Source organism: Dryobates pubescens, chromosome 28, assembly GCF_014839835.1.
Source record: "Dryobates pubescens isolate bDryPub1 chromosome 28, bDryPub1.pri, whole genome shotgun sequence".
NCBI classification, from domain to species: domain Eukaryota; kingdom Metazoa; phylum Chordata; class Aves; order Piciformes; family Picidae; genus Dryobates; species Dryobates pubescens.
Window position 1 is genome coordinate 1,795,524 of NC_071639.1, and position 141,141 is coordinate 1,936,664.

General features: G+C 53.6%; 1 protein-coding gene across 1 annotated transcript; it reads right to left on the reverse strand.

Annotated features, from left to right (window-relative positions):
* Nucleotides 1-46,397: 46,397 nt before the first annotated feature.
* Nucleotides 46,398-116,578, reverse strand: TMEM200A (transmembrane protein 200A). Its single transcript, XM_054174130.1, has 2 exons — nt 116,463-116,578; nt 46,398-48,237 (listed from the first exon to the last, which is right to left on the reverse strand). The coding sequence occupies exon 2, from the start codon at nt 48,219-48,221 to the stop codon at nt 46,749-46,751; it is 1,473 nt and encodes a 490-aa protein (XP_054030105.1). The 5' UTR covers nt 48,222-48,237; nt 116,463-116,578; the 3' UTR covers nt 46,398-46,748.
* Between the last annotated feature and the right edge of the window lie 24,563 nt (nt 116,579-141,141).

The following is a 141,141-nucleotide window of genomic DNA, read 5'->3' on the forward strand; positions in this document are numbered from 1 at the left end:
TAGAATAGAATGGAATAGGAATGGAATAGAACAGAATAGAATGGAATGGAGTGGAATGGAGTGGAATGGAATGGAGTGGAATGGAATAGACTAGACTAGACTAGAATAGAATAGAATAGAATAGACCAGGTTGGAAGAGACCTTCAAGTTCATCAACTCCAACCTATCACCCAATACCACCTAAACAACTAACCCATGGCACCAAGCACCCCATCAAGTCTCCTCCTGAACACCTCCAGGGATGGGGACTCCACCACCTCCCTGAGCAGCACATTCCAATGGCTAACAACTCTCTCAGTGAAGAACTTCCTCCTCACCTCCAGCCTAAACCTCCCCTGGCACAGCTTGAGACTGTGTCCTCTTGTTCTGCTGCTGGTTGCTAGAGAGAAGAGACCAACCCCCACCTGGCTACAACCACCTTTCAGGGAGTTGCAGAGAGCAAGAAGGTCTCCCCTGAGCCTCCTCTTCTGCAGGCTAAGCAAGCCCAGCTCCCTCAGCCTCTCCTCACAGGGCTGTGCTCCAGACCCCTCCATAAGGATGCTTAGGGGACTGGAGCATCTCCCTCATGAAGAGAGACTGCCCAGGCTGCCCAAAGGGGATTGTGGAGTCTCCTTCTCTGGAGACTTTCCAACCCCACCTAGATGCATTCCTGTGCAGACTGCCCTGGCTGCTCCTGCTCTGGCAGGGGGGGGTTGGACTGGATGACCTCTGGAGGTCCCTTCCCACCTCTGATGTTCCATGACTCTAACACAACAGGGTTATGTTTCAGGGAGTTCTTGCCTGTGTTATCTGGGAGCAGCAACAAAACCTGAGCTGAAAGCCTTCTGCATCCATCTTTACCTTGAAAACCCAAACCAGAGGCTGCTGGTGATGACAGCCCTTAAAATAGAAACTTGAATCATAGAATTGTTTTGGTTGGAAGAGAATTTTAAGCTCATCCAGTCCACCTCCCTCTGCTCAGTGTCTCCAAATGGTGGAATCACAGAACCATATCATCAGGGAGCAGCTGCGGGCAGGAGGGAGGGAGAGGGGCAGCCAGGAGAGAGGAGTTTTGTGTCCTCTGCCATGGAGAGGCCACACCTTACATCCTGGGTCCAGTTTTGGGTTGCACACCCAGGTATTGAGGGGCTGGAGTGGGTGCAGAGAAGAGCACTGAACCTGGTGATGGGTCTGGAGATCAGATCTGGTGAGGAGCAGCTGAGGGAGCCTGGGAAGAGACCTTCTAGCACTCTATAGCTCTCTAAAAGGTGATGGAAGTGAGGTTGGGGGTTGGCTTCTTCTCCTTGATATCAGATGACAGAGTAAGAGGAAATGGCTTGAAATTGAAGCTGGACATGAGGAACAGTTTCTTTGTTGAAAGAGTGGTCAGGTACTGGAACAGGCTGCCCAGGGCAGTGGTAGAGTCACTGTTCCTGGAGGTGTTCAAGGGACATGGGACATGGGGCCATGGTGGAGCTGAGTTGAAGGTTGCATTCAATGATCTTGGAGATCTCTTCCAACCCAAACAATTCCATGATTCTATGATCATTTCAGCTGGAAAAGATCACTGAATCCAACCAGCAACTCAACCCCACCATGGCCACTAAACCATGGCCCCAGGTGCCACAGCCACAGGTTTCTGGAACACCTCCAGGGATGGGGACTCCACCACCTCCCAGGGCAGCCTGTGCCAATCCCTGAGCACTCATCTCCAACCTATCCTTCCCCTGGCACAATTTCAGGCCATTCCCTCTCCTTCTATCACCTGAGACTAGGGAGCAGAGCCCAACCCCCAGCTGGCTCCAGCCTCCTCTCAGGCAGTTGTATAGAGCAGCATCTGCCATAACAAAGCCCTAGTCCTGCAGGAGAGCCTGCAAGCATTCAAAGGCCATTACCAACACACACAGCTACAGGGCAAGTGCCAGAGTGCAGGAGCTGGCACCTGCAGCTGTGACATCTGTGTGCCTGGAAATGGTGCCCTCAAAAGCCACTTTCCTTTCCCACCTAGCCAGGAGATGATGGAGCAGGTTGGATCCTGACACCCATTTGTGACTAATCCCCACCAAGGTCAATAACAATAATAGTAAATAATCATAATAATCATAGAGTCACAGAATTGCTTAGGTTGGAAGGGACCTCAGAGATCATCTACTCCAACCCCCCTGACATGGCTCTGAGGAGACCTTCCTGTGGCCTTCCAATAGCTGAAGGAGGCTACAGGAGGCTACTGCTGAGGTTGGCAGAGCCCTTGGAGATCACCAAGTCCAAGTCATATATGCTGCTCAGCTAGCTGGGCTGATAACCTTTCATTATCTTAAGAACATTATCTAAAGGCTCTGGAGGTGCTGGAAGGGTCCAGAGAAGGGCCACGAGGATGAGCATGGGGCTGGAGCTGCTCTGCTGTGAGGACAGGCTGAGGGAGTTGGGGTTGTGCAGGCTGGAGAGGAGAAGGCTCTCTGGTGGCCTTCCAGGATCTGCAGGGGGTTCCAAGAAAGCTGGAGAGGGACTTTTGAGGGTGTCAGGGAGGGATAGGACTGGGGGGGATGGAGCAGAACTAGAAATGGGGAGATTGAGATTGGCTGTGAGGAAGAAGTTGTTCCCCAGGAGGGTGGTGAGAGCCTGGCACAGGTTGCCCAGGGAGGTGGTGGCAGCCTCCTGCCTGGAGGTGTTTGCAGCCAGGCTGGAGGTGGCTGTGAGCAACCTGCTGCAGTGTGAGGTGTCCCTGCCCATGGCAGGGGGTTGGCACTGGCTGAGCCTTGAGCTCCCTTCCAACCCTGACAATTCTGTGGTTCTGTGACACCTCTCACCTAGCCCAGGCTGCTCAAGGCCTCATGCAGCCTGGCCTTGAACACCCCTGGAGAGGAGGCAACCCCAACCTCCAGGGGCAATATTAAGAATGACATTATAATATTCATCATTATAGAGTCACAGAATACATAGAATACATAGAATAAACCAGGTTGGAAGAGACCTTCAAGATCATTGCGTCCAACCTATCAACCAATCCAACACCACCCAAACAACTAACCCACGGCACCAAGCACCCCATCAAGTCTCCTCCTGAACACCTCCACCACCTCCCCAGGCAGCCCACCCCAATGGGCAATCACTCTTTCTGTATAGAACTTTCTCCTCACCTCCAGCCTGAACCTCCCCTGGCACAGCTTGAGACTGTGTCCTCTTGTTCTGGTGCTGGCTGCCTGGGAGAAGAGACCAACCTCTGCCTGTCTACAACCCCCCTTCAGGTAGTTGTAGAGAGCAATAAGGTCACCCCTGAGTCTCCTCTTCTCCAGGCTAAGCAACCCCAGCTCCCTCAGCCTCTCCTCACAGGGCTGTGTTCCAAACCCCTCACCAACTTTGTTGCTCTTCTCTGGACTCGTTCCAGCAAGTCAACCTCCTTCCTAAATGCTCTGGGTTGGAAGGCACCTCCAAAGCTCATCCAGCCCAACCCCCTGCAGGCAGCAGGGACATCCTCCACTAGATCAGGTTGCCCAGAGCCCTGTCCAGCCTCACCTTGAATATCCCCAGGGATGATGCCCAACCACCTCCCTGGGCAGCCCATTCCAGAGTTTCCCAACATGCATGTTCCATGATATATTATTACAAGATTATGCTCAATGGTAGCATCTATAATACATAAGAATTAGTCAGAAGAAATCTTGGATTAAGATCTTTCACTTCCAAATGTTATGAAATGGGAGGAACCAGGCAGTCTGTGGTAAATGCAAATGCTGCCTGAGTGTCCTGGAGGTAACTGAATTAGCTTGGCATGATTGTTTTAATAACTGCTGTGGCCTGGAGGAGGCTGCAGGCACCAAAGTCTGCCAGCAGTGTTCTCTGGAACCGGTTAGGTAAGCAAACAGGGGAAGGAAGCTGAACTAGAAACTGCAGAGGAAGGCTCTCTGCATCCCAGGCTCACAGCTCACAGGATGTCAGGGCTTGGAAGGGACCTCTGGAGATCCTCCAGTCCAACCCCTGCCAGAGCAGGAGCAGAGAATCCAGCCCAGGGCACACAGGAACACATCCAGACAGGGCTGGGAAGGCTCCAGAGCAGGAGACTCCACAACCTCTCTGGGCAGCCTGCTCCAGGGCTCTGGGACCCTCACAGGGAAGAAGTTTCTCCTTGTGTTGAGGTGGAGCCTCCTGTGCTGCAGCTTCCATCCATTGCCTCTTGTCCTATCCCAGGGAGCAAGTGAGCAGAGTCTGTCCCCTCCCTCCTGACCCCCAGCCCTCAGCTATTGATAGGCATTGATCAGATCCCTCTCAGTCTCCTCTCTAGATTAAACAGCCCCAGGGCTCCCAGCCTCTCCTCCTATCAATGCCCTTGAGACAGGAGTCCACAGGAGGCCGAATCATACTCTGCTAATTAGTGCTGGGCAAATTAAAGACAAGCACAAGGAAGGAAATGTTCTGTTTGCAGCCAAGCATTGCAGGATTCACTTAGCATGGCAGTGGTGATAAGGCAAACTGGGGACTGAGAAGACAGGAATGAAAGCTGTGACATGCAGCCTAATTAGACAACATGCCTGTGGCACTTTTCAGTGCTTCATCAGCATGGAACCACAGAATGAGTTGGCTTGGAAGGGCCCTTCAAGATCATCCAGCTCCAAGCCCCTGCCATGGGCAGGGACAGCTCCCACCAGCCCAGCTTGCTCAAGGCCTCATCCAGCCTGGTCCTGAACACCTCCAGGGAGGGGACATTCACAACCTCCCAGGGTACAGGCAGCACAGGGGGAACACTGTCACACATCAGCACTGCTGGACTTGTGCTAAGATGTCCACAGAGACATGCTCCAGATATAGTGAATAGAGACTGCATAATTTGAATAGAACAAACCAGGTTGGAAGAGATCATCAAGTCCAACCTATCACCCAGCACCACCTCATCAACTAAGCCATGGCACCAAGCACCCCATCAAGTCTCCTCCTGAACACCTCCAGGGATGGTGACTCCTCCACCTCCCTGGGCAGCACATTCCACTGGGCAATCACTCTCTCTGTGTAGAACTTCTTCCTAACCTCCAGCCTAAACCTCCCCTGGCACAGCTTGAGACTGTGTCCCAGGCACCCAGCACCAGAACAAGAGGACACAGTCTCAAGCTGTGCCAGGGGAGGTTTAGGCTGGAGGTGAGGAGAAAGTTCTTCCCAGCAAGAGGAATTGGCCATTGGGATGCGCTGCCCAGGGAGGTGGTGGAGTCCCCATCCTTGGAGGTGTTTAGGAAGAGCCTGGCTGAGGCCCTTGGTGCCATGGTTTAGTTGATTAGATGCTGCTGGGTGAGAGGTTGGACTTGATGATCTCAAAGGTCTTTTCCTATTCTATTCTATTCTATTCTATTCTATTCTATTCTATTCTATTCTATTCTATTCTATTCTATTCCATTCCATTCCATTCCATTCCATTCCATTCTCTGCTCAGCTCCTGAGAAGCTTCACAGACTTGCATGAAGACAAGCTGTGCTCAGGCAGGTGCCAGTGCTCCAAGCATGGCTTCCCAGGATCACACACCAGCCACTCCAACCACTCTCTAACTCTGCCAAGGCTGGTGCTAAGACCATGATCCTCAGCACCACATCTCTGCCCCTTTTCATCACCCCCAGGGATGAGGGTTTCTGGCAAATGACATTTCCTCCTGTGTTCTGCATACTCCTCTGTACCTGAAGCCTTTTTTGGTGGTTGCCATAGAATCATAGAATGCTAGGGGTTGGAATGGACCTCTGGAGATCATCCAGTCCAACCCTGCCAGAGCAGGGTCACCCAGGGCAGGTCACCCAGGATTGCATCCAGATAGGTTTTGAAGATCTCCAGAGCAGGAGACTCCACAACCTCTCTGGGCAGCCTGCTCCAGGCCTCCAGCAGCCTCATACTAAAGAAGTTTCTCCTCATGTTCAGATGGAATTTCCTGTGGTTGAGTTTACCTCCTGTGCTCCCCATCTTATCACTGAGAAGAGCCTGGCTGCATCCTCCTGGCAGCCACCCTTCAGTTATTTGCATACACTGCTCAGATCCCCTCTCAGCCTTCTCTTCTCCAGGCTAAGCAGCCCTGGCCAAGGGGCAGGGAAGGGCATTTCTGTGCACCTGCAGAGCAAGGGACACAATGGGCTCATCTTCATCTGAATGCTGCAGAGGCACTTGGAGTGGTTCATGGTAGCAATTCCTGTAGCACAGCCTGGGCAGGCAGATCTCAGCCTGGAGATTTTGCCTGTGGCTGTGGGAAGCTGCTGCTGCAGTGCTTCCCCACCCCTGGAGCTGGAGGTAAGCAAAGAGTTTGTTGTTGCTGAAATCCTTCTGCTGCCACTGGCTGCCTTGCAGCCCCAGCAGTCACTGCTGCTTGCTTGGAGCTTTATAGAACTCTTTACAGAAGTAACCAGGTTGGAAAAGACCTCAGAGATCATCAACCTCTCCCCCAGCACCATCTGATCAACTCAACCATGGCACCAAGGGCCTCAGCCAGGCTCTTCTTAAGCACCTCCAGGGATGGGGACTCCACCACCTCCCTGGGCAGCACATTCCAGTGGCCAGTCTCTCTTGCTGGGAAGAACTTTCCCCTGACCTCCAGCCTAAACCTCCCCTGGCACAGCTTGAGACTGTGTCCTCTTGTTCTGCTGCTGGCTGCCTGGGAGAAGAGCCCAACCCCCACCTGGCTCCAACCTCCCTGCAGGGAGTTGCAGAGAGCAAGAAGGTCTCCCCTGAGCCTCCTCTTCTGCAGGCTAAGCAACCCCAGCTCCCTCAGCCTCTCCTCACAGGGCTGTGCTCCAGACCCCTCCCCAGCCTCCTTGCCCTTCTCTGGACACCTTCAAGTCTCTCAATGTCCTTCTTGACCTGAGGAGCCCAGAACTGGACACAGGACTCAAGGTGTGGCCTAAGCAGTGCTGAGCACAGGGCACAAGGACTTCCCTGCTGCTGCTGGCCACACTCTTCCTGATGCAGGCCAGGATGCCCTTGGCCTTCTTGGCCTCCTGGGCACACTGCTGGCTCCTGTTCAGCTGCTGTCAACCACTACCCCAGGTCCCTTTCTGCTCTCCAGCCACTCTGCCCCCAGCCTGTAGCACTGCATCATCCAGCTCCAACCCCCTGCCATGGGCAGGGACAGCTCCCAACAGGCTGCTCAAGGCCTCATCCAGCCTCACAGGGCTGTGCTCAAGGCCTCTCCCCAGCCTCATTGCCCTCCTCTGGACACCTTCAAGTCTCTCAATGTGTCTCTGCTGCTCAAAGAAAACAATTATTAGTGTTTTGACTCATTGCATGCAAAATATGGCCAAGGATGTGCTGAACATTGCTCTGGCCAGGTGTGCCATGGCAGCATTAGCCCAGGCCAGGTTTGCTGCCCAGGCACTGCTGGCAAGAGCAGAATTTGTGGCAACTTTAGCACCATAGAATCCCAGAATGAGCTGGGTTGGAAGGGACCTTGCAGACCATCCACTTCCAACACTGGCAGCCTTTAGACTTCTGCTCAGTCAGAATCACAGAATGGTTGGGGTTGGCAGTGACCAACTGAAAATGACTGAGTCCAACCCCCCCTGGCATGGATGTGGTGCTGAGGGCTGTGGGGTAGTGGCAGTGGCTCACAGCAGGGGAGGGGCTGTGAGCTCTGGGGGAGAGGTTGGGCTTGGGGATCTCAAAGGTCTCTTCCAACCTCATCAGTTCCATGGTTCCATGATTGTAATGTTCATAGGATTGGATCTCAGAACCACAGAGCTGTCAGGGCTGGAAGGGAGCTCAAGGCTCAGCCAGTCCCAACCCCCTGCCATGGGCAGGGACACCTCACACTGCAGCAGGTTGCTCACAGCCACCTCCAGCCTGGCTGCAAACACCTCCAGGCAGGAGGCTGCCACCACCTCCCTGGGCAACCTGTGCCAGGCTCTCACCACCCTCCTGGGGAACAACTTCTTCCTCATCTCTAGTCTCAATCCCTCCTCTCCCAGCTCAAAGCCATTGTTCCTCATCCTGTCACTCCCAGCCCTTGTCCAAAGTCCCTCCCCAGCTCTCCTGGAGCCCCTTCAGCTACTGGAAGGCTGCTCTGAGGTCTCCCTGGAGCCTTCTCTTCTGCAGGCTGAACAGCCCCAGCTCTCCCAGCCTGGATCTAGTGCTTTGAGGCAGTTTCTGTGCCTTAGAAGGACAGAGCAATGTGGCAGAGAAAAACCTGGCAAAGCAGGAGAGCTGCTACTCACTTTTTATCCATGGGGAAACAGAGAGAGTGAGTGACAGCAGGAGTGTCAGAGTGCTGACTGCAGCACAAATGATGTTTCCTTCACAGAACAGCTACATTCCCTGATGGGAGTGCTAAGAAGATCTAAATTTGGGTTCAGGTCTAAAGCTGGGCTCAGATCTAAATTGTTGACAAGACAGTTACAGGAGGATCTAAACTCTTGCCCTTTTTGCATTCCCCTTCAGTCCCAGACTCTTGTGAAATGAACACTTCCTGAGCCTGGGGCTGCCAAACCTTGGGCCAGGCTTCCCTTCACAGAGCTCCACTTCTGCAGTGGAGTGGAGAAATCCTCCCAGCCCCAGCTGATGCACTCTGGTGAGTGTGGGACCTGTCTGAGCAATGGGGGTCTGGGCAGTGGGTGCTCTGGTAAGAACAAAGCCAACAAAATAAGGGGCAGGGGGGGAAGGAAAGAAAAGGGGAGCAAAAGAAAAGGGGAGGGAGAGAAGAGGAAAGGAGAGGTTGTGAGAGGGAAGGGAAGGGAAGGGAAGGGAAGGGAAGGGAAGGGAAGGGAAGGGAAGGGAAGGGAAGGGAAGGGAAGGGAAGGGAAGGGAAGGGAAGGGAAGGGAAGGGAAGGGAAGGGAAGGGAAGGGAAGGGAAGGGAAGGGAAGGGAAGGGAAGGGAAGGGAAGGGAAGGGAAGGGAAGGGAAGGGAAGGGAAGGGAAGGGAAGGGAAGGGAAGGGAAGGGAAGGGAAGGGAAGGGAAGGGAAGGGAAGGGAAGGGAAGGGAAGGGAAGGGAAGGGAAGGGAAGGGAAGGGAAGGGAAGGGGAGAAATAAAAGGAAGAAGTATCTCAATATCACAGAGTCACAGAATGTTAGGAGCTGGAAGGGACCTCCAAAGCTCACCCAGTCCACACCCCCTGCCAGATCAGGATCAGCTAAAACAGATCACACAGGAACACATCCAGGCAGGTCTTGAATGTCTCCAGAGAGGGAGACTCCACAACCCCCCTGGGCAGCCTGCTCCAGGCCTCTGTCACCCTCACAGGGAAAGAATTTCTCCTGTTCCCAAGGCACTTCCTCTGCCTCAGCTTCCACCACTGCCCCTGGTGCTGGCATTGGGCATCCCCCAGCAGAGCCTGGCTCCAGCCTCTGGGCATCACCCTGCACAGCTTTAGCAGCAGCAAGGAGCTCACCCTCAGGCTCCTCCTCTCCAAGCTCCAGAGCCCTCAGCTCCCTCAGGTTCTCCTTGTACAGAAGATGTTCCACTGCCCTAATCATCTTTGTGGCTCTGTGCTGGACTCTCTCCAGCAGTTCAATGAGGTCCTTCCTGACCTGAGGGGCCCAGAACTGGACACTATATTCCAGATGTGGCCTCACCAGGGCAGAGCACAGGGAGGAGAACCTCTCTCTGACCTACTGACCACAGCCCTTCTAATCCACCCCAGGCTGCCCTTGGCCTTCCTGGCCACCAGAGCACACTGCTGGCTCATGGTCATCCTTCCACCCCCCAGGATCCCTCTTTTCCCCTTCACTGCTCTCCAGCAGCTCAGTCCCCAAGCCATCCCACTCTGTGGGGTTGTTCTTTCTCAGGTGCAAGACCTTGCTGGATTTCACTCAATATTCCTGAGCTGTTTCCTGTGTAGCTATTTCTGTTCCACTGTGCCATGCACGACTCTGGGATGAGTCCTGGATGGTTTTACTGTTTGCTTTTAATAGCAAGGAAAAAAACCCACCCCAAACCCTCCAAAATAAACTCAAAGAATATCCTCCTTGGCCCTCCATCAAGGAGTAGGAGGAAGACCTGGGGAAATACAGAATGGTTTTGCACTGCAGAGCTGCTCAGCTACATGGCACTGGGTGATAATTAAATCAGCAGAGGGTGATAGCTCTGGCACACCCCTTGTAATTCAGCCTGGTATTAATCATCTCCAAGGTGATCCCAGTTACTATGGGAACCATGATATTTGTTTGTGTTCTTCAGCTCTGGCTGCTTGCCCAACTTTGGCAGCCCCCCTCCAGTAATCCAGCAGATTAGAAATGCTGAGCCTCCACCAGGCATCCACCATCCCTGCTGGCAGGGTGAAGCTGTCCTCTGCAGCAAGGATTGCTAATTGATGACTGCTGCTCTGGGCTCAGATGGCAAAGGTTGGCTCTGCTGGACCTGGCCTTTGTAACCAGGCTCCTTAACCATTTTGGTTTGGGAACCTCTCTTCTTCTCTTCTCTTCTCTTCTCTTCTCTTCTCTTCTCTTCTCTTCTCTTCTCTTCTCTTCTCTTCTCTTCTCTTCTCTTCTCTTCTCTTCTCTTCTCTTCTCTTCTCTTCTCTTCTCTTCTCTTCTCTTCTCTTCTCTTCTCCTCTCCTCTCCTCTCCTCTCCTCTCCTCTCCTCTCCTCTCCTCTCCTCTCCTCTCCTCTCCTCTCCTCTCCTCTCCTCTCCCCTCCGCTCCCCTCCCCTCCCCTCCCCTCCCCTCCTCCCCTCCGCTCCCCTCCTCCCCTCCCCTCCCCTCCTCTCCGAACCTCCCCTCCCCTCCCTTCCCTCCCCTCCCTTCCCTTCCCTTCCCTTCCCTTCCCTTCCCTTCCCTTCCCTTCCCTTCCCTTCCCTTCCCTTCCCTTCCCTTCCCTTCCCTTCCCTTCCCTTCCCTTCCCTTCCCTTCCCTTCCCTTCCCTTCCCTTCTCTTCCCTTCCCTTCCCTTCCCTTTTCTCCGAACCTCTCCTCTCTGAACCTCTCTCCCCTTTTCTTTCCTTCCCACCCCCTGTCCCCATTGACTCTCTAACCTCTTATAGAATCACAGAATCAATAAGGTTGGAAAAGACCTCAGAGATCATCCAGGCCAACCTCTCACCCAGCACCATCTGATCAACTCAACCATGGCACCAAGGGCCTCAGCCAGGCTCTTCCTAAACACCTCCAGGGATGGGGACTCCACCACCTCCCTGGGCAGCACATCCCAGAGGCCAATCCCTCTTGATGGGAAGAACTTTCTCCTCACCTCCAGCCTAAACCTCCCCTGGCACAGCTTGAGACTGTGTCCTCTTGTTCTGCTGCTGGCTGCCTGGGAGAAGAGACCAACCCCCACCTGGCTACAACCTCCCTGCAGGGAGTTGGAGAGAGCAAGAAGGTCTCCCCTGAGCCTCCTCTTCTGCAGGCTAAGCAACCCCAGCTCCCTCAGCCTCTCCTCACAGGGCTGTGCTCCAGACCCCTCCCCAGCCTCCTTGCCCTTCTCTGGACACCTTCAAGTCTCTCAATGTCCTTCCTGAGCTGAAGAGCCCAGAACTGGACACAGGACTCAAGGTGTGGCCTAAGCAGTGCTGAGCACAGGGCACAAGGACTTCCCTGCTCCTGCTGGCCACACTCTTCCTGATGCAGGCCAGGATGCCCTTGGCCTTCTTGGCCCCCTGGGCACACTGCTGTCTCCTGTTCAGCTGGTGTCAACCAGCACCCCCAGGTCCCTCTGTGCCTGGCTGCTCTCAGCCACTCTGTCCCAGCCTGTAGCTCTGCATCATCCAGTTCCAAGCCCCCTGCCCTGGGCAGGGACACCTCCCACCAGCACATCTTGCTCAGGGCCTCATCCAGCCTGGCCTTGAACACCTCCAGGGAGGGAACATCCACAGCCTCCCTGGGCAGCCTGTGCCAGTGCCTCCCCACCCTCACTGCCAAGAATTTCTTCCTCATCTCCAGTCTCAATCTGCCTTCTCCCAGCTCAAAGCCATTGTCCCTCTTCATTGCTGCTGGCAGGGTGAGTCTGTCCTTTGCAGCAAGAATTGCTGCTGAACAAATCCTGCTCTGTGCTCAGCAGGGAAGGGTTGGCTGTGCTGAACCTGGCCCTTTGTAACCAAGCTCTTCAAACCCTTTGGGATTTTGTCAAGCAAAGGAAACAACTTTCTTCATTAATTTCTCCATTTATCTTTTACTCTCTAACCTCTTCTTCCACCAAGAAGTCTGAACTCCCCACCCAGCCTTCTTTTCTTCCCACTTTGAGTAATATTGATTGGGAAGACCAAACAAACACAAGATGGAACATCCTGACTGGCAGCTTGGCTTACAGAGATTATTCCCTCTTGTTTAATTAATTCCTTTTCTCCAGCTGCTCCAGAGCATTCCTCTGGTTAATGAAAAGTGTCTGAGCCCTTGGAGCAGCTCTACCACCCTTGTCCTCTTACACAGCTAACTGAGCCCTGGCTCTGCCCTCATCACCCATCTGGGGGAAGCATGGGATGGGCTGCACCCCACACGGGTATCCCCCTGCCAGCCTGGGTACCTCAGCAGTGGAAATCCCCAACAGCATTCCAGGTGGTCTTGCTGACTCCAGGGGCATTCATCATGACTTATGCATGGGCCTGAGATCCATTAAATCCCTTCAAGCTTGATCACAGGATCACAGCTCACAGGATGTCAGGGGTTGGAAGGAGCTCCTGGACATCTTCCAGTCCAACCCCCCTGCTAGAGCAGGAGCAGAGAATCAAGCACAGGTCACATAGAAACACATCCAGACAGGGCTGGGAAGGCTCCAGAGCAGGAGACTCCACAACCTCTCTGGGCAGCCTGCTCCAGGGCTCTGGGAGCCTCACAGTGAAGAAGTTCCTCCTCATGCTGAGGTGGAGCCTCCTGTGCTGCAGCTTACATCCATTGCTCCTTGTCCTACCCCAGGGAGCAAGTGAGCAGAGCCTGTCCCTCTCCCCTCCCTCCTGACCCCCAGCACTCAGGTATTGACAAACATTGATTAAATCCCCTCTCAGTCTTCTCCAGACTAAACAGCCCCAGATCCCTCAGCCTCTCCTCCCCAGGCAGTGCTGCAGTCCCTAATCATCCTCATAGCCTCTGCTGGACCCTCTCCAGCAGATCCCTGTCCCTTGACCTGGGGAGCCCAGAGCTGGATGCAATATTCCAGGTGAGGTCTCAGCAGGGCAGAGCAGAGGGGGAGGAGAACCTCCCTGGCTCTGCTGCACACACTCCTCTGAATGCACCCCAGGACCCCCTTGGCCTTCTTGGCCCCCAGGGCACATTGCTGTCCCATGCACAACTTGCTGCCCACCAGTTATGCAGATGATGATGCAGAACAGCCAAAGACTTGAGGTGAATGTCTCAGGAGTGGGAAGGCAAAGGAGAAAGAGAGAAGCAACATCTTGAGATTACCACTGACCCCCAAAAGAAATTCACCCTCCTGGAAAGCATGTTGTGACCCTCAGCTCTGTGCTAAAAATCACAGACACTGCCCTAAAGCCCAGAGGAGTTATTGAGAATGCAACTGGAGGAGGGGAGATGAGAGCAGACCTCTGGCCAGAGAGCATTTGGATTTCCTCTGTGGAGATGCCAAGCTTTGCTTCACTTCTGTTTATTCAAACACAGACTTGTTTCACTTGGAAGAGACCTCTAAGATCACTGAGTCCAACCAGCCACCCAACCCCACCATGGCCACCAAACCATGGCCCCAGTGCCACAGCTACAGGGTTCTTGAACACCTCCAGGCATGGGGACTCCATCACCTCCCTGGGCAGCCTCTGCCAGTCCCTGATCATTCTGACAGCACACAAATTTTTCCTCATCTCCAACCTGACCCTCCCCTGGCACAATTTCAGGCCATTGCCTCTCCTTCTACCTCCTCACACTAGGGCGAAGAGCCCAACCCCTACCTGGCCCCAGCCTCCTCTCAGGGAGCTGCAGAGAGCAGTGAGGTCTCCCTCAGCCTCCTCTTCACACTGAACACCCCCAGCTCCCTCAGCTGCTCCTCCCCAGCTCTGTTCTGCAGACCCTTCCCCAGCTTTGCTGTCCTTCTCTGTAGCTGCTCCAGCCCTTCAATGTCCTTCTCGTAGTGAGGGGCCCAAAACTGAGGACAGAAGGCAAGAGGAGAGGAGAGGAGAGGTTCGGAGAGGAGAGGAGAGGAGAGGTTCGGAGAGGAGAGGAGAGGAGAGGTTCGGAGAGGAGAGGTTCGGAGAGGTTCGGAGAGGAGAGGAGAGGAGAGGAGAGGTTCGGAGAGGAGAGGTTCGGAGAGGAGAGGTTCGGAGAGGTTCGGAGAGGTTCGGAGAGGTTCGGAGAGGAGAGGAGAGGTTCGGAGAGGAGAGGAGAGGAGAGGAGAGGAGAGGAGAGGAGAGGTTCGGAGAGGAGAGGAGAGGAGAGGAGAGGAGAGACCTTCAAGATCATGCAGAAAATCTGATCTCATTTCAGTATAAAGCAACACAAACTCTCCAGGAGTTTGCTGCACTTTCCTGCACTGCTGAGGTGTGGAGGTACCACCTGATGCTCCCCCAGCTCTGTTTTTCTGCACAGCCCTGCAGAGTGGCTGTGAGGAAAAAGTTGTTGCCCATGAGGGTGGTGAGAGCCTGGCACAGGTTGCCCAGGGAGGTGGTGGCAGCCTCCTGCCTGGAGGTGTTTGCAGCCAGGCTGGAGGTGGCTGTGAGCAACCTGCTGCAGTGTGAGGTGTCCCTGCCCATGGCAGGGGGTTGGGACTGGCTGAGCCTTGAGGTCCCTTCCACCCCTGACAGTTCTGTGATTCCATGCTGCACCTCACTTCAGATGCATTAATCAGAGCTTTTGGTGTGCTCACTCTGGAAAGGGAAGGCATCCTCACAGTCACACTTCCCTGGGCTTTGCACTGCCAAGAGCTCAGAGCTGGAGTGCCCACCCCAAAGAAATGCCAAAGGTTTATACCCCAATCTCTCCTCAACATCAACACTGGAGCCCAGCTGCAGCTGCTTTAAATTTAGCTGCAGCAGGTGAGTCAGAGATGTAGGTATGACCAAGGCAGCCTTAATTAAGATCCTTAGTCACACTGAGCATGCCATAAATCACACCTAGAGTTATAAAGAAAAGCAAACTCCTCTTCAAGTTTCTCTAAGCAGGTCCCACACAATACACCTCAGGACTCTGGGCTATTCTCTGCTCAGCTCACCATGTTTTGTGCATGTGCTCAGGAAAACACCCACAGAGATCCAAAACTTGTTGCAGCCACTGCTCTGAGGGCAGCTGCATAGAACTGTCAGGGTTGGAAAGGACCTCAAGGCTCAGCCAGTCCCAGCCCCCTGCCATGGGCAGGGACACCTCACACTGCAGCAGGTTGCTCACAGCCACCTCCAGCCTGGCTGCAAACACCTCCAGGCAGGAGGCTGCCACCACCTCCCTGGGCAGCCTGTGCCAGGCTCTCACCACCCTCCTGGGGAACAACTTCTTCCTCACAGCCAGTCTCAATCTCCCCATTTCTACTTTTGCTCCATCCCCCCCCAGTCCTATCCCTCCCTGACAGCCTCAAAAGTCCCTCCCCAGCTTTCTTGGAGCCCCCTGCAGATCCTGCAAGGCCACAATGAGGTGTCCTGGGAGCCTTCTCCTCTCCAGCCTGCACAACCCCAACTCCCTCAGTCTGTGCTCACAGCAGAGCAGCTCCAGCCCTCTGCTCATCCTCCTGGCCCTGCTCTGGACACCTTCCAGCCCCTCCAGATCCTTCCTGGCACAGAGGCTCCAGCACTGGCCCCAGAGCTGCAGCTGTGGTCTCAGCAGAGTGGAGCAGAGGGGCAGAATCCCCTCCCTGGCCCTGCTGGCCACACTTCTCTTGCTGCAGCCCAGGCCCTGCTTGGCTCTCTGGGCTTGCACTGGCATGCAGAGTGCAGGATTCCTTAGCTGCCCAATTGCTTAGCACACTGCCTAGAGCAAAACAATCACATTCCAAGGGTGCCAAGGACAACAGCCTCACCTTGGCACCCTGGGACTGGAAGATGCTGCAGAAGGCAGCTCCTGGGCACGCTGGCAGCTCTCACTGGGGTAAGATTTTAGCTTATAGATGTGGTTGGGGTTTATTGGTTAAGGGATTGGGAACAAAGAGACAGAAACAGCCACTCTGAGCAAGAATTGCTCTTGGCTCAGGCACTTAGGCTGGGAACAGCTTGGGGGGTCAGGGCTGCTAGGGACTTCTGCTTCTGTTAGTTAGCTACTTCTGGCCAGGGCTTTGGTGCAGGGATGCTGCTAAGGAATTCTCTTAGCTGCTTTGTCTGTTAAGAGCTTCCAGGACTTCTGCTTAAGTGTGACTCTGAGGCTCTGTGGTGCTGGGGATTCTACAGCACAGCACTAAAGGACTTCTGAGATCCTCTGCCCTCTGCATTTCTGGAATCTCTTTGCCATGCAGCAACAGGTCTCCTGCCTTCATTAGCCACCCCATGGCAGCCAAGACTGGGGGAGAAACCCAGCAAAAACTCCTTGGAGAGGATTTCCTTCCTCATCCAAAATGAAAGAGGATGTTCCAAGGTGAGCCTGGAATCAGCTGCTGTTCCTTAGAGGAGCACCAGCTCTGCCTAGTTCAGAGGCATCTGTGGAACAAAGGTGATCCTGCTGTCACAAGTGCTCTGTCCAATTCATGTCCCCAGGGAATCACTCTTGCAAGGCACCCTGTGAGGAGCAGCCTCCTGCTGGGGCTTCTGGCAGCAGCTGCTGTGAAGGGGAGGAGAGCTGAGCTGCTTAATCCTTTCATAATGAATTCAGCACTCCTGAAATGTATCAGGGCTCAGGTCCAGCCAACATGGATGTAGGAAGGGCAGGTCCTGCCTCTCCAACCTGATCTCCTACTATGATCAGGGACTGTCTGGTGGATGTGGGGAGGCCTGTGGATGTGGTGGATGTGGTCTGCCTGGACTGCAGCAAGGCCTTTGACACTGTCCCCCACAGCAAGCTCCTGGCCAAGCTGTCAGCCCCTGGCTTGGGCAGCAGCTCTCTGAGCTGGGTTAGGAACTGGCTGGAGGCTGAGCCCAGAGAGTGGTGGTGAATGGTGCCACAGCCAGCTGGCAGCCAGGCACCAGTGGTGTGCCCCAGGGAGCAGTGCTGGGCCCTGTGCTCTTTAACATCTTCATTGATGATCTGGAGGAGGAGATTGAGTCAGTCATCAGCAAGTTTGCGGATGACACCAAGCTGGGAGCAGACGTTGGTCAGTTAGAGGGCAGGAGAGCTCTGCAGAGGGACCTTGCCAGGATGGACAGATGGGCAGAGGCCAACAGGATGGCATTCAACAAGTCCAAGTGCCAGGGGCTGCACTTTGGCCACAGCAACCCCAGGCAGAGCTACAGGCTGGGACAGAGTGGCTGAGAGCAGCCAGGCAGAGAGGGACCTGGGGGTGCTGGTCGACAGCTGCCTAAACATGAGCCAGCAGTGTGCCCGGGGGCCAAGAAGGCCAAGGGCATCCTGGCCTGCATCAGGAAGAGTGTGGCCAGCAGGAGCAGGGAAGTCCTTGTGCCCTGTGCTCAGCACTGCTTAGGCCACACCTTGAGTCCTGTGTCCAGTTCTGGGCTCCTCAGTTTAGGAAGGAGGTTGACTTGCTGGAAGGTGTCCAGAGAAGGGCAAGGAGGCTGGGGAGGGGTCTGGAGCACAGCCCTGGGAGGAGAGGCTGAGGGAGCTGGGGTTGCTTAGCCTGCAGAAGAGGAGGCTCAGGGGAGACCTCATTGCCCTCTCCAGCTCCCTGAAGGGAGCTTGTAGCCAGGTGGGGGTTGGTCTCTTCCCCCAGGCAGCCAGCAGAAGAACAAGAGGACACAGTCTCAAGCTGTGCCAGGGGAGGTTTAGACTCGAAGTGAGGAGAAAGTTCTTCACTGAGCGAGTTGTTCGTCATTGGAATGTGCTGCCCAGGGAGGTGGTGGAGTCCCCATCCCTGGAGGTGTTCCTGAGGGGATTGGATGTGGCACTTGGAGCCATGGTTTAGTCATGAGGTCTGTGGAGACAGCTTGGACTCTATGATCCTTGGGGTCTCTTCCAACCTTGGTTATACTGTGGGACTGTGATACTGTGATAGATGAAAGGGTCCTCAGAACTGCCTGCTGGCAGCATAGGTATGGCCAAACCTCCCCACAGGCTCTGGCTGCCCTCCTGGCTTCTCTGGGAAAGTCTTTTTGAAGGCAGCAGGGCAGGGCAGCCTCTGCAGCCAGCTGCACTGTCCAGCCCCTGCAGAGGGAGGAGGCTGAACTGCACTGCTGGCCTGCATCCCCACATCCATCTGGGAGAGCTGGGCCAAGGGGAAACTCAGGAGGTTCAACAGGAGTGAGTACAGAGTCCTGCAGCTTGGGAGGAGCAACCTCATGCACCAGCACAGGCCAGTGGCTGACCTGCTGGAAAGCAGCTCCGTGGAGAAGGACCATGGAGTGCTGGGGGACAAGAAATGGGGCAGAAATGTGCCCAAGAAGGACAATGGTCCCCTGGGGTGCAGCAAGAAGACTGCGACCAGTAGGGTCAAGGGAGGTTCTCTTGCCCTCCTATTCTGCTCTGTTGAGGCTGTATCTGGAGTATTGTGTCCAGTTCAAGAGGGACAGGAGAGAGTCCAGAGGAGGCTACAAGGATGCTGAAGGGCCTGGAACATCTGTGTGAGGAGGAGAGGCTGAGAGCCCAGGGGCTGTTGAGCCTGGAGAAGAGAAGACTTCAATACAGCTGCAGATGGCTTCAGTCCTCCTTTGTTACACAGGATGCTGTTTAAGGCTGGGAGAGTAACAAAGCACTGAGAAAAGCTATACAGGGAAGTTGTAGAAGCTCCTTCATGGTAGACTTTCTGTGACAGATGAACAACCAGCCTGTTTCCTGAAGGCTAGAGAGAGTCCAGTGGAGGCTATGAGGATGCTGAAGGGCCTGGAACATCTGTGTGAGGAGGGGAGGCTGAGAGCCCTGGGGGTGTTGAGCCTGGAGAAGAGAAGGCTGAGAGGGATCTGAGCAATGGCTACAAATAGCTGAGGGGTGGGGGGCAGGAAGGGGCCAGGCTCTGGGCAGTGGTGTCCTGGGATAGGACAAGAGGCAATGGACACAAACTGGAACCCAGGAGGTTCCACCTCAACCTGAGGAGAAACTTCTTTGGTGTGAGGCTGCTGGAGCCTGGAGCAGGCTGCCCAGAGAGGTTGTGGAGTCTCCTGCTCTGGAGCCTTTCCAGCCCCACCTGGATGTGTTCTGTGTGCCCTGCCCTGGGTGCCCTGCTCTGGCAGGGGGCTGGGCTGGGTGATCTCTGGAGGTCCCTTCCAACACCTAGCAAGCTGTGATTCAGTGATTCAAAGCTCTCACAAGGAGAGTGCTCACTGTAGCACAGCTGTTGTGGTGCCCAATGCAGTGACACCAGGCGAGGGCTGGTGAGAGGTGTAGCTTTTGCTGGCTAAATGCCTGAATGCTGGGGAGTGACTCTTCACAAATGCCAGCATCTCCATCCAGAAGAACTCTTGTGTGTAAATAACATTAACCAATATTTGCTTTTCATTGCTCTGGTATTTAGAAAGCCTCTCTCACCTAGGCAGCCAGCAAAGGAGAGCTGATGAAATGTGGGGCTGCAGCCTCCCAAGGCAGCTCAGCACTTAACTGCTCCCCTGGCACAGGAATCTGCCAGCTCCCCTGAGCTCTGGGGAAAACACCAGCTTGGGTCAGCATTCAAATGCCTCAGCTGTAGAGTAGAGTAGAGTAGAGTAGAGTGGAATAGAAGAATGGAATAGAATGGAATAGAATAGAATAGAATAGAATAGAATAGAATAGAATAGAATAGAATAGAATAGAATGGAATAGGATGGAATAGGATGGAATAGGATGGAATAGAATAGAATAGAATAGAATAGAATAGAATAGAATAGAATAGAGTAGAGTAGAATAGAATGGAATAGAATGGAATGGAATGGAATAGAATAGAATAGAATAGAATAGAATAGAATAGAATAGAATAGAATAGAATAGAATAGAATTAACCAGGTTGGAAAAGACCTCAGAGATCAAGTCCAACCTCTCACCCAGCACCATCTGATCAACTAAACCATGGCACCAAGGGCCTCATCCAGGCTCTTCCTAAACACCTCCAGGGATGGGGACTCCACCACCTCCCTGGGCAGCACATTCCCGTGGCCAATCTCTCTTGCTGGGAAGAATTTCTTCCTCACCTCCAGCCTAAACCTCCCCTGGCACAGCTTGAGACTGTGTCCTCTTGTTCTGCTGCTGGCTGCCTGGCAGAAGAGCCCAACCCCCACCTGGCTCCAACCTCCCTGCAGGGAGTTGCAGAGAGCAAGAAGGTCTCCCCTGAGCCTCCTCTTCTGTAGGCTAAGCAACCCCAGCTCCCTCAGCCTCTCTTCACAGGGCTGTGCTCCAGACCCCTCCCCAGCCTCCTTGCCCTTCTCTGGACACCTTCAAGTCTCTCAATGTCCTTCTGAAACTGAGGAGCCCAGAACAGGACACAGGACTCAAGGTGTGGCCTAAGCAGTGCTGAGCACAGGGCACAAGGACTTCCCTGCTCCTGCTGGCCACACTCTTCCTGATGCAGGCCAGGATGCCCTTGGCCTTCTTGGCCCCCTGGGCACACTGCTGGCTCCTGTTCAGCTGCTGTCAACCAGCACACCCAGGTCCCTCTCTACCACTCTGCCCCCAGCCTGTAGCACTGCCTGGGGTTGCTGTGGCCAATGTGCAGCACCTGGCACTTGGATGTGTTCAATCTCCTGCCCTTGGCCTCTGCCCATCTGCCCAGCCTGGCAAGGTCCCTCTGCAGAGCTCTCCTACCCTCCAGCAGATCAACTCCTGCCCCCAGCTTGCTGTCAGCTGCACATTTACTGCTGATGGACTCAATGCCTTCCTCCAGATCATCAATGAAGATATTGACCAGGCTGGGGCCCAGCACTGCTCCCTGGGGCACACCACTGGTGCCTGGCTGCCAGCTGGCTGTGGCACCATTCACCACCACTCTCTGGGCTCAGCCTCCAGCCAGTTCCTAACCCAGCTCAGTGTGCTCCCGTCCAAGCCATGGGCTGACAGCTTGGCCAGGAGCTTGCTGTGGGGGATGGTGTCAAAGGGAAGTCATATTTCATGCAATAGTTCATGCACCTCGTTGCAGGAAGCAGATTGTAAAGGTGAAAGCTGACAATTCCAGAAAATGAAGAGGAAAGTTACTTGAACCCTGTCAGGAAGGCTGCAGCTGCTGCACGAGCAGAGGGCTGCTGGTGGAACGTGCTGCCCAGGGCGGCGGTGCAGTCACCATCCCTGGAGCTGTTATGTGGTTATTCTATTTGCTGTATGCTATTTTATACAGTGCCAGGGCCTTAGCAGCAGTGCTGGGATGGTGAGCTCAAGATGAGAGCTTGGACAGGGCAAGAGGAAACATAGAATTGTCAGGGTTGGAAGGGAAAGAAGGGCCACGAGGAGGAGCAGAGGGCTGGAGCTGCTCTGCTGTGAGCACAGCCTGAGGGAGTTGGGGTTGTGCAGGCTGGAGAGGAGAAGGCTCCCAGGGGACCTCATTGTGGCCTTGCAGGATCTGCAGGGGGCTCCACGAAAGCTGGGGAGGGACTTTTGAGGGTGTCAGGGAGGGATAGGACTGGGGGGGGATGGAGCAGAACTAGAAATGGGGAGATTGAGATTGGCTGTGAGGAAGAAGTTGTTCCCCAGGAGGGTGGTGAGAGCCTGGCACAGGCTGCCCAGGGAGGTGGTGGCAGCCTCCTGCCTGGAGGTGTTTGCAGCCAGGCTGGAGGTGGCTGTGAGCAACCTGCTGCAGTGTGAGGTGTCCCTGCCCATGGCAGGGGGTTGGGGCTGGCTGAGCCTTGAGCTCCCTTCCAGCCCTGACAGATCTATGATTCTCTGGAACTGCCATTGTGACCTGATAAAAGCAACCCCAGCAAAGCCATTCCTGTGTTGGGGCAGAACCCGACAGCAGTGCCAGTGCTCATCTGCAGTGCCATCCAAGTCATCCCCACTGTGGGAGTTGTAGGCTGTGCCTTTAAAGTTTTTCACAGATCTTGAGCAGAAAAGTAGCAAAATGTGACCAGATCACTCCTGGGGGTGAAAAGGAAACCAAAGACCATTCCAAACAATCCCATGGGAGAGCTGTCTACCATGAGCTTGGTTGTACCAAAACAATTCCTTCTCTCTCTTTGCTTCTTTGCTCTGGGGAGATCCTAACTTGCCTCTGCTTGGCCTGGGCTGCATTGCTTTGGTATTAACTCCTCTGCTCCTTTCTCCCTTCTTTTGTACAGGGTGGTCAGGGGGAGCCAGGGAAGGAGAAGCTGGTAGCTCCCCCTGGTCTTTGGCCAGGAGGGGTTCTTGTGCTGTTTGTTAACTGTAAACTCCTGTAACCATTGTAGCTCCTGGCTAGTTTGCCCATGTTCCTTGCACTCCAGTGCAGCTTGCAGTTCTCCCTGCAAATACAGCTCCCATTTGCTTCCAGCTGAGCTGCTCTGCCAAAGGTAATGTTGGGGGGTGGGGGGGTGGTAGAAATTTCAACCCACCACACCCCCGATCCCAGCTCTCCTGGCAGAGCTCTGTTCAGGGCCATCAGAACACAGAGAAGTCAGGCTGAATGCTGGGAAGCAGGCAGAGCTGTCAGGCTGATAACAATGCAGTAATCAGCCAGAGAAATTAATAACACTTTTGCTTTTAATTGCCTTTTCCTTTCACTGAAAGGCTGAGGCTCTGCTCTGCATCCAGAGCTTTCCACAAGCAATTAGTGGCTTCAGCCTTCTGTCAGAAGGGAAGGGTTTTTCTCCACAGCCCTCAGACCAAAGCAGGCAGCAGCACATTAGGTCTGGCATTTCTAATTACAGCTCTAATGACATAAAACCTTTTTGCCCAAACCAGCAAGACCCAGTTCCTGCTGCTTAATGAGAGTGCAGCTCCCACCAGCCAGCCAAGGAAAGGCCAATTGCTGCCCACTGCCCACTGCCAGCTCTTAGCCACGTGGAGCTTGAGTGGCAAACCACATCCAGCAGCCCTGGACCCCTTCAGCCTTCTCTGAAGCTCTGCCTCAGCATGGGGCCTTTCATTTTTATCATGTTACCAACAATAAACTGAGGAGCAGCAGGGAACCTCTGCTGCCAGCCACTGAGCTTCAGTGCCCTTGACATTGTCACACACAAGCAGAGAATCATTCAGCTTGGAGAAGGACCTGAGGATTGAGCCCAGTTGTTAGCCCAGCAGTGCCAAGCCCACCACTGAACCATGTCACTGAGACATGACACTGAGAGCTTGTGGAGTCTCCTCTGGAGACTTTCAAGACCCAACTTTCAGCCCCTCCAGATCCTTCCTGGCACAGAGGCTCCAGAGCTGGCCCCAGAGCTGCAGCTGTGGTCTCAGCAGAGTGGAGCAGAGGGGCAGAATCCCCTCCCTGGCCCTGCTGGCCACACTTCTCTTGCTGCAGCCCAGGCTCTGCTTGGCTCTCTGGGCTGCAAGTGCTCCCTGCTGGCTCCTGCTGAGCTTCTCCTCCCCCAGCACCCCCAAGGCCTTTTCTGCAGGGCTGCTCTCCAGCCAGTCCCTGCCCAGCCTATATTGGTGCCTGGGATTGCCCTGCCCCAGCTGCAGGACCTTGCCCTTGGCCTTGTTGACCCTCCTGAGGCTGTCCTGGGCCCAGCTCTGCAGCCTGTGCAGGTCCCTCTGGATGGATCCTTCCCTCTAATGTGTCATGAGCAGGAAATTCTTGCCTGTGAGGGTCCCAGAGCCCTGGAGCAGGCTGCCCAGAGAGGTTGTGGAGTCTCCTTGTCTGGAGCCTTCCCAGCCCTGTCTGGATGTGTTCCTGTGTGCCCTGTGCTGGATTCTCTGCAGGGGGTTGGACTGGATGACCTTTGGAGGTCCCTTCCAAGCCCTGACATCCTCTGAGCTGTGATCTTCAAAACAGGACTAAGTAAAAATAAAAAGGCACCCAGCAGCAGAACAAGAGGACACAGTCTCAAGCTGTGCCAGGGGAGGTTTAGGCTGGAGGTGAGGAAGAAATTCTTCCCAGCAAGAGAGATTGGCCTTTGGGATGTGCTGCCCAGGGAGGTGGTGGAGTCCCCATCCCTGGAGGTGTTTAAGAAGAGCCTGGATGGGGCCCTTGGTGCCATGGTTTAGTTGATTAGTTGGTGCTGGGTGATAGGTTGGACTGGTTGATCTCAAAGGTCTTTTCCAGCCTGGTTAATTCTGTTCTATTCTGTTCTATAGAGGGTAAAGTATGGAGGGGTTCTCTTGGGTTTGTTTTTCCCTCCAGCAAGAAATAGGGCAGGAAATTAATCTCCAACATCAGAAGGTTTGCAATCAAAGCCTGAGAGCTGCCTTGGACAGTCAGCTGCTTCCTGCTGCTTTGCAGGGCTCTTTCCAGAGGCCCTCAACTCCCCACTTCCCTCAAGATGCATCTTCCAGCCCTGTGCTGGGTCACTGGCTCTGGCACAGCCCCTGCAGCTCTGTTCTGGGCCAGGCTGTACCTCTGCTGTGCAGAGCCACTCCCCTGACAGCCTTGCTGCTTGCTCAGCAACCTGCCCAGCTCACTGTCACCACACTCCTACCTGGTTCACCATCTAGGGCAGCAGAGACCTCAGGCACTTCTGCTAGCTCCAGGCTTGAAGTCATCTGCTGCTGCTGCTGCTGATTTTCAGGCTGAGGCTCTGCACTGCTCTGCTGTGCCTGTGCTGGTGCCCCAGGCTCCCTGCCTGGCTGGGGTGGCTGTAGCTCAGCAGCTCAGGTTTAGGTGCAGAACCCAAAGAGCAGAGCTCCAGCCTCTCAAGCTCAGGAACCATCAGACAAGCTAAGGGGTGGCTGATGCCCTCTAGGCCAGACTTTGAGGCAAATCAAACCCCCTGGTGATTGACAAAGATATCCTCACTGGGCACTCCTAAAGGCCACTGCTTGGTGTCCAGAGCAGAGATGCAGTTGCACTGCTGGCTGGCATGGAGTCATAAAGGCCAGAAAAGAACTCTAAGATCATCAAGTGCACCCTTAGACCATCAAGTCCAACCCTAGATCATCAGAGTCCAACCTTAGATCATCAGAGTCCAACCTTAGATCATCAAGTCCAACCCTAGATCATAAGGTGCAAACCTAGGACATCAAGTCCAAGCCTGGATCATCAAGTCCAAGCCTAGGTCATAGGGTGCAAGCCTAGGTCATCAAGTCCAACTCTAGATCAATTCCAAGCCAAGATCATAGGGTGCAACACTAGATCATCAGAGTCCAACCTTAGATCATCAAGTCCAACCCCTAGATCATCAGGTCCAACCCTGGATCATCAAGTCCAAGCCTAGATCATAAGGTGCAAGACTAGGTCATCAAGCCCAGGTCATCAAGCCCAAGCCTAGATCATCAAGTCCACCTCTAGATCATCAAGTCCAAGCCTAGATCATAAGGTGCAAACCTAGATCATCAGAGTCCAATATTAGATCATCAAGTCCAACCCTGGATCATCAAGTCTAAGCCTAGATCATCAAGTCCAACCCTGGATCATCAAGTCCAACCCTAGATCATAGGGTGCAACCCTAGATCATCAGATTCCAACCCTAGATCATAAGGTCCAAGCCTAGATCATCAAGTCCAACCCTGGATCATCAAGTCCAAGCCTAGATCATAAGGTGCAAGCCTAGATCATCAGAATCCAACATTACATCATCAAGTCCAACTCTGGATCATCAAATCCAACCCTAGATCATAAGGTCCAACCCTAGATCATCAAGTCCAACCTTAGATCATCAAGTTTAACCTTAGATCATGAAGTCCAAGCCTGGATCATCGTGTCCAACCTTAGCTCATGAAGGCACTGAGCTCGTGGGACAGCAGGGCCGGGAGGAGGGCTGCCTTGCCTGCCTTCTCCCTCAGCTGCTGTTTTCTCTCTGCAGGGATGCCACCTACCTTTAAGTGACAAAAAAAGAGGCCACTTGCTCTGCTCAGGCCATCTGTTCATTTTCCCATCACTGCTGATCCTTTCTGGCCATTTTCTCTCTCTTCCCCTGGCATTTGCCTGCCACAAGCCTCTTGCTCCTCAGCTGGCAGCCACAGCACTTGGTGGCCAGCTCCACCTCTCACCTGCTGGGGCATTTACAGATAACTGTGCAGTGAACAAAGCAAAGCTATTGGCTGAGGAAGAGGCTGGGAGAGAGCAGAGGGAAAGGGAAAGGGAAAGAAAAGGGGTGGGGGGGAACCTAAATTTGGCTTTAACAGCTTTGTGTGGACCTGAAAATAGAAATTCAGCTCCAGTCTCCTCCCTTTCACTCCAAAGCCATTTGCACAGAAGCTTCTGCTTCTCAGTCACCCCATTGTGAGAGCTCATGGCTTAGTTCTCTTGCTTTCATGCTTGCTGCTGCCTTGTTTGCATGGAAGGAGGGAAGGAGAACAACCACACAGCACGCAGAAGCAGCAAGGATGATTTCACCAGGCAGGAGGCCTTGAGCAACCTGGGCAGGTGGGAGGTGTCCCTGCCCAGGGGCTTGGAGCTGGCTGATCGTTAAGTTCCCTTCCAATGCAAGGGTTCTCTGCAGCTATGAACCAAAGGAAGCAGCCTGGCTCTGGCTCCTGAGCCTGGTGACTCACAGCTCTGCTCACACTCCAAACAACACATGGCCTCTCCTATCCGAACCTCTCCTCTCCTCTCCTCTCCTCTCCTCTCCGAACCGAACCGAACCTCTCCAAACCTCTCCTCTCTGAACCTCTCCGAACCTCTCCTCTCCGAACCTCTCCTCTCCTAACCTCTCTTCTCCTCTCCAAACCTCTCCTCTCTTCTCCTCTCCAAACCTCTCCTCTCTTCTCCTCTCCAAACCTCTCCTCTCTTCTCCTCTCCAAACCTCTCCTCTCCTCTCTGAACCTCTCCTCTCTGAACCTCTCCTCTCCGAACCTCTCCTCTCCGAACCTCTCCTCTCCTCTCTTCTCCAAACCTCTCCTCTCCTCTCCTCTCCTCTCCTCTCCTCTCCTCTCCTCTCCGAACCTCTCCTCTCCGAACCTCTCCTCTCTGAACCTCTCCTCTCTGAACCTCTCCTCTCTGAACCTCTCCTCTCCTCTCTGAACCTCTCCTCTCCTCTCTGAACCTCTCCTCTCCTCTCCTCTCTGAACCTCTCCTCTCTGAACCTCTCCTCTCCGAACCTCTCCTCTCCAAACCTCTCCTCTCCTCTCCTCTGTTAGACTCAATCATTAAGGCTTGGATAAAGAAATCGAGGTCAGGTTGTGGCCCCTGCACTGGCCATGGTGCTGGTGCTGCAGAAGGTTGGATTTGATGATCTTAAAGGTCTTTTCTAGCCTGAGTCTTTGTGCAGGAGAAAGTGAGGTCATTGACCTGGACCTGAGCACAGCTTTCAACACTGCCCCACAGCACATCCTGGGCTCCAGGCTGGTGCAGGAGGGGTTCCATGGAAGGACCATTCAGTGGGTACAGAACTGGCTTGAGGGCTGCACCCAGAGGGTGGCTGACAATGGTCCATGGCCAAGTGCAGGCCAGGGACAAGTGGAGTCCCTCAGGGCTCAGCACTGGGACCAGTCCTGTTGAACATCTGTGTGGGTGCCAGGGACAGTGGCACTGAGGGCAGCCTCAGCAGGGCTGCTGATGGCACCAAGCTGTGTGGTGCTGCTGACAGCTGCAGGGAAGGATCCAGCCAGAGGGACCTGCCCAGGACAACCTCAGGAGGGTCAACAAGGCCAAGGGCAAGGTCCTGCAGCTGGGGCAGGGCAATCCCAGGCACCAATACAGGCTGGGCAGGGACTGGCTGGAGAGCAGCCCTGCAGAAAAGGCCTTGGGGGTGCTGGGGGAGGAGAAGCTCAGCAGGAGCCAGCAGGGAGCACTTGCAGCCCAGAGAGCCAAGCAGAGCCTGGGCTGCAGCAAGAGAAGTGTGGCCAGCAGGGCAGGGAGGGGATTCTGCCCCTCTGCTCCACTCTGCTGAGACCACAGCTGCAGCTCTGGGGCCAGTGCTGGAGCCTCTGTGCCAGGAAGGCTCTGGAGGGGCTGGAAGGTGTCCAGAGCAGGGCCAGGAGGAGGAGCAGAGGGCTGGAGCTGCTCTGCTGTGAGGACAGACTGAGGGAGTTGGGGTTGTGCAGGCTGGAGAGGAGAAGGCTCCCAGGAGACCTCATTGTGGCCTTGCAGGATCTGCAGGGGGCTCCAAGAAAGCTGGGGAGGGACTTCTGAGGGTAACAGGGAGGGATAGGACTGGGGGGGATGGAGCAAAACTAGAACTGGGGAGATTGAGATTGGCTGTGAGGAAGAAGTTGTTCCCCGTGAGGGTGGTGAGAGCCTGGCACAGGCTGCCCAGGGAGGTGGTGGCAGCCTCCTGCCTGGAGGTGTTTGCAGCCAGGCTGGAGGTGGCTGTGAGCAACCTGCTGCGGTGTGAGGTGTCCCTGCCCATGGCAGGGGGTTGGGACTGGCTGAGCCTTGAGGTCCCTTCCTACCCTGACAACACTGTGATTCCATGCTGCACCTCACTTCAGATGCATTAATCAGGGCTTTTGGTGTGCTCACTCTGGAAAGGGAAGGCATCCTCACAGTCAGACTTCCCTGGGCTTTGCACTGCCAACAGCTCAGAGCTGGAGTGCCCACTCCAAAGAAATGCCAAAGGTTTATACCCCAATCTCTCCTCAACATCAACACTGGAGCCCAGCTGCAGGTTGAAGTTTAGCTGCAGCAGGTGAGTCAGCGATGTAGGTATGACCAAGGCAGCCTTAATTAAGATCTATGCTCTGTGGCCACCTTCCCTGTGACTGTTACTGAGTCTTGGGTTGAGTTTTCTGTCAGGAGATCTCTGCAGGTATCTGCAAGGGACCTCACCCCAAAGCAAACACCCCACCCCCCCCCCATTTAAATGAAGCAAACTGAGGGAAAACTGACTGAAGGGACTTTGCTCTATCCAGTCTCAGACATGAGCCATGTCCTGTTGTGTGCACATTGGGTTTCCTTTGGTGCTTCAGCCACATTCCCAGCACCATCAGTGCTTGGGTTTGAGTCTTGGCAGGAAGAGAGTTCTGTGAACCCAACAGATTTCTTCCTCTGCTCATTCCTCCAAGAACAAAAAGGACTTAGAGATGGGATTCCACAAACAGATCATGGAATGATGCAATGGGTTTGGTTGGAAGTGACCTCCAAGAACTTTCTCCTCACCTCCAGTCTAAACTTCCCCTGGCACAGCTTCAGACTGTGTCCTCTTGTTCTGGTGCTGGGTGCCTGGGAGAAGAGCCCAACCCCCACCTGGCTACAGCCTCCCTTCAGGGAGTTGGAGAGAGCAAGAAGGTCTCCCCTGAGCAAGAGATCTCCAATCCAGCTCTCCACCCAGCACCACCATGGCCATGAGACCACATCCCCAGGTGCCACATCCCCATGCAGGGGGCTGTGTTTTGCAGCACACATTCTCTTGGGTGGCACCTTTGAGCCAAGGAAATCTGTAGCCTGAGGCTTGTGACCTCACTGTGGTCAGGAGAAGGCCATGAAGGACAGGAGCAGAGGTGCTGCAAGAGAGGGAGAACTGTGTAGGACAAAAAACATGATCTAGCCATTCTTGCAGTGGGAAAGCTGCAGGAAAGAAACAGCCTGCAAAGGTGGGAAGGAGAATGTCCAGTTCTGGGCCACTCAGCTCAAGAAGGACCTCAGGGAACTGCTTGGGAGAGTCCACCCCAGAGGCACAGAGCTGCTGCAGGCAGTGGAACATCTCCCTGTGAGCACAGCCTGAGGGAGCTGGGGCTTGGAGCAGAGGAGCCTGAGGGCTGCCCTCATGGCTGGGGATAAAGATGTGCAGGGCTGGAGCCAGGCTCTGCTCAGGGATGGCCAAGCACAGCACAAGGGGCACTGGGGGCCAGCAGGAGCAGAGGAGGTGCCAGGGGAACAGGAGGGAAACCTTTGTCTCTGTGAGGCTGCTGAGCCCTGGAGCAGGCTGCCCAGAGAGGTTGTGGAGTCTCCTGCTCTGGAGCCATCCTGGCCTGCATCAGGAAGAGTGTGGCCAGCAGGAGCAGGGAAGTCCTTGTGCCCTGTGCTCAGCACTGCTTAGGCCACACCTGGAGTCCTGTGTCCAGCTCTGGGCTCCTCAGCTCAAGAAGGACATTGAGAGACTTGAAGGTGTCCAGAGAAGGGCAAGGAGGCTGGGGAGGGGTCTGGAGCACAGCCCTGTGAGGAGAGGCTGAGGGAGCTGGGGTTGCTTAGCCTGCAGAAGAGGAGGCTCAGGGGAGACCTTCTTGCTCTCTCCAACTCCCTGCAGGGAGGTTGGAGCCAGGTGGGGGTTGGGCTCTTCTCCCAGGCAGCCAGCAGCAGAACAAGAGGACACAGTCTCAAGCTGTGCCAGGGGAGGTTTAGGCTGGAGGTGAGGAGAAAGTTCTTCATGGAGAGAGTTGTTAGCCATTGGGATGTGCTGCCCAGGGAGGTGGTGGAGTCCCCATCCCTGGAGGTGTTCAAGAGGGGATTGGATGTGGCACTTGGAGCCATGGTTTAGTAGTCAGGAGGTATCACAGTATCTCCATGGTTGGAAGAGACCTCAAAGATCATCAAGTCCAACCTGGCACCACAGACCTCATCACTAAACCATGGCACCAAGTGCCACATCCAATCCCCTCTTGAACACCTCCAGGGACAGGGACACCTCCAACACCTCCAGGTGTTGGGTGGCAGGTTGGACCTGATGATCTTTGGGGTCTTTTCCAACCTTATTGATCCTATGACTCTTTCCAGCCCCACCTGGATGTGCTCCTCTGTGAGCTGCCCTGGGTGCCCCTGCTGTGGCAGGGGGGTTGGACTGGGTGATCCCCAGAGGTCCCTTCCAACCCCTGCCGCTCTGTGGTTCTCTGAATGCCAACAGCCACTGTCACAGGAAACACAGGGTGGTGGCAGAGCTCAGGGAAGAGCAAGACAAACTTCAGTCCCTCCCCATGGGAACCTGAACTCCTGTGGCACTTCAGCCAGCCCCAGCCACATGCATGCTGTGGATGTTCATCTACTCCTCAATATGTTATTTATGCTCCCTGGTGAAAGCAAACGCTGCTTCCCCTGTAGGTAAGGCTGCAGCAGTGATGCTTGGCCTTTGTCAGCAGTACTTGTGTAGGAGCAGAACCAGATGGCTCCTGCATGCTGCAAAAGGCAAGTGCTGCCTTCTGAGCTGTGGGGTGGTGCCCACAGGCTGGAGGAAGGAGAGGATTCTGAAGGGGATGACTGCAAATTCAACAGGATCACAGCTCACAGGGTGTTAGGGTTGGGAGAGACCCAAAGAGATCATCCAGTCCAAGCCCCTGCCAGAGCAGGAGCAGAGAACCCAGCACAGGTCACACAGGAACACATCCAGACAGGGCTGGGAAGGCTCCAGAGAAGGAGACTCCACAACCTCTCTGGGCAGCCTGCTCCAGGGCTCTGGGAGCCTCACAGGGAAGAAGTTCCTCCTCCTGTTGAGGTGGAACCTCCTGTGCTGCAGTTTCCATCCACTGCTGCTTGTCCTGTCCCAGGGAGCAAGTGAGCAGAGCCTGTCCCCTCCCTGCATCCAGACAGGGCTGGAACATCTTCTGTGGTAGGTAAAGGTAGCTAGAGTTTAATGCTGGGGGGGAATTTCAACCACAGAATCACCAAGGTTGGAAGAGACCTCAAAGATCATTGAGTCCAACCTTTTACTGCAGACCTCATGACTGAACCATGGCACCAAGTGCCACATCCAATCCCCTAACAACCCACCACAGCTCCACAGAAGGAGACTCCACAACCTCTCTGAGCAGCCTGCTCCAGGGCTCTGTGGCCCTCACAGTGCAGAAGTTCCTCAGTGATGTTGGGTGTCCTGGTTTGAGCTGGAAGACTGAGAGGGGATCTGATCAATGCCTATCAATAGCTGAGGGCTGGGGGTCAGGAGGGAGGGCACAGGCTCTGCTCACTTGCTCCCTGGGATAGGACAAGGAGCAATGGATGTAAGCTGAGCACAGGAGGCTCCACCTCCACAGGAGGAAGAACTTCTTCCCTGTGAGGGTCCCAGAGCCCTGGGGCAGGCTGCCCAGAGAAGTTGTGGAGTCTCCTGCTCTGGAGCCTTCCCAGCCCTGTCTGGATGTGTTCCTGTGTGCCCTGTGCTGGATTCTCTGCTCCTGCTCTGGCAGGGGTTGGACTGGAAGGTCTCCAGAGGTCCCTTCCAACCCCTAACCTCCTGTGAGCCTAGGATCAAAGAGAGAAAGATTATCTGTCAGCTTGCTGATAGTTCTGTGGTCTGGATCCCAGAAGCTCTGTTGTGAGTTGCCTGTTCTGACACTGCTCAGCTTTTCTCATGTCCTTAGCTAGCAGCCCAGGCACTGCCACATCCATCAATTCCACTTGGCAGGAAAGGTCACTTCCAAAAGGCTGAGTCAGCTGTGGTGTCAGCTCCTGGCTCTGCAGGAGGTGTGAGTGACTACCTGAAAGGAAACTTCTGTCACCTTGACTAAGCTCCCAATGTACCTAAGCTGCCTTCAGAAGAGGAGGCTGAGGGAGACCTCATTGCCCTCTACAGCCAGCTCAAAGGAGGTTGGAGCCAGGTGGAGCTTTGCCTCTTCTCACATGCAACAAGTGCCAGGAGGAGAGAAAACAGCCTCAGGCTGTGCCAGGGGAGGCTCAGGTTGGAGCTCAGGAACAATCTCTCCCCAGCAAGGGCTCTCAGGCCCTGTCCCAGGCTGCCCAGGGAGGTGCTGCAGTCCCCAGCCCTGGAGGGGTTTCAGAGCTGCATGGATGTGGTGCTGAGGGCTGTGGGGTAGTGGCAGTGGCTCACAGCAGGGCTGGGGCTGTGAGCTCTGGGGGAGGGCTTGGACTTGGTGGTCTCAGAGGTCTCTTCCAGCCTTGACAGTTCTATGGTTCTGTGATTGTGATGTTCTTAAGACAATGCAAGGTTATCAGCCCAGCCACTTTAGCACTCCAAGGGCTCTAAGCCTGGCTTAGGCTCTCTCTCATCACACTGTGGTGCTGCTAACTTCACTCAGTAACTCTTTCCCTACTCTTACAAAGGCATTTCAAAAGCAGAACAAGATTTCTGTGTCCTGGAGGTGCTTGGTCTGTCTTGGAGATGCTGTCTGTGTCCTGCAGTTGCTGTCTGTGTCCTGGAGATGTTGTCTGTGTCCTGCAGGTGCTGTCTGTGTCCTGGAGGCTCTGTCTGTGTCCTGGAGATGTTGTCTGTGTCCTGCAGGTGCTGGCTGTGTCCTGGAGGCGCTGGCTGTGTCCTGCAGGTGCTGTGTTCTTCAGGTGCTGTGTCCTGCAGGTGCTGTGTCCTGCAGGTGCTGTGTCCTTCAGGTGCTGTGTCCTGCAGGTGCTGGCTGTGTCCTGGAGGCTCTGTCTGTGTCCTTCAGGTGCTGTGTCCTTGCAGGTGCTGTGTCCTTCAGGTGCTGTGTCCTGTAGGTGCTGGCTGTGTCCTGGAGGCTCTGTCTGTGTCCTTCAGGTGCTGTGTCCTGCAGGTGCTGTGTCCTTCAGGTGCTGTGTCCTGCAGGTGCTGTGTTCTTCAGGTGCTGTGTCCTGCAGGTGCTGTGTCCTTCAGGTGCTGTGTCCTGCAGGTGCTGGCTGTGTCCTGGAGGCTCTGTCTGTGTCCTTCAGGTGCTGTGTCCTGCAGGTGCTGTGTCCTTCAGGTGCTGTGTCCTGCAGGTGCTGGCTGTGTCCTGGAGGCTCTGTCTGTGTCCTTCAGGTGCTGTGTCCTGCAGGTGCTGTGTCCTTCAGGTGCTGTGTCCTGCAGGTGCTGGCTGTGTCCTGGAGGCTCTGTCTGTGTCCTGGAGATGCTGGCTGTGTCCTGGAGGCTCTGTCTATGTCCTGGAGGCTCTGTCTGTGTCCTGCAGATGCTGGCTGTGTCCTGGAGATGCTGGCTGTGTCCTGCAGGTGCTGGCTGTGTCCTGCAGGTGCTGTCTCTTGATTAGAGCAGATGCCTGTGGAGAACAGGCATCTGGGGAACAGATCTGGAGAAGCCTCCACTTCTATGTAGAGTTACTATCTTCCAACCCTTCTGACCAGCCCCAGAATAGCTTCCAGGCAGTTGCATGCAGCAGGGGGTTGGCCAGGACACATTTCTCCAAGAGCTTCTCTTCTCTAAATGGGAAAAGGGAGGCCAATGCTTGTTTCCAGCTTGCCCATGCAGTTCACCCACTGTGTAGAATGAGATGCATCTGATCCTGTGGGCTGGGGACCCTTGTCCCCTCCCCCTGTACTCAGCCTGCTCAGAATTCATTGAGGGTCGTGGGGTTTGACAGGAGGCAAGTGACTCCCAGAGCCATTTCCATTCACTTCCACAGCTCCTGTGAGAGAGCTCAGCACAGAGCAGATGGTTTGAAAAGTTAATCACTTTTGATTGCTGCATGGCATCATTGGCTTCATCTTCTGGCTCTGGAAAAAAAGTGAGAATGAAGCCTGCCCAAACTCAAAGGCAGTGCAAACATGACCAAGTTTGCCCTCCAAGTGTCCTCAGCTCTCAGCTGAGCCCTGACTCTGTGCTGGCAGCCACTGTAGCTCACTCAGAGGCAATGGAGGCAAAGCACTTCCCTCAGCCAGGCCCTGTGCTGCTCAGAGCACGTTCAGGCAACCACTCGTGCAGGTTAGAGCCGAGCTGAGCCTGCTGCATGGCTGGAGATGATCCATCCTCCTTCCCACAGCACCCAGCCTGCATCATCCTGAGCAGCAGCAGAGAATCAATTAACTCCAGCAGATGGAGTGTCCCCTTTAAGGGATGCCAGGAGCCTCCTCCCTCCTCACTGTGCCCAGCTTTCAAATACCACCACTGCTGCTCTCTCCCATGGAAGCTTTCTGCTGAGTCTGGGGTTTGTGAGATTGTTCTCTTGAATGTCTCTATCAGTGCTCTGGACCAGGGCACCCTCAATAAGTCTGCAGGTGACACCAAACTGGGTGGCAATGTTGACCTGCTGGAGGGTAGGAAGGCTCTGCAGCGTGGTCTGGATAGGTTAAACCAATGGACTGAGTTAAGTGGGATGAGGCTCAACAAGGCCAGGTGCTGGGTCCTGCACTGGGGTCACAACAGCCCCAGGAATGCTTCAAGCTTGGAGCAGAGTGGCTGGAAACTGCCCAGCAGAGAAAGCCCTGGGGGGGCTGGTTGGGAACCATCTGAACATGAGCCAGCAGTGCCCAGGTGGGCAAGAAGGGCACCAGCAGCCTGGCCTGGAGCAGCAATGGTGTGGGCAGCAGGAGCAGGGCAGGGATGGTGCCCCTGGGCTGGGCACTGCTGAAGTCACACCTGGAGTGCTGGGTTCAGATCTGGGGCTCTCACTGCAAGGAGGACATTGAGGAGCTGGAGTGCACCAAGAGAAGGGCAACCAAGCTGGGGAAGGGTCTGGAGAACAGGGCTGGGGAGGAGCAGCTGAGGGAGCTGGGGGGGTTTGGTGTGGAGAAGAGGAGGCTGAGGGAGACCTCCTTGCTCTCTGCAGCTCCCTGAGAGGAGGCTGCAGGGAGGTGGGGGTTGGGCTCTGCTCCCCAGTAACAAGTGGCAAGGCAAGAAGGAAGGGTCTCAGGTTTCCCCAGGGAAGGTTTAGGTTGGATATTAACAGAAACTTCTTCCCTGAAAGGGTTCTCAGGCACTGGCCCAGGCTGCCCATGGAAGTGTTTGGATCCCCATGCCTGGAGGTGTTTCAAAGAGGCAGAGCTGTGGTGCTGAGGGCCACAGGACAGCACCAGACTGGGTAAAGTGAGAGAATGGTTGGACTGGATGAGCTGAGAGCTCTCTTCACAGTCAACATAAACCCATCTGCCCCTGTGGCAGTCTGCCTCTTCCCCTGCTCTGACACAGGTCAGCCTGGAAGCAGATCAGCTCCCAGGCCCAGCTGGAAGCCTGAAGCAGATCAGATCTCAGACCCAACTGGAGCCCTGAGGCTGATCAACTCTCAGATCAAACTGGAGCCCTGAAGCAGACCAGCTCCCAGATCAGCTCTGCTCAGCCCCCACCTGCAGCACTGCCTCCAGCTCTGGGGCCCCCAGCACAAGCAGGACCTGGAGCTGCTGGAGAGGCTCCAGAGGAGGCCACAGAGATGATCAGAGAGCTGGAGAATGTCCCCTGTGGGGACAGGCTGGGAGAGCTGGGGCTGTGCAGCCCGGAGGAGAGAAGGCTCCAGGGAGACCTCAGAGCAGCCTTCCAGTGCCTGAAGGGCTCCAGGAGAGCTGGGGAAGGACTCTGGACAAAGGCCAGGATGAGGAACAATGGCTTTGAGCTGGGAGAGGAGAGACTGAGACTGGAGATGAGGAAGGAATTCTTGGCAGTGAGGGTGGTGAGACACTGGCACAGGTTGCCCAGGGAGGCTGTGGCTGCCTCCTGCCTGGAGGTGTCCAAGGCCAGGCTGGATGAGGCCCTGAGCAGGCTGGGCTGGTGGGAGGAGTCCCTGCTCACTTCTATTCTATTCTATTCTATTCTATTCTATTCTATTCTATTCTATTCTATTCTATTCTATTCTATTCTATTCTATTCTATTCTACTTTATTCTATTCTATGGTCCCTCAAGCTGTGCAAGGAGGGTGGGTGGGGAGGAGGCTTGATCTTAGACAGAAATTCTTCCCAGCAAGAGAGATTGGCCACTGGGATGTGCTGCCCAGGGAGGTGGTGGAGTCCCCATCCCTGCAGGTGTTTAAGAGCCTGGGTGAGGCCCTTGGTGCCATGGTTGAGTTGATTAGACATGGTTGGGTGACTGGTTGGACTTGATGATCCTGGAGGTCTTTTCCAACCTGGTTGATTCTGTGATCTAGCTGGAGGAGTCCCTGCTGCCTGCAGGGGGGGGTGCAGAAGATGACCTTTGAGGCTCCCTTCCAACCCAAGGCAATCTGTGCCTCTCTCATTGTCAAGCAGCAGCAAACAGATGTCTGCCTCGGCTGCAGGAAGCCTTTGGAGATCATTCCAGACCCAGGTGGATTAACCACAGCCTCACCAAAGTGAGATACAAAAGGAAACACAGCAGGGACGTGCCTGAGGCTGCAGACAGTGAGCAAAGCATCCAGGCTCACATCCAGCTGCCTGTAAACCAGCTGCAAACTAAGCAAAACCCCAAAGCCACTGAAAAAGGGGCAGGTTTGGCCCAGGCTGAGCCACTCAGCCCAAGGAGGGCATCGAGGGGCTGGAGTGCACCAAGAGAAGGGCAACCAAGCTGGGGAAGGGTCTGGAGAACAGGGCTGGGGAGGAGCAGCTGAGGGAGCTGAGGAGAGACCTCCTTGCTCTCTCCAGCTCCCTGAAAGGAGGCTGCAGGGAGGTGGGGGTTGGGCTCTGCTCCCTAGTAACTGGAGATAGAACAAGAGGGAAGAGCTTCAAGCTGCTCCAGGGGAGGTTTAGGTTGCAGATTAGGCAAAAATCCCTTCACTGAAAGGGTTGAGAGGCCCTGTCCCAGGCTGCCCAGGGAGGTGGTGGAGTCACCAGCCCTGGAGGGGCTTCAAAGCTGTGCAGATGTGGTGCTTGGTGGTGGGCCTGACAGAGGAGGGTTAATGGTTGGGCTGGAGGATCTCAGAGGTCTTTTCACAGCCTATCAGAGGTTGGAAGGGTCCAACCCCCCTGCTGAAGCAGGATCACTTAGGGTAGTCCACACAGGAACACATCCAGGAGGGGTTTGAAAGTCCCCAGAGCAGGAGACTCCACAGCCTCTCTGGGCAGCCTGCTCCAGGGCTCAGCAGCCTCACACCAAAGAGGTTTCTCCTCAGGTTGAGCTGAAACCTTCTCTGTTCCAGCTTGTACCTGGTGTTCCTTGGCTTATTGCTGTGCACCACCCACAAGAGCTTGGCCCCCTTCACTTGACCCCCAGCCCTCAGCTATTGACAGACATCGATCAGATCCTCTCAGCCTTCTCCTCTGCAGACCAAATAGCCCCAGGGCTCTCAGCCTCTCTCCACAGGGGAGATGCTCAAGTCCCCTAAGCATCCTCCTGGCTCTCCCTTGGACTCTCCCCAGCAGGTCTCTGTCTCTCTGGAACTGGGAGCCCAGAACTGTTCACAGGATTGCAGCTGTGGTCTGAGCAGGGCAGAGCAGAGGGGGAGCAGAACCTCCCTACCCTGCTGGCCACACTTTTCCTGCTGCACCCCAGGACCCCATTGGCTCTCTTGGCCCCCAGGGCACATTGCTGCCCCATGCAGAACTTGCTGCCCACCAGCACTCCAAGGTCTTTCTCCATGGAGCTGCTTTCCAGCAGGGCAGCCTCTAACCTGCCCTGGTGCCTGCTGCTGTTCCTGTTTTCCATGCTAAATGACTCTGTGTTTGTGCATAACATGCTCCAGTCACCAAAGGCTGCTGGGGCCAAACAGCCCAGGTGGGAGCTGGTCCACTTGACCCCCTGAGATGCAAGCAGTATGGACTGTGGGTGCCTGACACCAAGCACAGCCCTGCTCTCAGTGCTAAGCCATTTGTGCAGTGGCTCACTGGACAAATCTGAGCCCCTGGAGTGATGAAATCTCTTCCAAAGTACACCCCCCACCCCCCTAGGAATATCAATACCCCCCTGGGGCTAGCAAGATATTTACCACAGATACCAGCTTCTTCCTGGGGCTTTTATTTCAGGGGAGAGCTGCAGTGAAATTAAAGTGCTGAGAGGCATTTGCAGCTGATAAGGGAAATGCATTTATCAGCACCTCATAATTAATGTGCAGGCATTTGCAAAGGCAATATTGTTGGACTGGAGGGCTTGGTGGGACTCAGAAAGGGATCAGATGAGCCTGTGAATGCCATCCTGAATAATGAGGCTGGGGAGAAGAGAAGCTGATAAGGGACAACAATGGCACAGGCTGCCCAGGGAGGTGGTGGAGTCCCCATCCCTGGAGGGGCTCAAGAAACCTGGGGCCATGGCACTGTGGGACATGGTTGGGTGGCCATGGTGGGGCTGGGTTGAGGCTTGGAGCCAAGGATCATAGAGGGCTTTCCCAAACCAGTTCCTTGATGCTGTACCAAGGTTTTTCTGAGGCCTCCCTGGGACTGTACATGACTCTCCCCTAAAGCTTTATCTGCCTGGTGACAGATAAGAGCTCCAGCTCTTTGCTCAGCACAGGAGGCTCTTCCATTTCAATTTCAGCAAGCTAGCATCAAAGTATTGCCAGGATCAGGCCTCCAGCCTCTGTGAGCCTCAGGATTGGAGCTCTGCAGGATCCGTTCAGGTAAGTGATGCTGGTCAGCAGTTCGTGAACACTGTGCTGAGGCACAGAGAATGCCCAGTGCCAGCACCAGGGGCAGTGCTGGAAGCTGAGGCAGAGGAAGTGCCATGCAAACAGGAGGGAAAGCTTTTTCCCTGTGAGGGTGACAGAGCCCTGGAGCAGGCTGCCCAGGGGGGTTGTGGAGTCTCCTCTCTGGAGATATTCAAACCCCACCTGGCTGTGTTCCTGTGTGCCCTGCCCTGGGTGACCCTGCTCTGGCAGGGGTTGCACTGGATGAGCTTTGGAGATCCCTTCCAGCCCCTAAGGTTCTGTGATTCTGTGAACTGCTGGAGTGAGGCCAGAGGAGGCCACAAAGATGCTCCCAGGGCTGGAGAGGAGGCTGAGGGGAGACCTCATTGCTCTCTGCAGCTCCCTGAGAGGAGGCTGCAGGGAGGTGGGGGTTGGGCTCTGCTCCTTAGTCTCAGGTGAATAGAAGGAGTGGAAATGGCCTGGAATTGTGCCAGGGAGGCTTAGGTTGGAGAGGAGGAAAATTTTCTTTGCTGCAAGATTGGCAAGAGGCTGCCCAGGGAGGTGGTGGAGTCCCCAGCCCTGAAGGTGTGCAAGAAACCTGTGGCCATGGCCCTTGGGAACATGGTTTGGTGGCCATGGTGGGGTGGGGTTGGGTTGGATTGGATGATCTCAGAGAGCTTTTCCAACCCAAACAATTCCATGGTTGTATGATTAATCAGAACCAGGCTACTATCTCAAGCCCCACGCTCCACACAGTGTTATGATCCTGTGGGCTGGGGGTCAGGAGGGAGGGGACAGGCTCTGCTCACTTGCTCCCTGGGATAGGGCAAGGAGCAATGGATGTAAGCTTGAGGTGAGGAGGAAGATTCTTCACAGAGAGAGTTGTTAGCCACTGGAATGTGCTGCCCAGGGAGGTGGTGGAGTCCCCATCCTGGAGGTGTTCAAGAGGGGATTGGATGTGGCACTTGGTGCCATGGTTTAGTCAGGAGGTGTTGGGTGACAGCTTGGACTTGATGATCTTTGAGGTCTTTTCCAACCTTATTGATTCTATGACTCTATGACTATGATGAGCTGCAGCACAGGAGGTTCCACCTCAACACAAGGAGGAACAACTTCATGGTGAGGGTCTCAGAGCCCTGGAGCAGGCTGCCCAGAGAGGTTGTGGAGTCTCCTCTGGAGCCTTCCCAGCCCTGTCTGGATGTGTTCCTGTGTGACCTGGGCTGGATTCTCTGCTCCTGCTCTGGCAGGGGGGTTGGACTGGATGATCTTCCAAAGAGTGGTTGTCAATGGGTCCAGGTCCCAGTGGAGGCCAGGGGCAAGCAGAGTCCCTCAGGGATCAGTCCTGGGACCAGGCTTGTTCAACATCTTTGTGGGTGGCACTGAGTGCACCCTCATCAGGGTTGCTGATGACACCAAGCTGTGTGGGGCAGCAGACAGCTGGAGGGAAGGGATCCATCCACAGGGACCTGGACAGGCTGGAGAGCTGGGCACAAGCCAACCTCAGGAGGTGCAACAAGACCAAGGGCAGGGTCCTGCAGCTGGGTGGAGGCAATCCAAATGCAGGCTGGGCAGGCTGGGCAGGGACTGGCTGGAAAGCAGCCCTGAGGAGAGAGCCTTGGGGGTGCTGGGGGAGGAGAAGCTCAGCAGGAGCTCTCAATGTGCACTTGCAGCCCAGAGAGCCAAGCAGAGCCTGGGCTGCAGCAAGAGAAGTGTGGCCAGCAGGGCCAGGGAGGGGATTCTGCCCCTCTGCTCAGCTCTGGGGAGACCCCACCTGGAGTACTGCCTCCAGGTCTGGAGCCCCTATTGCAAGAGGGATCTGGAGGTGCTGGAAGGTGTCCAGAGAAGGGCCACGAGGATGAGCAGAGGGCTGGAGCTGCTCTGCTGTGAGCACAGACTGAGGGAGTTGGGGCTGTGCAGGCTGGAGAGGAGAAGGCTCCCAGGAGACCTCATTGTGGCCTTCCAGTATCTGAAGGGGGCTCCAAGAAGGCTGGGGAGGGACTGCTCAGGATCTCAGGTAGTGATAGGACTGGGGGAATGGAATGAAGCTGGAGGTGGGGAGATTCAGGCTGGAGGGGAGGAGGAAGTTCTTCCCCATGAGAGTGATGAAGCCCTGGGATGGGTTGTCCAGGGAGGTGGTTGGGGCCCTGTCCCTGGAGGTGTTTAAGCCCAGGCTGGATGAGGCTCTGGGCAGCCTGATCTGGTGTGGGGTGTCCCTGCCCATGGCAGGGGGGTTGGGACTGGCTGATCCTTGTGGTCCCTTCCAGCCCTGACTGACTCTATGATTCTATGATACTAGGATCTCTTTGGGTCCCTTCCAACCCCTGACACCCTGTGATGCCCATCCATACGGTGCTGGGGCAGACTGGAGCTGCCAGAGGAAAGCCAGGCCTTGCAGTGGGGGTGTTGTAGATAGACATTTTATTTTCTCTCCAAAAATAGCAAATGTCTTGAGGACACAAATGAGAAAGTTATTAAAAGCTTGGTAGCAAAATACTGAGAGCCAAGTCTGGTACAATAGAGAGGCTTGAGGTCCCAGCACTGAGCACCCCACCTCCACCCACCCAGCAAGGGATGCTCCTGGTACATCAACACCAGGCAGCTGACATCTGGAGCTGAACATTTAGTAACTAGTCAATGAAATTACCAGGGGGGGAGGGGGGAAGGGCATTTCACTCTGTAAGCTTTCATTCCCAGAGCAGGTGAGGAACAGAGACGTTGCAACAGGGTTGGTTCCTTTGGGGGCAAGCCATTAGAAGCAATTCCTGAGTATTGAGCTTGGAGTGAATGGATCAAACCCAAGCAGCTCAGAGCAGCCTCCTGCCAGGGGGAGCCTTGCAGCTTGAAGTGCCATCCTCCAGCAGGGCTGCCAGGGCAGGGACACAGCCTGAATGCCTTCATGAACCAGCTGGGAACATCCTGCTAGGCACATCCCAGCTCCCCTGGAACGGTGCTGGGTGATAGGTTGGACTTGATGATCAAAAAGGTCTCTTCCAACCTGGTCCATTGAACTGAACTGAATTGAACTGAATTGAATTGAACTGAACTGAATTGAATTGAATTGAACTGAATTGAACTGAACTGAATTGAACTGAACTGAATTGAATTGAATTGAACTGAACTGAACTGAATTGAACTGAATTGAATTGAACTGAACTGAATTGAACTGAACTGAATTGAACTGAATTGAACTGAACTGAATTGAACTGAATTGAATTGAACTGAACTGAACTGAATTGAACTGAACTGAATTGAATTGAATTGAACTGAACTGAACTGAATTGAATTGAACTGAACTGAATTGAATTGAACTGAATTGAATTGAATTGAATTGAATTGAACTGAATTGAACTGAACTGAACTGACTTGAACTGAATTGAACTGAACTGAATTGAATTGAACTGAACTGAATTGAATTGAACTGAACTGAATTCAATTCAATTCTATTCAATTCTATTCTATTCTACTCTATGCTATTCTATTCTACTTCTATTCTATTCTATGCTATGCTATGCTATTCTATTCTTCAGCACCAGCCTGCAGGGCTGTGGGCTGGGAAGCTCCCTTTGCTCAGGAGCACATCGTTCCCAATGTCTCTCCCTCTCAGCAGGCCTTGTAATGCAAATTGCCCCAGCGGAGCCTCCCCAGAGCCTGCACTCCTCATGCGACCTACATCACCACCCAGCCAAGGGCCTCTCACACTCTGCTGCTGCAGACACCCAGAGGGATGCTTTGCAGCAGAGCTTTGGCCATGGGGATCCACTTGCTTAGCTTCTTGCTATTGGAATGAGTGGCAAGGAATGAATTACACATTGTTCTCTTCAGGTGCAAGTCACAACATCCTCCTCCTCCTCTTCTTTCTCCTCATCCTGTTCCTCCTCCTGTTCCTCCTCCTCCCCCTCTTCCTCCCTATTCATCTTTTCCTCCTCCTCCTGCTCCTCCTCCTTATTCTTCTCCTTCTCCTCCTCATTCTTCTTCTTCTCCTCATCTTCTCCTTCTCCTGCTCGTCCTCCTCCTCATCATCATTTCCAGGGAGACCTGAGAGCAGCCTTCCAGTGCCTGAAGGGGCTCCAGGAGAGTGAGAGGGACTTGTGACAAGGGCTGGGACTGCCAGGACGAGGGACAATGGCTTTGAGCTGGGAGAGGGGAGATTGAGACTGGAGATGAGGAAGAAATTCTTGTCAGAGGGTGGTAAGACACTGGCACAGGTTGCCCAGGGAGGCTGTGGCTGCCTCCTCCCTGGAGGCCACAGAATCACAGAATCACTAAGGTTGGAAGAGACCTCAAAGATCATCAAGTCCAAGCTGTCACCACAGACCTCATGACGAGACCATGGCACCAAGTGCCACATCCAATCCCCTCTTGAACACCTCCAGGGATGGGGACTCCGCCACCTCCCTGGGCAGCACATTCCAGTGGCTAACAACTCTCTCTGGGAAGAACTTTCTCCTCACTTCCAGCCTAAACCTCCCCTGGCACAGCTTGAGACTGTGTCCTCTTGTTCTGCTGCTGGGTGCCTGGGAGAAGAGACCAACCCCCAGCTGGCTACAATCTCCCTGCAGGGAGTTGGAGAGAGCAAGAAGGTCTCCCCTGAGCCTCCTCTTCTGCAGGCTAAGCAACCCCAGCTCCCTCAGCCTCTCCTCACAGGGCTGTGCTCCAGACCCCTCCCCAGCCTCCTTGCCCTTCTCTGGACACCTTCAAGTCTCTCAATGGCCTTCTTGAACTGAGGGGCCCAGAAGGGACACAGTTCTGGTGTTCCAGGCCCGGCTGGATGAGGCCTTGAGCAGCCTGGGCTGGTGGGAGGTGTCCCTGCCCACGGCAGGGGGTTTGGGAACTGGATGCTCTTGAAGGTCCCTTCCAACCCAAACCATTCTGGGATTCTGTGATTTTAAGCTTGCCACAAATTCTGCTCCTGTCAGTAGTGCCTGGGCTGCAAACCCTGGCTTGGCTAATGCTGCCATGGCACACTTGGTCAGAGCAAAGAAGAGGAAGGCAAATTATGGATGAATGATATCAATGGATGAAAGAAAAAGTCTGGAGTGGGTAATGTGTGATTAGTAAATTATTAACATTTATTATTTATTAATAACCCATTCCATGTGAAACTATGAATCATCACCCTCACCAGCAATTGGTTTGGGTTCTTCCTCATCCCCAGTCTCAACCTCCCCTCTTCCTGCTCAAAGCCATCAACCTTACTGAGTGGAAGCCATGCCCATGCTCCTGCCATCCTGCTGGCATTCAGCACATGCCTGGGATCACAGCTCTCAGGATGCCAGGGGTTGGAAGGGACCCAAAGAGATCATCCAGACCAACCCCCCTGCCAGAGCAGGAGCAGAGAATCCAGCACAGGCCACACAGGAACACATCCAGACAGGGCTGGGAAGGCTCCAGAGCAGGAGACTCCACAACCTCTCTGGGCAGCCTGCTCCAGGGCTCTGGGACCCTCACAGTGCAGAAGTTCCTCCTCCTGTTGAGGTGGAAGCTCCTGTGCTGCAGCTTACATCCATTGCTCCTTGTACTGTCCCAGGGAGCAAGTGAGCAGAGCCTGTCCCTGTCCCCTCCCTCCTGACCCCCAGCCCTCAGCTATTGATAGGCATTGATCAGATCCCTCTCAGCCTCCTCCTCTCCAGACTAAAGAGCCCCAGGTCCCTCAGCCTCTCCTCCCCAGGCAGTGCTCAGTCCCCTGATCATCCTCATAGCCTCCCTTGGACCCTCTCCTGCAGATCACTGTCCCTCCCGACCTGGGAAGCCCAGAACTGAACACAGGACTCAAGAGAGGGTCTCACCAGGGCAGTGTAGAGGGGGAGAAGAAATTCCCTGGACCTGCTGGCCACACTTTCCAACTGCTGCCAATCCCAGAGGGATGCTCAGATGTTTCACCTTCTGTTTCCCCAGAACTGCAGGGTTCAGTTCCAGTGGCTGCAGAGAGGTTGCTGCACAAAGCAGTCCCTGATTCACCACACTGGTGTCCAGCTCCACTAAGGGTTTCCATCACACCCACTCTTTTCTGCCCCAGCAAGCCAACAAGCTTCTTATAGTCATGATGGCAAGACATCAGCTCCTGAGCTGTCCCATGTGTGAAGGTTATGGAACAGGTCATCCTGAGGGGCAATCACACAGCACTTACAGGATGCCCAAGGGCTAAGGACCACCCCTGACCAACCAGATCCCTTTCCATGCCCAGGTGACTGCCTGGTGGGTGTGGGGCAGGCTGTGGATGGAGTCTGCCTGGACCTCAGCAAGGCCTTTGACACCGTCCCCCACAGCAACCTCCTGGCCAAGCTGTCAGCCCCTGGCTTGGGCAGCAGCTCTCTGAGCTGGGTTAGGAACTGGCTGGAGGCTGAGCCCAGAGAGTGGTGGTGAATGGTGCCACAGCCAGCTGGCAGCCAGGCACCAGTGGTGTGCCCCAGGGAGCAGTGCTGGGCCCCAGCCTGTTCAATATCTTCATTGATGATCTGGAGGAGGGCATTGAGTCCATCAGCAGTAAATGTGCAGCTGACAGCAAGCTGGGGGCAGGAGTTGATCTGTCAGAGGGCAGAAGGGCTTTGCAGAGGGACCTTGCCAAGCTGGGCAGATGGGCACAGGCCAACAGGATAGTATTCAACACATCTAAGTGCCAGGGGCTGCACTTTGGCCACAGCAACCCCAGGCAGTGCTACAGGCTGGGGTCAGAGTGGCTGAGAGCAGCCAGGCAGAGAGGGACCTGGGGGGACTGGTTGACAGCAGCTGAACATGAGCCAGCAGTGTGCCCAGGCGGCCAAGAAGGCCAAGGGCATCCTGGCCTGCATCAGGAACAGTGTGGCCAGCAGCAGCAGGGAAGTCCTTGTGCCCTGTGCTCAGCACTGCTTAGGCCACACCTTGAGTCCTGTGTCCAGTTCTGGGCTCCTCAGCTCAAGAAGGACATTGAGAGACTTGAAGGTGTCCAGAGAAGGGCAAGGAGGCTGGGGAGGGGTCTGGAGCACAGCCCTGTGAGGAGAGGCTGAGGGAGCTGGGGGTGCTTAGCCTGCAGAAGAGGAGGCTCAGGGGAGACCTTCTTGCTCTCTGCAACTCCCTGAAGGGAGGTTGGAGCCAGGTGGGGGTTGGTCTCTTCTCCCAGGCAGCCAGCAGCAGAACAAGAGGACACAGTCTCAAGCTGTGCCAGGGGAGGTTTAGTCTAGGGGTGAGGAGAAAGTTCTTCACAGAGAGAGTTGTTGGCCACTGGGATGTGCTGCCCAGGGAGGTGGTGGAGTCCCCATCCCTGGAGGTGTTCAGGAAGAGCCTGGCTGAGGCTCTTGGTGCCATGGTTTAGCTGATCAGATGGTGCTGGGTGAGAGGTTGGACTTGATGATCTCTGAGGTCTTTTCCAACCTGGTTAATTCTGTTCTATTCTAAAGACACTAGAAATGGGGAGATTGAGCTTGGCTGTCAGGAAGAAGTTGTTCCCCAGGAGGGTGGTGAGAGCCTGGCACAGGCTGCCCAGGGAGGTGGTGGCAGCCTCCTGCCTGGAGGTGTTTGCAGCCAGGCTGGAGGTGGCTGTGAGCAACCTGCTGCAGTGTGAGGTGTCCCTGCCCATGGCAGGGGGTTGGCACTGGCTGAGCCTTGAGCTCCCTTCCAACCCTGACAATTCTGTGGCTGTAAAACCCAACATACTTACAGAGAACCAAAGAAATAATGCCCTGGGGTGGGGGAAGGGTTGAAACCAGTCCCCTCCAAAGCTCTCTGGGCAATGGCAATGTACAGAGGTGCAGCTGCATGGTGCCAGGACAGAAACCCCTTGGCATTATCCAAGATCCCTCTTTACACAGATGAAATGCAATGGGCTGTCAAGCATTTGGTTAAAAACAGGCTTGCACTGTCTCACTGAAAGGGAAACACTTGTCCCAGTGTCAGTTGTTGGGTTGGGGTTTGTTTTTATTGAGTTAAAAATCCCGTGTGGCATCTCCTAAGCTGCAGCATTAAAACCTGGTTTCAGAGGTTCCTCGTTTCAGGTTGTTACTCAAGAACTCATCGTGTTCAAAACTCAAGTTATTGTGCGACCTGGAGATCATGAGCAGCTTCTCCTTGTTGGTGAAGTCTTTCTTGGCTGCTGCCTGGGGCACAAGCAGCCTGTCCATCGGGTCCTCTTTGTTTTCCAGTTTCATGTAGCCTTTGCTGTTGCTGCGGTCCAGCCTGGGCCAGCTGGGGTGTTTCCTCTGCTCCGCTTGGACTGTGAGCGTGGAGGGACCTCTGTCCAAGTCCAGGGACTTGGAATGTGAAGACAGAAGATGCAAGGATGTGTTGGACCCAAACTGCTTCCTGGCGGCACCAGGAGATAAAAGCTTCCCCGTGCTCGGCCCCAGAGCGATGGACGACCTGGACTGCTCGGCTGGAGTGTCCACGAGCGAGCTGTGCCGCGGCAGCAGGGTGGCGGCTGGCCTGCAGCGCTCCTCCGCGTCGGCCGCCGGCAGGGCCAAGGAATCCATGGACAGGTTCCTGGAGCGGCTCTGGGAGATCTCAGAGTCCTCGGTGATGTTGTCTATGCTGGGCTCGTCGATCACGCAGTTGTTCAGCTTGATCACGGGCAGGGTGAAGGCGCTGATGGAAGAGGAGACGATGGATTTGGCGCCGCACCGGGCGGAGCCGCCGCCTCGCTCCTCCGCAGCCTTGCCGCAGTGAGGGTAGAGCCCGAAGACCGAGCCGGAGCGCTCAGCCAGCAGCGGCGGCAGGAGGCTGCCGGCGGTCCTCTCTTCAGCCGGGGTCAGCTCATCCTCTTCAGCAGAGCTGTCCGCCCGAAAGCCGCTCTTGAAGGCGGAGAACGGCGCCAGGGTGTTGGCCGCCAGCTGGGAGGCGCAGGAGCCGCCCGGCCGCAGCTCTCCTTCCCCCAGCAGGCTGCCGGCGGCGCCCCCCGGCTGCTGCTGCTCCCTCAGGCGCAGGGTGTGGACGTCGATGACGGTGGAGTAGATGTCCCTCATGTGTATGACCTTGGTCTCCCTGTCGCGGTTCTCGTGCAGCACGGCGTTGGCGCAGATGAAGATGAAGATGCCGATGCCCATGGTGAAGGGCCCCAGCATCTTCATGCGGTGCGAGTGCAGGTGCTGCTCCACGAAGCGCGGCAGCAGCCCGCCCCGCCCGGCCCCCGCCCGCGTCCCGTTCACCGCCGCCGCCTCCGCGGCCCCCAGCAGCTGCTCCTTCTCGGGCCAGTAGCCCAGGATGGCCATGGCGATGCCGAAGAAGGCGATCAGCACCCCCAGAACCAGGAAGAAGCCCGAGGGCGAGTAGAGGCGGAGTTTGCCCCTGACGATCACCACGTCCGCCCGGGGCCGGCGCCGCACCGGCTTCTGCTCCTCGGAGGCTGGAGCTGTGGCAAGGTTGAGATGCTGCTGGGATCTGGCAGAGTCTTGCCTTTTCAAGGCAGCCAGTCCTGTTATGACTCCTCCTGTTGCTATCATACTTCTGTGTTCTGCCCTGTGGGGAAAGAAACAGAAGGACTGTTGAGGGGACTGGAGGAGAGGCTGTGTCTGCAAACACAAACAGCACTTTGTGACGCTGGAGACTCCTCCTGAGAGAACAATGGTTTGGGTTGGAAGGGACCTTCAGGATCATCCAGGCCCAAACTCTCTGCCACGGGCAGGGACACCTCCCACCAGCCCAGCTTGCTCATCCAAGCTGGCCTTGAACACCTCCAGGGAGGAGGCAGCCACAGCCTCCCTGGGCAGCCTGTGCCAGTCTCCCCAGCCTTGCTGCAAGGAATTTCTTCCTCATCTCCAGTCTCAGTCTCCCCTCTCCCAGCTCAAAGCCATTGTCCCTCATCCTGTCACTCCCAGCCCTTCTCAAAAGTCCCTCCCCAGCTCTCCTGGAGCCCCTTCAGATACTGGAAGGGTGCTCTAAGGTCTCCCTGGAGCCTTCTCTTCTCCAGGCTGAACAGGACACCAGTGAAAAGAGACTGGCACCCTCCTCTTGACAACCACTCTGAACAGTCTCAACTCTCCCAGCCTGCCCCCATAACTGACAGGCTCCAGCCCTCTGATCTTCCTCACAGCCCTCCTCTGAACCCTGCTCATCATGTCCACACAGCACAGCACAGCACAGGTCTCCCCAGAGCAGAGCAGAGGGGCAGGATCCCCCTCTCTGAGGAGGCTCAGGGGAGACCTCCTTGCGCTCTCCAACTCCCTGAAGGGAGGTTGGAGCCAGGAGGGGGTTGGTCTCTTCTCCCAGGCAGCCAGCACCAGCACAAGAGGACACAGTCTCAAGCTGTGCCAGGGGAGGTTTAGACTTGAAGTGAGGAGAAAGTTCTTCCCAGAGAGAGGAATTGGCCACTGGAATGTGCTGCCCAGGGAGGTGGTGGAGTCCCCATCCCTGGAGGTGTTCAAGAGGGGACTGGATGTGGCACTTGGAGCCATGGTTTAGTTGTCAGGAGGTGTTGGGTGACAGCTTGGACTTGATGATCTCTGAGGTCTTTTCCAACTTGGTTGATTCTATGATTCTATGATCTCTGGCTCTGGATGCAGCCCAGGCTGCCCTTGGCCTCGTGTGCTGCCAGTGCCCATTGCTGGCTCCTGTCCAGCTTCTCCCCCACCAGCACCTTCTCTGCAGGGCTGCTCTCCATCTTCATCAGCCCCCAGCCTGGACTGATGATGAGTATTAGCCCAACCCAGGGGCAAGACCTTGCTCTTTGCTTTACTGAACCTCCAAAATCCGGAGCACTGTTGCACAGCTCTCTGACACTTGCCCTGCAAGCTCAGCTCTGCCATTCCTCACCTCTGGAAGCCCTCTCCTTTTGCAGCTCCCTTCCATTTCGATGCTGTCTGGGCAACTTAGACTTCCTTGCCAATTCATTTCTTGAATGCTTCATGAAAAGCCTGAGTTTCAGCACAACACAAGGTACAAATCCCCCCTGCTAGTCCTTTGCCAGGGAGAGTCTGCCCAAATGCAAACCCAACCTCCTCACCTGCCTGAGTGTTTCAAGGCCTTCTGCTGAAACAAAAAGCTCCTTACTCTGTCAAACAGTGTTGGGAATCTCCAGGCAGGAGCAAGCAGGATTCAGCCACTTCCAAAGCTGCTGTTTTCTGCCATGACTCACTTGAATGTAATTACTTTTCTCCATGGAACAAAGAAAGGCAAACTGAAAGAAATGAAGAGAATTCTGGCTGCTCTTTGCTGAAATGCAGAATGCTTTAGCCAGACTCTGCTTTGTTGCATCAGTCTAACCCAGAGCCCAGACCCAGAGGGGAAAAGGGGTTTCCCCACTCATGTAGATGATCTTTAAGGTCCTTCCAAGCCAAATCATTCTATGAAGCTATGAACCTAGGAATGTAGGAATCAAGGAATGTAGGAATCAAGGAATCTAGGAATCAAGGAATCTAGGAATCAAGGCCCCCTGTCCTTTTCTCATAGAATCATAGAATCAACCAGGTTGGAAAAGATCTCAGGGATGATCAAGTCCAACCTATTCCCTAATTCGTAACCCCTCCTGACAACTAAACCATGGCTCCAAGTGCCACAGCCAATCCCCTCTTGAACACCTCCAGGGATGGGGACTCCACCACCCCCCTGGGCAGCACATCCCAGTGGCAAATTCCTCTTGCTGGGAAGAACTTTCTCCTCACCTCCAACTTCTGCCTAAAAACTTCTTCCTCACATCCAATCTCAATCTCCCCATTTCTAGTTTTGCTCCATTCTTCCCAGTCCTATCACTCCCTGACACCCTCAAAAGTCATAGAATCAGTCAGGGTTGGAAGGGACCACAAGGATCAGCCAGTTCCAACCCCCCTGCCATGGGCAGGGACACCCCACACTAGATCAGCCTGGCCAGAGCCTCATCCAGCCTGGGCTTAAACACCTCCAGGGACAGGGCCCCAACCACCTCCCTGGACAACCCATTCCAGGGCTTCACCACTCTCATGGGGAAGAACTTCCTCCTCCCCTCCAGCCTGAATCTCCCCACCTCCAGCTTCATTCCATTCCCCCCAGTCCTATCACTGCCTGAGATCCTGAGCAGTCCCTCCCCAGCCTTCTTGGAGCCCCCTGCAGATCCTGGAAGGCCACAATGAGGTCACCTGGGAGCCTTCTCCTCTCCAGCCTGCACAACCCCAACTCCCTCAGTCTGTGCTCACAGCAGAGCAGCTCCAGCCCTCTGCTCATCCTCATGGCCCTGCTCTGGACACCTTCCAGCACCTCCAGATCCCTCTTGCAATAGGGGCTCCAGACCTGGAGGCAGTGCTCCAGGTGGGGTCTCCCCAGAGCTGAGCAGAGGGGCAGAATCCCCTCCCTGGCCCTGCTGGCCACACTTCTCTTGCTGCAGCCCAGGCTCTGCTTGGCTCTCTGGGCTGCAAGTGCACACTGAGAGCTCCTGCTGAGCTTCTCCTCCCCCAGCACCCCCAAGGCTCTCTCCTCAGGGCTGCTTTCCAGCCAGTCCCTGCCCAGCCTGCATTTGTGCCTGGGATTGCCTCCACCCAGCTGCAGGACCCTGCCCTTGGTCTTGTTGACCCTCCTGAGGTTGGCTTGTGCCCAGCTCTCCAGCCTGTCCAGGTCCCTCTGGATGGATCCCTTCCCTCCAGCTGTCTGCTGCCCCACACAGCTTGGTGTCATCAGCAACCCTGCTGAGGCTGCACTCAGTGCCACCCACAAAGATGTTGAACAAGCCTGGTCCCAGGCCTGATCCCTGAGGGACTCTGCTTGCCCCTGGCCTCCACTGGGACATGGATCCATTGACAGCCACTCTTTGGAAGATCATCCAGTCCAACCCCTGCCAGAGCAGGAGCAGAGAATCCAGCACAGGTCACACAGGAACACATCCAGACAGGGCTGGGAAGGCTCCACAGAAGGAGACTCCACAACCTCTCTGGGCAGCCTGCTCCAGGGCTCTGGGACCCTCACCGTGAAGTTGTTCCTCCTTGTGTTGAGGTGGAAGCTCCTGTGCTGCAGCTCATCATAGTCATAGAGTCATAGAATCAATAAGGTTGGAAAAGACCTCAAAGGCTCTGTGGGGGACACTGCCTGGCTCTAGGATGAATTAAAACAAAAAGGTAAAATGGATGTGGAACAGAGACCACAAAGGCAGGGACAGGCCTCCAACTGGTTTCACACAACACAACTGTCTGGCTGCTCCAAAAGCACCACAGCTGCCCAGCTCCTGGTGTAGAACAAACACTGAGGGACTCTTGAACCTTCTGGCTGCTCTCTTTGTTCCAGCTGCACTGAGAACATCAGGTCCAAAGGCCTGGAGAGCTCAGGGGTTTAGTCTTGCAGGAAGCAGTGGCCCAGATTCACCTCTCCATTCAGCTTTGCTTGGCACTCTGCTGTCGTCAGGGCGGCCCTGGCAGCCCTGGCAGCCCCTCCAAGCTCACCCAAGGGAAGCCTGCCTGGGAGCAGGGCACCTCCTGCTCTCTCTCTCTGCATTGTTTGCACACAGAGTGACTCAGGCTCTGGATGCTTCACTTGTAACCTCCTCAATGGCCAGCAGCAAGGCACTTGCCAGCCAGGCTGCAGGCTGGAGAGCATTGTTATGGTACAGCCTCTTGCTCTAGAGAGCTATCCAATTCATTTGTTTAGAAGAATCATTTGTTTTCCTTTTCACACCCAGCAGTGATTTATTTGGAGTTTTCTGCTTTTCTGCTCAAAATCTGTAACTAAATAGGGCAGGACCTGCCTGCCCAACCTGATCTCCTTCCATGCCCAGGGGACTGCCTGGTGGGTGTGGGGCAGGCTGTGGATGGAGTCTGCCTGGACCTCAGCAAGGCCTTTGCCACCATCCCCCACAGCAAGCTCCTGGCCAAGCTGTCAGCCCCTGGCTTGGACAGCAGCTCTCTGAGCTGGGTTAGGAACTGGCTGGAGGCTGAGCCCAGAGAGTGGTGGTGAATGGTGCCACAGCCAGCTGGCAGCCAGGCACCAGTGGTGTGCCCCAGGGAGCAGTGCTGGGCCCCAGCCTGTTCAATATCTTCACTGATGATCTGGAGGAGGGCATTGAGTCCATCAGCAGTAAATGTGCAGCTGACAGCAAGCTGGGGGCAGGAGTTGATCTGCTGGAGAGTAGAGAGGCTCTGCAGAGGGACCTCGACAGGCTGGGCAGATGGGCAGAGGCCAAGGGCAGGAGATTGAACACATCCAAGTGCCAGGTGCTGCACATTGGCCACAGCAACCCCAGGCAGTGCTACAGGCTGGGGTCAGAGTGGCTGAGAGCAGCCAGGCAGAGAGGGACCTGGGGGTCGTGGTCGATAATAGGCTGAACATGAGCCTGCAGTGTGCCCAGGCAGCCAAGAGGGCCAAGGGCATCCTGGCCTGCATCAGGAAGAGTGTGGCCAGCAGGAGCAGGGAAGTCCTTGTGCCCTGTGCTCAGCACTGCTTAGGCCACACCTTGAGTCCTGTGTCCAGTTCTGGGCTCCTCACTTTAGGAAGGAGGTTGACTTGCTGGAAGGTATCCAGAGAAAGGCAACAAAGTTGGTGAGGGGCTTGGAACACCTCCAGGGATGGTGACTCCACCACCCCCCTGGGCAGCACATTCCAGTGGCCAATCTCTCTTGCTGGGAATAATTTCTTCCTAACATCAGCCTAAACCTCCCCTGGCACAGCTTGAGACTGTGGCCTCTTGTTCTGCTGCTGCCTTCCTGGGAGAAGAGACCAACCCCCACCTGGCTACAACCTCCCTTCAGGGAGTTGCAGAGAGCAAGAAGGTCTCCCCTGAGCCTCCTCTTCTGCAGGCTAAGCAACCCCAGCTCCCTCAGCCTCTCCTCACAGGGCTGTGCTCCAGACCCCTCCCCAGCCTCCTTGCCCTTCTCTGGACACCTTCAAGTCTCTCAATGTCCTTCTTGAGCTGAGGAGCCCAGAACTGGACACAGGACTCAAGGTGTGGCCTAAGCAGTGCTGAGCACAGGGCACAAGGACTTCCCTGCTCCTGCTGGCCACACTCTTCCTGATGCAGGCCAGGATGCCCTTGGCCTTCTTGGGCACAGTCCAACCCCCCTGCCAGAGCAGGTCACCCTGAGCAGGCCACAGGAGACTAAACTGTGAATAAAGCAATGAGTTCAAGCAGTGGGAGTCCTGCAGCAGTGCCACAGAGAGCCAGCTCCAGGAGAAAGCAAAGGAACAACTGCCTTTATTCCTCCTAAAGATGTGCCCAGGAACTAGCAGAGCAAATATTAGCAAGAAAAAGTTCTGCACAAGATGAACTGAGCTCCACATTTGAAAGAGTGGCTGAGAGAGCTGCAAACACTGAGGGCCACCCAGAGAGAATAAAGAGCTAGAGGAGCACCCAGAGAGAGATGAACCAGATGATGCAGCAGGATGGAATGGCAGAGCTAGGATGACAGCTGCCCACTGCAAACACCCAAAGGGAGGGAGGTAACAAAGGAGGAGATGCTAGGAGGCAAGGAAATAAACCCATCAAAAGCCCTACACAAGCAATGAGCAAGCACAACAGGCTGGGGGAGGAGGGGATGGAAAGCAGCCCTGAGGGTGCTGGTGGGGGAGAAGCTGGCCAGGAGCAGGCAGGGTGAGCTTGCAGCACAGAAGGCAGATCACAGCCTGGGCTGCATCCAGAGCAGCACTGCCAGCAGAGCCAGAGAGCTGATTCTGCCCCTCTGCTCTGGGGAGACCTCACCTGCAGTGCTGTGTGCAGGGCTGGAGCCCTCAGCACAGGAAGGACATGGACCTGATGGAGAGGGTCCAGAGGAGGCCACAAGAATGCTCAGGGGGTTGGAGCAGCTCTGCTGTGAGGCCAGGCTGAGGGAGCTGGGGGTGTTCAGCCTGGAGAAGAGAAGGCTTCAGGGAGACCTCAGAGCAGCCTGCCAGGACCTTAAGGAGGCTCCAGGAAGGCTGCAGAGAGACTGTTTGCAAAGGCCTGCAGGGACAGGACCAGGGGCAATGGCTTCAAACTAGAGCAGAGCAGATTGAGATTGGCTGTGAGGAACAAGTTCTGCACCATGAGGGTGGTGGAGCACTGGCACAGGTTGCCCAGGGAGGTAGCTGTGGCCCCATCCCTGGAGATATTCATGGTAAGACTTAATGAGGTCCTGGGCAGCCTGGTGTAGGTGGGGATGTCCCTGCTGACTGCAGGGGGTATGGACTGGCTGAGCTTTGGAGCTGCCTTCCAACCCAGCCCACTCTGTGATCCTCTGACAGGGAAACCACAAGAGAAGGTGAAAGAAGCAGCTGGTTGGGAGAGGTGTTTGGTTTGCAGGGAGTGTGGAGGGTCTGTGGGAGTTTCCTAGGCAGATACACTTGCAGCTGCTGGCAGCTTTGGAGCTGATCACATCCTCCAGGCTCAGCTGCTGGGTAAGGCTGTACAGAACAAGAACCTTTTCCTTTCCCAGCACACTGCTGTGTGTCCTCTGCAGAAAGGATCAAGCATCACCTGCCAGTGGCTGAAATGACCACGTGAACAGATGCTTCATTTAGGCTTCTCATCATCTTCAGCTCATCTTCCCATCTCTTTGGTTGTCCTTACCCCAGAGCATCACCAAGGCACCACCAAGAAACAAGGAAACTTGCCACAGCCACAGGGTCATGGAATCATTAAGGTTGGAAAAGACCTTTAAGATCACTGAGTGCAACCAAAGCCCAACTGCCATGACCACTAAGCTACAGCCTGAAGCTCCACATCCACAGCTCCTTGAACACCTCAGGGCTGGGGACTCCACCACCTCCCTGGGCAGCCTGTGCCAGTCCCTGACCACTCTTGCAGGAACAAAACTTTTCCTCATCTCCAACCTAACCCTCCCCTGGCACAACTGCAGCTCCTTTCCTCTTGTCCCATCACTGCTTACTTGGGAGAAGAGACCAACATCAGCCTCATTGCAGCCAGGAGCTGTAGAGAGCAATGAGGTCTCCCTTCATCCCCCTCTTCTCCAGGCTAAACACCCCCAGCTCCCTCAGCAGCTCCTCATGTGCCTTGCGCTCCAAACCTCTCACCAGCCTCACTGCCCTTCTCTGGACACCCTCCAGCACCACAGTGTCTCAAAGTGGTGCCCAAAACTGAAGGCAGTACTCAAGGTGTGGCCTCACCATGCCCAGCACAGGGGCACAATCACTGCCCTGCTCCTGCAGGCCACACAACTCCTGATCCAGGCCAGGCTGCTGGTGGCCTTCCTGGCCACCTGGGCACACACTGGCTCATGTTCAGCTGCTGCCAACCAGCACCCACAGATCCTTTTCCACCAGGCTGCTTTCCAGCCCCTCTGCCCCAGGCCTGTAGCAGTGCCCGGGGCTGCTGTGCCCCAAGCGCAGGACCTGGCACTTGTTGAAGCCGAGGCCACGGATCCAGCCCGTCCAGATCCCTCTGCAGAGCCTTCCTGCCCCTCCAGCAGCTCAACACCCCCACTCTGCTTAATGTCATCTGCAAACCTGCTGCAAACTTGCAGAAGGAGCCAGCTCTGCTGCTGCTGCTGCCTGTGAAGCAGCTGTGAACGAGGCAAGGTTTAACACCGCCTGCTGCAGCCCTTCCCAGCTGAGCTGCTGAGTGGGTGCAGGGATGGGGCAGAGCAGAGGGCACCCACAGCACGCTGCTGCAAGCCCTCACCAGCTACAGTCAGAAGAGAAACATCCCAAGAGCAGCCTCCTGCTCCAGAATGAGAAAAGCAGTCCCTGCACTATCAGCAAATAGATCAGTGTGCCTCTTGCAGGCAGGCTCCCCGTGGTCATCATGTTTTATTCAGGATCTTTGCAGGACTCCTGACCAGCTGCAGATTGCCACCATCCATATCCTCTGGCACTGCAGAGGGGCTGAAAGCTGATCACATTCTTCACCTGGCCAGCCCACCTCCATGCAGCTCTGAGTCACATCTTGCAAGCCATAGACAGATTACAGAACTGCTGAGGTTGGAAGAGACCCTGGAGATCATCAGGTCCAACCCAGAGCTCACAGACCCACAGCCCTCAGCACCACATCCATGCAGCTCTGAAACCCCTCCAGGGATGGGGACTGCAGCACCTCCCTGGGCAGCCTGGGACAGGGCCTGAGAGCCCTTGCTGGGAAGGGATTGTTCCTAATCTCCAACCTGAACCTCCCCTGGCACAGTCTGAGGCTGTTTCCTCTTGTTCTGCTGCTGGCTGCCTGGGAGAAGAGACCAACCCCCAGCTGGCTACAGCCTCCCTTCAGGGAGTTGGAGAGAGCAAGAAGGTCTCCCCTGAGCCTCCTCTGCTCCAGGCTAAGCAACCCCAGCTCCCTCAGCTGCTCCTTATAGGGCTTGTGCTCAAGACCCTTCACCATCTTGCTTGCCCTTCTGTGGACCTGCTCCAGCACCTCAATGTCCTTCTTGTTGTGGGGGTCCAAAACTGAACACAGTTCTCAAGGTGTGGCCTCACCAGTGCTGAGCAGAGTGGTCCCTCCACATCCCTAGACCTCTGGCCACACTATTCCTGATGCAAGCCAAGATGCTGTTGGCCTTCTTGGCCACCTGGGCACACACTGGCATCAGTCAACACTCCCAGGTCCTTCTTTGCCAAGCAGCTCTTCAGCCACTGTGCCCTAAGCCTGTAAAGTTCATCACCAAGTCCAACCCAGAGCTCACAATTCCACTGCCACTACCCCACAGCCCTCAGCACCACATCCATGCAGCTCTGAAACCCCTCCAGGGCTGGGGACTGCAGCACCTCCCTGGGCAGCCTGGGACAGGGCCTGAGAGCCCTTGCTGGGAAGAGATTGTTCCTAATCTCCAACCTGAGCCTCCCCTGGCACAGCTTGAGACTGTGTCCTCTTGTTCTGCTGCTGGCTGCCTGGCAGAAGAGACCAACCCCCATCTGGCTCCAACCTCCCTTCAGGGAGTTGGAGAGAGCAAGAAGGTCTCCCCTGAGCCTCCTCTGCTCCAGGCTAAGCAACCCCAGCTCCCTCAGCTGCTCCTTATAGGGCTTGTGTTCAAGACCCTTCACCATCTTGCTTGCTCTTCTGTGGACCTGCTCCAGCACCTCAATGTCCTTCTTCTTGTGGGGGTCCAAAACTGAACACAGATCAGAGGGCTGGAGAATCTATCCTATGAAGACAGGCTGGGAGAGTTGGGACTGTTCAGCCTGGAGAAGAGAAGGATCTGGGGAGACCTTAGAGCAGCCTTCCAGTGCCTGAAGGGGACCTGCAGGCAGGCTGGGGAGGGACTGTTCAGAAGGGGCTGTGGGGATAGGGTGAGGAGCAATGGTTTGAAACTGGAGCAGAGGAGATTCAGGCTGGACATCAGGAGGAAGCTCTGCACAATTAGAGTGGTGAAATGCTGGAAGAGGCTGCCCAGGGAGGTGGCTGAGGCTCCATCCCTGGAGCCATTCAAAGTCAAACCTGATCCAGCCCTGAGCAACCTGCTCTAGGTGGAGATGCCCCTGGTCACTGCAGGAGGGTTGGGAAGATGACCTCTGAGGGTCCATTCTATGATGCTAATCTTCCTTCCATCTGAGGCATGCTACAGATCCTGCAGCTCCTGCAGCAGGCCCACGGTGTCACCTCCCCTGCTGCCAGACCCGCTGGAAGGGTCACATTCTGAGCCCAAAGTGCAGCTTGCACTGTGCCATCTTCCCCTGGCTTGGGAGCTCACATCCCAGAGGTGCTGCAGCACTGCTCCCCTCCCCTCTTCCATGCCCCTGCTGGGACACTCATGAGCAAGCCAAGTGCCCCCTGGCCTGGGGCAGTCTCGCACAGCCCGAAGCGCCCCGCAGCTCCCTGCAGTGCCTGCTCTCCTGCAAACTCCTGGCCAAGCTCTCAGCCCATGGCTTGGATGGGAGCACACTGAGCTGGGTTAGGAACTGGCTGGAGGCTGAGCCCAGAGAGTGGTGGTGAATGGTGCCACAGCCAGCTGGCAGCCAGGCACCAGTGGTGTGCCCCAGGGAACAGTGCTGGGCCCCAGCCTGGTCAATATCTTCATTGATGATCTGGAGGAGGGCATTGAGTCCATCAGCAGTAAATGTGCAGCTGACAGCAAGCTGGGGGCAGGAGTTGAGCTGTTAGAGGGTAGGAGAGCTCTGCAGAGGGACCTTGCCAGGCTGGGCAGATGGGCAGAGGCCAAGGGCAGGAGATTGAACACATCCAAGTGCCAGGTGCTGCACATTGGCCACAGCAACCCCAGGCAGTGCTACAGGCTGGGGGCAGAGTGGCTGAGAGCAGCCAGGTGGAAAGGGACCTGGGGGTGCTGGTTGATGGTAGGCTGAACATGAGCCTGCAGTGTGCCCAGGCAGCCAAGAAGGCCAATGGCATCCTGGCCTGCATCAGGAAGAGTGTGGCCAGCAGGAGCAGGGAGGTCATTCTGCCCCTGGACACTGCACTGGTTAGGCCGCACCTTGAGTCCTGTGTCCAGTTCTGGGCTCCTCAGTTTAGGAAGGAGGTTGACTTGCTGGAAGGTGTCCAGAGAAGGGCAAGGAGGCTGGGGAGGGGTCTGGAGCACAGCCCTGGGAGGAGAGGCTGAGGGAGCTGGGGTTGCTTAGCCTGGAGAGGAGGAGACTCAGGGGTGACCTTATTGCTCTCTACAACTACCTGAAGGGAGGTTGTAGTGAGGCGGAGGTTGGTCTCTTCTGCCAGGCAGCCAGCAGCAGAACAAGAGGACACAGTCTCAAGCTGTGCCAGGGGAGGTTTAGACTCGAAGTGAGGTTAGGAAGAAGTTCTACACAGAGAGAGTGATTGCCCATTGGAATGTGCTGCCCAGGGAGGTGGTGGAGTCACCATCACTGGAGGTGTTCAGGAGGAGACTTGATGGGGTGCTTGGTGCCATGGGTTAGGTGTTTAGGTGGTGTTGGATGATAGGTTGGACTTGATGATCTTGAGGGTCTCTTCCAACCTGGTCTGGTCTATTCTATTCTATTCTATTCTATTCTATTCTATTCTATTCTCTGAAAGAGCTTTACTGAAGTGCAGGGGAGCCAGCAGAGCCCTGCAAGGAAGCCTTCCAGTTTCTAGCACTTTCTGAGACCCAGCTGAGCATTAACATTGATTTTGGAATGGAATTACAGACCCTCTGGCGTGGGGAGCTGTGACTGGCTGAGATTCAGTTGGATTGGGCTCGCTCTGCCCTCCTGCCCATTCACACTGTGCTGATTAATCCACTCCTGCTCTGCCTCCCTGCAGGGAATCCTGGCCCCATAGCTCTGCATGGATCTGTTCCCAAGGAGGGCTGCCCACCCTTTGCAGCCCTGAGTCACCACATGCCCCACACCACCTCCCTGTACTCACAGAAACCTGCTGCTTTAAACAGAAAAGAGGCAGGAAGGACAAGACAGAGGAAGGGCAGGCAAGAGAGCTGGGGAGCTAACATCACCCACTCCAACCAGCCACCCAACCCCACCATGGCCACCAAACCATGGCCCCAGGTGCCATGGCCACAGGTTTCCTGAACACCTCCAGGGATGGGGACTCCACCACCTCCCTGGGCAGCCTCTGCCAGTCCCTGATCACTCTGGCACCAAAGGAACTTTTGCTCATCTCCAACCTGACCCTCCCCTGGCACAATTTCAGGCCATTTCCTACCCTTCTCTCAGCTGAGACTAGGGAGAAGAGACCTCAGAGCAGCCTCCCAGTACCTGAAGGGGATCCAGGAGAGCTGGGAAAGGACTTTGGACAAGGGCTGGGAGTGCCAGGATGAGGGACAATGGCTTTGATCTGGAGAGGAGAGATTGAGACTGGAGATGAGGAAGGAATTCTTTCTGCTCAGACCCCAGCTGCAGCACTGTGTCCAGTTGTGGACAACCTAACAGAAGAATAACTTGGAACTCTTAGAGAGGGTCCAGAGGAGGCCACCAAGATGATCAGAGGGCTGGAGAACCTCCCCTGTGGGGACAGGCTGAGAGAGCTGGAGCTGTTCAGCATGGAGAAGAGAAGGCTCCAGGGAGACCTCAGAGCAGAATTCCAGTACCTGAAGGGCTCCAGGAGAGCTGGGGAGGGACTTTGGACAAGGGCTGGGAGTGACAGGGTGAGGAACAATGGCTTTGAGCTGGGAGAGGAGAGACTGAGACTGGAGATGAGGAAGAAATTCTTTGCAGTGAGGGTGGTGAGAGCCTGGCACAGGCTGCCCAGGGAGGTGGTGGAAGCCTCCTGCCTGGAGGTGTTTGCAGCCAGGCTGGAGGTGGCTGTGAGCAACCTGCTGCAGTGTGAGGTGTCCCTGCCCAGGGCAGGGGGCTGGGGCTGGCTGAGCCTTGAGCTCCCTTCCAATCCAAGCCATTCCATGATTCCAGGCCCTTCCCAGTGGACAGTGGCTCAGCTCTGAATGCCAACCCTTGTGTAAATATTGATTCAGTGCCAGCTCAGTGCAGTTCCACACTTGACATTTTCTGCAGGCTGAACAGGAGTGATTTGAATTGAGGCTAAGCATGGAGCTGAACACTGTGACCAGGGGCAGAGCTGGGACATGGGACTGCATGGAAGTGAGAAGCTGCATCTGGAGAGGGTACAGAGGCCCAGTGCCAGTGCCAAAGGATAGTTGTGGCCATATGTGGGGTGACCTTTAATATCCCTCCCAACCCATTCTGTGATTCTAGGAGCAGAGGAGATCAGATCCTGTGTTTTGGTTGCACACATTTACCACCAGCACATTGCCACTTATTTTCCCCCCTCTCTTTTTTTTCCCTCCCCCCTCCTGCACAGGCTGCAATAGGCAGATACCACTCAGAACAGCTTGGTACATCCTGGCCTGCAGCAGGAAGAGTGTGGCCAGCAGGAGCAGGGAAGTCCTTGTGCCCTGTGCTCAGCACTGCTTAGGCCACACCTCGAGTCCTGTGTCCAGCTCTGGGCTCCTCAGCTCAAGAAGGACATTGAGAGACTTGAAGGTGTCCAGAGAAGGGCAAGGAGGCTGGGGAGGGGTCTGGAGCACAGCCCTGTGAGGAGAGGCTGAGGGAGCTGGGGTTGCTTAGCCTGCAGAAGAGGAGGCTCAGGGGAGACCTTCTTGCTCTCTGCAACTCCCTGAAGGGAGGCTGTAGCCAGGTGGGGGTTGGTCTCTTCTCCCAGGCAGCCAGCAGCAGAACAAGAGGACACAGTCTCAAGCTGTGCCAGGGGAGGTTTAGGCTGGAGGTGAGGAGAAAGTTCTTCCCAGAGAGAGGAATTGGCCACTGGGATGTGCTGCCCAGTCATGGAGTCCCCATCCCTGGAGGTGTTCAAGAGGGGACTGGATATGGCACTTGGAGCCATGGTTTGAGTCAGGAGGTGCTGGGTGACAGCTTGGACTTGCTGATCTCTGAGGTCTTTTCCAACCTTGTTGATCCCATGATTCTTTATTCCTGCCCTTCCTTTCTGACAGCTCTTGTGGCTGTGTCACAGCTCAGGGACAGAGAACCTTTATTTCACAGATAGTTGAACAGTGCCAGCTCCTGAGGCCCCCTGGGAGCTGTGGGGTAACAACAACTATTTGTGTACTGCCCCATGGAAGGGGTAAGGAAGAGATGATGCTAACAGAATCAGAGAATGGCTCAGGTTGGAAGGGACCTCAGAGATCAGCAAGTTACAAGCCCCTTGCCATGGGCAGGGAGACCTCTCAACTAGACAGAGCTGCTCAAGGCCTTGTCCAGCCTGGCCTTAAAAGCTTCCCAGGAGGAGCATCTATGTTATCTCTGGGCAACCTGTGCCAGAGTCTCACCACCCTCATTCTGCAGAACTTCTTCCTCAGCTCCAGTCTCACCCTGCTCTGCCTCAGCTCCAAACCATTCCCCCTGGGCCTGGCTCCAGACACCCTCAGCAAAAGTCTCTCTGCAGCCTTCCTGCAGGATCCCTTCAGGTCCTGGCAGGCAGCTCTGAGGTCCCCCTGGAGCCTTCTCCTCTGCAGGCTGCACAGCCCCAGCTCCCTCAGCCTGTGCTCACAGCAGAGCTGCTCCAGCCCTGGGAGCATCTTTGTGGCCTCCTCTGGGCTCACTTCAACAGTTCCTTGTCCCTCTTCTGCTGGGGACAGCAGAGCTGGAGGCAGGATTGGAGGTGAGGTCTGAGCAGAGCAGAGCCCAGGGGCAGAATCCCCTCTGCTGCCCTGCTGCCCACCCTGCTCTGGCTGCAGCCCAGCACACAGCTGCCTGAGGGCTGCAGGAGGCACTGCTGGCTCCTGGGGAGCTGCTCAGCACCCAGCACCCCCAAGGCTCTTCCTTGAGGGCTGCTCTCCACCCACTCTGCACCCAGTCTGGCTGTGAGCCTGGGGCTGGCCCAAGCTGTGAGATGCTGATGCTATGATTAGGTACCCATGGTGCAAAGAAGAATTGCCTCCTCCCCACGTTTCCTCGATGCTTCCTAGAGTCACTTCCTGAATTCAGCCACCTCAGATTAGCACAGATGAAATTCTCCTATGGCCATGACCAGAAGCCAGACAAAGACCCTGCCGTGTGCTCTCATGAAGCAGATCACTGCTGTGATGTAGCTGGGAGGGTATCTGTTGCATAGCCAGAGTGGATGGGATGGTTGTGTTTCCACAGCAAACTGAAGTATTTTGTTTCTCTGTGAACATTTATGCAAAGATCCATTCCTCAGTCAGCTTCCTTTTGCACCTTGGCATCACTAATGGCAAGCACCCTGCTCTGCATGCAGCCAGGTCCTTCTCCTGAAGATGGCAAGGGCTGATTAATGTCATTTACTGCTGTGGGGGACATCCTGCAACACACTCAGGGCAGCTGCACAACCCTTTGAACTTCATTTATGAGCTCCCAAGGGAAGGCAGGGAATGGAATGGAATGGAATGGGATGGAATGGAATGGAATGGAATGGAATGGAATGGGATAGGATAGGATAGAATAGAAGATAGGATAGGATAGGATGGAATGGAATGGGATGGAATGGAATGGGATAGGATAGAATAGAAGATAGGATAGGATAGGATGGAATGGAATGGGATGGAATGGAATGGGATAGGATAGAATAGAAGATAGGATAGGATAGGATGGAATGGAATGGGATGGGATGGGATGGAATGGGATAGGATAGGGTAGGGTAGGATAGGATGGAATAGAATATAGAATAGGATAGGATAGGATGGAATGGAATGGAATGGAATGGAATGGAATGGAATGGAATGGAATGGAATGGAATGGAATGGGATAGGATAGGGTAGGGTAGGATAGGATGGAATAGAATATAGAATAGGATAGGATGGAATGGAATGGAATGGAATGGAATGGAATGGAATGGAATGGAATGGGATAGGATAGGGTAGGGTAGGATAGGATAGGATGGAATGGAATGGGATGGGATGGGATGGGATGGGATGGGATGGGATAGGATAGGGTAGGGTAGGATAGGATGGAATAGAATATAGAATAGGATAGGATGGAATGGAATGGAATGGAATGGAATGGAATGGGATGGAATGGAATGGAATAGGATAGGATAGGATAGGATAGGATAGGATAGGATAGGATAGGATAGGATAGGATAGGATGGAATGGAATGGAATGGAATGGAATGGAATATAGGATAGGATAGGATAGGATAGGATAGGATAGGATAGGATAGGATGGAATGGAATGGAATGGAATGGAATGGAATAGAATATAGGATAGGATAGGATGGAATGGAATGGAATATAGGATAGGATAGGATAGGATAGGATAGGATAGGATAGGATAGGATAGGATAGGATAGGATAGGATAGGATAGGATAGGATGGGATGGAATGGGATGGAATGGAATGGAATGGAATGGAATGGAATGGGATGGAATAGAATATAGGATAGGATAGGATAGGATAGGATAGGATAGGATAGGATAGGATAGGATAGGATAGGATAGGATGGGATGGGATGGGATGGGATGGGATGGAATGGAATGGGATGGGATGGAATATAGGATAGGATAGGATAGGATGGAATGGAATGGAATGGAATAGAATATAGGATAGGATAGGATAGGATAGGATAGGATAGGATAGGATAGGATAGGATAGGATAGGATGGAATGGAATGGAATGGAATGGAATGGAATATAGGATAGGATAGGATAGGATAGGATAGGATAGGATAGGATGGAATGGAATGGAATGGAATGGAATGGAATAGAATATAGGATAGGATAGGATGGAATGGAATGGAATATAGGATAGGATAGGATAGGATAGGATAGGATAGGATAGGATAGGATAGGATAGGATAGGATAGGATGGGATGGAATGGGATGGAATGGAATGGAATGGAATGGAATGGAATGGAATGGGATGGAATAGAATATAGGATAGGATAGGATAGGATAGGATAGGATAGGATAGGATAGGATAGGATAGGATAGGATGGGATGGGATGGGATGGGATGGGATGGAATGGAATGGGATGGGATGGAATATAGGATAGGATAGGATAGGATGGAATGGAATGGAATGGAATAGAATATAGGATAGGATAGGATAGGATAGGATAGGATAGGATAGGATAGGATAGGATAGGATAGGATAGGATAGGATAGGATAGGATGGGATGGGATGGAATAGAATATAGGATAGGATAGGATAGGATAGGATAGGATAGGATAGGATAGGATAGGATAGGATAGGATAGGATGGGATGGGATGGAATAGAATATAGGATAGGATAGGATAGGATAGGATAGGATAGGATAGGATAGGATAGGATAGGATAGGATAGGATAGGATGGGATGGGATGGAATAGAATATAGGATAGGATAGGATAGGATAGGATAGGATAGGATAGGATAGGATAGGATAGGATAGGATAGGATAGGATGGAATGGAATGGAATGGAATGGAATAGAATAGACCAGGACAGAATAGAACAGAATAGACAATAGGTCTGATTCTCCTCTAGATTCACAGAATGGATTAGGTGGGAAGGGACCTTCAAGCTCATCCAGTTCCAACCCCCTGCCATGGGCAGGGACACCTCCCACCAGTCCTGCAGAGCATTCACCATCCCAGGGACACTCTGCTAGAGGCTGTGGGCACCTTGTCTTATCTCCAGCCAGCAAAGTGCTCTTTAGGATTGCCTTGTGGCCCTGGGCAGAGGAGTCCACTGAGGACTTCATGAAATGGCACCTCTGATTCTCCTGTGGAGCAGTGAGGAGAACACAAAAGATCAGGAGGGCTTAGGAATGAATCAAGAGAGCCTTAGAGTCTCATCAAAGCCTGGCTCCTGCAGCTGTCTGCCTGCTACCCATGGAGAGCTGCTACTTGCTCAGAGTCACAGAATGGGTTGGCTTGGAAGGGAGCCCTAAAGAGCATCCAGCTCCAACCCCCTGCCCTGGGCAGGGACACCTCCCACCAGCCCAGCTTGCTCAGGGCCTCATCCAGCCTGGCCTTGGACACCCCCAGGCAGGAGGCAGCCACAGCCTCCCTGGGCAACCTGTGCCAGTCTCTCACCACCCTCACTGTGGAGAATTTCTTCCTGATCTCCAGTCTCAATCTCCCCTCTCCCAGCTCAAAGCCATTGTCCCTCATCCTGGCACTCCCAGCCTTGTCCAGAGTCCCTCCCCAGCTCTCCTGGAGCCCTTCAGGCACTGGCAGGCTGCTCTGAGGTCTCCCTGGAGCCTTCTCTTCTCCAGGCTGCACAGCCCCAACTCTCCCAGCCTGTCCCCACAGGGGAGGCTCTCCAGCCCTCTGATCATCTTTGCTGCCTCCTCTTGACCCTCTCTAAGAGTTCCAAGTTCTTCTTCTGTTAGGTTGTCCAAAACTGGAGGCAGTGCTGCAGGTGGGGGCTGAGCAGAGCAGGGCAGAGGGGCAGAATCCCCTCCCTGTGCTGCTCTCTCCCTGCTCTGGCTGCAGCTCAGCACTCAGCTGCCTGCTGGGCTGCCAGAGACCACTGCTGGCTCCTGGGGAGTTCTTCTTTCTCTCTGAAATGTCCCTGCTGTGCTAGCAAAAGATTTTTTTCCAGTGATGGATGTGGAGCAAGTGCTGCTCTCCTTGGTGTTCAATACCCACCAGGAGCTTTGCATTAGTCAGGGCAGTGACTCCTCATCTGGAGCTGTCTGTTAGGATTAGGCTTAGTATCATTTAGTGGAACTAAATGAGACAAACTGAATCTATGATCAGAGCCTCAGTCCTGCTTCTCTGAGTGCCTTTCAAATTCTGATTGGCTTTTATGGAAGGTTTTGAGTTGTGCAAGGATCACACAATTGTATTACAGGCTATTAAGCTGCTCCTCTAACATGAAATAGGATTATTAATGAGCAGCTAACTGCACTGTGGTCAGCAGGCCCTGGTGAGGAGACCTCTTGAATGATGAGAACACAGGCTTGCAAATGTGCCCTCTGGATGTACAACAAAGGGAGGCTCTCAGTTCAGTCCCTGAGTGTTGGAAACAGCATTCAGAGACGTCTCTGGAGGCCCCTTCCAGCCCCAAGCACTCTGTGATCCTCACACTGTTCACACAATCCCAGAAGGGTTTGCATTGGAATGCTGAGAAATCTTAGCCCCAGAGCTCCTGCAGTGATCCTGCCACTGGAATGGGCTGGAAAAGCGTTTGGGTGTGGACAGAAAGAGCTCTTAGCTTTCACAGTATCACTAAGGTTGGAAGAGGCCTCAAAGATCAGTGAGTCCAAGACCTCATGACTAGACCATGGCACCAAGTGCCACATCCAATCCCCTCTTGAACACCTCCAGGGATGGAGACTCCACCAGCTCCCTGGGCAGCACATTCCAATGGCTAACAACTCTCTTGATGGGAAGAACTTTCTCCTCATCTCCAGCCTAAACCTCCCCTGGCACAGCTTGAGACTGTGTCCTCTTGTTCTGCTGCTGGTTGCTAGAGAGAAGAGCCCAACCCCCACCTGGCTACAACCTCCCTTCAGGGAGTTGCAGAGAGCAAGAAGGTCTCCCCTGAGCCTCCTCTTCTGCAGGCTAAGCAACCCCAGCTCCCTCAGCCTCTCCTCATAGGGCTGTGCTCCAGACCCCTCCCCAGCCTCCTTGCCCTTCTCTGGACACATTCAAGTCTCTCAATGTCCTTCTTGAGCTGAGGAGCCCAGAACTGGACACAGGACTCAAGGTGTGGCCTAAGCAGTGCTGAGCACAGGGCACAAGGACTTCCCTGCTCCTGCTGGCCACACTCTTCCTGATGCAGGCCAGGATGCCCTTGGCCTTCTTGGCCACCTGGGCACACTGCTGGCTGCTGTTCAGGCAGCTGTCAATCAGCACCCCCAGGTCCCTCTCTGCCTGGCTGCTCTCAGCCACTCTGACCCCAGCCTGTAGCTCTGCATGGGGTTGCTGTGACCAAAGTGCAGCCCCTGGCACTTGGATCAGTCCAGTCGGTCGAGGTCCCTCTGCAGAGCCCTTCTGCCCTCTAACTGACCAACATCTGCTCCTAGCTTGGTGTCATCTGCAAACTTGCTGATGCCTGACTCAATCCCCTCATCCAGATCCTCAAAGAAGATGTTAAAGAGCATGGGGCCCAGCACTGATCCCTGGGGCACACCACTGGTGCCTGGCTGCCTGCTGGCTGTGGCACTTTCTTGGCCAACCCTTACCCAAGCAATAACTAGGTCTGGGTCAAAGGACAGGTTTCTGCTGTGTGCTGTTACCAGCTTAAAAATAGGTATTTTTGAGAGCTTTTGCTCTCAAAGCACTCAGGAAGGACTCTGGCTGCTCTTTAATAACACTTCCAGTGTTGCTGAATGGATTTCAGGCAGGCTTTGGGGGGGTTTCAGTCTCTGCTGCATTCTTGGCAAGCATCTAACCAGCAGAAATGGTGTTCTGATGCAGAATCACAGAAATGTTTGGGTTGGATAAGAGCTCCAAGATCATCCAGTCCAACCATCAACCCAACCCCACCATGGCTTCAAACCCTGTCCCCAAGTGCCACGGCCACAGGTTTCTGGAGCACTTCCAGGGATGGAGACTCCACCACCTCCCTGGGCAGCCTCTGCCAGTCCCTGACCACTGCTGAAGGACAAAGAACTTCCTGACTCAGCTGGTGATGGTCAGAAGTAAGGAAGGTGCCTTGCTGCTTGTGAGCAGAGGACTTGTGGGCAGTGTAAAGGTTGGATGGGAGAGTTGATGTGCTTGAGGGTAGGAAAGCTCTGCAGAGCCCTGGCCAAGCTGGATGGATGGGCTGAGGCCAGTGGGGTGACGATCAACAAGGCCAACTGCTGGGTTCTACACACTGGCCACAACAACCCCAGGCAGAGCTACAGGCTGGGGTCAGAGCGGCTGGGGGGTGGCTGGGTGGAGGGGGTCCTGGATGTTGTGGTTGACAGCAGCTGAACATGAGCCAGCAGTGTGTCCAGGGGGCCAAGAAGGCCAAGGGCATCCTGGCCTGCACCAAGAACAGTGTGGCCAGCAGGAGCAGGGAGGTCCTTGTGCCCTGTGCTCAGCACTGCTTAGGCCACACCTTGAGTCCTGTGTCCAGTTCTGGGCTCCTCAGCTCAAGAAGGACATTGAGAGACTTGAAGGTGTCCAGAGAAGGGCAAGGAGGCTGGGGAGGGGTCTGGAGCACAGCCCTGTGAGGAGAGGCTGAGGGAGCTGGGGTTGCTTAGCCTGCAGAAGAGGAGGCTCAGGGGAGACCTTCTTGCTCTCTGCAGCTCCCTGAAGGGAGGTTGTAGCCAGGTGGGGGTTGGTCTCTTCTCCCAGGCAGCCAGCAGCAGAACAAGAGGCCACAGTCTCAAGCTGTGCCAGGGGAGGTTTAGGCTGGAGGTGAGGAGAAAGTTCTTCCCAGCAAGAGGAAATTGGCCACTGGGATGTGCTGCCCAGGGAGGTGGTGGAGTCCCCATCCCTGGAGGTCAAGAGGGGATTGGATGTGGCACTTGGAGCCATGGTTTAGTTGTCAGGAGGTGTTGGGTGACAGGTTGGACTTGCTGATCTCTGAGGTCTTTTCCAACCTTATTAATTCTATGATTCTAAGGCAAACTGCTGGGTCCTTCCCTTAGGTCACAACAACCCCATGAAAACACCAGACTTGGGGCAGAGTGGCTGGAAAGTGGTGGAAGAGGCTGAAGATGAGCCAGGGGGTGCCCAGGTGGGCAAGAAGACCACCAGCAGCCTAGCCTGGAGCAGCAATGGTGTGGGCAGCAGGAGTAGGGCAGGGATGTTGCCCCTGGCGATGCCACATCCTGAGTGCTGGGTTCAGTTTTGGGTCTCTCACTCCAAGAAGGACCTTGAGGGCTGGAGCAGGTCCAGAGAAGGGCAACAAAGCTGGGGAAGGGTCTGGAGAACAGGGCTGGGGAGGAGCTGGGGGTGTTTAGTGTGGAGAAGAGGAGGCTGAGGGAGACCTCATTGCTCTGTACAGCTCCCTGAGAGGAGGCTGCAGTGAGGTGGGGGTTGGGCTCCTCTACTAGTCTCAGGTGATAGGAGGAGAGGAACTGGCCTGAAATTGTGGCAGGGGAGGCTTAGGTTACATTGAATTCTCAATTTCAGCTCCATCATATTTCAGAGTTTTGACAAGGATCAAATAACAAAGAGGATGAAAGGAAACTTCGCAGCAGCTCTTGGTTCCTAGATTGTCAACACTGAGTCACAGCAAAATGTTTCACATGGAGAAGTGATTCTCTTAACCAAAATATTGCCTGTACAGAATGAATCACATCAGAAGCCACCCAGCTCCTGTCAAGAGAGAGAAACACTGTGCAGAGCACTGACAGTCAGCTGGATACAGAAACCACCTTGCTTTCATCTGATCTTCAAGGGAGCTTCTGCTCCCCCTCTACTCAGCCCTGCTGAGACCACAGCTGGAGGACTGGGCTCAGTTTTGGGCTGCCAGTTCAAGAGGGACAGGGATAGACTGCAGAGAGTCAAAAGGGAGGCTATGAGGATGCTGAAGGGCCTGGAACATCTGTGTGAGGAGGAGAGGCTGAGAGCCCTGGGGGTGTTGAGCCTGGAGAAGAGAAGGCTGAGAGGGATCTGATCAATGGTTACAAATAGCTGAGGGGTGGGGGGCAGGAAGGGGCCAGGCTCTGGCCAGTGGTGTCCTGGGATAGGACAAGAGGCAATGGACACCACCTGGAAGCCAGGAGGTTCCACCTCAACCTGAGGAGAAACTTCTTTGGTGTGAGGCTGCTGAGCCCTGGAGCAGGCTGCCCAGAGAGGTTGTGGAGTCTCCTGCTCTGGAGCCTTTCCAGCCCCACCTGGATGTGTTCTGTGTGCCCTGCCCTGGGTGCCCTGCTCTGGCAGGGGGTTGGACTGGATGGCCTCTGGAGGTCCCTTCCATGCATCATGCTGTGATGCTGTGACCTTCACAACTCATGAGAAACATGAATGCAGCACACACCCCAGACTGCAGTCAGGCTTCCCTCTGGGGTGTTCTGGATTCTCATCTTCCCCAGGGAACATCCTGCAGGCTTGCCAGGAGCTGACAGTTGCTGGCCAAATCCAGGAGACTGATGAGAATGAAGATGTTTATGGCAGTGCCCAGTCCTTTCCCCTTTATGTGTCCCATTGCTCTCTCACTGAAAGCTGCTCTTGGTTGCCAAGCTTTTCTTTGCTGGGTCTGATGAAGAATGGACTTTCCAGCAGCAGCTGCAGGGCTGCTTTCCATCAGGAAGCTCCACCAAATGGCCATTCTCTGGGGGTCACTGCCTGCCTGAACTCAACTGCCACCACAGTTTTGTCAGGCAAGACACTGCTCCTCCTAGGGAGGAGCTCAGGCAGGAGAACTTCCTTGCAGGACACTGATTGCATTGGCTGCAGCCTTCTTGCACCTTCCTCTCTGCCAGGCAATAACCAGAGGTATCCACAGAAGCTCTGATTTGGAACACCTCCCTGGGAGGCCAGGCTGAGGGACCTGAGGCTCCTTAGCTTGGAGCAGAGCAGCCTGAGGGCTGCCCTCATGGCTGGGGATAAAGATGTGCAGGGCTGGAGCCAGGCTCTGCTCAGGGATGGCCAAGCACAGCACAAGGGGCACTGGGGGCAAGCTGCAGCAGAAGAGCTGCCAGGGGAATCAAAGGGAAAACTTTGTCACTGTGAGGCTGACAAAACACTGGAGCAGGCTGCCCAGAGAGGTCTCCTCCTCTGGAGACATTCAAAACAAGCCTGGATATGTTCCTCTGTGACCTACTCCAGGTGATCCTGTCCTTGCAGGGGGGGTGGACTGGGTAACCTTTTGAGGTTCCTTCCAAGCCCTGATGTTCTGTGATCCTGTGACTGCTGCCTGGAGAGCAGCATTCGTCCAACTTTCACTCAAGTGTCTCCATTTTGGGCTCCCAGTATCACACTGCCCTCTGCAACAACCTGAAAGGAGGTAGTAGCAAGGATGGGGCTGGCCTCTTCTCCCAGAAGAGAAGAAACAGCCTCAAGTCACCCTGGGGAAAGGTTAGGTTGGAGACTAGGGAAAGTTTCTTCACTGAAAGGGTCTTTGGGCACAGGACCAGGCTGCCCAGGAGGTGGTGGAGTCACCATCCTTGAAAGCATCCAAAGATACTTGGATGAGGAGCTTAGGGACATGGTCTAAGAGCTGTGTACAGGGAGCTGCTAGTTTGTGGTGGAACAGAATGATCTTTAAGGGCTTTTCCAAGCAGGCAACTCTCTGATTCCATGATTCCCTTCTGTATGGGGGAAGATGAGCAGAGAATTAGAACAGATGGTGGCAACAGATGCCATTTCTAGACAGCGGGGAAAGGCCAAGCTTAAACTCACAATCCCACGGCTCACAGCTTTCCCTCAGCCCTTCTCACCCCACATATGGCCACAACTATCCTTTGGCACTGGCACTGGGCCTCTGTACCCTCTCCAGATGCAGCTTCTCACTTCCATGCAGTCCAATGTCCCAGCTCTGCCCCTGGTCACAGTGTTCAGCTCCATGCTTAGCCTCAATTCAAATCACTCCTGTTCAGCCTGCAGAAAATGTCAAGTGTGGAACTGCACTGAGCTGGCACTGAATCAATATTTACACAAGGGCTGGCATTCAGAGCTGAGCCAGTGTCCACTGGGAAGGGCCTGGAATCATGGAATGGCTTGGATTGGAGGGGAGCTCAAGGCTCAGCCAGTTCCAACCCCCTGCCCTGGGCAGGGACACCTCACACTGCAGCAGGTTGCTCACAGCCACCTCCAGCCTGGCTGCAAACACCTCCAGGCAGGAGGCTGCCACCACCTCCCTGGGCAACCTGTGCCAGGCTCTCACCACCCTCCTGGGGAACAACTTCTTCCTCACAGCCAATCTCAGTCTCCCCATTTCTAGTTTTGCTCCATCCCCCCCAGTCCTATCCCTCCCTGACACCCTCAAAAGTCATAGTTATCAGTCAGGGTTGGAAGGGACCACAAGGATCATCCAGTTCCAACCTCCCTGCCATGGGCAGGGACACCCCACACTAGATCAGCCTGGCCAGAGCCTCATCCAGCCTGGGCTTAAACACCTCCAGGGCTGGGGCCTCAACCACCTCCCTGGACAACCCATTCCAGGGCTTCACCACTCTCATGGGGAAGAACTTCCTCCTCCCCTCCAGCCTGAATCTCCCCACCCCCAGCTTCATTCCATTCCCCCCAGTCCTATCACTGCCTGACACCCTCGAAAGTCCCTCCCCAGCTTTCTTGTAGCCCCCTGCAGATCCTGCAAGGCCACAATGAGGTCTCCTGGGAGCCTTCTCCTCTCCAGCCTGCACAACCCCAACTCCCTCAGTCTGTGCTCACAGCAGAGCAGCTCCAGCCCTCTGCTCCTCCTCATGGCCCTGCTCTGGACACCTTCCAGCCCCTCCAGAGCCTTCCTGGCACAGAGGCTCCAGCACTGGCCCCAGAGCTGCAGCTGTGGTCTCAGCAGAGTGGAGCAGAGGGGCAGAATCCCCTCCCTGGCCCTGCTGGCCACACTTCTCTTGCTGCAGCCCAGGCTCTGCTTGGCTCTCTGGGCTGCAAGTGCTCCCTGCTGGCTCCTGCTGAGCTTCTCCTCCCCCAGCACCCCCTAAGGCCTTTTCTCCAGGGCTGCTCTCCAGCCAGTCCCTGCCCAGCCTGTACTGGTGCCTGGGATTGCCCTGCCCCAGCTGCAGGACCTTGCCCTTGGCCTTGTTGACGCTCCTGAGGTTGCCCTGTGCCCAGCTCTGCAGCCTGCCCAGGTCCCTCTGCGCTCACTGCTTTTGTGCTGCTGGTGCCTTTGTAGCCTTGCAGCAGATGTTTTTCCTCAGGTGGCCATTTGGAGGTTGATTTGGAAGAGGTTTTGTTTCTGTGGCAGTAAAGAGAAAATATGAAGTGTTCCCATCTTCAGGAGCACTCCCAAGCCCAGCAGCATTTGAAACTCACACTAAGTACTCAACCTGAGTGCCTGTTGTCTCCTTTAATCCTTTAACACCCAGATAATAGATATTTAAGCCAGAAGCACTCGAGGGTTATTTACACTGCTGCTGACACCCAGCCATAAAACTGGCAATGGAAAATGAAATGCCTGTCTTCCAGGGAAAGACTTCAGGATAGCTGTGTGATGCCTCCAGCCAAAAGGCAAGCACTCAGTTCTCCTTTCCAGAGCCAAAAGCAGGGAGTTATGGTGTTCTAAACTAAGCTGACAGCACCCAGAGCACCACAGACCTGGAGGGCACGACTCGAGCCTTGGTTTGCAGGGGTTGCACAAAGCAGGAGAACAACCAGCAGGTGGCTCAGCAATAGGCTCTGGTTTGGGGCTGAGTGTGGGGTAAGGAGGATCACAGGATGGTAAGGGCTGGAAGGGACCTCTGGAGATTGAGTCCAGCCCCCGACCAGAGCAGAATCACCCAGGGCAGGGCACACAGAACACATCCAGGTGGGGCTGGAAAGGCTCCAGAGCAGGAGACTCCACAACCTCTCTGGGCAGCCTGCTCCAGGGCTCAGCAGCCTCACACCAAAGAAGTTTCTCCTCAGGTTGAGGTGGAACCTCCTGGGTTCCAGTTTGTGTCCATTGCCTCTTGTCCCATCCCAGGACACTATTGAACAGGGCCTGGCCCCTTCCTGCCCCCCACCCCTCAGATACTTGTAGCTATTGATCAGATCCCTCTCAGCCTTCTCTTCTCCAGGCTCAACACCCCCAGGGCTGAAACCTTCTCTGTTCCAGCTTGTACCTGGTGTTCCTTGGCTTATTGCTGTGCACCACACAAAAGAGCTTGGCCCCCTCCACTCGACCCCCACCCCTCAGCTATTGATAGACATTGATCAGATCCCTCTCAGCCTTCTCTTCTCCAGACTAAACAGCCCCAGGGCTCTCAGCCTCTTCACAAGAGAGAAGCAGCAAGGTAGGTCACACACAGCACTGACTAGGGGCCAAGTGGTGGCCAGAACAGCCTAGCCTCAGATGATTGTCTCTCAGAAGACTGATTTTGCTGGTGCTCAGGGGATGTTTGACACATATACAGCTCCCCTTGGACAAATGTTCATGTTGGTCTCTTATCACTCAGCTCAGCTCTGGGAGGCATGAAGCCATCCTAACTGATTTACATCTGCAAGAGCCTGTGGCCAGCATCCCACTCTGCTAATGGCAAATGGGAAAACACTTCAGCAACACAGCAAAAAGCCCCTGGGTGCTGTTTATTGTATTACACATACATTATATAAGCATTAGGTTATTAATGATGCACTTGGGCCACAACAGCCCCATGAACGGGCTTAGGGCACAGTGGCTGAAGAGCTGCTCGGCAGAGAAGGACCTACCTGGACCTCAGCAAGGCCTTTGCCACCATCCCCCACAGCAAACTCCTGGCCAAGCTCTCAGCCCCTGGCTTGGACAGCAGCTCTCTGAGCTGGGTTAGGAACTGGCTGGAGGCTGAGCCCAGAGAGTGGTGGTGAATGGTGCCACAGCCAGCTGGCAGCCAGGCACCAGTGGTGTGCCCCAGGGAGCAGTGCTGGGCCCCAGCCTGGTCAATATCTTCATTGATGATCTGGAGGAGGACATTGAGTCAGTCAGAAGCAAATTTCCAGATGACACCAAGCTGGGAGCAGATGTTGGTCAGTTAGAGGACAGAAGGGCTCTGCAGAGGGACCTCGACCGACTGGACAGATGGGCAGAGGCCAACAGGATGGCATTCAACAAGTCCAAGTGCCAGGGGCTGCACTTTGGCCACAGCAACCCCAGGCAGAGCTACAGGCTGGGGGCAGAGTGGCTGAGAGCTGCCAGGCAGAGAGGGACCTGGGGGTGCTGATTGACAGCAGCTGAACAGGAGCCAGCAGTGTGCCCAGGTGGCCAAGAAGGCCAAAGGCATCCTGGCCTGCATCAGGAAGAGTGTGGCCAGCAGGAGCAGAGAAGTCCTTGTGCCCTGTGCTCAGCACTGCTTAGGCCACAGCTTGAGTCCTGTGGCCAGTTCTGGGCTCCTCAGGTCAAGAAGGACATTGAGAGACTTGAAGGTGTCCAGAGAAGGGCAAGGAGGCTGGGGAGGGGTCTGGAGCACAGCCCTGTGAGGAGAGGCTGAGGGAGCTGGGGTTGCTTAGCCTGGAGAAGAGGAGGCTCAGGGGAGACCTTCTTGCTCTCTGCAACTCCCTGAAGGGAGGTTGGAGCCAAGTGGGGGTTGGGCTCTTCTCCCAGGCAGCCAGCACCAGAACAAGAGGACACAATCTCAAGCTGTGCCAGGGGATGTTTAGGCTCTCAGGCCCTGTCCCAGGCTGCCCAGGGAGGTGCTGCAGTCCCCATCCCTGGAGGGGTTTCAGAGCTGCATGGATGTGGTGCTGAGGGCTGTGGGGTAGCAGCAGTGGCTCAGCAGCAGGGGCGGGGAGGTGAGCTCTGGGGGAGTGCTTGGACTTGGTGATCTCAAAGGTCGCTTCCAACCTCAAGAGCTCTGTGATTCACAGAATCATTAAGGCTGGAAAAGATCTCAAAGATACTGAGTCATCAAGCCAAGAGTCTATGATTCTGTCCTATCAAATATTCAATTTTTTCCTCCCCTCCCCTCCCCTCCCCTCCCCTCCCCTTTCCTCCCCTCTCCTCTCCTCCCCTCTCCTCTCCTCTCCTCTCCTCTCCTCTCCTCTCCTCTCCTCTCCTCTCCTCTCCTCTCCTCTCCTCTCCTCTCCTCTCCTATCCTCTCCTCTCCTCTCCTCTCCTCTCCAAACCTCTCCTCTCCAAACCTCTCCTCTCCTCTCCTAACCTCTCCTCTCCTCTCCAAACCTCTCCTCTCCAAACCTCTCCTCTCCTCTGCTCTCCTCTCATCTCCTCTCCTCTCCTCTCCTCTCCTCTCATCTCCTCTCCTCTCCTCACCTCTCCTCTCCTCTCCTCTCCTCTCCTCTCCTCTCCTCTCCTCTCCTCTCCTCTCCTCTCCAAACCTCTCCTCTCCAAACCTCTCCTCTCCTCTCCGAACCTCTCTGAACCTCTCCGAACCTCTCCGAACCTCTCCAAACCTCTCCGAACCTCTCCGAACCTCTCCTCTCCGAACCTCTCCTCTCTTTTCCTTTCCTCCTCTCTTTTCCTTTCCTCCTCTCTTTTCCTTTCCTCCTCTCTTTTCCTTTCCTTCCCTCTTTTCCTTTCCCATCTTTTCCATTAAAATTGGGAGCTCATTTCTTGTGAGCCCTCAACCTCACCAGCTCTATGGTTCTGGAGCAGTAACACCTGAAGATGAATTCAAGTACAGCAAGCCACTAGGACCCCACAGCTTCATGCCAGGCCACATACTGGGTGAGATGGGGGAAAAGAATCCAAACCCAGCAGAGGAGGAGGGGCTGCAAAGCCGCTCCCTGTAATAAAGACATCAAGACAGAGGTGGCACCAACACAGAGCTGGATTCTGGCCACACTCCTGAGCACAGCAGAGACTTTGCTGGGCTGCTGCTGCTGTGACTCAGCTGGGATATCACCGTGCCTCAGGAGCAATGCTGCTGTGAGCTACAGCCTGGTCAGTGTGGGAGTACTACAGGAGCTCACAGAAATCATTCTGGAGCCCTTCCACGTGCCCAGCAGTGCCCTGCTTCTGTTACAAAGAGCTCCAGAGGAACTGCCTGAGGCTATGTGAGCAAGATGAGAGCTCCTGCTTGCACAGATACAAGAGCTCAGCCTTTACATTTAGCAAGGAAAATTTCCTTTCTGACTTGCAGGTCACAAAACCCTTGGGAAGGCTCAGGAACAGGTCACACAGCCAGGACACTCCCAATGGTTCCTTGGAATGCCTTCTGTTAGAAGCTGGCATCTGAGGTGTTGGAGGAGGCTGCTCAGGGTGCTGGTGGAGTCTCCATCCCTGGAGGTGTTCAAGAAGCTGTAGAGGTGGAGCTGCAGGATATAGTTCAGTGGCCATGGTTGGACTCAGTGATGCTAAAGGTCTTTCCCAACCTTTAATGATTCTGTGAGCTCCTTAAACTCCACTCCCAATTCCACACATTCCTACGTGCCACCTTCTCATTAGGACCTGCCAACAGCTCCCTCTTGCCAACAGCTCCTTCCTCCTTCAGGCAGGAGCTGTCCCTTGGTCATAGTATCATAGTATCATAGAATCAGTCAGGGTTGGAAGGGACCACAAGGATCATCTAGTTCCAACCCCCCTGCCATGGGCAGGGACACCCCACACTAGATCAGCCTGGTCAGAGCCTTATCCAGCCTGGGCTTAAACACCTCCAGGGCTGGGGCCTCAACCACCTCCCTGGACAACCCATCCCAGGGCTTCACCACTCTCATGGGGAAGAACTTCCTCCTCCCCTCCAGCCTGAATCTCCCCACCTCCAGCTTCATTCCATTCCCCCCAGTCCTATCACTGCCTGAGATCCTGAGCAGTCCCTCCCCAGCCTTCTTGGAGCCCCCTGCAGATCCTGGAAGGCCACAATGAGGTCACCTGGGAGCCTTCTCCTCTCCAGACTGAACAGCCCCAGCTCCTTCAGTCTGTCAGTCACCAAGGCTCCCTCCAAGCACACTGCCAGGCTTCCTTGCTCCCCCTTTGCAGGAGATGTGGGGCTCTGCACATCTCCCTTCTCCCCAGAAGTCTCTGAGTGCTTGGTCTGTGTGGCTCCAGCTGCTCTCCACCCCGGCTGCAGATGCTTTGCTCCCTCACTTTGCTCAGCCCTCCTCAGTTTTTCCCTATTTAGGCCATGAAGCACTCAGCTGTCAGTCTTCACTGGAAGGCCTGTTAAGATCTGAGATAGAGATCTGTTATGTCAGAAATGCTAGGAGCTGGCACCAGCCAGCTCTCTGACCTACTTTACTGTTTCCCACACTCTGGTCTCTGCAGGATGGGCAGAGAGCTAGGAAAGAAGAACAAAGCCCTTAATACCCCCCTGTCAAATCAGCAAGGTAAAAGCCTAAGGAAAGTTAAGAAGCTCACAGGGAAGGTATGGTCAGAAGGTTACAACAGTGACTGGACCTCTTATCCATTTAGAATAGAATAGAATAGAATAGAATAGAATAGAATAGACCAGGTTGGGAAATACCTTTGAGATCATCTAGTCCAACCTATCACCCAGCACCATCTAATCAACTAAACCATGGCACCAAGGGCCTCAGCCAGGCTCTTTTTAAACACTTCCAATGATGGGGACTCCACCACCTCCCTGGGCAGCACATTTCAGTGGCCAATCTCTCTTGCTGGGAAGAATTTCTTCTTAACATCCAGCCTAAACCTCCCCTGGCACAGCTTGAGACTGTGTCTTCTTGTTCTGCTGCTGGCTGCCTGGCAGAAGAGACCAACCCCCACCAGGCTCCAACCTCCCTTCAGGCAGTTGCAGAGAGCAAGAAGGTCTCCCCTGAGCCTCCTCTTCTGCAGGCTAAGCAACCCCAGCTCCCTCAGCCTCTCCTCACAGGGCTGTGCTCCAGACCCCTCCCCAGCCTCCTTGCCCTTCTCTGGACACCTTCAAGTCTCTCAATGTCCTTCTTGAGCTGAGGAGCCCAGAACTGGACACAGGACTCAAGGTGTGGCCTAAGCAGTGCTGAGCACAGGGCACAATGACTTCCCTGCTCCTGCTGGCCACACTCTTCCTGATGCAGGCCAGGATGCCCTTGGCCTTCTTGGCCCCCTGGGCACACTGCAGGCTCATGTTCAGCCTACCATCGACCAGCACCCCCAGGTCCCTCTCTGCCTGGCTGCTCACAGCCACTCTGACCCCAGCCTGCATCACTGCCTGGGGCTGTTGTGGCCAAAGTGCAGCCCCTGGCACTTGGACTTGTTGAATGCCATCCTGTTGGCCTCTGCTCATCTGTCCAGCCTGTCCAGGTCCCTCTGCAGAGCCCTTCTGCCCTCTAACAGCTCAACTCCTGCCCCCAGCTTGCTGTCACCTGCACATTTACTGATGAGTGCTGCAGAAGCTCTGCCACTGCACCCCTACAGCTCACATGGCCTCAGGATGGCTTCTTTGTGATTCAGAACACTAAGGAGCAGGATTTATCTTCACCAAAGGTTATCTGCCCAGTGCTGTGCGGAGTGAAACTCTTCAGGTCCTGGGTCAAATGAGTGAGTCATGGAACGGTAGAGGAGGAGAAGCTGGGACTGCTGAGGAGAACAATGGGAATCCCAGGGGAGCTGCTGTTCTCATTAAGGCTTTGTTCTCCCTCATGGAATCTGCTTTTACTTGCTCCTATGTTTTTTCATGTTGTCCACTTCATGCTGCACACACCCAGTGGACCTCAGCAGTTGCTTTATCTTGAGGTTGCTCTGGATGAGGCCTTTCTTGTCACCCTGAAACAGCAAGTGGTGCTGAAGAAGCTGAGGCAGTGCTGGGTGTCCCCTAGAAACAGCACAAAAATTGGATGAAGTTCAACAAGGCCAAGGGCCAGGTCCTGCCCCTGGGTCACAACCCCCCCATGGGGAGCTGCAGACCTGGGGAGGTGTGGCTGGAAAGCTGCAGCTGGGAGAGGGACCTGGGGCTGTTGGTTGGCACTCACTGCCCAGGAGCCAGCAGTGCCCAGGGGGCAGGAAAGCCAAAGGCCTCCTGGCTTGGCTCAGAAGCAGGGTGGGCAGCAGGGCCAGGAGGTGACCATCCCCCTGTGCTCAGCACTGGGGAGGCCACAGCTGGAGTGCTGTGCTCAGCTCTGGGCCCTCCCTGCAGGAAGGACACTGAGGGGCTGGAGCCTGTCCAGAGCAGGGCAGGCAGACTGGAGAAGGGCCTGGAGACCCTGGGCTGGAGGAGGGCTGAGGGAGCTGGTGGGGTTCAGGCTGGAGAAGAGGAGGCTGAGGGAGACCTCCTTGCTCTGTTCAGCTCCCTGCAGGGAGGTTGGAGTGAGGAGGGGACAGCCTCTGCTCCTTGGTGCCAAGGGACAGGAGCAGAGGAGATGGCTCCAAGCTGCCCCAGGGGAGGCTGAGGCTGGATGTGAGGAACTATTTCTGCCCTGGAAGGGCTCTCAGACATTGGAAGAGGCTGCCCAGGGCAGTGCTGGAGTCCCCATTCCTGGGGGTGTTCCAGCAGCATGGAGCTGGTGCTTAGGGACCTGGTTTGGTGCTGAGCCTGCAGTGCTGGGGGGAGGGCTGGGCTGGGGGAGCTGGGAGGGGTCTCCAAGCAGCTGCATCCTGTGACTCTGTGAACAGCCTGCGAGCAGTCAGCATTTCAGAGTGGCTGTGACAGAAAGTAGCAGAGCAGTGTCCTGCTTGCCCTCCAGAAGCAAAGCACTCAGCAGGCCAGTTTGCAGGATCTGAACACCACACACACACACAGACACACACCCCCCAATGCACTGAGAGGAGATCTGCCAAGGAAAGAACAGGCTTTGTTTCAAGAGAAAGCTGGGAGCAAGCCAAAAGTCGGCTTTGAGTGTAGAGAAGCATATGAAGCCTAGATGAAAAGGACAGAGGAAGCATTTGCCCTGTGTTCCTACCACACTTAACTCCAGGCAGCTCCCTGAGCAGGAGGATGCACTGCTGAAGGCACCTTTCAGCCCCATGAGGAGGAGCTTCTCAGGGCACTTGCTGCCCTGTAGTGGCAAGTGGAGGTCCTGGGTGAGTCCAGGGCCACAGGAATTCCACACTTGGGGGAAGCACAAACACAGCTGTGCCTTCAGGAAGGAAAGGGCTTGTGCTCTGCAGGCATCAGGTGAGGGAGAGGCAATGGGGAGGCCATTGCTCTGCTGCTCTTGTTTCTTTAAGCTGAACTTACTGGGGAAATTAAAAGTATAAAGAGGTGAGGAAATGCCTTTAAGGTGGAAGCAGCAAATACCTCCCTTTGAGACACAGAATCATAGAATCACAGAATCAATAAGGTTGGAAAAGACCTCAGAGATCATCAAGTCCAACCTGTCACCTAATGCCTAACACCTCCTGACAGCTAAACCATGGCTCCAAGTGCCACATCCAAGCCTCTCTTGAACACCTCCAGGGATGGGGACTCCACCACCTCCCTGGGCAGCACATTCCAGTGGCTAACAACTCTCTCTGGGAAGAACTTTCTCCTCACCTCCAGCCTAAACTTCCCCTGGCACAGCTTGAGACTGTGTCCTGTTGTTCTGGTGCTGCTTGCCTGGGAGAAGAGACCGACCCCCACCTGGCTACAACCTCCCTTCAGGAAGTTGGAGAGAGCAAGAAGGGCCTACTAGAGAAGAGAAGAGAAGAGAAGAGAAGAGAAGAGAAGAGAAGAGAAGAGAAGAGAAGAGAAGAGAAGAGAAGAGAAGAGAAGAGAAGAGAAGAGAAGAGAAGAGAAGAGAAGAGAAGAGAAGAGAAGAGAAGAGAAGAGAAGAGAAGAGAAGAGAAGAGAAGAGAAGAGAAGAGAAGAGAAGAGAAGAGAAGAGAAGAGAAGAGAAGAGAAGAGGAGAAAAGAAAAGAAGATAAAAGAAAGAAAAAAGAAGAGAAAAGAAAAGAAAAGAGAAGAGAAAAGAAAAGAAAAGAAAAGAAAAGAAAAGAAAAGAAAAGAAAAGAAAAGAAAAGAAAAGAAAAGAAAAGAAAAGAAAAAAGAAAAGAAAAGAAAAGAAAATAGACTAGAATAGAATAGCATAGAAATAGATTAGATTAGACTAGACTAGACTAGACTAGACTAGACTAGAATAGAATAGAATAGAATAGAATAGACCAGGTTGGAAAAGTCCTTTGAGATCATGAAGTCCAACCTATCACCCAGCACCATCTGATCAACTAAACCATGGCACCAAGGGAAGAACTTCCTCCTCACCTCCAGCCTAAACCTCCCCTGGCACAGCTTGAGACTGTGTCCTCTCGTTCTGGTGCTGGTTGCCTGGGAGAAGAGACCAACCCCCTCCTGGCTACAACCTCCCTTCAGGTGGTTGTAGACAGCAATGAGGTCTCCTCTGAGGCTTGAAGATGACCAAAAGCATCTGAAATTCCACCCAGGATTAGGTCTGCCAGGTCCCAGGGAATGGCAGAATTTTGCCCTAGCTGCCAAACAGCTAAATGAAAAGCTGTAGAGCTCTGGCCTCAGCTCTACCAGTACTTGCCAGAGCCAGCAGCTGGTAGCTGCATGAAAAACCACACTGACAGGAATGGAAAGAACTCCAGGATGGAGGAGCCCTAAAGGCATTCTCTTTCTGAACGAATTCCACATCCATAGAATGGTTTAGGTTGGAAGGGACCTCAGGATCACCAATTCCAACCTCACTGCCATTGGCAGGGAGACCTCTCAACTAGACTTGGTTGATAAAGGCCTCATCCAACCCGGCCTTAAAAGCTTCCCAGGAGGGGCATCTATGTCATCTCTGGGCAGCCTGTGCCAGAGTCTCACCACCCTCATACTGAAGAACTTCTTCCTCAGCTCCAGCCTAACCCTGCTCTGCCTCAGCTCCAAACCATTCCCCCTTGGCCTGTCTCCAGACCCCCTCAGCAAAAGTCTCTCTGCAGCCTTCCTGCAGGATCCCTTCAGGTCCTGGCAGGCAGCTCTGAGGTCCCCCTGGAGCCTTCTCCTCTGCAGGCTGCACAGCCCCAGCTCCCTCAGCCTGTGCTCACAGCAGAGCTGCTCCAGCCCTGGGAGCATCTTTGTGGCCTCCTCTGGCCTCACTTCAACAGTTCCTTGTCCCTCTTCTGCTGGGGACAGCAGAGCTGGAGGCAGGATTGGAGGTGAGGTCTGAGCAAAGCAGAACCAAGAGGCAGAATCCCCTCTGCTGCCCACCCTGCTCTGGCTGCAGCCCAGCACACAGCTGCCTGAGGGCTGCAGGAGGCACTGCTGGCTCCTGGGGAGCTGCTCAGCTACCAACACCTCCAAGCCTCTTTTTTGAGGGCTGCTCTCCACCTACTCTGCACCCAGCCTGGCTGTGAGCCTGGGGCTGGCCCAGGCTGTGAGATGATGATGCTGTGATTTGGTGTGCAAGGTGCAAAGAAGAATTTAAGGTACTGAAGAATTTTCTGGGGAAGTTTTGTGCCCTTAAAACGCAACCAAAAGTTGCTGCAGCTCAGGATGTGCTTTCAGACCAGGCAAGTCTCTGCTCAATTTGCAAAGAGAAAGCATCCTTTTGTCACCATAGAAATGGTAATTTTTAAGATGTCCTATTTCTTGTGGGTGCATTAGATGGAGTCTTTTGCTTTGTAGGGTGATGGAAAGATCAGCATTTTGAAGTTGCACAGTAATTACCATCCCATTGTTTAATCAGCCCATTTAGTGCTGAAGCAGAGCTGTTTAAGAATGAATAACAGGAGCAGGCCTCTCAGGATTTCAGATGGACAGGCTCCAAGGGCTCCTAACCATCAACACAATGCACCACAGGAGCAATTATTTTGAAAAGGCAGCAAGGTGCACATCCAAAATTACTGAGAAGAAGGGGAAAAAAACAAAAACCAACAGAAATCCTTCTGAATCACAGCAAAAATTACTGAGGGGGGGGGGAAAAAAAAGGAATTCTGAATCATCAAAAATTACAGAGGAGGAAAAAAAAAACAGAACAGAAACAATTCTGCATCACACCAAAAATTATGGAAAGGGAAACAAAAGTAGTTCTGCACCACATCCAAACTTACTGAGGAGACAAAAGTCATGCTGCACCACATCAAAAACTACTGAGAAGAGGGGAAAAAAAACCCCAATTTTGAATCACAGCAAAAATCACTGAGGAGACAAACAGAAGTTATTCTGAATCACAGCAAAAATCACTGAGGAGAAAACAAAACTCATTCTGAATCGCATCAAAAATCACTGAGGAGAAAACAAAACTCATTCTGAATCGCACCAAAATTCACTGAGAAACCCAAATTCTTTCTCAATCACACCAAAAATCACTAAGTAAAAAAAAACACTGAGGAGAAAACAAAACCCATTCTGAATCACAGCAAAAATTACTGAGGAGAAACCAGAAACCTTTCTGAATCACATCAGAAATTCCTGAGGAGAAAACAAAATTGTTTCTAAACGACCTCAGAAATTACTGAGAAGAAAGCAAAAAATCATTCTGAATCGCACCAGAATTCACTAAGAACCCCAAATTCTTTCTCAATCACACCAAAAATCACTGAGAAGAAAGCAAAATTCATTCTGGAATCACATCAGAAATTACTGAGAAGGAAACAAAATTCATTCTGAATCACACCAAAATTCACTAAGAAACCCAAATTCTTTCTCAAGCACACCCAAAATCACTGAGAAGAAAGCAAAATTCATTCTGAATCACACCAAAATTCATTAAGAAACCCAAACTGTTTCTCAATCACACCAAAAATCACTGAGAGCAAACAAAAATCATTCTGGAATCACATCAGAAATTACTGAGAAGGAAACAAAATTCATTCTGAATCACACCAAAATTCATTTAAGAACCCCAAATTCTTTCTCAAGCACACCCAAAATCACTGAGAAGAAAGCAAAATTCATTCTGAATCACACCAAAATTCATTAAGAAACCCAAACTGTTTCTCAATCACACCAAAAATCACTGAGAGGAAACAAAAATCATTCTGGAATCACATCAGAAATTACTGAGAAGGAAACAAAATTCATTCTGAATCACACCAAAATTCACTAAGAACCCCAAATTCTTTCTCAATCACACCAAAAATCACTGAGAAGAAAGCAAAATTCACTCTGAATCACACCAAAATTCACTAAGAAACCCAAACTCTTTCTCAATCACACCAAAAATTACTGAGAAGGAAACAAAAATCACTCTGAATCACATCAGAAATTACTGAGGAAACAAAACTATTTCTAAACAACCTCAAAAATTACTGAGAAGAAAACAAAATTCATTCTCAATCACACCAAAAATCACTGAGAAGGAAACAAAAATCATTCTGAATTACACCAAAATTCACTAAGAAACCCAAACTCTTTCTCAATCACACCAAAAATTACTGAGAAGGAAACAAAAATCACTCTGAATCACACCAAAATTCACTAAGAAACCCAAATTCTTTCTCAATCACACCAAAAATCACTGAGAGGAAACAAAAATCATTCTGGAATCACATCAGAAATTACTGAGAAGAAAACAAAATTCATTCTGAGTTACACCAAAATTCACTAAGAATCCCAAATTCTTTCTCAATCTCAATCAAAAATTCCTGAGATGAAAACAAAAGCCATTCTGAATCACATCAAAAATCACTGAGAAGTAACTAAAATTCTTGCTGAATCACACCAAAAATTACCAGGAAGAAACCAAAAATAATTCTGAACCACATCAGAAATTGCTGAGAAGAAAACCAAAATCTTCCTGAATCATATCAAGAATTACTAAGTAAAAAACCAATTCTGAACCACATCAGAAATTGCTGAGGAGAAAACCAAAATCTTCCTGAATCATATCAAGAATTACTTTGTAAAAAACCAATTCTGAACCACATCAGAAATTGCTGAGGAGAAAACCAAAATCTTCCTGAATCACAGCAAAAACTACCAAGGAGAAAACAAAATTCATTCTGAATCACACCAAAAATCACTGAGAAACCCAAATTCTTTCTCAATCACACCAAAAATCAGTAAGTAAAAAAAACAATTCTGAACCACATCAGAAATCACTGAGGAGAAAACAAAACCCATTCTGAATCACAGCAAAAATTACTGAGGAGAAACCAGAAACCTTTCTGAATCACATCAGAAATTCCTGAGGAGAAAACAAAATTGCTTCTAAACAACCCCAGAAATTACTGAGAAGAAAGCAAAATTCATTCTGAATCACACCAAAATTCACTAAGAACCCCAAATTCTTTCTCAATCACACCAAAAATTACTGAGAAGGAAACAAAAGTCATTCTGAATCACACCAAAATTCACTGAGAACAAACCAAAAATCCTTCTGCATCACATCAGGGATTACTAAGGGAAAAAAAAACCCACATTTCTGAACCACATCAAAAATTACTGAGAAGAAAAAGCAAACAATTTTGAATCACAGCAAAAATTACTGAGAAGAAAACAAAAGTCATTCTGAATCACATCAGAAATTACTGAGAAGGAAACACAAGTCATTCTGAGTCACACCAGTAATTCCTGAGAAGAAAACAAAATTCTTTCTGAGTCACATCAGGAATTACTAAGAAAAAAACCCCAATTCTGAACCACATCAGAAATTACTGAGAAGAAAACAAACATTCTGAACCACACCAAAAATCACTGAGAAAGAAACAAAAATCATACTGAATCACACCAAAATTCACTAAGAAACCCAAATTCTTTCTCAATCACACCAAAAATCACTGAAAAGGAAACAAAAATCATTCTGAATCACACCAGAATTCACTAAGAAACCAAAATTCTTTCTCAAGCACACCCAAAATCACTGAGAAGGAAACAATAATCATTCTGAATCACACCAAAATTCACTAAGAAACCCAAATTCTTTCTCAATCACACCAAAAATCACTGAAAAGGAAACAAAAATCATTCTGAATCACACCAGAATTCACTAAGAAACCAAAATTCTTTCTCAATCACACCAAAAATCACTGAGAAGAAAGCAAAATTCATTCTGAATCACACCGAAATTCACTAAGAAACCCAAATTCTTTCTCAATCACACCAAAAATCACTGAGAACAAACCAAAAATCCTTCTGCATCACATCAGGAATTACTAAGAAAAAATCCCAATTCTGAACCATCTCAAAAATCATTGAGAAGGAAAAAAAACAACAATTCTGAATCACATCAGAAGTCACTGAGAAGAAAACAAAAATCTTTCTGAATCATATCAAGAATTACTAAGTAAAAAACCAATTCTGAACCACATCAGAAATTATTGAGGAGAAAACAAAAACCACAGGGACCTTGCCAGGCTGGGCAGATGGGCAGAGGCCAAGGGCAGGAGATTGAGCACATCCAAGTGCCAGGTGCTGCACATTGGCCACAGCAACCCCAGGCAGTGCTACAGGCTGGGGGCAGAGTGGCTGAGAGCAGCCAGGCAGAGAGGGACCTGGGGGTGCTGGTTGATGGTAGGCTGAACATGAGCCTGCAGTGTGCCCAGGCAGCCAGGAGGGCCAATGGCATCCTGGCCTGCATCAGGAAGAGTGTGTCCAGCAGGAGCAGGGAGGTCATTGTGCCCCTGTACACTGCACTGCTTAGGCCACACCTTGAGTCCTGTGTCCAGTTCTGGGCTCCTCAGTGTAGGAAAGATGTTGAGATGCTGGAAGGTGTCCAGAGAAGGGCAACAAAGCTGGGGAGGGGTCTGGAGCACAGCCCTGTGAGGAGAGGCTGAGGGAGCTGGGGTTGCTTAGCCTGCAGAAGAGGAGGCTCAGGGGAGACCTTCTTGCTCTCTGCAACTGCCTGAAGGGAGGCTGTAGCCAGGTGGGGGTTGGTCTCTTCTGCCAGGCAGCCAGCAGCAGAACAAGAGGACACAGTCTCAAGCTGTGCCAGGGGAGGTTTAGGCTGGAGGTTGGGAAGAAATTCTACACAGAGAAAGTGATTGGCCATTGGAATGTGCTGCCCAGGGAGGTGGTGGAGTCCCCATCCCTGGAGGGGTTTAGGAAGAGCCTGGCTGAGGCCCTTGGTGCCATGGTTGAGTTGATCAGATGGTGCTGGGTGATAAGTTGGACTTGATGATCTTTGAGGTCTTTTCCAACCTGGCCAATTCAATTCAATTCAATTCAATTCAATTCAATTCAATTCCATCCTATTCTATTCTATTCACAGCAAAAATTCCTGAGGAGAAAACAAAATACATTCTCAATCACACCAAAAATCACTGAGAAGAAAGCAAAAATCTTTCTGAATCATATCAAGAATTACTAAGTAAAAAACCAATTCTGAACCACACCAGAGATTATTGAGGAGAAAACAAAAACCATTCTGAATCACAGCAAAAATTACTGAGGAGAAAACAAAATTTATTCTGAATTACACCAGTGTCACAGTGTCACCAAGGTTGGAAGAGACCTCAAGGATCAGCAAGTCCAAGCTGTCACCACAGACCTCATGACTAAACCATGGCTCCAAGGGCCACATCCAATCCCCTCTTGAACACCTCCAGGGATGGGGACTCCACCACCTCCCTGGGCAGCACATTCCAATGGCTAACAACTCTCTCTGGGAAGAACTTTCTCCTCACCTCCAGCCTAAACCTCCCTTGGCACAGTTTGAGACTATGTCCTCTTGTAGCCAACCCCCACCTGGCTACAACGTCCCTACAGGGAGTTGCAGAGAGCAAGAAGGTCTCCCCTGAGCCTCCTCTTCTCCAGGCTAAGCAACCCCAGCTCCCTCAGCCTCTCCTCACAGGGCTGTGCTCCAGACCCTGTATCTCTTCCTCACTTCCTTCCAGTACCTGAAGGGGCTCTAGGAGAGCTGGGGAGGGACTTTTGACAAGGGCAGGGAGTGACAGGACCAGGGACAATGGCTTTGAGCTGAGAGATGGGACAGTGAGATTGGAGATTAGAAAGAGATTCTTGACAGTGAGTCCAACCATCCTCTAACACCACCAAGTCTGGTGCTGAACCATGTCCCCAGGATAAATGGACTCTGGGTCACTGGAAGCATGCCCACTCAGCTGCTTCTTTTCACCTCTGGACCTGGGAAGAAGAGATTATTTCTCTGGATCAATGAACACTGCTGAGTATACAGAAGAACTTAATAGGCTTTCTCCAAACTGCAGCTAAGAGCCCTCAGAGTGCATTCTGAGGGGAGCCTTACTAGGCACAAACCTTTTACTCTCACAGCCATGTGCAGCCAGGTCAGGCCATCAGAAGAGGCAGAAAACCACAACTGTTTCCCATCCCAGCAGATGGGACTTGCAGAAGCACAGAACTGAATGCCCAGCACGTTGAGATAACCTCCCTACGACTCCAACCTCATTGCTCAGGAACAAAGGTGCACAAAGGTTAGAACAGAATAAACCAGGTTGGAAGAGACCTTCAAGATCAAGTCCAACCCATCAACCAATCCAACACCACCTAATCAACTAACCCATGGCACCAAGAACCCCATCAAGTCTCCTCCTGAACACCTCCAGGGATGGGGACTCCACCACCTCCCTGGGCAGCACATTCCAATGGGCAATCACTCTCCCTGTATAGAACTTCTTCCTCACCTCCAGCCTAAACCTCCCCTGGCACAGCCTGAGACTGTGTCCTCTTGTGCTGGTGCTGGCTGCCTGGGAGAAGAGACCAACCTTTGCCTGTCTACAACCTCCCTTCAGGGAGTTGGAGAGAGCAAGAAGGTCTCCCCTGAGCCTCCTCCTCTCCAGGCTAAGCAACCCCAGCTCCCTCAGCCTCTCCTCACAGGGCTGTGTTCCAAGCCCCTCACCAACCTTCTCTGGACACCTTCCAGCAAGTCAACCTCCTTCCTAAACTGAGGAGCCCAGAACTGGACACAGGAATCAAGGTGTGGCCTAACCAGTGCAGTGTACAGGGGCAGAATGACCTCCCTGCTCCTGCTGGCCACACTCTTCCTGATGCAGGCCAGGATGCCATTGGCCCTCCTGGCCGCCTGGGCACACTGCAGGCTCATGTTCAGCCTACCATCGACCAGCACCCCCAGGTCCCTCTCTGCCTGGCTACTCTCAGCCACTTTGCCCTCATCCTGTAGCACTGCCTGGGGTTGCTGTGGCCAACGTGCAGAACTTGGCACTTGGATGTGTTCAATCTCCTGCCCTTGGCCTCTGCCCATCTGCCCAGCCTGTCGAGGTCCCTCTGCAGAGCCTCTCTACCCTCCAGCAGATCAACTCCTGCCCCCAGCTTGGTGTCGTCAGCAAATTTACTGATGATGGACTCAATGCCCTCATCCAGATCATCAATAAAGATGGTAAAGAGCACAGGGCCCAGCACTGATCCCTGGGGCACACCACTGGTGCCTGGCTGCCAGCTGGCTGTGGCACCATTCACCACCACTCTCTGGGCTCAGCCTCCAGCCAGTTCCTAACCCATCGCAGTGTGCTCCCATCCAAGCCAGGGGCTGACAGCTTGGCCAGGAGTTTGCTGTGGGGGATGGTGGCAAAGGCCTTGCTGACTTACTGAGATCTTACTCCTGGTTTGGGAGTGAGGTTGTGTGGCTTTGAGGAATGGGCAGCTCTTGGCAGAGTGAGGATCTCACCTCCTGAGCCTCACTGGCCTCAGAAAGCCTTTCCCATTGCTGCTAAGGCATTTCCTCAAGTTCTCCACAGTGTTTCTCCTGGAGTGAAAGAGAAGGCTCCAGGGAGAGCTTAGAGCTGTGCTTAGTAAATGAAGGCTGGGGAGGGACTGTTCAGCAGGGCCTGTGGGGATAGGACGAGAGGCAGTGGTCTGAAACGAGCAGGGCAGAGTCAGGTTGGACATCAGGAGGAAGTTCTGCACAGGGAGAGTGGTGAGACACTGGAACAGGTTGTCCAGGGAGGTGGTGGAGGCCTCATCCCTGGAGACATTCAAGGTCAGCCCTGGGCAGCCTGCTCTAGTTGGAGATTCCATGCTGAATGCAGGGGGGGTGGACAAGTTGAGCTTTGAGAGCCCCTTCCAACTGGATGTGATCTGTGAAACTGAGGGCTGGGGGTCAAGAGGGAGGGGACAGACTCTGCTCAGCTGCACCCTCTGATAGACAAGAGACAATGTATGGAAACTCCAGCACAGGAGGTTCCACCTCAACACAAGGAAGAACTTCTGTACTATTAAGTGTCCCAGAGCCCTGGAGCAGGCTGCCCAGAGAGGTTGTGGAGTCTCCTTCTCTGGAGCCTTCCCAGCCCTGTTCCTGTGTGACCTTTGCTGGATTCTCTGCTCCTGCTCTGGCAGGGGGGTTGGACTGGAAGATCTCCAGAGGTCCCTTCCAACCCCCAGCATCCTGTGAGCTGTGATCTGTGACTCTTCCCCATTATGTTTGCATTAAGAGTCTGAATCACTGATAAGAATGCTGAGCATCTCCTCTAGATCTTGATTAACTTCATTAACCTACCATATGCCTTCATAATATTCTATTAAAATCCAAGAAATGAGATGGGGGAAAAAATCTCTCCTGCTTCCAAAGTGCATTCTGCTCAGGCATGCATCGTTTAGACACTTCGAAGACAGATGTTTTCCAATGCAGCCAACAAGGACATATGTTTAAGGCCCCTGGAACAAGACAAATGCCACCTCACATGGCTTAGGTAAACTGGATCGTCTTCCTTGCAGAAAGCACATTCTGGAAGGCTTTGAGGGGTTCCAGGATGGCAGCTCATTAGCTGAAACTGATTGTCATGGCTCTGAACTAAAACCCTTCCAGCTCCTGAGAGCTGCACTGCTTTGCTGCTGCAATAAAGGGATGATTCACAGAAAACATCTCTGACATTTTGGGGCCATGTAAGAACCAGCATTAGGTCCATGAGTAGCCAACAGACCGAAGGCAATCCTAACCTTGGCGGGCCACCTGGGGCTGTTCAGCCTGGAGAAGGCTCCAGGGAGACCTTGGGGCAACCTTCCAGGACCTGAAGGGGCTCCAGGAGAGCTGGGGAGGGACTTTGCCAAGGGCTGGGAGAAACAGGATGAGGAACAATGGCTTTGAGCTGGGAGAGGAGAGATTGAGACTGGAGAGGAGGAAGAAATTCTTTGCAGTGAGGGTGGTGAGACACTGGCACAGGTTGCCCAGGGAGGCTGTGGCTGCCTCTTCCCTGGAGGTGTTCAAGACCAGCTTGGATGAGCAAGCTGTGCTGGTGGGAGGTGTCCCTGCCCGTGGCAGGGGGGTGGAACTGGATGAGCTTTAAGCTCCCTTCCAACCCAACCCATTCTAGGATTCTGTGAAATAAATATGTAGGAGCTCTGCCTTTGATTTCCCATGGTCAGCATCTCAGCACACTACCAGAGCAACAGCAGGCAAACAAGAATAATTCAATCTTTTCCCAGTGTTACAGCAGGCCAAGACAATTCTTCACACTCATCACCAGCTCTCACAGGCTGCAATATCTAGCACCTCACCACTCTTCTGACATGTATTAAAACTTCCATTAAAATCAAGCATTTCTCTTGATGGAAAAGATCAGCCATGACAGCAGATAATCCAAGGCCTGAAGTCTCTGCTGGCCTGGGGAATTTATACAACTCTAGAAATGAACTCTGCAGGAGTCACTGAGTGGAGCAGTGTGCAGCCCCTGGCTGTGTGCACCCCAGATAGAAGCAAATCTAAATACTGTTTGCCTCCCAAAGGATTTGCTGATCTGATGTGAGAAGGAAAAAAAAAGGCAAAAGGGAGAAGTGAAGCAAAGCAGCAGAGGATGGGTAAGCCACAGTGTGAAGAGAAGAGAGAGCACTGCAGGGACACACAAATCCTGAAGGATTTAAAGGGCTATTTCAGAGAGGAATGGAGCCAGCCAGCTGTTCCCAAACCTTTTACATAACAGGCTGCCCATGATGTTGTGCTGCACCCTGGGATCCTGTCTGCATCTGGCTTGGGTCCACATTATGAAGCAGGGCTACAGCAGTAAGGTCCTTCCAGCACTACTCTTGGAAGCACAGCACAAAACTAAGCTCTACAAGTGGGGCAAATGCACTACTTGGTATTTCTTGTACAAAAAGAGGGGTGGTAGTTCCATAAACTCCCCACTCTCCCTCCAGGATCATGTACAGGTGTATGGAGAAGACAGGGTAAAACAGGAATGTGCTAGAGAAAACCAGAACTTGCTGTGGGGTCAGGCAGAAGGGAGGCAGCAGATGCAGACACCCAAGTCATGCACTCCTGCTCAGCCATGCTTTTGCCATGCTCCCTCTTCATCAGCTATCCAGCCACAAAGGAGAGAGCTGTGGCACTATAAATACCAGAGTCTGTCTCAGTGAAAACAAACAAAACCCACACTGAGAATAAGCAAGAGAGAAGCCTGACAAGGAAGGAACCTGAAGACCAAAACACGAGTCACATAAAACATGATTAACACAAGCCAGTCAGCAGCTTCACTCTTCCCATTCTCCCAAAGCCAGGCCAGGAAGTTGTGCAGCCTTTGGGGGTTTGATGAAAGCCAGGAGGGTTTCTTTCTTCAGGGCTCTGCTGTGGCTCAGGTTTTCTGCTTTCAGTTTGATCATTATGACTGACAGCTCTTCTGAAACATCTGTGGAGAGCCAGGTCTACACAGCAACAGGCACAGTCTCATAGAATCACAGGAAGGTTGGAAGGGACCTTGATGTAGAATAGAATAGAATAGAATAGAATAGAATAGAATAGAATAGAATAGAATAGAATAGAATAGAATAGAATAGAACAATATAGAATAGAACAATATAGAATAGAACAATATAGAATAGAACAATATAGAACAATATAGAATAGAATAGAATAGAATAGAATAGAATAGAATAGAATAGAATAGAATAGAATAGAATAGAATAGAATAGAATAGAATAGAATAGAATTAACCAGGTTGGAAGAGACCTTTGAGGTCATCAAGTCCAACCTCTCACCCAGCACCATCTGATCAACTAAACCATGGCAACAGGGGCCTCAGCCAGGCTCTTCCTAAACACCTCCAGGGATGGGGACTCCACCACCTCCCTGGGCAGCACATTCCAATGGCCAATCACTTTCTCTGTGTAGAATTTCTTCCCAACCTCCAGCCTAAACCTCCCCTGGCACAGCTTCAGACTGTGTCCTCTTGTTCTGCTGCTGGCTGCCTGGCAGAAGAGACCAACCCCCCTGGCTACAACCTCCCTTCAGGGAGTTGCAGAGAGCAAGAAGGTCTCCCCTGAGCCTCCTCTTCTGCAGGCTAAGCAACCCCAGCTCCCTCAGCCTCTCCTCACAGGGCTGTGCTCCAGCCCCCTCCCCAGCCCCCTTGCCCTTCTCTGGACACCTTCCAGCAAGTCAGCATCTTTCCTAAACTGAGGGGCCCAGAACAGGAAGGTTGGAAGGGACCTTCAAGACCATTAGAATCACAGGAAGGTTGGAAAGGACTAACTAAACCATGGCTTCAAGTGCCACGTCCAAGAGGGGATTGGATGTGGCACTTGGAGCCAAGGTTTAGTTGGTCATGAGGTATTGAGTGATAGGTTGGACTTGATGATCTCTGAGGTGTTTTCCAACCTCATTGATTCTATGATTCTATGACCTTCAAGACCATTAGAAGCAGAGGAAGGTTGGAAAGGACTAACTAAACCATGGCTTCAAGGGCCACATCCAAGAGGGGAGTGGATGTGGCACTTGGAGCCATGGTTTATCTGTCATGAAGTGTTGGGTGATAGGTTGGACTTGATGATCTCTGAGGTGTTTTCCAACCTCATTGATTCTATCATTCTATGACCTTCAAGACTACTAGAATCACAGGGAGGTTGGAAAGGACCTTCAAGACTGGGTGTCAACCATATAGTCCTCCAGGGACTAGACAGTCCAGGGGGTGGCTACAGGAAAATGTAGTCTTTGTTATTCCATCCCCACCACGCTGCATGCTCCCTATCTAAGGGGGGTCACTGTTCTGCCCCTTTCCTCCTCCTCTCTGTTCCCAGCATGGATCCTTACCCTGTGCAGTGCAGGGGAGGTCTGTGGCCATCTGCAGCCTTGGCAAAGCTCATTTTTAGCTACACAAATCAGGCCTAGGTTGGGGGGGAAGCAGGGAGCCATGGAGGGGAGCACTGAGCCCTGGTGTCTGGCCTGGTTGGAGGAAGGTTTTGGAAGGTGTTGGGCTAGAGAGGTTTTGGAAACACAGCCCAGGCTGGAGAACTGGGCAGAGGCTGACTATGGATGTGTGTGTTCTGTAGTTCCATGGCTACTGGTGAATAGCATTCCCAGTTACATTCCCAATCCTGTGGAGGGCTTTTATTTTACTCCTTTGGGGAGGGGGAAAACAGCTTTCTGTCTGCTCAACCCAAGACAATCATCCAGCTCCAATCCCCTGCCATGGGCAGGGACACCTCCCACCAGCCCAGGTTTGATCAAGCTGGCCTGGAACACCTCCAGGGAGGAGGCAGCCACAGCCTCCCTGGGCAGCCTGTGCCAGTGCCTCCCCAGCCTCACTGCAAAGAATTGCTCCCTGATCTCCACTCTCAATCTGCCCTCCTCTACATCCAACACATTCCCTCTCATGCTGTCACCAGAAGCCCTTGCAAAATCCCTTCTCATTCTCTGCCTTTTGCACAAACTGATCATTTCTAAGCACAGCCAGGTGGTTTTATTGTGACACATGTCTTAAAGTGATCTTTTAAAGCCTTTTCAATCATTTCTACTATTTTGACCCACTTTCAAATGATTTTTTTTCCCTTCTTCAGGAAAAAAATTCACTGCACCTGAAATGGAAGGGGAAAAAACCACATAGGAGCTGTAGATATTTTCTGTCTCATTTGTCTCACTGATGTTTCCACCTGAGAAGATAATTTCCCATCAGGATGGGATTTCAGGCACAGGAAATGTGGACATCTGCCCAGCCTCCCATCAGCCCAGGTTGCTCCAGGCTTTATCAACCTGGCCTGGAACACCTCAAGGGAGGGGACATCCACAGCCTCCCTGGGCAACCTGTGCCAGTGTCTCACCACCCTCACTGCAAAGAATTTCTTCCTCATCTCCAGTCTCAATCTGCCCTCATCAAGGTCCAGCACATTCCCTCTCATGCTGTCACCAGAAGCCCTTGCAAAATCCCTTCTCATTCTCTGCCTTTTGCACAAACTGATCATTTCTAAGCACAGCCAGGTGGTTTTATTGTGACACATGTCTTAAAGTGATCTTTTAAAGCCTTTTCAATCATTTCTACTATTTTGACCCACTTTCAAATGATTTTTTTTCCCCTGCTTCAGGAAAGCCTCACTGCATCTAAAACAGAAGGGGAAAAATACACATAGGAGCTGTAGATATTTTCTGTCTCATTTGTCTCACTGATGTTTCCACCTGAGAGGATAATTTCCTATCAGGATGGGATTTTAGGCACAGGAATTGTGGACATCTGCCCAGCCTCCCATCAGCCCAGGTTGCTCCAGGCTTTATCAACCTGGCCTGGAACACCTCCAGGGAGGAGGCAGCCACAGCCTCCCTGGGCAACTTGTGCCAATGCCTCCCTACCCTCACTGCAAAGAATTTCTTCCTCATCTCCACTCTCAAAGTCCAACACATTCCCTCTCATGCTGTCACCAGAAGCCCTTGCAAAACCTCTGCTCATTCTCTGCCTTTTGCACAAACTGATCATTTCTAAGCACAGCCAGGTGGTTTTATTGTGACACATGTCTTGAACTGATTTTTTTCAAAGCCTTTTCAATCGTTTCTACCATTTTGACCCAATTTCAGCCTTATCAACCTGGCCTGGAACACCTCCAGGGCTGAGGCATCCACAGCCTCCCTGGGCAGCCTGTGCCAGTGTCTCACCACCCTCACTGCACAGAATTTCTTCCTGATGTCCAGTCTCAGGATGGGAATTTAGGCACAGGAATTGCAGGAATCTGCCCAGCCTCTTCACTTCATGGTCCACAGGATCCAGATCTCAGCTGCTGGAAACAAACTGCCTCAAGACCTTGATGAAGAATTTAGTGCTGAATTTAGTGCTCAGCTCAACAACCTCTGTCTCCTTTCTCCACTGTGAACCAGGCTTGTAATGCCAGGACCAGGGGCAATAGCTTTGCATTTGAAGAGGAGAGATTGAGACTGGAGATTAGGAAGAAACTCTTGAGGGTAAGTCTGGTGAGACACTGGCACAGGTTGCCCAGTGAGGTTGTGGATGCCTCCTCCATGGAATTGTTCAAGACCAGGCTGGAGGAGCCCTTGAGCAACCTGGGCTGGTGGGAGGTGTCTCTGCCCATGGCAGGGGGGTGGGAACTGGATGATCTTTAAGGTCCTTTCCAACCCAACCCATTCTAGGATTCTATGAAGTATGTAGGAGTTCTGCCTTTGATTTCACATGGTCAGCATTCTCAGCACACTACCAGAGTCCCTTGTAACCTAAACCGTTCTATGTGGGTTGGAGCTTGGCTGGACCATATGCCCAGGACATGGCACCTAGAGCCCATCACCAACTGCATCATAGTGTGAAAAGCAGAAGCAACCTGCTGTATGTGAGGTGTCCCTGCCCATGGGAGGGGGCTGGAACTGCATGATCCTTGAGGTCCCTTCCAACCCTAACAATTCTCTGATTCTATGACTCTTTGACTCCAAGTGTGGTGACAAGGCAGGCAAGAAGCAGCACAAACGTGGCCAGGACCACACAAAGGGCAGTAATTCAGTGCCATACAGCTGCTGCTGGAGCAGCTTTTAAATGGAGTGTTTGCAATGACTTCAAGACCCACAAGCTTTTGGAGAATGTAAGGCACAAAAGCAGATGAGATCAGTTTTCTAAGGCCCTTTTTCCTGCTGTGTGTCCAAGTCTCTGCTGTCACTGCTGAAGACCTAAGTGTAACCCCTACCACACCTTGTCTCTTCTAAATTGCTACCCTAGGCCTTCTCATTTCTTGTGGATTTACTGCAGGAGAAGGAGGAAAACAGCATTTTAACACCTCTGCCACACATATTCCTAGTCACACCACGTGCTAAGACCCTTCTCAGACTTGTGGTTACTCACACAGGAGTCTCAAATGCAAAAGCATAGTCTTGCCCCTACAGAATTGAGACACTTCCAGGTGTCCAGAGAAGGGCAAGGAGGCTGGGGAGGGGTCTGGAGCACAGCCCTGTGAGGAGAGGCTGAGGGAGCTGGGGTTGCTTAGCCTGGAGAAGAAGAGGCTCAGGGGAGACCTTCTTGCTCTCTCCAACTGTCTGAAGGGAGGTTGCAGCCAGGTGGGGGTTGGTCTCTTCTCCCAGGCAGCCAGCAGCAGAACAAGAGGACACAGTCTCAAGCTGTGCCAGGGGAGGTTTAGGCTGGAGGTGAAGAGAAAGTTCTTCCCAGAGAGAGTTGTTAGCCACTGGGATGTGCTGCCCAGGGAGGTGGTGGAGTCCTCATCCCTGGAGGTATCACAGCGTCACAGTATAACTAAGCTTGGAAGAGACCCCAAGGATCATCAAGTCCAACCTGTCTCCACAGACCTCATGACTAGACCATGGCTCCAAGTGCCACATCCAATCCCCTCTTGAACACCTCCAGTTGCCAAGGAGGGAACTGTGCTGGTCTACATTTTTTGATGGAAGTGCAGCAAATCTGTGTCACTTTCTGGGGGGTTTCTGTACAGCACAGAGCTGACTGGAATGTGCTGCCCAGGGAGGTGGTGGAGCCACCATCACTGGAGGTGCTTAGGAAGAGCCTGGAGGAGGCCCTTGGTGCCATGGTTGAGTTGATTAGATGGTGCTGGGTGAGAGGTTGATCATCTCAAAGGTCTCTTCCAACCTGGTTAATTCTGTATTCTATAAGGGGCCTTGGGTTTGGTGCTGGTACAGCCTGGATTAACAGCACTGGGTTATGTGTCAGGAACATCAGCACAAAGTGTAGGCAGACATTGTTAATGCCTCTTTTTCTTTCTTTTTTTTTTTGTAATGGGAGATTTAAAAGAAGATAAACAGAGACAGTTTTGGTTTCAATTAAGTTACTCTTGTGCTATAAAAAAAAAGAACAGAAAATGCTGGATGTGCCCAGCCAAATCAGGTGCAGGCACTCAAGGCACGACACAGGGCTGCTAATAGAAAGGGGCAGGAGCCAAACAATAACCACCACCCAGATCTGCAAGCACAAGGTCTAGCCTATGAAGCCCCAGGCCCCTGAGTACAGGAGGGTTTCAGCCAGCTGCTCCTGGGAATGGCTGTTCCCAGACAGTCTCACTCTTGAAAGGCAACACTGAGCAAATGACTCATCAGAAAAATCCTCCCAATTCAAGTTCCCGTAACATCTGCACCCTCTCCAAGGCCCAGCTCTGCTCCAGGCTGCTTTAACCAGCCTCTTTCCCTCTCTCCCCCAGTCTGAATTCATAGCTTCCTGTAGTGGACCTCCCTTCTTTTCTTTACCCTCCCCATTCTTCCCAGCAGATGCTTCAAGTGGAAAATGAGCACAGCTCGATTAGGAACTGACGTCTGAAGTCCGTCCCTTCAGTCCCAAGGCTTAACAAAACCATATTCAACCTGGGGCTTGAATAGTCTGTAGAGAATAGTCTGCACAGTCACACAAACACAGAATGCAGTGGGTTGGAAGGGATCCTCCAAGGCCATCCTGTTCAACCCCCCTGCAGTCAGCAGGAACATCTCCGACGAGATCTTTTGCTCAGTGTCCCGTCAAGTCTGACCTCGAATGTCTCCAGGGATGGGACTTCAGCCACACTCCTGGGCAACCTGTTCCAGTACTTCACCACCCTCACTGTGAAGAACTTCCTCCTGATGCCCAACATAAATCTCCCCTGCTCCAGTTTTAAATCACTGCCCCTTGCCCTGTCTCTTCATGTGGTACAGAGAGATAAAGTCTCCTCCCTGAGACTGGGTGTAAGCTCTGGAAGGAAGAACTGCAGAAAGTCAATTTTCTGCTTCAGGCTCTTCCCTTTGGACTTTGCCTTCCCTAACACAGGACAAATATCTAGGAACATGGAAGATTTCACCTCAACAGGAGGAGAAACTTCCTTACAGTGAGGGTGCTGGAGCCCTGGAGCAGGCTGCCCAGAGAGCTTGTGGAGTCTCCTGCTCTGGAGACTTTCCACCCCCACCCGGATTCATTCCTTGCAGACTGCCCTGGGTGATCCTCCTTTTCACAAGGGGGTTGGACTTGATCACCTCTGGGGGGCCCTTCCAACCTCTAAAGTTCTATGATTCTAACATGCAGACTGCCAAAAGTGGCCATAAGAGCAAAGATCAAGTGTGGAAAGCTTCCCAGCTTGGAGGACTAACACAGAGAGGACCCCCAGCCTCGGCTGTAACCTGGCTTCCAGGACTGGTTCAGCTCTGCAGCCGAGAGGACAATGAAGACATTCCCAGGCAGAGCTCTGCAAAGCACCACCTTGCTCCTCCTCAACCAGCACATGCTGCTGCCTGTAACTCCACTGCTGCGCACACTGCTTGCAGGCTTGCATTGGCAAACTCTTCGTAGGCAGCCTCTTGAGCCATGCCCCACCACCAGATGTGGGGCCTTGCAGATATCCCAGCACAGGCAGCCCTCAATGAGGCCATCTCCTGGGAGAGTAAAATGGGATCAGAAAATGAAGGGCAATAAATTCTGAAGAGGTGACTGCAAAGTGGTTTGGGAAGAAATTTGTTCCTGGCAAAAGAGCAAAGCAAAGGCTCTGCAGGGGTCAGAAGAAGGGTATGGGGAAAGCACTTTAGCACTGAATTAATGCAAAGTGATTCTCCTCAAGTCCATAAACTGCACTAAGAGCCAAGCCATGACCTCCCAAGAAGAGTTTCTGAGCCTCTGGCTCTTTACTATCAATATCTGCTAGACATGTTTTGTGCCAGGCTATTATTACCAGGCTAATTAATTGTCACATTAAGTAACTGCCAGCTGTGGATGCCTCTTGGGTGCAAGCTTTGTGCTTGTTTGGTCAGTCCCTTGTCCTGAATTTGGGAGTGCCAAGTGGCAGTGTGCTCCACCAATTCCACCCATTCTGGGCAGCCAAACTGAAAGGTCCCAATTCCAGTCCCCACAATAACAAAACCACTACAGCAACAGTAAATTACCAGCAGATTGCCTTTAATGGACTTTAATGCTCCTATAATCCAGGGAACTACAGGCCAGGCAGGCTCACCCCTGTGCCTGGTGAGAGCATGGAGCAGATCCTCCTGGAGGCACTGCAGAGGCAGAAGAATAACACAGAGGTGACTGGGCTGCCCCAGGGGCAGATCCTGCCTGACAAACCTGGTGGCCTTCTGTGACAAGGTCACAACATCAATAGATGAAGGCTAAGCAACTGAAGTCATTGACCTGGACCTGAGCAAAGCCTTTGGCACTGTCCCACAGCACATCCTGGGCTCCTGGCTGGTGCAGGAGGGGTTCCATGGATGGACCGTTCAGTGGGTACAGAACTGGCTTCAGGGCTGCACCCAGAGGGTGGCTGACAATGGTCCATGGCCAAGTGGAGGCCAGGGACAAGTGGAGTCCCTCAGGGCTCAGCACTGGGACCAGTCCTGTTGAACATCTGTGTGGGTGCCAGGGACAGTGGCACTGAGGGCAGCCTCAGCAGGGCTGCTGATGGCACCAAGCTGTGTGGTGCTGCTGACAGCTGCAGGCAAGGATCCATCCAGAGGGACCTGCCCAGGACAACCTCAGGAGGGTCAACAAGGCCAAGGGCAAGGTCCTGCAGCTGGGGCAGGGCAATCCCAGGCACCAATACAGGCTGGGCAGGGACTGGCTGGAGAGCAGCCCTGCAGAAAAGGCCTTGGGGGTGCTGGGGGAGGAGAAGCTCAGCAGGAGCCAGCAGGGAGCACTTGCAGCCCAGAGAGCCAAGCAGAGCCTGGGCTGCAGCAAGAGAAGTGTGGCCAGCAGGGCCAGGGAGGGGATTCTGCCCCTCTGCTCCACTCTGCTGAGACCACAGCTGCAGCTCTGGGGCCAGTGCTGGAGCCTCTGTGCCAGGAAGGCTCTGGAAGGGCTGGAAGGTGTCCAGAGCAGGGCCACGAGGAGGAGCAGAGGGCTGGAGCTGCTCTGCTGTGAGCACAGACTGAGGGAGTTGGGGTTGTGCAGGCTGGAGAGGAGAAGGCTCCCAGGAGACCTCATTGTGGCCTTCCAGGGTCTGCAGGGGGCTCCAAGAAAGCTGGGGAGGGACTTTTGAGGGTGTCAGGGAGGGATAGGACTGGGGGGGATGGAGCAGAACTAGAAATGGGGAGATTGAGATTGGCTGTGAGGAAGAAGTTGTTCCCCAGGAGGGTGGTGAGAGCCTGGCACAGGTTGCCCAGGGAGGTGGTGGCAGCCTCCTGCCTGGAGGTGTTTGCAGCCAGGCTGGAGGTGGCTGTGAGCAACCTGCTGCAGTGTGAGGTGTCCCTTGCCATGGCAGGGGGGTTGGGACTGGATGCTCCTTGAAGTCTCTTCCAACCCTGACAGTTCTGTGATTCTGACTTAGAGTAGAAAATGGCCTCCAAATCTGACCTCTATTTCAAACTTATGCATATTAAGATCATTATAATAAGATCATGGAATCATCACAGAAAGGTTTGGGTTGGAAGGGAGCCCTAAAGATCATCCAGTTCCAACCCCCTGCCATGGGCAGGGACACCTCCCACCAGCCCAGGCTGCTCAGGGCCTCATCCAGCCTGGCTTTGAACACCTCCAGGGAGGAGGCAGCCACAGCCTCCCTGGGCAACCTTTGCCAGTGTCTCACCACCCTCACTGGAAACAATTTCTTCCTCATCTCCAGTCTCAATCTCCTCTCTCCCAGCTCAAAGCCATTGTTCCTCATCCTGGCACTCCCAGCCCTTGGCCCAAGTCCCTCCCCAGCTCTCCTGGAGCCCTTCAGGCACTGGGAGGCTGCTCTGAGCTTTCCCTGCAGCCTTCTCTTGTCCAGGCTGCACTGCCCCAGCTCTCCCAGCCTGTCCCCACAGAGGAGGTTCTCCACCCTCTGACCATCTTGGTGGCCTCCTCTGGACCCTCTCCACCAGTTCCATGTCTGTCTTACGCTGGGGGCACCTGGATCACTCTGGCTGGTCTCAAGGGCCCTTGCCTCAGTCTCCCAACACAGATACAGCAAGAGCACATCAGCAGGAAACACCAGCACCAGTATGGCAGCTCAGTAGTCCCTGGCTAAAATAGCACTGCATTATCCAACATGTAGGAGGAGGTGGCCCCTGTGCTCACTGGTCCTGTGTGAGACAATGACAGGTTGGTGACTTTTGGGTCCAGAGTACTGCCTGTCTGCAGGCAGTGTTTGCAGCATTGAGTCTCTTTGCTAATGGAAAACACAGTTCACCTGTTCTGCAAGTTACTCAAGCTGCAGTTCCCCCCTGCATGGGCAGAAGTACCCTCCCCAGCTCCCTTTCCTTCCCCCTGTCTGGCTGGGCTGAGATGCCCACAGCAGAGCTTCGGTAAGAAGTGGTTGAGCCTCAGCTTTGCACAGCATCAAGCTCTGAGACACAACACAGACACAGCATTCAGAATGCAGCTGAGGGAGATAAGAATTTAATCTCTTGATATTCCAGAGCCAAAAGATGGGGACTGCTTCAACAGAGAGACCCCAGCATAGCTTCTGCTCTCCCTTTTCTCTTCATTGCTGGAGTTCGTAACACTGGATGCAGCATCACTCATCTTTAACACCTCCAAGTTGCTACATCTTGACTTTGCTCTGCCCTCATTTTCCTTCTTTCTTCAATATTTCTCCTGTCATTGGCTCCACTTCCCTTCAGCCCTGCTTGCATCCCTGCCTTTTATTTTGTCTGTGATCTGCCATTTAACTGCAGAAATACAGACACTGCTCAGGTGAAAGAAGCCAACTGTTAAACACACAGCCATTTATAGCAAGAAGTGCACAGCTGGCCAGGCTCAGACACTCCAGCAGGATTAGTTAGCTGGCCTCCAACAACCCTGCCATGAGACATCCCCACAGCAGCACACTGCCATGGTGCACCTCAAGAGAGTCCAGCATGTGCCTCATAGCTTATGTGCCAGGAACATCTGGCACAGGCATGTGCAAAGAGGAAGAGTTTCTTTCCAGTGAGGCTGGTGAGACACTGGCACAGGCTGCCCAGGGAGGCTGTGGATGCCTCCTCCATGGAGGTGTTCAAAGCCAAGTTCATAGAATCATAGAATCAGTAAGGTTGGAAGAGACCCTCAAAGATCATCGAGTCCAAGCTGTCACCCAACACCTCATGAGTAAACCATGGCTCCAAGGGCCACATCCAATCCCCTCTTGATACACCTCCAGGGATGGGGACTCCACCACCTCCCTGGGCAGCACATCCCAATGGGCAATCACTCTCTCTGTATAGAACTTTTTCCTGACCTCCAGCCTAAACCTTCCCTGGCACAGCTTGAGACTGTGTCCTCTTGTTCTGCTGCTGGCTGCCTGGGAGAAGAGACCAACCCCCACCTGGCTACAACCTCCCTGCAGGGACTTGGAGACAGTAATGAGGTCTCCCCTGAGCCTCCTCTTCTGCAGGCTAAGCAACCCCAGCTCCCTCAGCCTCTCCTCACAGGGCTGTGCTCCAGACCCCTCCCCAGCCTCCTTGCCCTTCTCTGGACACCTTCAAGTCTCTCAATCTCCTTCTGAAACTGAGGAGCCCAGAACTGGACACAGGACTCAAGGTGTGGCCTAAGCAGTGCTGAGCACAGGGCACAAGGACTTCCCTGCTCCTGCTGGCCACACTCTTCCTGATGCAGGCCAGGATGCCCTTGGCCTTCTTGGCCTCCTGGGCACACTGCTGGCTCATGTTCAGCTGCTGTCAATCAGCACCCCCAGGTCCCTCTCTTCCTGGCTGCTCACAGCCACTCTGCCCCCAGCCTGTAGCTCTGCCTGGGGTTGTTGTGGCCAAAGTACAGCCCCTGGCACTTGGACTTGTTGAATACCATCCTGTTGGACTCTGCCCATCTGTCCAGCCTGGCAAGGCCCCTCTGGAGAGCCCTTCTGTTGGACAAGAAGAGCTAGGGAGGGACTTTTGCCAAGGACTGGGAATGAGTGACAATGGCTTTGAGGTGGAAGAGGAGAGACTGAGACTGGAGATTAAGGAATTCTTTCAGTGAGGGTGGTGAGACCCTGGCACAGGCTGCCCAGGGAGGCTGTGGCTGTCTCCTCCCTGGAGGTGTTCCAGGCCAGGCTGGATGAGGCCCTGAGCAGCCTGGGCTGGTGGGAAGTGTCCCTGCCCATTCTGTGAGTGTGTGAAAAGAGAGAAGCTCCAGCAGCTTCTGCACAGCCAGCATGCTCCAAGGAACACCTCCTTAGGAAAGCTTCTGCCCTGAGACAGGGTGCTGCTCTCATCCCTCTTTGTGAAGGACTGTCTGGAATGGACAGAAGCATGGAATGGTAGGGGTTGGAAGGGACTTCTGGAGCTCATGGAGTGCAACCCCCCTGCCAAGGCAGGGTCACATAGGGCAGGCCACACACAAACATGTGCAGGTGGGCTCTGAATGCTTCCAGGGATGGAGACTCCACCACATCTCTGGGCAGCCTGCTCCACTGCTCTGTCACCCTTAAATCAAAGAAGTCCCTTCTCATCTTCAGATGGAACTTGCTATGTTCAGGTTTGTGCTCATTACCCCTTGTCCTGTCACTGGGCACCACTGAGCAAACCTGGTCCCATGCTGCTGAGACAGACCCTTGAATTATTGATCAGCATTGATGAGATCCCTGTCAGGCTGCTCTTCTCCAGCTCCAATTCTCTCAGCCTCTCCTCATCAGAGGCAATGTCAACACATGCCACATTTCTTATCTGAGCAAGAGAAACACAAAGTGTCTGTGCAGAGAGAGGAACCTGTCTAAGAATGTAGGCAATGGTTGATTGCCAGGCTTGAACAGGCTTCTCTAGGACTCCTGACACCTTGCATGGAGAAGGGTAAGCACTACCTGGCACAGCATGATCCTCGAGCATGGATTCATAGAATGGGTTAGGTTGGAAGGGACCTTAAAGGGTCATCCAGTTCCAGCCCCCTGCCATGGGCAGGGACACCTCCCACCAGCACAGCTTGCTCAAGGCCTCATCCAGCCTGGTCCTGAACACCTCCAGGGAGGAGGCAGCCACAGCCTCCCTGAGCAACCTGTGCCAGGGTCTCACCACCCTCACTCTAAAGAATCCTCATTCTCCATCTCCCCTCTCCCAGCTCAAAGCCATTGTTCCTCATCCTGTCACTCCCAGTCCTTGTCCAAAGTCCCTCCCCAGCTCTCCTGGAGCTCTTCAGGTCCTGGCAGGCTGCTCTAAGGTCTCCCTGGAGCCTTCTCTTCTCCAGGCTGAGCAGCCCCAACTCTCTCAGCCTGTCCCCATAGCAGAGGTGCTCCAGCCCTCTGATGGTATTCCTGACCTCTCCAGCAGGTCAGAGGAAGGTGGTTTAATCCCCTCACAGCTCAAGAGCTGTTAACTTATCTGGAGTGTCTCTCACACTGAATTCTAACAAATACTTGTAAGATTCTCAGCAGTGACAAACAAATCAGGGAGGCACTGGGACTTTGTTCCAATTACAACATTTTGTCCTGTGCCTTGCCTCTGTGTTTGAACAGTGATGGGGCTTTGCTCCTTTGAAATGCACACAGGAGAGAGGAAAAACTCCAGTGCTCCGAGCTGCCCTTTCACACATGCAGCTAGACAGCTGCAGAAGTGACAGCACTCCTCTCTGGCATCCAACTGCACTGCAAAACAAGAGCTGGGATTCATCACAAACAAACTTGGTCACAGAACTAGGCAATTGTTTGGGTTGGAGAAGCCCTCTAAGATCATCCAGCCCAACCCCACCACTGCCATTAAACCATGGCCAGAGGTTTCCTGAACACCTCCAAGGATGGAGCCTCCACCACCTCCCTGGGCAGCCTGTGCCAGCCCCTGACCACTCTTGCAGCAAAGAAATTGTTCCTCATCTCCAGCCTAACCCTCCCCTGGCACAATTCCAGGCCCTTTCCCCTCCTTCTGTCCCCTGACACGAGGTTCTTCTTCAGCAACAGGCTGGTCTCTTCTCCCAGGCAACCAGCAGCAGAACAAGAGGCCACAGTCTCAGGCTGTGCCAGGGGAGGTTTAGGCTGGAGGTGAGGAGAAAGTTCTTCCCAGAGAGAGTTGTTTGCCATTGGAATGTGCTGCCCAGGGAGGTGGTGGAGTCCCCATCCCTGGAGGTGTTCAAGAGGGGATTGGATGTGGCCCTTGGAGCCATGGTTTAGTCATGAGGTGGTGGGTGACAGGTTGGACTCGATGTGCTGGAGGTTAGGAGGAAGTTTTACAGAGAGAGAGTGATTGCCCATTGGAATGTGCTGCCTGAGGAGGTGGTGGAGTCACCATCACTGGAGGTGTTCAGGAGGAGACTTGATAGGGTGCTTGGTGCCATGGTTTAGTTGGTTGGGTGGTGTTGAATGATAGGTTGGACACAATGATCTTGAAGGTCTCTTCCAACCTGGTCTATTCTGTTCTATTGACACAGAGGCAGAGGTATTTATTCAGGCAGGTTCAGATGGAGCATGGGGGGAAAAGGTAAGGAAAAAGGTTAAAACAAGCACTCAAATCAAACTGTTACTCTTGCCACTATCATCTCAAAACCAATGTAAATGAAGCTTTTAAGCTGCTTCCTAATTGATCTATTTGATGTTTGTCTGAACTACCAGCAACTGCAAGGCCTTTTGGAATGCCCCCTTTGTTGGGAGAAAGCAGGGTGGCTGTCATGGGAAAGCTCTACAAGATGGCTTTGCTTTCACATCCACCCTCTCAGCTAATGCTGCAGATCTCAGCATAGGTCACAGGCATCAAAGCACAAACCTCTACTGCTTCCAGTTAAAGAATCAAGTGGCTCTAACCACTTGCAGAACTCACAGGCTGTCAGCAGCCAGCTGTGTCAGTGTTTTGGTGAGAATATCCCACTTGATGGCCAGAGTAGACAACTGGAAGTGTTTAAAAAGAGATGGATGAGGCCCTTGGTGCCATGGTTTGGTTGATGAGACGGTGCTGGGTGATAGGTTGGACTGGATGATCTTGAAGGTCTCTTCCAACCTGGTTCATTCTGTAAAACACAAGCATGCAATTGCCACAGGCTCAAATTTAGGACTCTCTATTGATGGGTTTTAAATCCCCAGCACCTTGAGAGAAGTGGTTCTGACCCTCAACTCTGGTGAGACCTCACCTGGAGCACGGTGTCCAGCTCTGAGGATCCCAACATAAGGGAGACCCAAGAGAGCAGGTCCAGAGGGGGCCACAAAGATGATCTGTGTCCAGCTGTGGCTGTGTCCAGCTCTGAGGATCCCAACATAAGGGAGACCCAAGAGAGCAGGTCCAGAGGGGGCCACAAAGATGATCTGCATCCAGCTGTGGCTGTGTCCAGCTCTGAGGATCCCAACATAAGGGAGACCCAAGAGAGCAGGTCCAGAGGGGGCCACAAAGATGATCTGCATCCAGCTGTGGCTGTGTCCAGCTCTGAGGATCCCAACATAAGGGAGACCCAAGAGAGCAGGTCCAGAGGGGGTCACAAAGATGATCAGAGGGCTGGAGAACCTCTTTTATGGGGACAGACCGAGGGAGCTGGGGCTGTTCAGCCTGGAGAAGTGAAGACCTCAGAGTAGTATTTCAGTACCAGGAAGGTTTGGGGCTCCAGGGAGACCCTAGAGACCCAGACAGGCTGGGGAGGGACTGTACAGAAGGGCCTGTGGGGATAGGATGAGGGGCTGTGGTTTGAAACTGGAGCAGAAGATTTAGGTTGGCCATTATAAGGAAGTTCTTCACAATGAGGGTGCTGAGACACTGGAACAGGTTGCACAGGGATGTGGCTGAAACCCTGGAGACCCTCAACATCAGCCTTGACATGGCCCTGGGCAGCCTGATCTCATTGGAGATGTCCCTGCTGGCTGCAAGGGAGCTGGACAAGATGATCTTTGAGGGCCCCTTCCAACTCTTACGCATTCTGTGACTGCTCAATCCAACTGTCTTTGTGAAACAGCAAAAAATAAAGTCCTAGCAAAAGAGCTTTCTGCCCTCTTCCTCTCCAGTTGTCTTTTAACTGCCCATGACAAATAAACTCAAGAGATGTGAAATGCAGCATGTGGGTTTTTATAACCTCTTTGGTTGTTGGATGCAGCTGAAGTCTGCTTCACTGAAGTGAGAAAAATCCTGGTGTCCCTGAGCCAGCACAAGTCTCGTCATTCAGCTCTGTGGGGTAGAACCAACAAACAATGCAGAAAAATGTCCTCTGTTTGGACTTATTCTCATTGCAGGGAAATGGTCACACTTCCAACAAAAGGCACAATTGCCTCCAGTTCCCCTGGGATATAAATGATGAGATGTTGATATAAATAGACACAGAGTGAAGTGACAACTGTCACACAGTCCTCAGAAGACTTTTCAGAGACTCTGCAGACAAAAGGGATTCGTTTCCCCCCAGTCTGTTGTCCTGGATCTCTCTGCCACATCATCACAGCTCTGGCAAGGCTCCACACAAGCCCAGCCTGGGCCAGGCAGGAAGCTCTCACACTCACAGGGTGGTAGGGGTTGGAAGGCACCTCTGGAAATCTTTGATTCCACACACACCCCCTGCTAGAGCAGGAGCATAGAATCCAGCACAGGTCACACAGGAAGGCATCCAGATGGGTCTGGAAAGGCTCCAGAGAAGGAGACTCCACAACCTCCCTGGGCAGCCTGCTCCAGGGCTCTGGGACCCTTACATACTCCCCACGTTGAGGTAGAATCTCCTGTGTTGGAGTTTCCATCCAGTCCCCCTTGTCCTATCCCAGGGAGCAAGTGAGCAGAGCCTGTCCCTGTCCCCTCCCTCTTGACCCCCAGCCCTCAGATATTTATAAACCTTTACTAATCCTTTCTCAGCCTTCTCCAGACTAAACAGCCCCAGGGCTCTCAGCCTCTCCTCCCCAGGCAGTGCTGCAGTCCCTTCAGCATCCTTGTAGCCCTCCCTTGGGCTCTCTCCAGCAGATCCCTGTCCCTCCTGAGCTGGGGAGCCCAGAGCTGGATGCAATATTCCAGGTGTGGCTTCACTAGGGCAAATAGAGGGGGAGGAGAACCTCCCTGGATCTGCTGGACACACTCCTCTCAATGCACCCCCAGGGCCCCATTGGCCTTCTTGGCCCCCAGGCCACATTGCTGCCCCATGCAGAGCTTGCTGCCCACTTATTATCCCCCAGTTCAGTTCCATCCATTCCTGGCAGCCCTAATTTCTGCAAGTTTTGGTGTGGGTTGTTTTTTGTTGTCCTTTTAAACCCCCTGCTTGTTTTGATTGTGGAACGGTAAGATGCTGTGGTGGCACATGGCTGTCCCATGGAGAGTACTGTTTAGGTCTTGCAACCTGGAGGGGAAAAAAAGCACAATAATCTTCCTCAGCAGAGGAGGTGACTGAGACAAAACAGCCTTCTTTCTCAGGTCACTGAACTGGTGTCAGAGAACACCAAGTGCTCTCTGTACTGGTTTTGTCACCAAAATAAGAAACAGGAGTGACACAAACACGTTCTGCTGCTGCAGATAAAGGGCTCCAGGTAGCTCTGTCACAGGATCTCCAACCTCACCTGGCCAGCTGTGCAAGGGAAAACTGGATCTTGAAGAAGGGGCACCCAGGCCTTTGAAGCTCAAAGTCACTGATCCTCTACTGAAGTTTGGGAAGGAATATGGAATTCCACAGAATCAGTGTGGTAGGAGTCAGAAGGGACCTCTGGAGCTCATGGAGTCCAAACCCCCTGTCAAGGCAGGATCACCCACAGGAACACATCCAGGTGGGTTTGGAATGTCTCCAGAGAAGGAAACTCCACAACCTCTCTGGGCAGCCTGCTCCAGGACTCTGTCACCCTTAAAGAAGTTTTTCCTCATGTTAAGATGGAACTTATGTTCCAGTCTGTGTCTGTTACCCCTTTTACTGCCACTGGGCACCACCAAACAAAGCCTGTTCCCATCCTCCTGACAGCCACCCTTGAGATTCTGCTCGGTCTTCTCTTTTCCAGCCTAAGAAGTCCCAGTTCTCTCAGTCATTGCTCATCAGAGATGTTCCAGTCCCCTCAGCACCTTTGCAGCCCATTTATGCCAAGAGCAGTGCAAGCTGAGTATTTCATTACTAAGTTCAGTCGCCCCTCACTGCTGCTCACACAGCTCACCTCTGTGGGAAGCAGTTATGCCCAGCTGGTACTGAGCTGTGCTGTGTGCAAATGCTTAACTGTGGCACAGAGCAACAACTTCATGCTGCAGGCTTAGACTAAAGTCACAGAAACATTTTGGCTGGAGAAGTCTTTTCAGATCATCAAATCCAAGCATTCTCTAACTGCCAAGTCTGGTGCAAACCCATCTCCCACAGCACCACATCCCTGCCTCCCTGAAACACCTCCAGGGATGGGGATTCAACCTTCTCCCTGGGCAGCCTGGCACATCCAGTATTTGAGAATCCTTTCTGGGAAGAAGTTTCATCTAATAAAGTCCTACCATGGAGGTCTAGAACAGCATTTTTTCTCATGGACTCCACACAAATTGGACACCCAGGAGTCAGTAAAAGCAGTGGGTAGGGCAACAGCTGTGCATAACATCTGCTCAGCAGTTTAATTCAACTGCTTTTGTCAGCATTTCACCTCTCCATACACTGACAGTCCAGTTATTCAGAGCCTAATTACCCAGAGAGTGTGAGAGTTGTGTCACCAAGCAAAGAAGAGAAGCAGAGACTTTTCCTTACAGTATTTTTTGTTTTAAAACTAAAGTAGTAACTAAAACTGAAGCACAAACCCAGCACTGCCTGCTGCTGCCTTCTATCTCCAGAGAGCTCGCAGAGTGTACAGAGCTGTGGTTTAAACTTCATAGGTTCACAGAAGGGACCTTCAAGATCATCCAGTTCCAACTCCCTGCCATGAGCAGGGACACCTCCCACCAGCCCAGGTTGCTCAAGGCTTCATCCAACCTGGCCTTTAACACCTCAAGGCAGGAGGCATCCACAGCTTGCCTGGGCAATCTGTTCCAGGGTCTCCCCACCCTCACTGTCAAGAATTTGGGATATTTAGGATGCTTTCCCAGACCCATCACACTGCAGCATCAGAACTCCTAATGACAAGCTCTAGGTGAACAGATTCAAGTCCTCTGTAAGGCTTTGGTGTAGAACTGTGGTACAAACATTACCTAACAGGATGTTCCACCTGGTTTTCAGCTGCCTTTCAGAGCCTCTTCAGGCTCTCCTCAAACCCTTTCTTCCAGGCTCATGCAGAGGTCTGAAACACCTCAGGTGTCAGCTCTGGCACAAGATGCCCACCTTTTGACAAATTAATCCTTACTTTTAGTCCCTAATCTTGGACACTACAAAATGATTTGCAATTTCCCCTTTATTCCAGCACAAGAAGATCAAACATGTAGGGCTAAGAGCAGTCGATGTTCACAGAGCACTTAGAATAGAATAGATCAGGTTGGAAAAGACCTTCAAGATCATCGTGTCCAACCCATCAACCAATCCAGCACCACCAAAACAACTAACCCATGGCACCAAGCACCCCATCAAGTCTCCTCCTGAACACCTCCAATGATGGGGACTCCACCACCTCCCTGGGCAGCACATTCCAATGGGCAATCACTCTCTCTGTATAGAACTTCTTCCTAACCTCCAGCCTAAACCTCCCCTGGCACAGCTGGAGACTGTGTCCTCTTGTTCTGCTGCTGGCTGCCTGGCAGAAGAGACCAACCCCCACCTGGCTACAGCCTCCCTTCAGGCAGTTGCAGAGAGCAAGAAGGTCTCCCCTGAGCCTCCTCTTCTGCAGGCTAAGCAACCCCAGCTCCCTCAGCCTCTCCTCACAGGGCTGAGCTCCAGACCCCTCCCCAGCCTCCTTGCCCTTCTCTGGACACCTTCCAGCAAGTCAACCTCCTTCCTAAACTGAGGAGCCCAGAACTGGACACAGGACTCAAGGTGTGGCCTAAGCAGTGCAGTGTACAGGGGCAGAATGACCTCCCTGCTCCCGCTGGCCACACTCTTCCTGATGCCATTGGCCCTCTTGGCTGCCTGGGCACACTGCAGGCTCATGTTCAGCCTACCATCAACCAGCACCCCCAGGTCCCTCTCTGCCTGGCTGCTCTCAGCCCCTCTGACCCCAGCCTGTAGCACTGCCTGGGGTTGCTGTGGCCAATGTGCAGCACCTGGCACTTGGATGTGTTCAATCTCCTGCCCTTGGCCTCTGCCCATCTGCCCAGCCTGGCAAGGTCCCTCTGCAGAGCCTCTCTACCCTCCAGCAGATCAACTCCTGCCCCCAGCTTGGTGTCATCTGCACATTTACTGCTGATGGACTCAATGCCCTCATCCAGATCACCAATGAAGATGTTAAAGAGCTTGGGGCCCAGCACTGCTCCCTGGGGCACACCACTGGTGCCTGGCACGATGGCACCAAAGCAAGCTGAGGCATCCTCACTAGCTGGGGTATCTCGTTGCCACTGCATCCTCCAGCACTCTCACAGCCTGGATTCAGCAGCATTCTTCTGTAAAAGGAATCTGACAGCAACCTTCAGGTTTCCTATTTTTTTTTGGTCTCATATCTTTGTCTGCTTTCAGGAATTTTAGTGGGAGTTTGCATGGATTTTTTTCAGCGTTTCAGATTGTTGGCTCCTAAAATATCCTTGAGTGAGGCACAAGAAGTCACAGTCTCCTCCTGCTGTTCCAGACATGTACTTTACTCCTTAACCAATCTTCCCTTCTCATTTTCCCCTTTCACCCACAGAGAGAATTGGAATTGCCTGGTTGGAAAAGTCCTTAAGATGATCAGGTTCAACCATAACCTAACAGCTCCCTGCACACAGCTCTTAGACCATGCCCCTGAGCTCCTCATCCAAACGTCTTTTAAACACCTCCAAGGATGATGATTCCACCACCTCCCTGGGCAGCCTGTGCCAATGCCTGATGATCCTTTTGGTGAAGAAATTTTCCCTAATGTCCAACCTGAATCTCCCCTGCTGCAACTTAATGCCACTCTTCTCATTGGCACTTATTACCCGGGAGAAGAGGCCAGCCCCCACCTCACCGCAGCCTCCTTTCAGGGAGCTGCAGAGAGCAATGAGGTCTCCCCTCAGCCTCCTCTTCTCCACACCAAACACCCCCAGCTCCCTCAGCTGCTCCTCCCCAGCCCTGTTCTCCAGACCCTTCCCCAGCTTTGTTGCCCTTCTCTGGACACACTCCAGCCCCTCAATGTCCTTCCTGTAGAAGGGGGCCCAAAACTGCCCCCAGGATTCAAGGTGTGGTCTCACCAGTGCCAAGCACACAGGTAAGATCACTTCCCTGGTCCTGCTGGCAGTAGGTAGGAGTCAGTTAAGAACACATAACCCCTGAGACGTGGCTGAGGCAAGCACTCGTGTGTGGCACAGGTTATTTCGTGTCCTCTGCCCAGCACTCAAGGAAATGCAAGCAGAAAGCCCTGAAAGAAGACTTGGCCCAGGAAGGGTCCAGCAATGCAGTTCCACCAGACAACAGTTTGACTGATGGGACTCTGGGCAACCTGCTGTAGTGTGGGGTGTCCCTGCCCAGGGCAGGGGGGTTGGAACTGGATGATCCTTGACATCCCTTCCAGCCCTGACCATTCTGTGATTCCATGTCTGAAGGCACTAGGACCTACTGCTGTGTGCCATGAACTGGGTGATCACTAGGGACCAGGGTTGGAAGTGCCTGCCTGTCTGAAGGCCACCACACCTTTCAGTGCCTTGTCAGAGCAGGGTTTGCTTACTCCATACTTCACAGGATTAAATTCAGACAGCCCACCTCTTATAACCTGATTCCAGAGCTGCCATAAAAATGGAGCTCTGCTCCCAGTCCTGCAAGGTTGCATTGGGCACTTCTGTACGTGGAACAGGACACTTCCACCATGCTGAACTCTCGCTGCACCGCTCCTTTGCTAACTTGATTTGGACCCTCCTTGCAATCCAACACAGAAGCAACAAACAAAACAGGTTCTGATGTCAACAAAACCGAAATCAAGTAGTAATGTGGAAAATACAATCATACACAAGCACCACAGATCTCTTCTTTCCCCCCCAAGGAGAGTGGCTGTGCTCAGGACCAAATTGCAACTCCAACTCCTTCCTCCAATCACTAAAAATTGTCTGATAATTACCTTCTAACAAGTATTTTGCTAGGAGTACACTCACTGGCAACACGAGAAGTACATTAAGATGTTCCACACTTCAAAGACCCTTTGGCTTCATTATCAACTAATTTCAGTTACATTCACCAGAAATACAATTTTCTACTTTAATGGGCTTTTTTTTCCCCTCCTTCTTCTTTTTTCCTCCCCATTTTCCAAGCAGCAACAGCTACAGGGGGCAGGGAGGGGGAAGCACTGTTTCCTTCTATCTGGACACTTGATTTCCACCTGGATTGGAAACACCAGTTCAAAGAAAAGAATAGCTGCTAAGGTATTGACCCAGCACCAAAGACAAAGCCTTTTGCTGGCAGGATTTTGATGGACAATCCAACCCTCACGTCCTAAAAAGCTGTAAGAAGTGCAAGCCCCACCAGCCTGCTACAGGTTATTTGGTAGCTCACCTCACACAGAAAGGAATACTCCTGCCTGCAGGCTTTTCAGCCTTTAAGCATCAAAACTGGGTTTCTTTTTCACAGCCACCTCAGGAAACAGCCCAGCAGTGGCTAAAGACAGTTCCAGCCCGGGGTGTCAAGCAGCCACAGCTATTGCAATTCCAGACCCCGGGAACAGCTGCACGCACCGAACCCCAGCGCCAGCACTAACAATGGGCACGTCAGTGAGACAGGAGGAGGATTTACCGCACACCCGAGCTGTCTGCGGTACTCCGGATTCAAAGCCGACCCCACGAGTAAGCCTCTGCCTACCCGAGGAGCGATTTACCCAGCAGCGAGTTGTGTTTGCACGCAAGGGAAGAGGGCAACCCCCTCCGCGTCGCCCTCATCTGCCGCTCATCCTTCCAGAGAACCACCATTTTTACCTCAAACAAAGGTGAAGGAAAGCCCAACTTGTGTGGAAATAACAGGCGAAGGGGGAGGCTGGCGGGGCGGGCGCTCCGCGGGGCAGGAGCGGTGAGCAGCGGAGACGAGAGGCGGCAGGAGCCCGGCGGCCGGGCAGGCTGCGGGTCGGCGGCGGCAGCAGCACCGAAAGTGCCGGGGAGCAGAAAGCAGACAAAAGAGGCTGTGTGGCATGCTCGGAGCGCGGCAGCCGCCGCCTCGCCAGCCCGCTCGGCTCCGGAGGAGAAAGTCCATTGCTGGGAGGGTGTTAAGGCTCCCGCCCGTCCCGGCTCCCGACCTGCCCCCCGCCGCCGAGGGCAGGGGCGCGCCCCCCGCCCGCAACGGCCCCGGCCCGACCCCGCAGCTGCCCGGGATGGGTAACGGCTCGGGCGGGTTGAAGTCTGGGGGCGAAGGGGAGACCCTCGCCACAAGCACCCCTCTGTGCCCCGCCGCTTACCTGTGGGGAGGTGCGAGGCGTCCACCGCCCTCAGGGCGCGGCGGGCTGCGGGGCCGCGCGGCGGCCGGGCGACATGGGGCTGCTCCGGGGAGGCGGCGGCTGGCTCAGGGAGTGACAGGGCGGGGGCTCCCCTCGCCCTTCCCCGGCACGGTCCTCGGCGAGACGCGGGCGGGGAAAGGCATGGCGAGCAGGCAGGCAGGCAGCGGGGCCGGGGCGGTCACTGCCGGCCGGAGGAGGACGCCCGCCGACCGGGGGCTGCGCGCCCCCCCGCCGTCGCCGCACGGTCAGCCGGAGGCGGCCTCCCCCTGCTCGCCCCGCGGCGACGGGCGGCTGCCATAGCAGCGGGCTTCGGGGGCCGCGGGGAGCTGCGGAGGGGGAATGGCCTCAAGCAGCCGCCGAAGGGCTAAGGGGTGGGCGGCGGCTCCGCGCCGCAAAACTTTCCCGGCTGCTCCGTGCGCTGCCCGGGCGCCGCTCGCAGCCGCCCCCGGGGAGACCCTCAGCCGCAGGGTCCCGTCCGCTCCCCTTGGCGCTGCCGGGGCTGGGCAGCCCTGCCCGCGGCCCCCGCCGCAAAGTTTCACTTCGAAACCTCCCGGCTGCGGCCCCGTCTCCATAGAAACGACCCCCCCATTTTCCACCGCTCCCCGCGGGATGCGGCCGAGACGAGGTGGAGGAGGACGGCGGGCGGCAGCCGGCGCCCCGAGGGGCTCCCGGGACCAGCCAGGAGGGGCCAGACGGGCGGCGACCGAGACGGGGAACCCCGCGGCCGCCCGGACAGAAGAGAAAGCAGAGCCGGGGACGCAGCTCCTTCGCCACCTCCCACCCGCCGGGGAAGTTTCCCCTGTCCCCAGGGCAGAGCGCGGCGAGCCGCCGACAGCTGCGTCCCCACTCCACGCCAGCACCAGCGGATCGGACCGTAACAAACGCAAACCCTTCCGGCACCTCTCTGCCGCTAGTCCCGCCGGAGCGGCGCATTTGTAAGGCAGCCGGTTCCGCCCCGCAGGGCTGAGGGGCCGCGGCCGCGAGGGAGGAGTCAGCGGCGGGGCTGGCACCGGGGAGGAGGCGGGGGTGGGTCCGCCGCTGGCGGGGCTGCGGAGGCGGCGTAGGGACTGCCGACCCCGGACTGGCAGCTCCAGCCTGCCGGCCCCGGACTGGCAGCCCCGGACTGGCAGCTCCTGCCTCCCGGCCCCGGACTGGCAGCTCCAGACTGCCGGCCCCGGACTGGCAGCCGCGGACTGGCAGCTCCAGCCTGCCGGCCCCGGACTGGCAGCCCCGGACTGGCAGCCGCGGACTGGCAGCTCCAGCCTCCCGGCCCCGAACTGGCAGCTCCGGACTCGCAGCTCCAGACTGGCAGCTCCAGACTGCCGGCCCCGGACTGGCAGCCCCGGACTGGCAGCCGCGGACTGGCAGCTCCAGCCTCCCGGCCCCGAACTGGCAGCTCCGGACTCGCAGCTCCAGACTGGCAGCTCCAGACTGCCGGCCCCGGACTGGCAGCCCCGGACTGGCAGCCGCGGACTGGCAGCTCCAGCCTCCCGGCCCCGGACTGGCAGCCCCGGACTGGCAGCTCCTGCTTGCCGACCGACCCCGGACTGGCAGCTCCAGACTGCCGGCCCCGGACTGGCAGCCCCGGACTGGCAGCTCCTGCTTGCCGACCCCGGACTGGCAGCTTCAGCCTGCCAGCCCCGGGCTGGCACCCCTGCACTGGCATCTCTAGACTGGCAGCTCCAGGCTGCCGGCTCCGGGCTGGCGGTGCGGGAAACCTTTCCCTGGCGGGCAGCGGGCGGCGGAGGCGCGGGTTCTGCCAGCGGGTGCCTGCCCTCTTTGCCGGGTGAAAGCCCGACGGGCATCGTGGGAGCGCGGAGTGACTCACCGCTCCCCGGAGGGGTTACCTCAGCGGCAATGATGCGTTTATGAATCAGCCCCTCTGTTTTGTTTCGGTTTGGGGTTTTTGGGGTTTCGGGTTGGTTTGGGTTCGTTGGGGTTTTTTGTGGCCGTCCCCTACCGTGTCCGGCCAGGGATGGCAGAGCTGCACTGCTTGCTGCTGTCACCTTTCAGGGCAGGTAATGCAGAAGATGGGCTTGGGAGAGGGGCAGACCAGCCTGCACGGGGGAATGGCTGAGTTTGGACTGAAAAAACCTAACCTGCACTTGTGCTGAGCTGGCAGCTGGCTTCGTGTTGGAAACTACATTGTACATTATCACTGCCTTTCATGTGACTTGCCACAATTCTACCTCGTGCATCATCCCAAAAGAGAAGAATGGTGAATTGTGTATCAAAAATTACCTCAGGTAGTGCTCCCTTCAAGAGAGGTGGAGATTCAGGAGCTTCCAGCCACCCAGCAATAGCACTTCCAATCCTGACTATCTGCAGTCCCTCTGTGGCTGTATGGTGTGCTGACAGTTCTCAGCATACACTTCAGAGCTATTATCCCATCCAGAGGGACCTGGACAGGCTGCAGAGCTGGGCCCAAGCCAACCTCATGGAGTTCAACATGGCCCAGTGCAAGGTCCTGCACCTGGGTCAGGGCAATCCCAAGCACAAATCCAGGCTTGGGGGAGAATGACTCAAGAGCAGTCTGGAGGAGAAGGATCTGGAGGTGTCAGTTGATAAATGTTGAAAGTGAGCTGGCAGCCCAGATCCAGCTGTGTGCTGAGCTGCATCCACAGCAGGGAGAGCAGCAGCACAGGGAGGGGATTCTACCCCTCTGCTCTGCTCTCATGAGACCCCAGTTGGAGCACTGCATCCATTTCTGGTGTTCCCAACACAAGAAGGACCTGGAGCTGCTGGAAAGGGTCCAGAGGAGGCCACCAAGATGATCGGGGCTGGAGAACCTCCCCTGAGGGCACAGGCAAGAGAGTTCAGCCTGGAGGAGAGAAGGCTCCAGGGAGAGCTCAGAGCAGCCTTCCAGTACCTGAAGGGCTCCACGAGTGCTGGGGAGGGACTTTTGACAATGGCTGGGAGTGACAGGATGAGGAACAACGACTTTGAGCTGGGAGAGGGGAGACTCAGACTGGAGGTGAGGAAGAAATTCTCTACAGTGAGGGTGGTGAGACACTGGCACAGGTTGCCCAGGGAGGCTGTGGCTGCCTCCTGCCTGGAGGTGTTTCAAGGCCAGGCTGGATGAGGCCCTGAGCAGCCTGTGCTGGTGGGAGGTGTCCCTGCACATGGCAGGGGGTTGGGACTGAATGATCTTGAATGTCCTTTCCAACCCAAACCATTCTGTGAATCTATGACTGCATTCCTGCCCAAGGACTAGAGTGGCTTCCACATTCAACTGACCCTCTGTGACCACCTTACTCTCCCTAGCACAGGGACAGCCCTGCCACGTGCCAGCCACCCTGAACGTGCAAAGACAAGTGACGTTCCTCAGGAGGTGAAACACTGCATTGCCAGCTGCTTTGCTCTTTGATTCAAGGAGCCAGGAATCCCTCCTGAGTGTCAGGTTTCTGTCTGTTTGTCCAGCTGGGTCTGTAGATTGGTTTGTGCCTGACCACTCCACGTCAGCTGGTGACAGAGGACTGGTCTGCAGCTCGCTGTGTGCGCTTCAGAGGCCTCACAGTGTGTAAGAACCCAGCTGTACAGCTCAGAGAGGATGACTGAAAGGGTCAGATATGCACACCTCATCTCTTTTGCATGCACTGTCTCTACAAGTGAAAAAAATCACAAGTTTTCTCTAGAATGCAGAATGCCCCTGTGGAACAGAGCTGGAAAGAGACCTCACTTGGCCAGCAGCACTCTGAGCTGGGTTAGGAACTGGCTGGAGGCTGAGCCCAGAGAGTGGTGGTGAATGGTGCCACAGCCAGCTGGCAGCCAGGCACCAGTGGTGTGCCCCAGGGAGCAGTGCTGGGCCCCAGCCTGTCCAGTATCTTTACTGATGATCTGGATGAGGGCATTGAGTCCATCAGCAGTAAGTTTGCAGATGACAGCAAGCTGGGGGCAGGAGTTGATCTGTTAGAGGGTGCAGAGCTCTGCAGAGGGACCTTGCCAGGCTGGGCAGATGGGCAGAGGCCAAGGGCAGGAGATTGAACACATCCAAGTACCAGGTGCTGCACATTGGCCACAGCAACCCCAGGCCAAGCTACAGGCTGGGGTCAGAGTGGCTGAGAGCAGCCAGGCAGAGAGGGACCTGGGGGTAGTGGTTGACAGCAGCTGAACATGAGCCAGCAGTGTGCTCAGGGGGCCAAGAAGGCCAAGGGCATCCTGGCCTGCATCAGGAAGAGTGTGGCCAGCAGGAGCAGGGAAGTCCTTGTGCCCTGTGCTCAGCACTGCTTAGGCCACACCTTGAGTCCTGTGTCCAGTTCTGGGCTCCTCAGGTCAAGAAGGACATTGAGAGACTTGAAGGTGTCCAGAGAAGGGCAAGGAGGCTGGGGAGGGGTCTGGAGCACAGCCCTGTGAGGAGAGGCTGAGGGAGCTGGGGTTGCTTAGCCTGCAGAAGAGGAGGCTCAGGGAAGACCTTCTTGCTCTCTCCAACTTCCTGCAGGGAGGTTGTAGCCAGGTGGGGGTTGGTCTCTTCTGCCAGGCAGCCAGCAGCAGAACAAGAGGACACAGTCTCAAGCTGTGCCAGGGGAGGTTTAGGCTGGATGTCAGGAAAAAGTTCTATACAGAGAGAGTGATTGCCCATTGGAATGTGCTGCCCAGGGAGGTGGTGGAGTCCCCATCCCTGGAGGTGTTTAGGAAGAGCCTGGATGAGGCCCTTGGTGCCATGGTTGAGTTGATTAGATGATGCTGGGTGATAGGTTGGACTTGATGATCTTTGAGGTCTCTTCCAATCTGGTCTATTCTATTCTATTCTATTCTATTCTATTCTATTCTATTCTATTCACTCTCCTGTGCTGTCAGTAGATGAGTGTGGTGTGAACCAGTGCCAGTTTCACCACTGCTCTTGCACTCTCTCTGGAAACCCTGGGGCTTGAAAATCTACAATGAAAATCATCTGTACAGGTCCTGCTACAGGCCTGTGGGTTCCCTCCAGCCCTGGAGCAGGTGATACCCATATCTCTGCACACATTTTCATGCTGTGTGATGGTTCTCAGATCCTTTGTGTCCCTTTGGCAGTGCTGGCATTTCAAATGAACCACAGACTCACAGATTCCTGAAGGTTGGAAAAGGCCACAAAGATCATCAAGTCTCACACCTCCATGACCGCCAGACCATGTCCCCAAGTGCCACATCTACTTGTTTCTTGAACACCTCCAGGGATGGGGACTCCACCACCTCCCTGGGCAGCCTCTGCCAATCCCTGACCACTCCTGCAGCAAAGAATTTTTTCCTCCTCCCCTGGCACAGTTCCAGGCCATTTCCTCTCCCTCTCTCACCTGAGACTAGGGAACAGAACTCAACCCTCACCTCACTGCAGCCTCCTCTCAGGGAGCTGTAGAGAGCAATGAGGTCTCCCTCAGCCTCCTCTTCTCCACACTAAACACCCCCACCTCACTCAGCTCTCCTCCCCAGCCCTGTTCTCCAGACCCTTCCTCAGCTTTGTTGCCCTTCTCTGAACCTGCTCCAGCTCCTCAATGTCCTTCATGCAGTGAAGACCCCAAAACTGTATGCAAGGTGTGACCTTCACCAGGCCCAGTACCAGGGGACAGTCCCTGCCCTGCTCCTGCTGGCCACACCATTGCTGATCCAGGCCAGGCTGCTGGTGGCCTCTTGGCCATCCTGGGCACATCCTGGCTCATGTCCAGCTGCTGTCACTCAGCACCCCCAGGGCTTTCTCTGCTGGGCAGTTTCCAGTTGCTCTGCCCCAAGCCTGGAGCATTCATGGGGCTGTTGTGACCCAAGTGAAGATCACAACTCTTGGCCTTGTTAAACCTCATCCCACTGGCCTCAGCCCCTCCAGCCAGCCTCTCCAGATCTCTTTGGAGAGCCTTCCTACCCTCCAAGCATGTCCTTTAGTGTCATCTGCAAACCTGCTGAGGGTGTCTTGAACCCCTGTGTCAGCAATAAAGACATTGAAGAGAGCCAAGCCCTGGGGAGCAACACTTGCAAGCAGCCAGCCACTGGATGTAGCTCCATTCCCCACCACTCTTTAAGCCTGACCATAAAGCCAGTCCTTAACCCTACAAAGCATCCACCCACCCAAGGCACAAGCAGACAGCTTTCTGGAGGGGGTTTGCAGGAGCCCCACCAGAGGTGAAGAGCTGTAGTCAAGCCTGGACCAGTACAGTGAGAATTAACCACACTTTATTTGTCTATTATTTAATGTGATTCCCTCCTCTTGTCCAGCTTACTTTCCACATCATAGCCAATAGAACAATAGCCTAAAGCCATCTCTTAAACTGAGCTTAAGACATGAAATCAATCTTCAGTCCATCATTTGTTCATCCTGGTTGGTTTATGCTTCCTTTTGTGTTGTGGGGTTTTTTTCCCCCACAGTGTAATCAGTGACAATAAAGTGAACTATGGCATCAAAAGCTGCATGGTGAGAATAAATCATATGTTACTTAGTGAGTATTAAAATAGAGCTGGGGAGGCTGGGGAGGGGTCTGGAGCACAGCCCTGTGAGGAGAGGCTGAGGGAGCTGGGGTTGCTTAGCCTGCAGAAGAGGAGGCTCAGGGGAGACCTTCTTGCTCTCTCCAACCCCCTGAAGGGAGGTTGGAGCCAGGTGGGGGTTGGTCTCTTCTCCCAGGTAGGCAGCAGCAGAACGAGAGGACACAGTCTCAAGCTGTGCCAGGGGAGGTTTAGGCTGGAGGTGAGGAGAAAGTTCTTCCCAGCAAGAGTTATGGCCATTGGAATGTGCTGCCCAGGGAGGTGGTGGAGTCCCCATCCCTGGAGGTGTTCAAGAGGGAACTGGATGTGGCACTTGGTGCCATGGTTTAGTACTCATGAGGTGTTGAGTGACAGGTTGGACTTGATGATCTCTGAGGTCTTTTCCAACCTTGGTGATTCTATGAAAGTATATTGAGGTCCTTGGCCTGATGGCTGCTTTCTGCCCCTGGAAGTATCATAGAATCACAGAATTGTCAGGGTTGGAAGGGACCTCAAGGCTCAGCCAGTCCCAACCCCCCTGCCATGGGCAGGGACACCTCACACTGCAGCAGGTTGCTCACAGCCACCTCCAGCCTGGCTGCAAACACCTCCAGGCAGGAGGCTGCCACCACCTCCCTGGGCAACCTGTGCCAGGCTCTCACCACCCTCCTGGGGAACAACTTCCCAAGTACAAAACCCTAAGACCTTCAATCTGCACATGAGGAGGTGCTTGAGCAATCAAAGACTTAAATAGTTTCTAAATATTCAATCAGAAGCCTGCTGCAAGCAATCAGGAGGTAGAAGCGAGTCACCCAAATGCAGTCGTAAGAGAGCTGAATCATCCTCAATGTTTTCCAGCAGGAAATGGAGTTAACAATGTAGATATTTCTGTAATTTACCTCCAGAGCACAGCAAATTCCCCTTGGATGCTTTGCTGTGTTTTGCCTTCAGCTGAGGCAGTGAAATCATTATCAGAGCGGAGTGATGCCACGGAGGTGGTTGTTTTCTGTCGCTGCCTACCGCGCTCTGCCTCTGCAAACAAACGCCACAGCTCCTCACCATCTGAGGGCTAGAAGAGCTTTCTGCACAGAGTCACAGAATCACAGAGTGGTAGGGCTTGGATGGGACCTCCAGAGATCATCAAGTCCAGCCCCTGGCCAGAGCAAGATCTAAACTAAGATGGTAACACTCAGAGCAGAGTGTGGCCAGCAGGAGCAGGGAAGTCCTTGTGCCCTGTGCTCAGCACTGCTTAGGCCACACCTTGAGTCCTGTGGCCAGTTCTGGGCTCCTCAGGTTAGGAAAGATGTTGAGATGCTGGAAGGTGTCCAGAGAAGGGCAAGGAGGCTGGGGAGGGGTCTGGAGCACAGCCCTGTGAGGAGAGGCTGAGGGAGCTGGGGTTGCTTAGCCTGCAGAAGAGGAGGCTCAGGGGAGACCTTCTTGCTCTCTCCAGCTCCCTGAAGGGAGGTTGCAGCCAGGTGGGGGTTGGTCTCTTCTCCCAGGCAGCCAGCAGCAGAACAAGAGGCCACAGTCTGAAGCTGTGCCAGGGGAGGTTTAGGCTGGAGGTGAGGAGAAAGTTCTTCCCAGCAAGAGAGATTGGCCACTGGGATGTGCTGCCCAGGGAGGTGGTGGAGTCACCATCCCTGGAGGTGTTTAGCAAGAGCCTGGCTGAGGCCCTTGGTGCCATGGTTTAGTTGATTAGATGGTGCTGGGTGATAGGTTGGACTGGATGATCTCTGAGGTCTTCTCCAACCTGGTTAATTCTGTATTCTACTCTGTGAGTCTCTGTTTGTTGTACTTTTAGGCTGTGCCTTGAAAATTTTCCACAGGTCTTGAACAGAAGGTGATGGAATGCAAACAAATCACCACTGGTCAGACATCTACCACACAAGTTGGTTTGGGGAGCTATTTTTCTCTCTTTTTGTCTTCCTTGCTCTAGCAGATGCTAACTTCAGGCTTCTGCTGCCTTTGCTGCCCTTGGATGCATTCTTGTTGTGGTTAACAGCAGCTCTCTGCTCATTCTCTTACCCTGTGTACAGGGGGCTAGGGAGGGGAGCACAGTAGGGAAGGAGAAGCTAGTAGTAGCCCCCTGGTTTGTCCAGGGGGGGTTCTTCTCCTGTTTATATTGTATATGTATGTAAATCCTGTGTATTTTGTGGATATTCATTGCATTTCATTGTAGATTGTAGTTGTGCTTGTAAATACAGCTTCATTTGCTTCCAACTGAGCTGCTCTGGCAATGTTATGCTGGGGGGGGGGGGGGGGGAAGTTTTCAACCCACCACAGAGCTGCATAAAGCAGGAGAACAACCAGCAGGAGAACAACCAGCAGGAGGCACAGCCATGGATTGTGATTTTGGGCTGAGTATAAGGTAAGGAGAATCAGAGAATGGTAGGGGTTGGAAGAGACCTCTGGAGGTTGAATCCAGCCCCCCTGCCAGAGCAGGAGCACTCAGGGCAGGTCCCAAAGGAACACATCCAGGTGGGGCTGGAAAGGCTCCAGAGAAGGAGACTCCACAACCTCTCTGGGCAGCTAGGGCTGCTGCAATGCCATCATTGGCTGTCAGGCCAGCCACTTCTGTTCCTGGTACTCACCTGTTACACCCTGTACTTACTCAGCAGGGAGCTCCTCGTGGCAGATAGCATCTTTTTGGTTTGCTCCTGTGCACCACCAGGAGAAACCAGGGGAACTGTCTTCAGCAGAATTCTGGTGCAGCTCTTTGGTGAGGACTCAGCAGTGCTGCTGCTGCCTCGGGGGAGAGCTGCTGCTGCAAGCTGTGAGGGGCTGGGAGCCCTTCCCACAGTGCCAGAGACCTCCTGCTTGTGTCAGCCTGAGCTGAGCTGGGGTTCCCTGGGTCAGAAGTGACTCCTGGAGCTCTCCTCACTCTATCTCATACTCAGTAGAGGGAGAAAAGTGATCAGATGTTGTCAGCAAAGGAGCTAAGAGCTGTGGGGTTGGTATCTTCCTGCTGGGGCGAAACTTGGGCTGCAGAGGAGTACTAAATGGTGAGAGTTGTCCCTGCTGCCTGCAGGGGGGTTGGACTGGATGACCTTCAAAGGTCCCTTCCAACCCCATGCCTTCATTCTGTCATTCATTCAATGTGAGATGAGAAACACAGAACCCAGGAAAACATCAGAGTCTGATCAAAGGATCCTGGCATGGGGCCCTATTTACCTTAACAACAGTTAGTGAGACAGCATGGAATATTGTGTAATCCACCATTTACTGCCTCCAGTTCTGGTGTCTCCATCATAAGGAGGGCATGGAACAGTTAGGGTGAGTCCAGAGGAGGCCACAAAGATGACAGGAGGTGCTAGGGTTTAGGTGACAGGTTGGACTTGATGATCTCTGAGGTCTTTTCCAACCTGGTTGATTCTATGACTCTGTGACCCAAGGAGCTGGAGCAGCTCTGCTGTGAGCACAGGCTGAGGGAGCTGGGGGCATTCAGCCTGGAGAAGAGAAGGCTCTAGGGGAACCTCAGAGCTGCTGCCAGGACCTGAAGGGATCCTACAGGAGGGCTGCACAGGGACTTTTCCTGAGGGTATCTGAGACAGGACAAGGGGGAATGGTTTGAAGCTGAGGCAGAGCAGGGTTAGACTGGAGCTGAGGAAGAAGTTCTTCATTTTCAGGGTGGGGAGTTCCTGGAACAGGTTGCCCAGGGAGGCTGTGGATGGCCTCTCCTTAGAGGTATCATAGTATAGTATCATAGAATCAGTCAGGGTTGGAAGGGACCACAAGGATCATCGAGTTCCAACCCCCCTGCCATGGGCAGGGACACCCCACACTAGATCAGTGTGGGGCCTGGGCTTAAACACCTCCAGGGACAGGGCCCCAACCACCTCCCTGGACAACCCATTCCAGGGCTTCACCACTCTCATGGGGAAGAACTTCCTCCTCACCTCCAGCCTGAATCTCCCCACCTCCAGCTTCATTCCATTCCCCCCAGTCCTATCACTGCCTGAGATTCTGAGCAGTCCCTCCCCAGCCTTCTTGGAGCCCCCTGCAGATCCTGGAAGGCCACAATGAGGTCACCTCAGAGCCTTCTCCTCTCCAGCCTGCACAACCCCAACTCCCTCAGTCTGTCCTCACAGCAGAGCAGCTCCAGCCCTCTGCTCATCCTCCTGGCCCTTCTCTGGACACCTTCCAGCACCTCCAGATCCCTCTTGCAATAGGTGCTCCAGACCTGGAGGCAGTACTCCAGGTGGGGTCTCAGCAGAGCTGAGCAGAGGGGGAGAATCCCCTCCCTGGCCCTGCTGGCCACACACAGGTGTTCAAGGCCAGGCTGGGTGAGGCCTTGAGCAGCCTGGGCTAGTTGAGAGGTGTCCCTGCCCATGGCAGGGAGGTTGGGGTAGATGATCTCTAAGGTCCCTTCCAACCTGAGCCATTCTATGACTTATTGGCTTGGGCTACACCTTGAACAGTTGCTGGAGCTGGTGAGAATCCAGAGAGAAATTTCTGCTTCCAAGGGATTTGCAAGCTGTCAACTATACTTAAAATGCTGATGTGACTTAATCCTTTCATACTTCCCTACAGCCTGACTTTAAAAAAGCAATAGTAGATAATCTTGAAGGTCTCTTCCAACCTCCTCTCTTCTCCTCTCCTCTCCTCTCTTCTCCTCTCTTCTCCTCTCTTCTCCTCTCTTCTCCTCTCTTCTCTTCCACTCTACTCTACTCTATAATCAGTTCTCCAAGTACAATGAAAATCATAGACTCACAAGATCATAGGGGTTGGAAGGGACCTCCAGAGATCACCCAGTCCAACCCCCCTGCCAGAGCAGCATCACCCAGGGCAGGGCACACAGAACACATCCAGGTGGGGCTGGAAAGGCTCCAGAGCAGGAGACTCCACAACCTCTCTGGGCAGCCTGCTCCAGGGCTCAGCAGCCTCACACCAAAGAACTTTCTTCTCACGTTGAGATGGAACTTGCTATCCATTGTTCCTTGTCCTGTCACTGGGCACCACTGACAAGAGCCTGGCCTCTTCTTCTTGACACCCACCCTCAGGTATTTGTAGACACCAATCAGATCCCTCTCAGCCTTCTCTTCTCCAGGCTCAACAGCCCCAGGGCTCTGAGCCATTCCTCCTCACACAGGTGTTCCAGGCCCCTCAGCATCCTCATAGCCTCCATTAGACTCTCTCCAGCAGATCTCTCTCTCTCTTGAAGTGGAGAACCCAGAACTGGATACAGCATCTGTGGTGGGCTAATGCCCATCCTGAAAAGAAACAAAGCAGGGGGGAGGGCTTGTGGGTGCTTTGCCCTCCCTGCAGGGCATTTTCCCCCTGGGAAACTGAGTCTGTTCCACTCCCCCCTCCCTGCCCAGCCTGGGTATAAAAAGCAGGGTATTGGAGTCATTAGCTCTCCTTTTTGGCTCCTGCCTCTCCTGGACAAGAGCTACTGCAGCTGCCCTCCTGCTGCTCTGCCACATGGTTGGGCCTGATCCTTCTCCCTGCTGCCTCTGTGCCTCTTCAGAGAGAGACTGGTTTTGCATTCTTGTTTGTTTCCTTCCCCCTTCTCCCATCCCTCCTTGTTCCTTGCCCTTATCAACCTTACCTGTTATTGTTATGTATATATTGTTTAAAGACAACTCTTTGCCTCTCTACTTCCAAGCCAACTCCAAACTATTGCTTGGTGGATTTGCTCCTTCCCATTTTTTTTCCCTCTCTGTTGGGAGGGAGGAGGGGGGAGCAGGAGAGGGATTCTCAGCCTTGCCCCCATCTGAGCTCTTAACTCCCAGTTAAGGCTTAAACCACCACAGCATCCCAGGTGTGGTCTGGCTAGGGCAGAGTATGGTGGGAAAAGAACCTCCCCAGCCCTGCTGGACACACTCTTCCTAATGCACCCCAGGATCCCATGGGCTCTCCTGGCCACGAGGGCACATTGCTGTCCCATGCAGGACTCACTTTCCAGTAGGACTTTTCATTAGCTGTTTACAGGAAGATAAAGCAACAAACCTTTGGTTTTGCTGTGCTGGTTTCATAACACACACCCCCCTGCAAGCACTGCCATGAGCAGCACTCATGCTACCTCCATATAAAATTCCACTGGGGACTCACAGGAAATGAGGAGAAGTGAAGCAGAACCCTGTTGGAGAGGAGCATTGCTGCTATTCTGAATGAAAGGCTAAATAATGGAGAAGAGAAAACATCTTCCCACTATGAAATAGTGTCACTGGTAAGGGATGTTGTGCACCTGTGCTGCCTGCCTTGACGTGGGAGAAGTATTTCCTGTGGCACATCGCAGTCATCTGTGATCAGTCCACTCGTGGTGACAGTGACCTCAGGCTTCACACTGCCCCAGACCCTCTCAAATTCTTCCCAGTGTCATTGGAGACCTTCTTGCTGGGCCCCTCAGTTCAAGAAGGACATTGAGAGACTTGAAGGTGTCCAGAGAAGGGCAAGGAGGCTGGGGAGGGGTCTGGAGCACAGCCCTGTGAGGAGAGGCTGAGGGAGCTGGGGTTGCTTAGCCTGCAGAAGAGGAGGCTCAGGGGAGACCTTCTTGCTCTCTGCAACTCCCTGCAGGGAGGTTGGAGCCAGGAGGGGGTTGGGCTCTTCTCCCAGGCAGCCAGCAGCAGAACAAGAGAACACAGTCTCCAGCTGTGCCAGGGGAGGTTCAGGCTGGAGGTGAGGAAAAAGCTCTTCCCAGCAAGAGTTATTGGCCACTGGAATGTGCTGCTCAGGGAGGTGGTGGAGTCCCCATCCCTGGAGGTGTTCAAGAGGGGATTGGATGTGGCACTTGGAGCCATGGTTTAGTTGTCAGGAGGTGTTGGCTGACAGCTTGGACCTGATGATCTGTGAGGTCTTTTCCAGCCTTATTGATTCTGTGATTCTATGATCAGCTGGAAGCAATTTTTTTGCTGCTGTTGTTACTTAATAGTTCAAAATTAAAAGACAAAAAGATCAAAGCATTTTTATTGTACTCCTGCTAACTGTCCCAAAGGCTCTGTGCCTGTGAACAGACATGTCTGTAGTTGTACTGCTGAGGTGCAAAAGGCTGCACTCATTGCACTGCTGTGAAGCAATTATTGGCAGACATCACCAGTGAGGTTGTTAGACAGCACCAGGACAACTCAGGGTTTGACCTGTGGAGTGCAGGTCCAGTCTAGCCCTACTCCCTCTCTCCTAACCCTAAGCTCCAGTCTAACCCTGCTCTCCCTCAGCTCCAAACCATTCCCCCTTGTCCTGTCTCCAGACACCCTCAGGAGAAGTCTCTCTGCAGCCTTCCTGCAGGATCCCTTCAGGTCCTGGCAGGCAGCTCTGAGGTCTCCCCACAGTCTTCTCCAGTCTCAAGCTGTGCCAGGGGAGGTTTAGGCTGGAGGTGAGGAGAAAGTTCTTCCCAGCAAGAGAGATTGGCCACTGGAATGTGCTGCCCAGGGAGGTGGTGGAGTCCCCATCCCTGGAGGTGTTCAAGAAAGGCTTGGATGTGGCACTTGGAGCCATGGTTTAGTTGTCAGGAGGGGTTAGGTATTAGGTCATAAGTTGGACTTGATGATCTCTGAGGCCTTTTCTGTTCTGGTTGATTCTATGATTCTGGGACAAAACCTGAAGCACTGGGAAAAGTGACTGCAGGAACTCTCACTGGAATACCTATATCCATATGGAAATCATTGAGTCACAGAATGGTCTGGGTTGGAAGGGACCTCTGAAGGTCATCCAGTCCAACCCCCCCCCTGCAGTCAGCAGGGGCATTCTCAGCTAGATCAGGCTGACCAGAGCACTACCAAGGCTGATCTTGAGGGTCTCCAGAGATGGGACCTCCACCACCTCTCTGGGCAACCTGTTCCAGTGTCTCACCACCCTCACTCTGAAGAGCTTCCTCCTGATGTCCAACCTCACTCTGCCCTGCTCCAGTTTTGAACCATTGCCCCTTGTCCTGTCCCCACAGGCCCTTCTGAGCTGGCCTTCCTCAGCCTTCCTGCAGCTCCCCTTCAGATACTGAAATGCAGCTCTAAGGTCTTCCTGGAGCCTTCTCCAAGCTGAACAGACCAAACTCCATCAGTCTACCCTCATAGCAGAGGTTCTCCAGCCCTCTGATGATCTCTGTGGCCTCCTCTGGACACTCTCCTGCAGGTCCATGTCCCTCTTGTCTTGTCCCCCACGTCTGATGCATCTTGGGCTGCATCCAAAGCAATGTGTCCAGCAGATGGACAGAGGGATCCTGCCCCTCTGCTCTGCTCTGGGGAGACCTCACCTGGAGCACTGTGTCCAGCACTTTGCCTCCCAATACAAGAAGGACCTAGAGCTGCTGGAGAGGGTCCAGAGGAAGGCATAAAGATGATCAGAGAGCTGGAGAACCTCTGCTATGGGGACAGGCTGGGAGAGTTGGGGCTGTTCAGCCTGGAGAAGAGAAGGCTCCAGGGAGACCTTAGAGCTGCATTTCAGTATCAGAAGGGGACCTGCAGGAAGGCTGGGGAAGGACTGTTTGAAGCTGGAGCAGGGTAGATGTAGGTTGGACATCAGGAGGAAGTTCTGCACAGTGAGGGTGGTGAAATACTGGAAAAAGCTGCCCAGAGATGTGGTTGAGACCCCAACCCTGGAGATCAGCCTTGATGTGTCCCTGAGCAGCCTGCTCTAGCTGGAGGTGTCCCTGCTGCCTGCAGGGGGGTTGGACAAGATGACTTTTGAGGCTCCCTTCCAACCTGATGCAGTCTGTGACTCTGAATGGCTCCAGAGATGGAGGCTCCAGAAAAGAGATTAACCTGATACCAGGAAAACAATGCTTCAAAGAACCTCCTTTTGGAATAGAATAGAATAGGAATAGAATAGAATGGAATAGACCAGACCAGACCAGGTTGGAAAATACCACAGAGATCACCCAGTCCAACCTATCAACCAGCACCATCTGATCAACTAACCCTCATCCAGGCTCTTCCTAAACACCTCCAGGGATGGGGACTCCACCACCTCCCTGGGCAGCACATCCCAGTGGCCAATCTCTCTTGCTGGGAAAAATTTGTTCGCAGTATCACAGTATGTCCAAGGTTGGAAGAGACCTCAAAGGTCATCCAGTCCAAGCTGTCACCACAGACCTCATGACTAAACCATGGCACCAAGTGCCACATCCAATCCCCTCTTGAACACCTCCAGGGATGGGGACTCCACCACCTCCCTGGGCAGCACATTCCAGTGGCCAGTCTCTCTTGATGGGAAGAACTTTCTCCTCACTTCAAGTCTAAACCTCCCCTGGCACAGCTTGAGACTGTGTCCTCTTGTTCTGCTGCTGGCTGCCTGGGAGAAGAGCCCAACCCCCAGCTGGCTCCAACCTCCCTTCAGGGAGCTGCAGAGAGCAAGAAGGTCTCCCCTGAGCCTCCTCTTCTGCAGGCTAAGCAACCCCAGCTCCCTCAGCCTCTCCTCCCAGGGCTGTGCTCCAGACCCCTCCCCAGCTCTGTAAGTTTGTCAAGATAGTTGAAAGCAGTTTTCCAAACATGTTGGAGAGTTGAAGGAGGCTCTCTGGAACAAACTGCTCTGCAGCATGAGCTCAACTCAGTTAACATATTGCTAATTGCTTCAGCACATCTGCAGGCAAGCCCACAGCAGGGAGGCTGCAGCCTCTGCTCCTGAGGTTTGCCAAGATATCAGTTCATCCTTTGTGCTGAGATGCAGCCCACGTCTTTGTCAGTGTCTCTCTGATTCTTTTACTCTCTCTTCTGAAAAGATACCTTTTGTTTTTCCTTCTTCACAGCTGGACCAAAACATCTTCCTCAGGAGAGCAGTTCTGCCACAGCTATTTGTAGAGCTTGTTATGTATCCATCTGCACTCCAGTCCTCATGGACTTCAGTGTCAAGCAGAGAAGCACAGAACTGTTCCACTTGGAAAAGCCCTCTAAGACCATCCAGACCAGCTGCCATCCTAAGACCATCATGGCCACCAAACCATGGCCCCAGGGCTCCTGAACACCTCCAGGGCTGGGGACTCCACCACCTCCCTGGGCAGCCTCTGCCAGCCCCTGACCACTCTTGCAGCAAAGGAAATTTCCTCATCTCCAACCTAACCCTCCCCTGGCACAATTTGAGGCCATTCCCTCTCCTTCTATCACCTGAGACTAGGGAGAAAAGACCAGACCCCACCTCACTGCAGCCTCCTTTCAGGGGGTCCTTGACTCCAGCCCCCTGCCAGAGCAGGGCACCCAGGGCAGGGCACACAGAACACATCCAGGTGGGGCTGGAAAGGCTCCAGAGCAGGAGACTCCACAACCTCTCTGGGCAGCCTGCTCCAGGGCTCAGCAGCCTCACACCAAAGAAGTTTCTCCTCCTGTTGAGGTGGAACCTCCTGGGTTCCAGTTTGTGTCCATTGCCTCTTGTCCTATCCCAGGACACCACTGCCCAGAGCCTGGCCCCTTCCTGCCCCCCACCCCTCAGATATTTGTAACCATTGATCAGATCCCTCTCAGCCTTCTCTTCTCCAGGCTCAACACCCCCAGGGCTCTCAGCCTCTCCTCCTCACACAGCTGTTCCAGGCCCTTCAGCATCCTCATGGCCTCCCATGGATTCTCTCCAGCAGATCCCTGTCCCTCTTGAGCTGGGGAGCCCAAAACTGGGCACAACATTCCAGATGTGACCTCACCAGGGCAGAGTAGAGGGGGAGGAGAACCTGCCTTGACCTTTTGGCCACACTCTTCTTCATACATCCCAGAATATGATTGGCCTGCTTGGCCACAAGGGCACATTGATGAGCAGCACATGTCCTAAATGAGCAGCAGACAGTGGGTAAGAAGGTACAGGTGCAGCTGTGGGGACTGCAGCCTCCTCCATGCTGTTGGACTCGATGATCTCAAAGGCTTTCTCCAGCCTAAGCTAATCTGTGATTCTGTGTTCTCTGAGGCAGAGGCCTTCTGCTCAGCAAGAGGCTAGAGAATGTGTCAGTCCTGACTGAACCCCACTGTAATTTCACCAGGGGATGCTGCTGAGATGCTGCACAGCAAGTGCACAGCTCAAACACTTTGGATGGTGGCCAGGCCCTGGGATTAAATAGAAGGACTGGCATTTAGCTGAGGATGTGTTGCAGTCTGTCAGGCACCATGCTGCTTCCTTTCCCAGAGGGAAAAAAGGGTTGCCAAAGCCACAAGAAACAGCCCTGAACCACACTGGAAAGCTGCCTCAGAAGCTGGTGAGAGGAAAGAGTCAGCAAGGGTTAGTCCTGAGGGGTGAAGTGTAACCCATCTCCAAGTCATTAATGAGGGCAAATTAGACCAAGATGTTGCCCAACCAAGTGGTGCACATTGGGTTCCTCATGAGGGAGCAGCACTTGGCACTGCAAACACACAGGACATGGCTGAGAGCAGCCTGCAGGGCAGAGATTGCTGCGTGGTTACCTCAGCATGTACCAGGAAAGAGCTTGCTTGCACAACACCTTACACCATCATAGAATCAACCAGCCTGGAAAAGACCTCAGAGATCATCAAGTCCAACCTCTCACCCAGCACCTCATGACAGCTAAACCATGGCTCCAAGTGCCACAGTATCACAGTGTCACCAAGGTTGGAAGAGACCTCAAAAGTCCAACCTGTCACCCAACACCTCATAACAGCTAAACCATGGCTCCAAGTGCCACATCCAATCCCCTCTTGAACACCTCCAGGGATGGGGACTCCACCACCTCCCTGGGCAGCACATTCCAGTGGCCAATCTCTCTTGCTGGGAAGAACTTTCTCCTCACCTCCAGCCTGAACCTCCCCTGGCACAGCTTGAGACTGTGTCCTCTTGTTCTGCTGCTGGCTGCCTGGGAGAAGAGCCCAACCCCCACCTGGCTACAACCTCCCTTCAGGCAGTTGCAGAGAGCAAGAAGGTCTCCCCTGAGCCTCCTCTTCTGCAGGCTAAGCAACCCCAGCTCCCTCAGCCTCTCCTCCCAGGGCTGTGCTCCAGACCCCTCCCCAGCCTCCTTGCCCTTCTCTGGACACCTTCCATCATCTCAACATCTTTCCTGAACTGAGGAGCCCAGAACTGGACACAGGACTCAAGGTGTGGCCTAAGCAGTGCTGAGCACAGGGCACAAGGACTTCCCTGCTGGCCACACTGTTCCTGATGCAGGCCAGGATGCCCTTGGCCTTCTTGGCCCCCTGGGCACACTGACTTCCCTGCTCATCATCACCCATGCTGATCATCTGCTGGTTGATTGTGAGGGCTGTATGGGGTCAGAACCATTCAGTCCATATGGATCTTTGAAGCTGGGGAGCCCAGAACTGGGCACCATACTCCAGGTGTGGTTTCAGCAGAGCAGAATAGATGGGGAGGAGACTCTCCCTCCATCTGCTGCTCACACTCTTCTTCATGCATCCCAGGCTGCCATTGGCCTTCTTGGCCACAATGGCTCCTTGACAAGCAGCACATGTCCTAAGTGAACAGCAGGAAGTGGGTAAGATGGTCCAGGGGAGGTCCTGGAGAAGCTGCAGCTGTGGGACCTGCAGTCTGTGATGCTGATGTCTCTAATCAGTCTCTGAGTTCAACTGGCAGACTCTGACAAGCTCAAAGAAAAACTGAACAATGGTGCCCAGTGATGTTCCACTTACTACACAGCCACAAAACCCAGGAAGAGAGGCTCCAGGAGAGCTGGGGAGGGGCTTTTGGCAAGGGCTGGCAGTGACAGGATGAGGCCTTGAGCAAGCTGGGCTGGTGGGAGGTGTCCCTGCCCATGGCAGGAGGGGTGGAACTGGAGGATCTTGAAGGTCCTTTCCAACCCAAACCACTAGGCTGGGTTGGAAGCATCCCTGGAGCCTTCTCTTCTCTAGGCTGAACAACCCAAACTCTCCCAACCTCTCCCCATAGGGAAGCTTTTCCAGCCCTCTGATCATCTTTGTGGCCTCCCCTGGACCTGCTCCAGCAGTTCCATCTCCTTCTCATGTTGGGGACCCCAGTTTAAATCTACCCACTTCCTGCTTTAGTTTAGTTTGCTTTGGTTTAGATTGGTTTAGTTTGGTTTGGTTTGGCTTAGTTTGGTTTGGCTTCATTTCGTTTAGCTTAGTTTGGTTTGATTTAGTTCAGTTCAGTTTAGTTTAGCTTGGTTTGGCTTAGTTTGGTTTGATTTAGTTTGGTTTGGTTTAGTTTGGTTTGGTTTGGTTTAGTTTGCTTTGGTTCAGTTCAGTTTAGCTTGGTTTGGCTTAGTTTGGTTTGATTTAGTTCAGTTTGGTTTGGTTTATTTTAGTTTGGTTTGGTTTATTTTAGATTGGTTTGGTTTAGTTTAGTTCGGTTTGGTTTGGTTTAGTTTAGCTTGGTTTGGTTTGGTTTAGTTCAGTTTGCTTGGTTTAGTTTGGTTTGATTTAGCTTGGTTTGATTTAGTTTGGTTTGATTTACTTCAGTTTAGCTTGGTTTGGCTTACTTTGGTTTGATTTAGTTCATTTTAGTTTAGCTTGGTTTGGTTTAGTTTGGTTTGATTTCAGTTTAGTTTGGTTTGGTTTAATTCAGTTTAGTTTGGTTTGGTTTAGTTTGGTTTGGTTTGGTTTAGTTTGGTTTGGTTTGGTTTAGTTTAGCTTGGTTTGATTTAGTTCAGTTTAGTTTAGCTTGGTTTGGTTTAGTTTGGTTTGATTTAGTTCAGTTTGGTTTGGTTTAGTTTGGTTTAATTTAGTTCAGTTTGGTTTGGTTTAGTTTGGTTTGATTTAGTTCAGTTTGGTTTGGTTTGGTTTGGTTTAGTTTCTTTTAGTTTAGTTTGGTTTATTCTGTTTTATTAATATTAGCCTTCCAAGAAGCTATTTTTCAACCTTGTTTTTATCTCCAGCTTGGCCAAAAGTGCTTCAGAGCCACGTGGAGTGGAAGGTGGATTTGTCAGGCAGTTACCAACCATGCTGCCACCTAGTGAAGCTGTCCTGGCACTCTGGCCATGCTTTCCTTCAGAAAAGAAGGAAAACAAGGGAAAAGCTGCTTCCAGAAGTGCTCCTGGGAAATAAGAGGCTGGACATTTCTGAAGGGCAGAAGATTAGAAGGGCTGGAGCTGCTCTGCTGTGAGGACAGGCTGAGGGAGTTGGGGTTGTGCAGGCTGGAGAGGAGAAGGCTCCCAGGAGACCTCATTGTGGCCTTGCAGGATCTGCAGGGGGCTCCAAGGAAGCTGGGGAGGGACTTCTGAGGCTGTCAGGGAGGGATAGGACTGGGGGGGATGGAGCAGAACTAGAAATGGGGAGATTGAGATTGGCTGTGAGGAAGAAGTTGTTCCCCAGGAGGGTGGTGAGAGCCTGGCACAGGTTGCCCAGGGAGGTGGTGGCAGCCTCCTGCCTGGAGGTGTTTGCAGCCAGGCTGGAGGTGGCTGTGAGCAACCTGCTGCAGTGTGAGGTGTCCCTGCCCATGGCAGGGGGGTTGGGACTGGCTGAGCCTTGAGCTCCTTTCCAACCCTGACAATTCTATGATTCTAATAATTTCCTTCACATTTGGATTTCAAATAACCAGACAGAGCTGCTGCAAAATGCTCGTGCCCCAAGCTTGGTCACTGTTGTTAACCACTGAATGCTCTTCTTTTCTAGGAGCATCCCACAAGGGTCAACACAATTCCAATATCAGAGCCCCAAAAGTCATCATCCAGAATTTCCCAATTCCCTCCCTTAGTTTGGAGAGAGACAGATTGCCTCTTTGACCTCTGCCAAAAGGGGTAAAGGAAAATTGCTCACACAAAGGCTTGGATAGGAGTGGAAGGTTTAGCTGGGAAGGCTGTTCATAACCACATAAAGCAGTACAAAGCAGATAAAACACACAAAATCCATAGTCTGGGCTTAACACAGAACCCCATTAAGCCAATGCTCCACACAAATGTCCCTTTAAACCAGGTCAACAAACCCAAGCCTTCTGCCCACCTTGCACCCCCTGCCCCTCCATGCCCCCCTCCCCTCCATACCACACCACTGGGACACAGCTAAAGTTCACCTTGGCAGCTGCAGGCCCCTGTTAGGCAGCTCTAGGACTAACTGGCAGCACTGCCAAGGCTGACACCAGCCCTCCCCCACCAGCCTGTGTGTCCCCATGGGAGGAGAGAGGGAGGGAAAAGGGAACCTTTTCTGGCACAGTTGAGGCTGTTTCCTCTTCTGTCACTTCTTGCATGTGAAGAGAGACCAACCCCAGCTCAGCCCAACCTCCTTTCAGGCAGTTGTAGAGGGTGATGAGGTCTCCTATCAGCCTCCTCTTCTGAAGACTAAACCACCTGTTTAGAATAGAATAGAATGGAGTAGAGTGGAGTGGAGTGGAGTGGAGTGGAGTGGAGTGGAGTGGAGTGGAGTGGAATGGAATAGAATAGAATAGAATAGAATAGAATAGAATAGAATAGAATAGAATAGAATAGAATAAACCAGGTTGGAAAATACCTTAGAGACCATCAAATCCAACCTCTCACCCAGCACCATCTAATCAGCTAAACCATGGCACCAAGGGCCTCATCCAGGCTCTTCCTAAACACCTCCAGGGATGGGGACTCCACCACCTCCCTGGGCAGCACATTCCAATGACCAATCTCTCTGCTGCAGCCCTCTGATCACCTTTGTGGCCTCCTCTGGACCCACATCCCCAGGTCCCTGTCCTTCCAGAGCTGGACACAGTGCTGCCCTGTGGAATTTGCACCTGCAGAGCTGGATCTCAGGGGAAGTATCAGAGGAAGTCACTGCTGCTGCTGCTGGAAGGACCTCTGCTTTTTCTTTTTCTTTTTCTTTTTGTTTAACCAGGTTGGAAAAGACCTCAGAGATCATCAAGTCCAACCTGTCACCCAGCACCATCTGATCAACTAAACCATGGCACCAAGGGCCTCATCCAGGCTCTTCTTAAACACCTCTAGGGATGGGGACTCCACCACCTCCCTGGGCAGCACATTCCAGTGGCTAACAACTCTCTCTGGGAAGAACTTTCTCCTCACCTCCAGCCTAAACCTCCCCTGGCACAGCTTGAGGCTGTGTCCTCTTGTTCTGCTGCTGGCTGCCTGGGAGAAGAGACCAACCTCCACCTGGCTACAACCTCCCTTCAGGGAGTTGCAGAGAGCAAGAAGCTCTCCCCTGAGCCTCCTCTTCTGCAGGCTAAGCAGCCCCAGCTCCCTCAGCCTCTCCTCCCAGGGCTGTGCTCCAAACCCTCAGCCCTTCCCCACAGGACTTATGTTCAAGGCCCTTCTCCAGCTCAGTTGCCCTCCTCTGGACACCCTCCAGCACCTCAATGTCCTTCTTGCAGTGAGGGGTCCAAAACTGAGCCTAGGACCCAAAGTGTGGCCTCAGCAGTGCTGAGCAGAGGGGGACAATCCCAGCCCTAGACCTGCTGGCCACACTATCCCTGATGCAAGCCAGGATGAGCATGTATCCTCTACAGTCCTTTGCAGCTCGTTCTTTGCAGGAGCTGTCACTGATGGTTATGTCCTGGCTTTCATCCTAACAAAGGCATCAACTGGTGGAGTTAGTTTTCATCTTCTCTCTGTTCAGAAACAGCTGTGGGGTATTGAAGAAAGGCTCCTGGGAACAAAGGCTGCTGGTTTCTATTCAAGGTGGCTAAAAACAGGACCAGGAGAATCAGAGCCTCAGAGAACAGTTAGGCAATTCTTGGGTTTGTCAAACGTTTGGGGCAGCTTCATTAGGCAGTGCAAGCTCTCCTAGCCCTGCCACTTCCCCACAGGCAATTAGCTGCTTTTATCTCTGCCACGTCAGGAGCAGAATGTGGCATGTAATCCTGAGTGTGGGATTATCAGACAGCCTCTGAACCGTTGTCATGGCTTGTAATAACCTCCTGCAGCATGACACCCGACCTGCCACTTCAGAAGAGCCTTTGCAACCACTTTTGCACTTTGAAAAGCTCTTAATTAGCAGCCAGCCAGCAGAGAGCTCAAGCTGCCTCCTGTTTGCTGCTGCCCCAGCTGAGGAGGAGCTCCTGCAGAATGCATCCACAGCAAGGTCCTTCCAGCAGCAGCAGAAGCAATGAGTGCCACTGAGAATTCCCCTGAGATCCAGGGCTGCAGGTGCAAATTCCAAAGGTCAGAGTGGCTGAGAGCAGCCAGGCAGAGAGGGACCTGGGGGTAGTGGTTGGCAGCAGCTGAACAGGAGCCAGCAGTGTGCCCAGGGGGGCCAATGGCATCCTGGCCTGCATCAGGAAGAGTGTGGCCAGCAGGAGCAGGGAGGTCATTGTGCCCTGTGCTCAGCACTGGTTAGGCCACACCTTGAGTCCTGTGTCCAGTTCTGGGCTCCTCAGTTTAGGAAAGATGTTGAGATGCTGGAAGGTGTCCAGAGAAGGGCAACAAAGCTGGGGAGGGGTCTGGAGCACAGCCCTGTGAGGAGAGGCTGAGGGAGCTGGGGTTGCTTAGCCTGCAGAAGAGGAGGCTCAGGGGAGACCTTCTTGCTCTCTCCACAACTCCCTGAAGGGAGGTTGGAGCCAGGTGGGGGTTGGTTTCTTCTCCCAGGCACCCAGCACTGGAACAAGAGGACACAGTCTCAAGCTGTGCCAGGGGAGATTTAGGCTGATGTTAGGAAGAAATTCTTCCCAGCAAGAGAGATTGGCCACTGGGATGTGCTGCCCAGGGAGGTGGTGGAGTCCCCATCCCTGGAGGTGTTTAGGAAGAGCCTGGATGAGGCCCTTGGTGCCATGGTTTAGTTGATCAGATGGTGCTGGGTGACAGGTTGGATTTGATGATCTCTGAGGTCTTTTCCAACCTGGTTAAACAAAAAGAAAAAGAAAAAGCAGAGGTCCTTCCAGCAGCAGCAGCAATGACTTCCACTGATACTTCCCCTGAGATCCAGCTCTGCAGGTGCAAATTCCACAGGGCAGCACTGTGTCCAGCTCTGGAAGGACAGGGACCTGGGGATGTGGGTCCAGAGGAGGCCACAAAGGTGATCAGAGGGCTGCAGCACCTCTTGCATGAGGCTGGGAGAGTTGGGGCTGTTCAGCCTGGAGAACAGAGGGCTCTGGGGAAACCTTAGAGCCTCATTTCAATGTCTGCAGGGCACCTCCAGGCAGGCTGGGGAGGGACTGTTCAGCAGGGCCTGTGGGGATAGCGTGAGGGGCAGTGGTTTGGAAGTGGAGCAGGGCAGAGTCAGGACACTAGGACCAGCAGCAGTTTTGTGGTGCCTCTCTGCTCTTCTCCTCCTCAGCCTTGAGAATTCTCAGCCCCTTCTGTGCTGTCCATTCTTCTGGTAGCTCTCCAAACATTCCTCCTTTTCCCACTCTGCTCCTAACACATGCCAGGTGCTGGCTGTCTGATCTGGGTCATGTTATCCTCACTAGGGATGGGCACTGAGGTGGGAGGGACTGCAGAGCTGCTCCACATGGTGCATAGCAGTGCTGCCAG

What these genes read in the sequence shown, in the direction of transcription:
- TMEM200A (XM_054174130.1), bottom strand. Translation starts at nt 48,221, where the DNA reads ATGATAGCAACAGGAGGAGTCATAACAGGACTGGCTGCCTTGAAAAGG.